Source organism: Athene cunicularia (genome assembly GCF_003259725.1).
Source record: "Athene cunicularia isolate RWA chromosome 18 unlocalized genomic scaffold, athCun1 chr18_part1, whole genome shotgun sequence".
Taxonomy (NCBI): Eukaryota; Metazoa; Chordata; class Aves; order Strigiformes; family Strigidae; genus Athene; species Athene cunicularia.
Genome location: NW_020799123.1, coordinates 728,095 through 872,273, shown reverse-complemented (window position 1 = coordinate 872,273; position 144,179 = coordinate 728,095). Strand labels below are relative to the sequence as shown.

Here is a 144,179-nt window from a genome sequence, read left to right as displayed (position 1 = left end):
CCTCATTCAGGATAAACAATTGACACACAATGTGAAGAATCCCAGGGACAGAGGAACAGCCATTGCAAGCACCAGCAGAAGAGCAAGAAGTGGAAAGGATGGTGACCAGGTAGTAACAACTCCAGAGCCATTAGTATTCTGGAGTCTGTCTTTTGTACAAATGTGATTAAGGAGCTGTTGAAGTAGCAACAGAAGTGATTTTAGAAGAAACTTCTCAAATGAGTAGTAACAAATCTCTGGGACACAGTAGTCCCAGAGGACTGCAGAACTCTGAAATAGTCAAAGGAACACGTCTCTGCTGCTAAGCACAGTGTGAGACCCAGCATCCTTCACTGCCTTGGCTGAAGGAGAATGGCAAATATGATGGTCGGTTTTACAGGAGATTCCAGTGAATACCCAAGGAGCTACAGGTGTTCATTCCACTTTGTGAATTTGTTGAATAGATTTAGCAGAAATATAGAGGAATTCTATGTATGAGGGTTATCATGCCCACCAATTGCTCAAAAGTCTTTGAAGTATTCACTGATAGTACAAATAAGAGTGGGCCAAAAAATACAGTGGCTGCGGGTTTCCACCAACCTTTCAGTGAGATTCTTCCTCAGACATCTCTAGTTACAAGCTTGTAGGTGGTAAGAGGAAGAGCCTTCCAGGGACTAATGACTTGTTAAAAATAGGAATAAATGGACATTTTTCACATCTGGGTGAGGCAGTTTGTGGAGTGCCAAAGGAGCATGTGCTGGGTGAGAAATCCTCAGCAGCAACGTTAGGGAAAAGGGCTGATGATTCCAAAAGGCTAAAGAAGTACTAGCTAGAAGTTAAAGTTTCTGCAAACAGTTGCTCTCTCCATGCTGAATGCCTGACAGATGAAACATCAGATGAGATTCAACATCAATAAATGTAAATGGCACACAGAGTGGGGAAGAGAAATGATCACTCTATGCACCTCCAGAGTCAAGAGCCCAGCATTAGCAATTATCACTCAAGGAGGAGAGACTGAGGTCACCTCAGACCTGAGGGGTGACAGCCCCGTGTCTAGGGGCTGCCAGAGTGGCCAGCAAAGTTTCTACAGCCTTCTCAGAAGAGCACCTCAGTGCTCTCAGAGCGGTAGCTCCAGTGCCGCCTGGACAGGGAGCTGCATGGAGAGAAGTTCCAAATACGCAAGATCATCTTGAGATGTTGTTTGTGCTGACACAGAGATTCTCCTCAGTCTCCCTAAAAAAAAAAAAAAAAAAAATACTGTATGCAGCAGTTTGAGCCCCTTTGTTGACACTTCAATCTTCCTGCTCTTCACTTTCATTTTTGGTGTCATTTAGCAGAGTACCAGTGCTGATTGTTGGGATCTGGGCATTCAGGGGAAGGACTATCAGTGGCCAACAGGCTGTAACTGAGAAGAAAAATGAATTAAAGAAAGCTGCAACAGTCTCATTCATTCTCTTATGGGCTTGTAATGCCAGGAAAGAGGGAGCAAAGCATACCATCAATAATCCTGCACGGGCACTGAGAAAATCCCACTGTGTGAGGGGATGCTTAGGTGCCTCACACAGCTGGTGGAAATGTGCTCGGATAGAAGCAGACTCACTCTTTCAGCTAGTGGAGAACTACCTACACGCCCTAGGATACATCCCCAGTACAATCTCCCATATGCAGTGCTGGTCTGACATGTGCCCTTCAGGGGAACTGCTCAGGAACTGTCTGCAGATTAATAAAATGTCCTGAGAAAAGAGTAGGGAGGAACAAAGGCATTCCATTAAAATAGAGGTCAGGTCAACCAGGTGGGACACCACATACCGCCCTAGAAAATTACCCACCAGAATGCACCTGCTAAATCACACCACACTGTATCAGAGTGAACAGTCCATAAAACAAGTAGGAAGATCTATTCTGAATCGTAGACACCATCTTGTCCACTTAGCCTCTGAACACACTCACAGTGGCTCAAGCTCAAAGAACCTGTGAACTTTATATGAGTCCATCTCCCAGGCCTCTGTGCTTGGGGAGTTTGCAGGGTTCATCCTCCAATCTGACATAAAAGTAGAGATTTTAACCGCATCAGATGGGCTCCATCTGCCACTGTCTGGCCACCCTCCCCAGCTGAGGCAGGCCACACACCAATTTCTCGATCCTTCTGGGATTTTACTAACCTGTTTACTTTTACATTTTGCAGCCCCTACCCCATCTAAAAAAAATAATAAATACAGTGCTTGTCCTTTTTCCCTGTTGATCATTGCCCAACCTTTCTGCATCCTTTTCTTGTGTATTCCTGATTTTAACTCATCACAATTCTTTGCTTCCTGCCTTGGAACAATTCTGATTTTTCACCACACTTGTGTGGGACCATGTGAAAAATTTTCTGAAAGTCAAAACCTGAATTTTTGAATTGGTCTGTTTTATTCACTGCTTTAGAGGCACCTCCAGACTGCTCTGAAAAATTAGGAGACCACATCCTGTATCCATCTCACCCACTAATCATCTTAGTAATCCACGTTAGAAAAAAAAGTCCTTTGTTTTCATTTATCATTTAGGTGGGTAATGCATCTTTGTGAAAGAGGGAAGACTATGATACTCAAGGGCTTTAGCAGCCCAGAAGTCTCCTGCATTGTCTACATCCTTGATGTGGGGTCTTTTGACAAGTCCTCTTCTGTGCACAAGTCTCAGCAGAGAAAAGGTGCTGGTGCTGGTGGTGATGGGAGAAGCCCCCCAACAGAGTGCACTGCATCACGGACCAGGCCTGTCCTGCCAGCCTCCTTCAAGTATTTGGCATCAGCCTGGATCTCATGTGCCCATCCATCACATCTGCAGATAGTTCTGAAGGGGCAGAGGGACAGATCCAGGGTGAGATCAGCACATGAAGCACTCTACAGCCAGAGCCTGCTCACGCAGGTCCAGCTAATGCATGGTGGAGAAGACATTAGGAACTGGCAAGCTCCAAAGGCAGCAGGGATACCTGAGCAGGGCTTTGGCCAGCAGGAGCAGTAAATCATACAGGCATTTGCAATGCAAGAAAGTACAAGAAACTGCAGTTTGAGACTGTGGCTGCCACTGAGTCCTGTCTTGTCCTTGAGCTACTCATGGTGTGGTTCTGCTAAATGGTGGCAATAGTTTCAGGACAGCACTACTTATGAGTAGAAGTCCATTAGATGAGACATTTCAAATATTGTGGACTAAACATTACAAAAAATTAGTAAGGAACAACATCTCCTAGCCACCTTACTGGATACTGCAGTAGGGCTCTGTTACCGACTCAGATCAATGCTTGGAGGTGAATTTATTTCAATAATCTTTACCCCCATCAGATGTTAAGGAATATCAGATGTAGTATGACCAGGAAATCACATGTTGAGCCCATGACAGGTAGAGGTCTCAGCTCGGGACAGCCTTATCACATGGACTACGTGAGGGTGAGGGACGCCAGCACTTCTCAGCTCTAAGTGGAGCACTGCTGGAATCAGAGCTTCCGGGGGTACTAGCTTTCTAAGGTCTCTGGTACCATGGGATTACAAGTCTGGAAGCCCTAAAATTCTTATCACCAAGCCAAAATGTTTAAGAGGACTTCCCAGAAACCAAAGGATTAATAAAAAAAAAAAAAAAAAAAAAAAAGGTTTTCAGGTGTGTGTTTATGATCTGTTGGGAATTTAGGAAGCTTCCCAGGTGAGACCCATATGTCAGGGAAGCTGAGACCTGTCCTTGACTTAGCTTGCCTTGTATCACTCATGTTACAGGGTAAAAGATGCCAGCACTTCATATCTTTCCACTTACCTCAAGTGAACCAGATGTGGGCTTGGGGAGGGAGAGCCTCAAAAGATCTGTATCTCTTTACTTTGTGTGTTTGCAAAAAAGTTTTTCTTCTCTAAGAGAAGTTTGGTAGGTGGAAAAGCATCCCCCGTTGTGGCTAAGTCCAGCACATGGCTGTGCCTAGCCTCCTTGGGATTCTTGTGCTCATTTTTAGCACAGGAAACTTTAAGTTACAATTTAGCCCTGTTTCATGTATTTGCCATTGTTCGGAGTGTCTGGGTGTAACAGAACAAGAGGACATGTTCTGAGTGCCTGCAGCACATGCTACCTGAGCCATGGTGTATGTGAGCATCTCCAGTGGATAACCCTATGTATGCAGTCACGTTCTGGTCATGGTGTGCCCCACGCAGCAGAGCTTTGGGCATGCCCACGCTGCGGGAGGGAAGTGCAGAGGAGGTACCTGAGCACCCCTGCGCTCACAGCCAGCTTCCTAGGGCGGCCCCAGGCTCTGTGCAGCCCAGGCACAGCCTGCTCTGTGCATCAGCACCCAAACAAGGCAGACGAGGGGCAGCAACTGTCGGAGTCACAGCTCCGTTTGCCCAGTAGCCACGTCCTTTGGCTCCCTAACGGGAAGGGCATCCAACACGGCACTCGCGCGGAAGGGCTGCGCCCAGCCGTCCCCTCACCGGGGACACTTGCCCCAACCTCAGCCCTTCCTTCCTCTTGGGAGCCCACAAACCCCAAAACTACCCTGGCTGCCCGGGGCCTACCTCGCACCACACTGCAAAGGGTTAAGCCTTCGCTCTGTTGATATTTCCGAGCGGCTCCCGAAGTCAGCCCAGATGGGGAGCGCCCTGATTGGCTGCGTACCGGCCGGTAGTAATTAGTATCAGATATCAAACTTCTGTCTTTGCTAAGACCCTTTCCGATAGTCTCTGCTCCCCGCTAGACGATGACATCAGCCAGGACACCCAGCTGCTGGTAGTAAACTCCGGGCGGGAGGAGGCTCCCGCCAGCTCCACGTTAATTAGTTCAACACAGCACAAGGGGAGCAGTTGGTGTCTGTGGAGGGTCAGTGCTGGATGGGACCAAATCTTTCAAAGCCACTTGCTGCTTCTTGCCAGCCAGCTGTAAAAGCACCCAGAGAGTCCAGGAGAGCTGGATGAATCCTGAGCACTAGCTGTGGTCTGGTCGGCTTTTCTCTGTGGAAGAAGTTAATGGTTTAATTGAGGGGCATCTGGATCTGGTCCCTGAGTCACCATGACGCTCCTGGGGTCTGAGCACTCCTTGCTGATTCGGAGCAAGTTCAGATCAGGTAGGGAAAACCTTGAGATTTCTTTTAAAACTTCTCTCTCCGGCAAGCCATAGCCACAGACTGTTTTGCATTAAATGTTTGGAAGCAGCATATGAACAAAAAATTCAAGGGGTTGTAGAGCTGTCATGGCTTTACTCTTACAGAGGCTATTCCGCAAGTGGAGAAACACATCTTCCTTCCTCTCTGTTGCTTTTCTTTCTTTTTTTTTTTTTTCTGTTTTTTCATTGTCTTCGATTTATGTCTGTGATTTATTTTTGGTAAAACTGCAGTTCCTCAGTCTCCTGCCCCGGCCCTGCTGCAAAGGATTTGGGCAGGAAGCCAAAAGGGCATCTGGGATAAACAAGGTGCCTAACATCATCCGTATATTCCAGGTGCTCTTGCGGGTCCGTCTGTGATAATCACAGTGAGGATGGGCCTGACACTCTCTCTGACATGCAGGCAGCTGACTTTGTTCCATTAAGTTATGACTAATTGGAAAAAAATGAATTTGAAGAAATGCGTCATTTTTAGAAGTAAAAATAACAAATGGAACATGAAAAGTATTTAAAGTGACATCATCAGAGAAATAAAACCAGAGCCACACGATTGCCACTCGCGGAGGGTTTTGCAAGTAAATCATGCCTCTGTCTCATAAGTTAGAGGAAGCACCCGTAAGGGGCTTCTCAGAGGACATTCAGCGTCAGTGAAGGTGAGTGAAGGTGAACTATGGGACAGTCACTTCTAAACCAGACCTTCTGCTGGATATTCATGCCTTTATTCACTGGCTTTATTTATTGTAAGTATGCCATGTTTGTGAGCGGGTATCTTTGCTTGTAATTTTTTTAATACTGCAATATTAATTGTAGCGTCAAAAAATGTTCACGGGGAGCTTTCTCTGACCTTCCCAGGGGTGAAGTTCTCCCTGGGAATATTGTCTGTGAGGATGTTCAGACAAACCAGCTGCGTGTGCCATATGGGTCTCTGTAAAACCGGACAGGGTAGTCACGTTGCAACATTCATCCAGTCTGGCATGTCACCCGCACCGTGTGTGTTTTTGCCTCCTTGTGCATTGTAGATAATGAAATTAGAGATTTATGATACTAATGGTAGACATGAGTGGTGTTATCAGGATCTCTTAGATAGCTGGGTGGTCAACTTAAACTTTGTTTTCTCAGCAAATACAAAGTTGGCAGATGGTTGAAAACCCAAGAGTGTGTGTGCAAGCACAAGTGTCCTAGTCTGGCTGAATTATACAAAACTTGGGTCCAGAGCTTTGGTGTGGTTTCTGTATCACTCTGATCTTACATTTCATTAGATTAAGTCATTCCTTAGATTTTGTTGGTATATTATGGTACATTGCTGTTCATTTGAGAAAAAAACTGTCTGTAACAATTCTTCCAGCAACTACAAAGCAACACTGCCACCTTTCTGACAAGAGGAGGATGGGCTGTGTTACATGTCCCTGCATTCTTTTCAAATGAACCAGTATTATTTTTAAGGCTCATTTCTGGTTTATTTGTAAGCTGGCTTTATTATGGAACCAACAGTAGGATCTCTAAACATATTTTTCAAATGATTCTCCAGTAAAAGTAAACTTTGTGGGTCTCTGTGTCCATAAATTCTTGTGCCTTTCAGCATTTCTAGGGCAGCCAATTTGTCGGGCATTCTTTGGTTCATGACTTATTCCCACAACTGCCATCCCTCACTATTGCCTGGTGAAAGCTAGATTTCCCATTTGACAAGATTTCTCTGCCTATTTATTCTGTTTGAGTTGGGCTTGTCAAAATCTCAAATGCATGTCTGTGCCTTGCTTTCCACACTGTTGGCACCGCCACAGGTAATGCAGGACACAGCCACAGCACAGCCCTGGTCGTGGCAGTCTGTGAGACAGGGGAGGAAAACAGGAATACAACTAATCAATAATGCTGCTTGCAGCCTGTGATAGATTTTTAGTAATATGGGCAACAGAGAAGAAAAGCTAACATTTAATGGTTGAAGTGGTCGAACCTCTTTTATGTACAAAGTCGCCATGGGACAGAGTTTCCTCTGGTGTCCCTGCTCTGTGCGCAGACTTTGGTAGCTGTAAAGCCCCACGAAGATGGCAGGAGGTGCAGTGCCCAGATTTACCGTCCTCCATTCACTTGGAGGAGGAATGAACATCTCAAACAACCCATCGCCCTGCACCACACCCCCCTGGCATGGCTCAGGGGCTATAACACACTGTGGGAGAACAGCAGTTTACACAGAGAGCTGTGTAGCTTGCACAGAGCATGCGAAGGACAAGCCAGGAAGGATCAGACCCTGACATGAGAAGCCACAATAAGCCACACTTCATGATGCACCATTGCTTTGGAAATGGTCTTGGGCAGGCAGGTGTAAGGCTTTGCTTACTCCCCAGGTTTGGGAAGGATTAGCTGTGCTCAGTGACTCATGACGAGTCTGAATCCCTTTTGAAGGATTCCAGGCCAATGTTAATGAGAGCTGAAGTAAATCTTAATAACATATCTTTTGCTGTGTCTCCATGGCCTGCACACACTGAGCAGCTGAAAGAGCTATGTCTGTGTTAAAGGGTGCTAGAGATATATTACTGGCTTGTTGTTTCCTCATTCCAGAATCCCTTTAATCTCTGTGGCACACAGCAGGCAGAAAGTGGAGCAAGGAAGTGGCAACTAGAAGATGGTGGCACATAGGTGTCCCTCCTGGAGTGGCTCAAGGGTCAGCTTTCCAGTGTCTTGTTTCTATCCAGTAGCAGCAGTAGCAAGAAAAAGAAAGCATTTGTCCAGAAAAGGCTGATCTGATGGAGTCATTGGCTTTTTCACACAATCCTTCCTCGAGTTCCATAGTGTTTTCTCTTCCTCTTCTCTCTCCAGTGGTCCGCAGTGAAGGACCAGCATAGCCATGCATTGTGGAAAGTCGGTAGCTACTCCATGCAGGGCACCAGGAACTGCTCCAGAGGGGATAGATCAAATCACCAACATGCTGTAGGCCTTCAGGTTCCCCCTCCCCTTCCTCATGGATTTGTGTGTGTGTTTATTTTGTCTATTTTGCCAAAGATAAATATACTGATCTGAGGTCATCCTGACAAATTTTGCAGGAATGATGATTCTTCAAGCCTGCCATGCTATTCCATGTGCTCCTATTATCAATGGGATTGCACTAAATCAACTAGGACGTCTAAGGGCTGTTCCATAAACATATTTAACTCTTCCCAGAGACAATCATTTATGTGAAGTGATCTTCTGCTTTGAATACAAACAAAGTGTACTCCAGCAGTGGAGAAGTGTTGTCATCGGACAGAGCAAACCAAGCTGGCAAGCGCAGACCTAACCTTAGCTGGCAAACGCAGACTTAACCTTAACTCCGACCTTTTCTATCCAGTGATATGGAAAGAAAGTTTACAAGGCCAACATCTGCATAACATCAGTGGTAGTTCAGATAATTGGTGAGAAATGAAAGTTTAGCACTCTAAATATGGCTCTTCATGGCTTGGCATGGGGTAATATCCAGGCCTAATTGTGGACACATGGGTGTGAATTTGAAAAGGAGACTTGCCTGGCTCTATGGAGGAAAGGATTCATGCTTACACATAAGGCTTGAATGGAGCTGGTTGAGATGAGAATGGAATTTATTCTGCTGCCTCTGATGGAGAGAATGATTTGGACCAGAATCAGCAGGTTAATAAAGGAGAAGAGAGCAGGTCTTGGTAGAGTGTTGGGCCAGGCATTCTGGCAGATCCTTTATTTTCATTTTCCCAGTGTCTAAAGATAAAGCATGTACATGTGTTTCCTCTCAGATGATGAACTCATACAATTCACAATCAGCATGTGTGTTCAAATTACGGCCTCTCTGTAATTGATGATACTGTTTTGTAATTTCATGAAGTTTTTATAAAACACTGACTTCATGTACATCAGTTTCTGCTTGGTTTTGTTTTTCTAGCACCTTATACCTTGGTGTTTTACCTGACAGACATACGTCTGTCAGTCAGGCATGTGTTATAGCACGGCTTGAAACATGCCTCACTGCTTGAGGAAAAGGACGTAAGGGCTGCTCACAAGGACGCTGAAGGGATGACTCCATGGAGGACTGGTGACAGCCTTTCTCAGGACCATGGCGAGGTTGAGGTTGCATGTTATGATGGACACAGACTTCAGAGGGATTTCACAGCTGGTTGTTCTTCAGTGCTCACCTGTGACCATTTGGTGGTCTGGGCTCCTTGCTAGCCAGGTGTGGGTTGGTCTCTTCCAAGGTATCTGCAGGCCCAAACATGGGTTTAGAGATGTTTCACCAATGTAGATAAGATTTTCAGTGTGTTGAAGCCTCCTGGGTAACAAACAAAATTGTAGCACATCTGCCTGGGAGGAGGTAAAATGCTCTCACCTCAGAAGTGCTGAGCGTCACAGACAGAGGTAAAGCTGGGCCCCACTCCAAGACAGCACCTGACCAGGAGAGGACTGACCAGGGCTTCCCATGGCTGTCCAGGCCGAGCGGTGTCATTTTCAGCTGGGCTGTGACTGGCTGAGCTTCATCTCTGCTCACCCTGGTCCTACACAGGTGGAGAATAACACAGGCTTGGAATCACAACACTACAGGGAAATCACTTTGTGGCACCTGGCTGTCAGCTGAGAGCCATGGAGGGGCTCAGGACAGAGCCCAGCCAAGGTGTTTTTGCAAAACAACAGCTTCAGAAATGCAGGCCCTGTGATGCTCTGCTGGGCCAGTGTTTCACCCTGCCGGTGGTGGCACCAGGATACTGACTGCCTTGCCACACATCTCGGGGTGACTCTATGTTCACCTAAGTACAGTCCCCACGTCAGGAGCTTGATGTCAACCTGTTGCTCAGCCAGGACAGAGCACCACTGCTCCCAGATGCTCTGCCCATTTGGACATCCTGCTTTGAATACAGGTTTCTGCTCCTGCGTCAGCTGTGAGAAACAGCCACAGCCCCAAGAAGGCCACATGACGGCACTCTGCCACCAAGCCAGCCCTGTTCCTGCCCTGCTGGGACCTTGGGACAGCCAAAGGATCCCGCATGCATCTCCCTCTGGGCAGCTTCTCTGCCCCTTGCAAGTTCATGTGAAAAAACCCCATACAGCATCTGTAAAGACAGTCTCAAAGCCAGCAGAAATCCTGCCTTTCAAGGGAAGCTGGGTCCAGCCAGCATGTGAGCAGGGGAAAGTCACCAGGTTCCTCTTGATACAAACCATGACTATAGACAAACACATTTCACATTCACTCAGCTACTGTTTGACATGCAAAAAAGCTGCTGGTGTTGAAAACAGCAGTCCCTCCTCCCCATCACCCCATTCACAATTTGCTGTCAATCCCCCCTGGCCCCAGCAGAACAGTCCTGTGCACCGCTGAGCTGCACTCATGCTCTCAAACCCCAGCTCTGGGCCACAAAGGTTGGCCGACAGAGGGGACAGTCACTTGCAGCTGCTTTTTTCAGTAGCAATGCCAGCTCCAGTTGTTTATCAAACTGTTGACTCCCATCATGGTCACCCACTTGGGTCAAACTGGCATAAGGTGGTGCTTCTGATGGTCCCTTTTACTGCAAAACCCAGAAGCATCAGCTGGTGCAGGGATCAGCAGGCAACTTCCCGACCATCAGTTCTGGTCGCAGCAGTGACTTATTTCAGAGGGAAATGAGAGTACAGCAATTGTACTGGTTGTGAATGTGATTACAAATCAGAGAGAAGTTTCCCAGTCAGAGCATAGCTCAGGCAGGGAGGAAACCACCAATTATTTCGATTTCACCTGAAACCACATAAGAGAGGCGGGAAGAGGTGAAGCAGTAGTGACTCTGCCTCAGCCACTCCCATTCCCAGAGGGTCTGCCAGTGATAGGGACAGATGCTGGGTCAGAAGTCAAGAAGCAGCAACAGACCTGCAGCTCCCCCTGGGCAGCTCATGTCAGCTGCAAGGTTGAGCTGAATACTGAGAAAGCCTCGTGAAGTCTCAGAGTTCCCAAGGAACCTGCTCTGGCCAGGACAGTCTCTGATCCAGCCTCCTCCTAGGAGACAGACCATCATCAACATTAGGTCATTTCAGCCATGGCTTTGCCTGCCCATTCTAGTCCTGAACCCTGTGAGAGGAGCAGTTTCCCCACCTCCCTGTTTGCCTCAGTGCTTGCCCTGTGCTGTTAAATCTAATCCCCCAAAGAGAGGATGGCACTATGAGTACTTTGTCAATGCCGAATGCATGGGGGATGCTCTGCTGCAAGTGACAAAAGTCTCACCCTGATGATCTGCTGAGCACTGGACTCAAAGTGTTCCCACAGACTGAAGCAGAAGGCCTTCTGAGATGGAGGGAGGAATTGAACACATCTTTTCCAGTGCATCACCAGGCCAAGCAAGGCCCAAGCTGTCCTCTAAGCTTCCTCAAGCTCCGAGGTCAACTCCTAGGGAGGAGGATGACTCATGACTGTGAGTCATGGGCAGTGGTCAGAGTTTGGGCCACCAGAGCCAGCTTTAACTGATGCCGGGAGGTCTTCTCTGCACAGATGACACAGCCCCACTGCAGAGGATGTTTCTGGAATCTGTATCACTAAATAGGACTTGGTTCTAGCATAGAAGAGAGGAGTATTTCTAACAGTTCACAAGCAAAGTCACTGGAACAGCTCTGACATGCCTCACATCATCTAGGGAAGGATTTCTCATCATGGGCTACCACAGGAGAGCAGGGTTGCTGAAAAAAGATTGTCTCTCAGCTGATGATAGCTGATGGTGCCAGCACAGCTTTGTACCCCAGGGTGACCAGCGTGCATGACTGCTCCCTTATGTGTACTTCTTACTGCCCAAGCTGGTGCAGGCAGGCAACAAGGATGCTGGAGGTATGGGACAAAGACTGGCTCATCAGTACTCCAGCCGTCACTCCCCGTAACATAAAAGTTCCTCTGAAGTGTTAGCAAAGCATTTTCCTTGAAAATTAAGAATATTCAGGAAAAAAATAATTCCCAAAAGTGAAGGGTGACAGCATCCTCAAAGTGAGTCACAGGCAGCACTCAGAGCTCAGGCATCCAGACACGTAGAAAAGGAAGAGGACAGGAATGTAGCTTGGGTCAGACACAGTTTCAACAGATTTCAAGCCCCTTCAAGAAGCAGCCAAGTGGTGGTTGTTTAGATGGTGCCAGGGGTTAGTCCAGCCCTGTTTTTAAGCATCATTGGTTGTAAGGGAAAGGTGCAAGCCTTTGACAAGATGCAAGCTGCAGCACTGACTCTTAGGCTGCTGAAATGATGACACCAAGCTGTGTGGTGTGGTTGATATGCTGGAGGGAAGAGTTGCCATTGAGAGGAACGTGGACAAGCTTGAGAGATGGGCCTGTGCAAACCTCATGAAATTCAGCAAGGCTAAGTGCATCTGCACGTGGGTTGAGGCAATCCCAAGAACAAATACAGGGGGACAATGAGTGGATTGAGAGCAGCCCTGTGGAGAGGGACTTGGGAGTAGTAATAGATGGAAAACTGACTATGAGCCAGCAATGTGCACTCACAGTTCAGAAAGCCAACTGTGTCCTGGGATGCACCAAGAGAAGTGTGGGCAGCAGGGCAAGCGAGGGGTCTCTCCCCCTCTACTCCACTCTTGTGAGACACCACCCCCACCCCACACACACACAGTGCTGGGTCCAGCTCTGGGGCCCCCAATATAAGAAAACATCAACCTGCTTGAGCGGGTCCAGAGGAGGCCATGAAGATGATTAGGGGCTGGAGCACCTCCCTGTGAGAACAGTCTGAGAGAGTTGGGGGTGTTCAGCTGGAGAAGAGAAGGCTAGAAGGCTCCAGGGAGACCTTGGAGCGGCCTCCCAGGACTTAAAGAGGGTACAGGAAAGGGGGGAGGGACTCTTGATCGGGGGGGTAGGGATAGGAGAAGGGGTAATGGTTTTAAACTGAAAGAATGTAGATTTAAATTAGATGTAAGGAACAAATTATTTATTGGGAGGATGGTGAGGCACTGGAACAGATTGTCCAGAGCAGTTGTGGATGGCCCCTCCATGAAAGTGTTCAAAGCCAGGTTGGATGAGGCTCTGAGCAACCTGATCTAGTGGAAGGTGTCCCTGCCCATGCAGGGGGACTGGAACTAGATGACCTTTAAGGTGCTTTCCAACCCAAACCTTTCTATGATTCTATGAAAGTAGTGGCTGCTTTACCTCTTCCTGCAGAGAAGTGTCCTTTTCTGACACTGTCCACAGCTACGTTCCTTCAGATGGTTTGCAACAGGCTTTGGAATTTCATAGAGATGATATCTGGGAGTCAAGGCGTGCATTCTACTGTCTGAGAAGGTACAGATCTGTATGAATATTCAGTGGCTGGAATAACTGTTTCAGCTGTCAAGCTTGGGCTGCTCCTGGAAATAGCCAGCATTTGCACATGGCTGTCCTCAGATTTTCTGTCAGCATTCCCTGAGCGGACAAGACTGGATAAACTTTTTCCTCCTTTCCCTCTGACTTAATAATGGGCGAGAAGCTTTGTAAGCTCAGCATGACCCAAGGTGAACCATGTGTCTGGGGGAGGTTGCATGGCCTGTCCATAGCCACTCATCCATGAAAGATCAGCTCTCGTGCTCAGCTTGTGTCATTGCTAGGTCACAGCCTTTATGCCTGTCAGCATGAAACACAATTTGAGACCTTTTCTCCCTGTGCAAAATTATCATTAAGTAATATCAGGTCCCCTCTGTGATGGTCCATCTGCAGTGCTTAGCACAGGAGACAAAGGAGAGGCCGTTAGCTGGAGCATGGACCAGCTGCAGTAGGGTAGGCTCCCCTGGATTGTGCAGTGATTGCTGGAAGACAGTAGGATCTGGGAAATCTGGATTCCTGAGTGCTGCTCCTACATCCAAGAAAAGCAGGAGCTATGACAGTGAAGCCAACACATTCCTTGCATCAAGGCAGATGTTGAAACTTATAGCCACCACACTGGAAATCATCATGACTTTCGAAGCTATGGTTCAAGGGAATTTGTAACATCCTCTTTTTCTCTAAACAGGCCTGTCTGACTGAACCCCAAGGTTGTTAAATTATTTGTCTTCTAGGAAGGGCTTTGAAATAAGCAGAAGCAACAGAAAATGTAGGCTCTGAGTGCATGGTCATCTGATTGATAGTAACCCCCTTGCTCATGTGGATGTGATATATCACCTGGTCTGGCTGTGTCAGAAGTCAGAGGGAAACGGTACAAATGATTTGACACCTGGGAGCTGTGAAGGAAGGTGATGGAACATCCTCACTTAGGGTATTTTATAGCTAGATGGGGCAGTCTTTGCTATCTCTGAATCCTGTTTGATGATGGGATGATGATGTGCAAATTGCCTCAGTTTAAGGCAAGATGCTCTAATGCCAGAACCTAGTAGAGCAGAGGAATATTCTTGGGTGAGCAACAAATCTTTGTTATTCTTGGACAGTGTCCAACCTTTCTTAGCTCACCTGTTCTATAAAGATACATCTCTTCCTTGGGGCAGTACAAAGCTCTGCATGATTTTTCAGTATTGTGGCCAGACACAGAGAAGGTTCTACACAGAGAAACTGGGGTCCACCTCACCCTGTGTAAGATACCTACCATGAGTTAGTTACCATTAAACTGCCTCTATATTCAGGGAAGAAAGACAGGCATTCCTAAAGCATGAACTATCTAATTTGGTTTTGATGTCCCCTGAGCAGGGCGCCTCCTTCAAAGGGGATGCAGATATCTGGGTCCAATGTAGATACCTAGAGTGCAAGGCTCTCAATCCATGTCCATGGGCAGAACCAGCACCAACTGGGGGTGGTGCGTGGGGCAGTGGAGGGCTACACACTTCCCTGGCAGCAAGGTTTGCCAGTGACTTCTAGCTTCTCACTGTAGCATAAAGGGAACAGCATGCATGTAGACTTTACCAGGTACTGAAGACTGCCTTTTTCTCTCGCAGCAAGGTGATGATCCTAAGAAGTGCTGGAATTTGGCAGATCATTGTCCTATGTGAGGTCTTCACTAAACATTTGCTCTGAATGTAAGACATGGTTCGTACAGAGGACATGGAAAAGTCACAAGGAAGGAATAGCATCTCAAGGAACCTTGTGCTTTGGGACTCCTGTGAAAGGGATTATTCAGCTTCATCCCACATCCCAGGGAAGCCACATTGCAGACATGTTGGCAGAGCTCTGCAGGTTTCTCCAGAGAACAAAAAAGCTGATCTTCCCCTTCCCTCCTCTCTTCCCCTTCCAATACCAGCTCTTTCCAGACATCTAAAGGGATGTGGTCTGGGGCTGTGCTGGTAGGCAGAGGGTATGCATACACTTATATTGTGACTGCTGAAAGATATATGTTCTTGTGGCAAGCTTTATTGAGTTTCCAGTAGGAAAATATGGAAGTGAGTTTTATGTTTTGCCTTTTGATACAAGTGTCTATCTTCTTGAAGACAAATTTGCAAAAACAAAGGTGTAGAATATGCTACTAACTCAAAAGTACAGTCAGGGTTACCTGAGTGATGTGATGAACCAACTTTTGCAATTCTGGGCGACACAGAGGTCTGTAGCCTTGCACAAGGCAGCCTGCAGGTGCATGGTGGGCTGTAGTTACATGCTGTAAATATTGAGAGGTCCTTCTTTGTTAGATGCCTAATCAATACTCTGTAGCTGAGGCCATGTCACTAAATCAGTTAGTGACCCTGATCAGGGGTTCAATCCCATCTGTCAGTGCATTGTTTCCAAAAAGATGTTATAGTGGAGATTGCAAGTCCTTGGAACAATGGGTTTGTACAGCGATGACACTGATTTGTCCTCACCACATTATCTACATCTCCCTCAGTGCAGTAAGCATAACTGCATCCAGTGCCAAGGCTTGAGAGCTGGAAAGGTGCTACCAGGCCCTCAGGAGAGTGATGGAATTGGAAAGCTCTACTCAACCCACAGTGCTGGGGTGAGGGAGAACCTCCCAGCTTCAGAGTTCAGAGCTAAGCATCTATCTGAGCTGAAGCCATGGTCACCTGAGGCTGCTGTTATAGGTGCCAGGCAGGGATCAGTCTGTCCAAGGCACCAGGGTACTGCCTGCCCCAGAAGCAGCCCTACCCTGCTCATCTCTCTGAAAAAGTGTGTGAGGACTGGGTAAGTGCAGGCTAGGCAGCTCCTCCCTGGCAGTCCTCCTTGGCCTGGAGCTTTCTGCTGCACCAAGGGTGGTCCAGCAGCAGCAGGGATCAGTGCCAGACCTCTGTGCCACACACAGACCCCCTGACACCCTGTAGTCAGATGTATTACTGCCCCAGTAGAAACCTGCATCTTTTCCTCATACTCTCTCTCTCACAGTTTTACAGCTACGCCTTCAGCAGAGAAGGACCCGTGAGCAGCTGGCAGACCAAGGCATCATGCCACGTGAGTATCTTTTTCTTCCTTTTTCACCCACCCCTGGCTCAGAGGGGCTGTGTTTATTTTGGGCACTGCTGGGGCACTGTGTGGCATCAGCTGCCTGCTCAGACCCACGCAGCTCTGAACAGATTGCTCAGGGAGGACTTGGTTTCCTGTCCTGTAGAAATATTATGGTCCCTGGTGCTGTACAACAGTGTCCAGCATTTGCCACACAGATTATAATGCCGCCGCTCAAACTGAAATCAAGAGAGATGCCTAGCTTACACCATCCAAAAATTCAACTGCACAGCTCCCTGTCCCAGATGTCACTGTAGCAGGGCAAGCATATCCCACTCCAAGCAGAAAACTCACAAAACTCTTAATGTAGACAAGGGCAGAGAATCTCATGTCCTCCTGTAAAAGCCAGGAACCTCAGACCCTCAGAATGAGAAAGAGTGAGAGAGGGCCCATTCCAGGAGGCTGTGGAAGGAGGAAGCAGTGCGTGACTGCCTTGGCCTCAGTGCAGAGAGGCAGCCCCTGGATGTGTGAGACATACCCAGATCTGTGCCTGTGCCCAGCCAGGATCCCACAGGGCAGAGCTGTCAGTGTACACCTGAGGCCAGTGAAACCCCACCTGGGCCTGCTTGTGGCAGAGTAACGAATGATGTCCATGCTTACCCCTCTCTGACCACATTCACCCTTCTAACCTGGCTTTCAAGCCTGGAAGACAAGCTCCAGGCCAGTGTTATCATGTAATCATTCAGCATTAGAAAGCCAATTGCTTAGAGCCCAAAAAGTAAGTGAATGAAATGATCCCCTTCTGCACCTGCAGGTGCATCATGAAGCATTGCTGGAGAAATGATGTTGGGAGCTCAGCCCTGCTCGATGGATAACTCCATCCTGATCTAGCTCAGGCTCCATGTGCGTGAATCTGTGATTATCTGGGACCCAGGTAGAGGATTATCCTTTCTGTCTCATCAAGAGCCCCTTGGGTTCACTGCTAAGATTACAGCTTTCCAAAGGCTGTGTCACTTTTGTCTCTCCTGGCTAACCTTGAAGACTGTGATGCAGTTCTTGTCTAAACATCAGAACAACAACTCACAAAGAGCATGGCTCTAGCACTGCTTGCTTCCCCCTGCCCATCCTGCTGCCCTTCTCATGCAGCTGCCTTCCCAAAGGATCATGTCAAGGTAGCCAGCAACAGATACCTTCTCAGTACAATATTGCCAGCATTAAGAATTAAGAAAACTTGAGTAGGATGATAACAACCATGACTGTCAAAACAGTCACACTGTTTTAAGACTGATAAACGTTCTTTCCATTTTTCTTCTGTTTATTTCTTTAAGCATTCAAATTTTATGCTGTCTGTCACCAAAGGGCAAGCATTTTAATCACAGGAGTCCAGGAGCTGGAGCTTTAAGCAAAATACTGTGATATTTATTATAGTATTGTAAGCAATGGCAATACAGTCAGTGGACAGAAATATGTCTTAACATCCCCTGAGCCGCTAAATCCACTCTGGGGCACGCTCAGATAAGGTGCAGGACACCCCATTGCACACGTATGGAGCAGTAGTGCCAAGTGAGAGGCTTGTGTACCTGATGCTGCTCTGCAAGGCTGAGTGCATGGGACTGCACTTTACAAACAGCACATAACATTTAAAACCTTACACATTACAAACCACATACTAAGCCAAATTCATTCGATGACAACTGAAGGGTATTTTCCTGTTACTTATCGTTTCTTTGCTCTTCCAACTTCTAGGCCGACATTCTGCAGTCTAGTTTCTGTCCACGAAGGCCATTTTGGAAAGCTTTAGTTCACTCAGTGAAAGTAATAGAAGAAAAGGCACTTTTGCCATTACAAAAACAAATGTGCAGAATTTAACTGCTGCATTTGACCTCAGGGGGAGATGTTTACCAGTATCTTCCTATGCCCTGTTGGCTCTCAGGTCCAGCAGGTGAGGTGGGCTCTGGGAGGTGCACCAGGAGAGGATCTCAGTTAACACGCATTGCAGGAGGGCAAGAAACGAACCCATATGGCTGTGACGCACAGTGGTTGAGAACAGCCCTTCTGGAAAGAGAAAAGATGGGCATTGCTGCTCTCCATGTGATAGTCAGGCTTGGAGCATGCACTTGATCCCACATTGCACATTAGATTTTGCACAAGGATTGCTTCCAATCCATTGCACACGTTTTCTGCTGACACAGTCTCAGGGCAGAGAAACTTTGTTTTTCTAATTGACCCATTTCAGAGACCAGAAAGAGAAGGAAGGTCAGAGTAACAAAATAGCATTGGATAAAAGATTTGAGGGCTTGTAGAAACCCTTGGAGGAAGCAGAGTTGATGACTGTACAGAGAGCCTGCTGAGTTGTTCAGCAGTGCAACTATAGCACAGTAAGCATGAAACATCGGAGTAAGTCCTAGGAAGCTGGTTGGCTTCTGATATCCAAAAGAACAGTGCAGGGAAAAGTATCAGTGTCACCTGAGCATAGCACAGTGAGATGAATATCTTTACCAAAGCCCAATCTGTGTTTGGTCTGACTGGAAAAGATTAATACCATTGCATACCTCTGTTCATATTCTCTTGGATGTTCTAAGAAATGCGAAACCTTCAGGTGGCCCCATCACTAGAGAAGGCAGGGAACTGCCTAAAGGAGGGTGCTCAGGAGCAGTAGCATTGCACAAGACTTCAGGTTCAAAGCTGGACTCTGATTGTGAGATGTTTTCAGGTTGTAAATTGAACAGCTGGCTGGCAAAACAATCAACACTACTGAAAAAGGCTTTACAAATAAAGACAGATGCAGACTAGTAGGCAAGAGCAGCCTCTGAGTTCCTTCAGCCCTGTCACTCTGAGAGCAAGGGGAGATCCAGGTTCATTAGGACAGAGCCACATTCCTGATCCGTAGGAGTGCAGATGAGAGCAGAACCTGCCCCATCCTTCAGGCTCCCTAAGTAGGAAGTTTCCAGTTCATGCAGCTACACAAGCAGTTTTATTGTCCTAGTGAAACTGGTACAGACCCAGCAAAAGCATTTTAAATGAGGAGTGTGTGGGGTCACTTGCAGAAAGGCAGGCTGTAGGGCTGAGCATGGATGAACTCTCTCTCTAGACCTGCACATACAGACGCCTGCCCTGGACCCCAGCCAGATCCTGCTCACCTACCCAAAAGGAAGGGGAGGCAGCTTGCAGAATCAAGGATTCCTCAAGGCAAGGTCCCCCCTAATGTGATGGGCTGCAGAAATAGCTGTGCTTGAAGTAAAGCTGTATGCAACCACCACCTCATCCTCTAACTGAACCCTGAGAGGCAGTAGTCCCAAGATTATCAACCCCAAGCACAGCCGCTCTGCCTTGCTGCCTCCAGACCCTCAGCCATTTCAAGCTGACGTGTCGTCCCCTGACAAGTCTGAAAAACCAGTGCTAGCAATCTCTTTATTTGTTTTGCAGACTAATACAAGCTGCAGCATCCACATAATTCCTCAAAAAATCTTGGTAAATGACTAAATTCTGCAACACTTTCCTCTTGAACAGCACAGTGTGTGGTCAATGCCCATAGCACACTTCCAATGTCAGTACTTCACGTGAGCAGGGCTGCAAAATCATCTCTCTTGCTAACTTTGTTTTCTCATGTGCACCATTTTATTTTGCTTCTGATTAAACCAGCTGTTACAAGTTCTCACGGCTGCTCACTGGAGCATGGCATAGTCCTGCTAGCTTGTCTGTATGTCCGCTTTCCAAACGTTAGGAGCAGGGATGTGCCTTTGCGTTTCACCATGGTTCACTGGAGGTTACAGGGGTTGTTCTGGGTGTTGCCTCCCAAAAGCCAATTCAGAGGGCCGCCAAACATTTCTTGGCTGCCCTCAGTCTTGTCTTCATCCTCCTCTAGGCTGATGGAGGATAACATGTCCTCTGTGAAAATAATTTCTGTCCTTACTGGATCCTCACTGGATGGAAAGGGAATTCAAACAGAGTTGTAGCAGACTGGTTTTGTGGATCAGGACACCTTCCCCTTCCCTGCTGCAATGGGAACAGTTGATTTTGCCTGCTTATACAGACAGAGAAGAATTTTTTCAGGATCTGAGAAATATTAACCCCTTCACCATGCAAATTCTGCTCCTGTTCCTAGTGAACCAGAGTAAACAAAGAAATGTGCAAGGTTCTCCATGACTCCAGTACAGACTGCTCCATGGGACTGGTGTTCACTGGTCCAAGAGCCAGGGATCATTGGCCTTTTTCCAGAAGCCCCTCAGGGTTAATCCCCCTTAGTGTCAGGAGATGCTGAGGGCATGTGTGCTGCCTGGTACCTGGCCAGGCCACTGCCTGACCAGGGAGGCCCCATGTCACACACATGCTTCTGGGCTGGGGACAGGACAAATGTCCAGTGAGAGATGGAGGGGTAGTCAGTGATGGAAGAGGGACAAAGGACCACAGTTCTGGGCCTTGCCTTGAAATACCCTGGCTGGAGGCTGTGGAGAGGAAGGTATTTTAAGTTTTTCTGCTGGCCTCCAGCCTCAGTCACCTGCAGGTTTTACTTGCAGGTGAGGTCCTCACTCAGGTTGCTGCTCTTCCCAGATCTGTCGGCTGGGACTGTGGTGCCTTCCATGACCCACAGGAAACAGTCCAGGGAAAAACTGCTTCTGCTCTCTGACGTGTCCCACAGAGCACTACGTTTCAAAAGCCTGCACCCCCCCCTGCCCATGTGCCTCCTGCGTTCTCCATGCTCTCCGTCCCCCCTGCTCTCTTGCCATGGCCTGGCTGAGAGCATGGGATTTCCCAGAGCTTTCCTGAGTTATTTTTAGTCAGTGCAATAAAGAGAACAGCTAGTTTGTGTTGCTATTTTTATAGCACTTATTAAAATGCTGTTGCTGAATATCCTGGTAGCTGCTTGCTTCCGCTCCTGTGCTGATTGCTCCTATTTCTTTCCTGTTGCAGCACTGAAAAGCCCATCCGCATTCCATGAACAGCGAAAAAGTCTGGAGCGAGCCAAGGTAACTCCTGCAGCCATCACAGTGAGGGAACACGTGGGCTCGCTTTGCATGAATTGAGGGGTTTGAAAGCACCTTCCACGCTGTCCCCTCCTCTGGCATCCTCCCCTCAGGCCCCGTGGCCAAGGATGAGGGTCAGGGTGTCTCCCCTGCTTCCAGACATGGTGGGGCCAAGCCAGGGTTCACAAATGCTCTGGAGCACCCTTGTCCAAGCAGGGAAAGTTTAAAAGGGCAGAGGGGCCGTATGTGCCCGGAGCTATGGGGTTTTACAAGAGGCTGTGGGCAAGGCGTGTTCAGCAGGGCATTGGCAGTTCTTCCAGCAAATGTTCAACCAGCTGAAGCACTGTTTTCCCCCCAGGCCAGGCTCACAGCCTGCTCCTCAGTGTGCTAGCTGCTCTCCACTGCTGCTCAAGTCAGCCAGGTTAGAGTAGGGCCAGCAGCAAGGAGGACTGGGGAAGCTCTGACTATTTAGCAAGTGTGCAGGAGGAATGCAGATGCCCTTTGTCACCTGAAGCAAGTCCCCAGGGACCTTACACTTGTCATCAGACAGGAGCCTGGCTTTTTAGCAGTGCAGTTTGGCCATTACTATGCACAACATCCAAGGGGCTAAGTGGGCTAGGCTCCCACCGTCACCATTATCTGACTGCACTCAGGCTTCCCTAAATATTGCTGAAGGCAGAGATTAGATAAGCAGCCATTTTCAGAACACATTGCAACTCTGTGATGCAATCACTTTTTGGGAAATCACCCTGATTTTCCAAGCACCCACCATCCAGCCTTGACCAAGCTGGAGGGATGTCCACAGAAAAGAGGAAAATCAGTCATGAAGGTTTTGCCTGAACACAAGAGTTTGTCCCATTAATCTGCAAAACATGCTTGCAGTCACATGGAAAAGGACCTTTGCAAGGAAAAACGATTGTGAAATATGGAGAAATGCTCTTCTGAACTTAAACACACTCCAAATCACTTGCCCCAAGTCTCCAGCAGTAATAAACGGCTAACATAAGAAACACAATATGACTCTGAAAAATTAGTATGCTTACAAAACTTCAAGCAATCCAAAGTATCCTTGAAGTGTCATATATTTTACAATTTAAATATACATTTGTGTCTTTTTGTCTTTCTCTTCAAAAATTTTCACTGGGTAGTTGCCTGGGGTAAAAGGAAGGCTGGTCTAGTCTATCCCAAATTACATCCATTTTTAGAGCATGCTAACCAATGAGCTCAGCCCATAACAAACATATATTCCTTTGCAGGGAAGCCCCGCTTAGAGCTGTAACAAGGAAGGAGCAGTGGCTGTTTCCAGATAATTACTCAGTGGCAGTTGTTGTTTAGCTGATATTCCTCCAAAGTGATGATCTGCAAACAGAAAGCAGATAACAATAACTGCTTTCATGTGTTTTGAAAGCTCTTCTGCTTCAGCTGATGTTAAAAGAAAAAACACATCTGAAGTTTTTCTCCACCATTTGCACTCCAGTGACAAATGCAGCTTATAAACAGCAAAGGTCAAAAGGAACTGAAGTCATGGCAGAAAGTCAAGCTAATGCAGTGTGAATGCTAAGTTCAACACGAACAGTATCACATCTGTAGGACAGCAATTCAAGTTTAGCCCAAGTCAGGACCTGACCTAAGGATTAACTGGAAATGCATTAGGTGAATTTAATTGCACTCAGGTGTAAATACCAGCTTGCTCTGACCTGACACAGGAACCAGACAAACCTACACAGTCCAAGCAAGGGATTGTATTAGCTGGGGAGAAAAATATGGGTGGAGGGTAAGGAATTGTAAAGACTTCAGTAAATAAAATGTCTATTATTTGTTTAAACATATCACTGGCTATGTTAAAGGCTGGCACTGGGCCAGTGTAGCAGACTTTGAAGTCAGCGTCCTATAACAGATTGCTGTATTGGAGGACAGAGAACAGGCTGACTTTCCTTAGACAGTCTGGCTCAGCAGGGCTTTAGCACTTATTCCCAGCACCCCAGCCAGCATGACAAGGAGGGACTGCAGGGGGGTTGTCATGCCTCCGCCCCAGAGCAGAACGGCCCCATCTGGATCATTCCTGACAGATGTGTCACCACTGACAGACATCCCACCCCCAGCAACCTGCTCCAGTGCTCTCTAACCTGTGCTGTTTGCACAAGTCACGATTCCCAGCCTGAGCTGTTCTGTTGAAGTTTAAGCCCATTACTTTTCACCTATAGGCATGTACATGCAGAACTGTTTATATTTTTTCTAATAACACTTTTAATTTTGCATCACGTTTCCCTATAGCCACCTCACCTCTGGCCTGACCAACCTCCCCTCTCAGCCCCTCATCACTGGTCCCTTCTCTGGCTCAATAATGATTTCCGTAGCTGGTGTCCAGACCCTTCCCACAGGCACACTCAGGTGCAGGGCACAGAACAGGGTCTTGCTATTCCTGGGACCCATCTGACATCCTTTGTTGTGTCTCCTAGGAAGTTGCCTGCTTGTCCAGAGATGTAGTTCAGCTGCTGATTTCTACATTCTCCAGAATCTTTCATATTTTTTTCTCTATGAAGTAACTAATTTCTGCCTAAGGCCACTGTCCAATGACCACTACAGAAGCATCTGTGGTGGATTAAGTCTTCATCCACCCCAGTGCTTTATCAGCTGACTTAGCTGTGGCTGTGACCTGAATGCAGTCCTTTCCAAATGTACTTCTTGAAATTGTATCAAATGTGTTCCAGATAATTTCTTCAGTTACTCCAAATCATGTTTCATTTTAATCCATTGCCTTGAATGATTCAGAGTTAAGGAGTATGTCTACTATCATCCAAGACCTTAATGAATATATTGACTAGTAGGAAAAATTGCTGTGTAACATGGTTTGATATATTCTTCTGTTTAGACTGTAAGCCATTCCTAATTCCTCTGGTGACCCACAGCTATGCTCCTTTTTTATGTTAGTCTTATCCTGACCAAATTTCTCTGGCTTGCATATGAGAAAGCCATGTGAGATAATGACAAAACATGCATAAAGTCAAGCTACATGACATCCATTGTTTATTCCTGTAACAGAAATCTATCATCTCCCTATAGAAGGAAATTAGGTTGGTGTGATGTGGCTTGTTCTTGATGAATCCATCCTGGCTGTTACTCATCTCCTTGCTATCTTCAAAATCCCTGTATACAGACTGTTTGATTACTTGGTCCAATATCTTGCTGACTGGTTTATAATTTCCTAGTTTCTTCTCTCCATCTCTTTTAAAGCTCTCCCTTGCCCAGTTTCCTGGAGACCCACAGATAGATGTTATTACTCTAGCCTTGTGTATCTCAAACTGAGCACATTTAAATCATCTGAGTATGGTCCAACCTGTTCTTCAACCTGGTAACTGGAGATTCTTCCATTTTGTTGCTGAAGGTTCTTGGCTTAGTCATCTGATTGATAAATAGCCATTTATCTTTTTAGTGAGGATGGTTTTAAAAGTCATTAAATCTTGTAGCCATCTCAGCAGCATGCACAATTATTTCCCCTGATTATGGAACACAGGCAGCACTTTCCATTGCCTTGTCCTGGCTACAAAAGCCATTATAAAATCTTTTTCTTATGATCCTGTACATTTTGTACTGTGGGCTTTCCTCTAGTTTTGCTCTAGCTACTTGTACTGTTCTTTAATATTTATTCTTAAGATTTTAACCTCTTTGAACTATGTACATTTTTTGTGCCATTTTTTCATGCATCTCAACAAGCAGCTAATAATTTGTCCAAGTTGTGCTCTAGCTTTTCTTCACAAGGGGATGTTTATATTTGTATTCTTGATGTCAGCTGCCCTCAAAACTGACTTCCTAATGGACAGCATTACTGTACCTCTGTGTGCCTTTCTGTTCCTAAATCCATGAAGAAGTTGACATAAGGGTCCAGGACCATGTTCACCATAAGCTCGGCTGCAGTGATCTGCAGAGTGGATTTTCCTAACCCCTCATCATAGCTGGGGTGAGGAACCACAGAGCACAGGAGCTGCAGGACTGCAGAAAGGCTAAGCCTCGTGGCTGACCTGGGTAGAGAGGCTGGGTATCTATGACTTGCTCAACCTTATATCTCACCCCAGAGTGCCAGGCTTCCCACAGGAGCCATTGCGAACAATACGCTCTGGAGCTGCCTTGGTGTAGCTCTTAAAGGTGATATGGTATGCTGAGCTAGGAGCAGATCCGTCACTCCCAGTGAATAGGTCTCATCCTTCCCATGAGCTCTTGTAATACTTCAGGCATCAGCAGGCTAAGGGAAACTGGAAAGGACACAGCTTAGGAGTGGGTACAGTGAACAGTCAGCAGCTCCATGTACATCGTTCCCTCTCTGAAGAACTTCTGCCCAAGAACAAGACAGTGTTTGAGTGAAAAAAGTGACATTTAGGAGGTCACTCAACCCAGCTTGTAAGAAATCTAAAAGAACCATGGGATGGCACAGGAGCAAATGTTCTCTGTACCTTACTGCTGCTCTAGCAAGGTAACTCTCTGCATTTGTGTCCTGCAGACTGAAGATTATCTCAAGCACAAGATCAGAAGCAGGCCTGAGCGATCAGACCTGGTCAATATGCACATTTTACAAGGTAAGACTGCCTGATCTTCTCCCACATACTCCTTGTGTCTCCTGCCTTGTGACTCTTATCTCTCCTGTCCCACTTGGGTTCCCTTCAAGACTCTCATCACAATTATCTTTGTCCCAGCTGCTCATGAGAGGCAGATTCAAATGGGACACTATGTTGTATGGAGTTCAGTCCAGACCTGGTCTTCAGGAGGCAGGTCACACATCTGTTCCCTGACAGAAGCAAATCCAGTGCTGTCTAATCTTTCTCATCTCTGGCAGGGACCAGTAAAAGATGCTCTAGAGGACAGTGGAGTTGAGAACAGCTGTGAGGGAGGACTCGGTTAGACAGAGGTGCTGATGTCTGATCCTCATGAAAAGCATACCCTGGGCATTTGTTGTGTAGGGCACTGAAATCCCTGTAGCAAGTGGTTGCAATACCCTCCCAAAGCTGGGCATCTTTTGTTCTGCCATAACTCTCGATATTCTATGTGCCAATTCATGGCAATGCAGTCAGTGACCCAAGCACAGCCATATGACAAGGGTGAGCCCTGCTATCAGTCTGTGAGCCACAGCAGCTCTCCGCTCTCCCATTCTGGTGTCTGCTCCCTGCCAGAGAGCTGGCACAGCTCTGCTGCACCCCGTAACAGACAGCAGAACACTGCAGTGTCCTTTGTTATCTCCAGAGATAATGAGCTCCTTAGAGGCAGGGAGGATGTGCAGCCTCTCTCCTCGAGTCCTGTCAGTCGCCTGGAAGAAGCAGCTCACTCTCTGGCAACTGTAAATGCTAGGGATGAAGTCCATATTTCTTTTTCCTCTGGAATGCAGGAGGTCTGAGCCAGGGGCCCATACCAGATCAGTGCCACTGCTTTGATTTTCCTTTGGGTCTTCATCCCTAGAAGGAGCTAGCACCATTGCTTGCTTAGCAGGTGGGGAGTTTCTTTCCCTTAGGTTAGATAGTAGAAGTGATACAGGCTGGAGTTGGGGCCTGGGGGCTGTAAATCAGATGTGGAGGCAGCTGCAGTCACTGGACATGGACAGGGCCAGCAGAGACTGCCTGGCTGTGTATTGAGCAAGCTGGTTGTGCTGCCCCACACACACCTCTTTGGCTGCAGCCTCTGCTCACACTTCTGTCTGTCGTTGCACCTCTGTATTTCATGGAGGTATGCCCTGAGGTGTCATGGACTTAGGTGTCCATTTGGGTCATAACAGGACCTAGAGGTGATTAAAATTAGCCAGCTGAGACACTCTGAATCATCTAAATGCCTCACAGGCATACCTTCTGCTACTGTTCACCTCAGGGAGCTCATGTGTGTTCACTGCCCTACATATCTGGGGCCAGAAGTGTCCCTCAGTCAGCTCTCCTGATCCCCTGCAGATAAATTTTCCCTGGTGTCAAGCCCTGTAGCTTGTGCTGCCTACAGTATTTCTTCTAGAGGAGTGTCCAGTCTCTGAAGGTAGCACAATCTAGATGCAGCTCTTCTTATTTTAGATCCCTGGGGGTATAGACATGATCTCATTTAGAATCCCACTCCCTCACTACTCAAGCCTGTGCCACCAGAAAAGCCAGATCACCTTTGTCCAGGAAATCTTCCTGTTTAATTGGCTACTCTTCTGTCACCACTCAATAATTGGAGACTTCTCAGAGGGCTGTAGCTTCCAGATCTAGCTGCCTTTGTTATGCTCCTCTCTGGCTCCTTTCTCCCCTGAAGGCCTGGAGCACTGTAGTTATGCTGCCTCCAAATGTCCACTCCCAGAGACTCACCTTTTGATCTTCCAGTGCTCCAGTTGTCAAACCCTGTTAATGGTTCTTTTCTCCAGCTGTTGCCTAGAAGTATGTTACCCATCTGTATTAGCCCACAGGGGTCAATGGGTTCCTGGCAGGCAGGAGCTGGAGCCCACTTTGGCCCTCATGTTAGTCACAGCTTGTTAATAAATTTTCCATTACAGATTATTCCTGGGCCTGGGGAGGATGCTCCAGCTGCAGGCTGAGTTTGAAAGCCTGGGCTAGTAAGAGAGGCTTTTGCTTGGGAATGGAGAAGCTGGACCTAAGGCTCAGAGTAGGACCCATGTCCCAAACCCCACCAGCCCAATCCAGTCCAGCATCCTGCCCTCCAACCTCAGAGCAGCTCCTGCTGTGCACTGAGCCATGCTTAGGTCTGACCACAGCCCAGAAGGGTTGTGCTGAAGGGGAAGAGCATTCTTGCTTAGCACGGTGCTTACAGATGCCCCAGGTCCTGAACTGATGCCTTCCGTTTGGCCTTTTAGACTCAGCTGCAGAGGGGTCCATTCAGTCTACTCAAATGAAGCTGAAAAGAGCCCGACTGGCAGATGATCTCAATGAAAAGATTGCTCTCAGGCCTGGTCCTTTGGAGCTGGTGGAGAAGAATATTATTCCTGTCGACTCAGCTGTGAAAGAGGCCATAAAAGGTAGTGGAAGTGAACATGTGTGTTGTGTTGTGTGCATGGCACAGGGCAGGGGCTGGCAAGGTTACGAGGATGTACCACAGTGACTGCAGGAAGTGACTGCAGATGTAAGAGCTGAATTTATTGCTTAAGTTTTATTATTTTCACAATAAGCAGCCCAGTGCAGCACAGCCTGTGCTACCTTGTTCAGACCTATGAAAGAGACCTCTCATCTTCTTAGAGCAATGACCACTGGAACATGCACAATTGCTCAGCCATGTCTCTCAGAAACAGCCTTCCTCTTAAACTCCTTCCCTCCCCAAGGCTTTGGGCATGTAAATGATACTGCTGGAAACAGGACATTCCTCTCCCTCGTGTGGGAGAGGACCTGGGTGCACACATCTGGTTGTGAGACCAACCTGGATTCTCCCACTTGTGCCCTGCCAAGATTTTACAACCCAGAAGTGTCCCCAGTTCAGTGAGGCTGTGGTTATTTTTTTTCCACTGGTGCTAGTGTACGCAAGGCCCAACAGAGGTTGCATCACTGGGGTGGGAAAACATCCCTGGGGTGCTAGAGAGCTGGGGAATATAAGAAGCAGCCTGCACCCCAAAGCAAGGTACACTCCTACCCACCTGTACCCAGCACTTGACTTATGCCTAAACTTAGTTTTCCTCCATCACTTACCCCCCAGTCAGAGGAGGGAGGCAGAATCCTCCACAATTATTTTCCCCATGCTGCTGCATGGAGGCTGGTGTGGGAGCCGACACAAAGCAAAAAGGTAACTCAAATTTCACCAGGGCCCAGTGCCAGGACAGAGAGGTCCAAAAGCAAAGAAAGGAGTGGGAAAGCCAGCAGGGCCCTGCAGTGCCAAGACAGCAGCCCATATTTTTGAAGCCTGGGGCTATCTCCATATGTCCAAATTGGCCCTTGGGTCTCTATTGAGGCACTGATAGATGCCCTCATCCCTGGAAACTGTTTGTTCTGTTGCTCCTGATTCTGCAATTTCTGGGATTATGTCCATTGGCCTAATCCCATGTTAAGTGCCTGTTTTGGGGCTCAGAGAAAGATTGGGACAGTGGCAGGGCTCTGGGACAAGAGGGGTCTTTGAACAACAGGAGCAATGTCGAAAATGGCAATTGAAATAGGAATTACTTTGATTTTAATTTCATCTCAGAAACCAGCATAAATGACATGAAACATTCCAGGCTCAGACACCTCTGTCCTGCCCTGCAGTTGTTCCTGCTCTTCATTTTCCCTCTGTGAAGTGCACACAGTGTACATACGGCAGCTTCTCCAGTCCAGCCCTTGAGCTGCTCCATTTCCAGTGTCTCACAGCTCTCGTCTGAAGGTGAAATATTCCAGGACTCTGCCTGAAGAGGAATTTTTAAGGAGAGTTCAAGTGAAATCTCCCCAGCCACTTATCAAAGGAGAGAACAGTAGAGAAAAAAAAAAAAAAAGTTAAAAAAATCTCCACTTTATAAACATTTGAGCCTGTTTGAGCATGACTTTATGCACTGGAGCTGAGGCTTGGAGGCAAAGCAAATGTGCTTGAAGCTTGAACAGAGTTTCTCTCCAGCTGCCTTGTCAGGAGCTTGTGGTAAACAGAGATTTACAGGACAAAATTGTTAAAAACAAAAAGTCTGTCTTAAAACAATTTGCTCAGTTTTAAATTGCTCCCTTTTGCAATGCCCTTCTACCACATTGCTGGGGAAAAATTGTGTCCTATATGCCAATTTTATCCCTAGGGCCAAACATGAAGTTTCTTGGTACTGTTAGGTGCCATGAGAAGGAAGTAGTTCAACTGCACCAGGATCACAATCCCAGCCCTCAGGTTTCTGCAGAAGAAAGCCCTGGGCAGAAGCATCCTCAAGCTGATTTTTGGAGTTAGAGGTGCCTTGTGGTGCTCACAGTTTGGGGCAAAGAGCACAACACAGAGCAGAGATGACCACTGGCACTTCTGAACGTTAAGCCTTTTGTTTTTGCAATACCAAAAAGATGACAGGGTTTGAAATCATTTTACTTTAACCTTGGAATCTCAGCTGTTTATACAGTGGAAAGTTCAGCTGACGTGTTCCTCTAATCACCTCTGTCAGGGTGAGCAGAAAGTGCCAGACCCCAATGAAAGCCCTAATGTCCCAGTGACAGGAGGCTGCCAGTGCCCTACATAGCCGAGCAGTGATATAAGAATCCTTTTTTTACCAGGTCCCTGTCATCACTTTGTCCAATACGCTTGAGAGGACAATACCCAGTGCATTAGAAACAGCCCCGAGCAAACACCATTCTGCCTGAGATTACAGCAGAGACATGGGATCATGAAACAATACGGTCAGCCCGGAGCTGGGTGAGAGCAGGACAGATAAGGGCAGCACTCCCCACCCGGCACAGGCCTGTGGTATCAAGCAGCAGGATGCAGCACATTCCTGTCATGCTCCTGTGTCCTGACAAGCTGCTGCTGTGGCCTGAAGGTCCCTCGGGCTCCAGGCTTTGGCACCACTTCTCATCGCATGCTTATTAAGAGCCAGCCCAGGGGGTCCTTCAGACCCACAAGTCCCCCTCGCTTGGTGTCATTTTTCCCAAGAGAGGACGTCCATGCAGGTGTGGGGAGCGGCTCCCACCCGGCCCAGGTGGTGAACCATCCAGAGTTGCAGTTCCTCAGGGAAGATCCTGTTTGGGTGATGCCTCTGATGGATCAGGGATAGACCCTATTTCCAGGGACATATGAGGAGCCCCGTGCCCTGGAGAGCAGGGGGGAGAGGCTCGACACAGGACACCGTTGATCTCATATCCCCACCCCATATGGTGACTGGGCAGCAGCTCAGGGCAGGGAGCCAGGACTCCCAGCTTCCTCACCCACCCTGGCACCATGAGCTGGGGCAAGCAGAGATAACCCTTATCTCTCAGATAGGGGCAGGGGTCAGAGCAGGAGGGTGCGTGTCAGTGAGAAGGCACACATTGCTAGACCAGAAGCAGGGACAGGTGGAAGCTTGTCCCTGGGCCCTTCTTATTTCCCCATTTGTCACCTCACTATCAATGTGCCAAGCTGCCTGACAAATGCCAGACATGAGCACGAGGAGATTAGGAGCGTGGCCATGCTGCTCCTTCCTCTGCCCCCACCTGCAGCTCTCCCGAGGCTCACATGAGACCTTTTTTTTCAGCACTTTATTTATCAGCAAAAGCCAGGGGTCAAGAGCTCTTGTCCATCTGACTAGGAGATAGTGTGCTGGGAGCTTTGCAGAGGGGGAGCAGTGTCTGGGGCTTTCAGGGAGGCAATGGTAGTGGTTTGAAGAATGTCATGGTGGTGAAGCCTGTGACAGAGACAGAATCGGGAAGCCTCTGTTCAGCTGCAGCCAGGGCCACCTGTGTTGGCTCTTGTGCATGAATGGATGGGTCACCCCTCAGGTGGATTTCAACCACAGTTTTGCTGAAGTCAGGTTCCCACGCATGGTGTGGGCTTGCAGTCAGGGTGCTCAGCTGATAGAAAGCGACTCTAATGCCCCTCTCCCCATCTCAGCCCAATGGGGCAGGACAGCAGAGCCACTCCTGTGCCAGCCCCACCTGCAAAAAGCCTCCTGCCCCTGGCAGGCCAGGCTCCTCGGACACCCCCTCTCTCCCTCTCCAGAGTAACATGGTCTCTGGCATGAACCAGGAGCTGGTGCCACCACCTCTCCCTCCAGCCTCAGCCATGGGCGCACACTCGGGTGCTGCCCCTGTGCATGGCTGGGGACAGGAGGAGGTGTCCGAGCTCTCTGGGCCACACCTGCCACCCGCAGCCAGGTCTGGAGGAGGTGGGAGCAGGCACAGAGCATCCCACAAGGCTCACCCTGTACCTCCTGCCAACACGCTTGTCCCCCTTGGCCATTGCCCCTTCTCCCCTGGCAGGCACCCAGGTCAGCTTCCCCAAGCCGGCTGACGCCTTCGCCTTCGAGGAGGACAGCAGCAACGACGGGCTGTCCCCGGAGCAGGCCAGGAGCGAGGACTCCCCGGGCTCCACCGAGTTGGCAGCGGGCACCAAGGCGCCGGAGCCAGCTCTCACCGCCCCCACCAGCACACCCCAGGTAGGGCCCACGGCACCCGCCTCCCTGGGGACCCCGGCCAGGGAACTTGCCTCGTGGGCGCGGGGGCCCCACGGCCCCAAGTGGCCAGAGCCGGGGGGGCTGCATGGGGTGGCCGCGTCCCCTGCTGACCCGAGCGGGAGCTGCATCCCCGAGGCGGGGGGCCGGGGTGGGCTGAGGGACTGGGGGAGAGTGGTGGGACTGGGATGGACTGGAATGGACTGGGAGGAATTGAAGTAGACTGGGGTGGAGAGGGGAGCCGGGGGACTGGGGCCAACCAAAGATGGACTGGGGGGACTGGGCTAGTCTGGGGGACACCAAGGGGGCAGTGGTGTACTGGGGGGAACAAGAATAGAGGGCTGAGGTGGAATGGGGAGGGCTTGGAGACTAGGGCTAACTGGGATGGACTGGGGAGACAGAGGACTGGCATAGCCTGGGGGAGCTGGGATAGTGGGCTGGGACAGACATGGGGGGGCTCGGATGCACTGAGGCATCTGGGATGGACTGGGGCCAGGGGGAATGGTTGTACCAGGTGCCCCTTGCAGGCGGAGGCTGTGCAGGCACCAGCCCCACAGCCCTGTCACACGACCCGGCTCGCGTCTCCCTTGCAGGATCACCCCCAGAATGCCGACGGCCGTGCGCCGGAGCCAGCCTCGGGGCAGGGCAGCCAGTGTGACAGCCCCAAGCAGGCAGCAGGCCAGGAGAGCCCAACCCTCCCCGTGCCCTCCACCGTGAAGGTAATGCCTGTGCCTCCAGGCTCCCCAAGGAGAGTCAACAAGCCCAGGGCGCTTGGCTGCATCAAGCCTGAAATGCCTGCGTGCTGCACGCCAGCAGGGTGGGAGGTCTGGGGAGGGGGGTGGCCTTAAAGCCTGACAATAATGGAGGGAGACAAACCTCGTTGTCAGAAACTGCAGTGTGATACAGGTTCTGGAAGCATCCCTTGAAGCCAGGAGCAGAAGATACAAGGCGGCACTGCAATACCTTCCAGAAAAGGAGGGGCATTCTCCATCTCATGTGCTCTTCAGCACAACTGAGATGGGACATGGCCCTGAGGGATTCCCCCAGATATAGGCTCAGCAGCTCTTGGAGCTGGAGGGTCAAGGTTCCAGCAGGACCTGCCCTTGCTCTGTCCCAAGCTTCTGAGTTCCCACAAGGGTGGCAGGATCTTGAGTTCCCACAGGGGTGGCAGGAGCTCTTCTCCCAGCTAAAATTCCTTTCCTTCTGGACCAACAGTCCAAATCATCCAGTGATATCAAGAACCGTCACAAAAAGCCCAAGGACACCAAGCCCAAGGTGAAGAAGCTGAAATATCACCAGTACATCCCTCCAGACCAGAAGGCGGAGAAGTCCCCTCCACCCATGGACTCTGCGTATGCCAGACTCCTCCAGCAGCAGCAGCTCTTTCTGCAGCTCCAGATTCTCAGCCAGCAGCAGCAGCAGCAGCAGCAACAGCAGCAGCACTTCAGCTACCCAGGGATGCACCAAGGCCAGCTAAAGTGAGTGGCAATGTGCCAACAGCAGGGATTAGTCCTGTCTCTCTCCAAACTTTCCACGGCTGTACCCATTTGTGCCAGTGCAAGGGGGGTTGATAGATGCAAGTGCAACATAAAAGCTTGGGAACATCAGTCTCCTGCAAAGCCGTTCTGGTTTTATGCACTGATTGGGGCACCTGTGACCTGCTGATGGGTCATGAGCAATCTTCTTACAGCCCAACCTGGTTTTCTTTGGGGTTGGCAATCCTTCAGGTCTCACACAGGAGACAGCAGTCCCAAGTGGGCACAGAGATGCCAGGGAGGCAGACAAGTTACCTCAAATCTCCTTTGTTATTTCAGGCAATCAAATGAGCAAATGGTCAAAAGTTCGAATTCTCCATCAACTTCTGTCAACAACAACCCGCTTTCTCCTGTGAAAACCACCTTTTCAGGCCAGACTTGTGTCTCATCTATCAAGCCAGGCCCTCTGCCATCTAACCTGGATGATCTGAAAGTGAGTGCAAATTTTGTCACTGCAGGAGGAGAATTTTATAGCCTGAATTTGCTTTGCTACCCCTGAAGCATGCAGCATACTGCCACAGCCTGAGCTGGCGCTACAGAACCACCGCGCTGTGAGCAAACCCAGGAGTACATCAGGCTGGGTCAGGAACTGGTCACTGCAACCGTAACTGAAAACATGGGTTTGCTGCTCTGCAGGTGGTGTGTGGGTACATTGCTCCGGAGCATGTATCAGCAGACCTTAGGTAGAACATGAGATGGCTGCAGGTCAGGCCGTCAGGTCAAGGACTAAAGGACAATCTGTGCTGCTGCTCCGGCAGCCCATAGCTCTATAGCTTCTGTGGTTTTATGGTGGACACCATGGATGCTGCTAGCACACCAGCCAGAGCTAGGAGGTCAGCATGGCCATTGCAGCCAGGCCAGCCCAGCTCTGCACAAGCAGGTATCTCCTGGAGTCTGCAGCTACGAGCACTGCTTTGAACAGTGCCTAAATCTCTCATGTAGCAAGACAAGCAGGGCATAAGGAAGAATCACTCATGTCAACAGTTGTTTTACACTTTGCTAATGGAGCCTCTGGCATGGGAAAGGCTTCTTTTAGGAGCAGAGGGCTGGGGCAATACTTATTATTAGAGAAAGAAATAAGGTGAGGTAGAAATAACATGAGTTTGGCCATGGTAATGCCCCTGCTCAGATGCCTGAAACATGTACTGGTGCCTGAACATGGAGTATCTGGCTCCAAGGTAAGTGGTCACATTCTCTGAGCTAAAGGATGCCATCAGCTAGTTGCTGGTCTGTGTGTAAGTCCTCTGCTCATGTAGAAACCTACTGCTGGGAAGGGAATCTTGGGTTATCTCCATGATTCATGGAGAGCAGTCACAGTTCCTGCAGGAAGAGGGAAGATTTTCCTGTTAGGAAAGGTTGAGATCCTGCAGGACACGCAGTGGTCAGGGCTGTGCATAGTGACTCTGGTGACTGCAGGTGAGACAGTGAGCACCTGGGGGGTCAGAGCTCTAAAGCAGAAAGCCTTGATCTGAGACTCTTTGTTAGAAATGTTGCATTCCTAAAGGGCCCATCTGGCGTTGGGACTGATCACTGGTGACTTTCTTTCCAGGTATCAGAACTGAGACAGCAGCTCCGAATACGAGGCTTGCCTGTGTCAGGAACCAAAACAGCACTGATGGAACGGCTGCGGCCCTTCCAGGAGTGTGGCAGCAATGCAGTGCCAAACTTCAGTGAGATCACCACCGTCACCTTCCCAGTCACTCCAACAAGCACCCTGTCGAGTTACCAGTCACAGTCCTCCACCAGCATGTTATCGAATGGCTTCTACCATTTTGGCAGCACCAGCTCCACACCACCCATCTCTCCAGCCTCCTCCGACCTCTCTGTGAGTGGCTCTTTGCCAGACACATTCAACGATGGGCCCATGTCTTCTCCACAGTTTGGTCTCCAGCCATCTCCAGTTCATGGCAGTGCTGAAGAAAGCCTCATGAGTAGCATGAATGGAGGGAGCATCCAGCTGGAGCTGGAAGGGATTGACACAGAGAAAGACAAGATGCTGGTGGAGAAGCAGAAGGTCATCAATGAGCTCACGTGGAAGCTGCAGCAAGAGCAGAGGCAGGTGGAAGAGCTACGGATGCAGCTCCAGAAGCGAAAAAGAAGCAATGGCCTTGAGGAGAAGCAGCAGCCTGCTCAGCATTTCTTTGGTGTCCCCATCAAGCAAGAAAATGCAGTGTCCAGCTGTCCATTTGCATCCAAACAAACTGCCTTGAAAGGCCAAGCCAGCAGCTCAGATAAGTTGAGTAACTGTGGGGTGCCGCAGCTGCCTCACATTGTAAATAGCCACTGCTTGGAGCCTGCAGGGCAAAGCACCATCACCTCCTCGACATTCCTGAGCCCTCAGTGTTCCCCCCAGCACTCTCCACTCGGGGCTGCCAAGAGCCCACAGCACATCAGCCTGCCACCGTCCCCCAACAGCCACTATCTCCTCTCGGTGTCCCCTGGCTCACAGGCAGAGGGGCGCAGCGGGTCCCCGCAGACGAACAGTTGTCTTCGTACTGCGTCGGTAAGTGCAGAGTACCCCGGATGGCATTGTGGTGGTGAAGGCGCTGGTGTCTGTGGGCAGTCAGTCCAACCCCCCGGTTTGAGTCCTTTCCTGTCAGATCGGGACTGCTGGCACCCAGGATAAGTACCTCAGGGGCTGTGGCAGTATGTGGGGCTCCTGGAGAGGCAGAGAGTGTCCCAGAGGGTTGGAAGCTGATTGCACTGCAGGGTCCGTTGCAGGGCATCTCCTGGGGACCCCTGCTACCACCGGACCCAGTTGCCCAGGGAGGGGGGGTACAGCACAGCTGCCCTGCCCCATGGAGCCTTAACACAGCTCCTTCGGCCTTGGGGGAAGCCCTGGCACAGCTTCCATCTTCCCCAGGAGACCCCAACACAGCTCTCTGTGCCCCTGTGTGAGCATTGGCAAAGCTCCCTGTGTCCTGGGAGAGTCCTGGCAGAGCATCCTCTGCCCCATGGAGCCCTGGCACAGCTCCCTCTACCCTGGGGAGACCTGGCACATCTCCCTCTGCTCCTGGTTAAGCACTGGCACATCTCTCTCTGCAGCTGGAGGAGTCCTGGCATGGGTTCCTCTGCCTTGGGGGAGCATTGGCACAGCTGCTTCTGCCCTAAAAGAGCCCTCAGCTGCCTCTCCCCTCAGGGGGAGGCCTGGAACAGCTTGCTGTGCCCCTGGAGGAGTCCTGGCACAGCCTCCCCTGCCCCATGGAGCACTGGCATGGCGCTCTCCACCCTGGGGAAGCCCTGGCACACTTCCCCCTGCCCCATGGAGCCCTGGCACAGCTCTATCCACAGTGGGGAAGCACCGGCACAGATCCCTCAGCCCCTGGGATAGTGTTGGCACAGTTCCTACACCCCTAGGACAGCCCCACTGCAGTGTTGCAGGGCTTTTCAGCATCTTGCTGAGCCATTGTGGCTCCTAGCAGTGTGTGAGGGATTTTGACCACTGGGTTGAAAGAGGGCAGTTACCCTGGTCATACAGGAAGCTTTTTCTTGGGAAGATAGAGCAGTTCTTGCAGTCAGGGTCTGCAGTCAGATAGAGCTTGTTCTTCCCCGCCAGAAAGTTGTCACTCCAGCATCCACCACTCCTCACCCAGTCCTCTGGCCAGGTACAAAAGCTTGGAGAGGGGCACACATTGCCAACTCAACTCACAAAAGCAGCACAAGGTGCTGATGATCACAGCCCCAGTTCATCTCAACAACCTACCAGGGTTTCCCAGGCAGCAGCAGCACCTGTAACCACACACAGTGGCGCAAGGCATGCACACTGCCTTCGGGGAAGATGTACAGCCAGTGCACACTGAGTGCACGACAGCCACACAGCAGAGCAACAGCCACTGTGAACGACCCAGGGCAGGGGCAGGACAGCTAACGGCCCGCAGTGGGCACACAGGAGCGTGCAGCAGGAGCTGGGCAGTGGGCTGCAGTGCTGCGAGGTGGCAGTGTGGTCTCTAAGCCATTCAGAGAAGGGTCAGATAGGTGACAGGGGCAGTCGGCACACAGCACTGCCACCGAGGTGAGCACTAAAGAGCAATCTAGGGTGAGAGGGGCAGAGAGACAAAGTGCTGCCAGTGGCATGGAGTTCAGTGCTGTCAGAGTGAGGTAAGCAGTGGGGCTTGCTGCTGGAGTGAAATGGGCAATGGGGAGCATTGCTTTGGGTGAGCTGTGCAATGAGACCAGTGCTGAGATTAAGCTGGGCAGCGGGGCAGAGAGCAGGGGATGCAGTGGGCAGTAGGATGCAGTGGTTGACCTCAGCAAGGGGACACAGAGCTGTAGAGGTGAGCTGAGCAGTGGGGCAGAACTGCAGGTGCAGTAGGCAGTGGGACGGAATGCTGCGAGGTGATACCCTAAGGGGGGCAGTCGAGATACTCTGGGTGAGCAGGCAGCGGGCAGCGAGCATCAGCAGGGAGTAGCAACACCTCTGGGGCATCTCCAGCTCCTTTTTCACTGTCCGAGTGCAAGGGGCATACGGAGGGTCTGGTCCATGGTGTCCTGCAGTTCATCCTGGCTGTGACACCACCCACCCTGGGCATTTCTATGCTGCCTACAAGGGGCCCCCAGAGGTGAGGGTACCCCTTCAGCAACAGCTCCCTCTGTGCCTAGCACTGGAGTACTGTCCGCCACAAGCCAGGGGTACTGCACAGCACTTTCAAATTAGGTCCCTCCTGAAAGGGGGGGCGGGGCTGGCAAAAAGCTGGCCCTGATATGCAGATGTTTGGCACAGGCCCAGGGAAAGGCTGGGTTCGGGCCTGCCGATGACTCTTTTGAGTGGCCTTCCCTGGCCTGGGCTCTGTGAGATGCCCCTGAGCAGGCGCTGATGGAGAGGGTCCCTTGCAGAGGGGCTGGAAGGCAGCTGGCAGCAGGGAAGCACCACATCACTGGCTGGGTGAAGCCCAGCGCCAGCAGCCCATTGCTCTCCTCCTTGCTCTGCACATTCCCAGCTGCACTGAGCACCAGGATGCTCTGTGGCACCATGTCCGTGCTCCGGCAGCGATCGAAGGTCAGCCTGGCCCTGGATCTCAGAGCTAGCCTGACAGAGCTAGTTTATCTCCCTCTCTCCTGCCTAAAGGCCAGTCCCTTTGAGCTGATGTGAGCCATAAAATTGTGAGTTACCCTGGCACCACTCTGGCTTCAACAGAGGTGAAAGAGAGCTGGGCCTCCCTCCGTGCTTCCCTGTGCATTGACTCCATTTCCCTGTATTTCCCCCACGCAGATGGCTACGCAGGCAGGTCAAAAGTTTTCTATTCCATCCCCAAGTTTTTGTAAGTCAAGCCCAGCCCTCTCAGAGGTAAAGCAGCCTCCACCCTATGAGGATGCAGTAAAGCAGGTAACTGCATGATTTTTATTTTCTATAGGGCTAGGACTGCACAGGGTTTTCTTTTGCAGTTAATATAATTCATTTGCAGGAGTTACAACCCATTATGGGGTCTCTGGGTACGACAAGCCTGTTTCCATAAGGACGGGCTTTTCTTGAGTTAGTTGCTGAACGGCTGCCACAAAGCAGTCAGAAACCACGCCGGATGGGAGAGCACCTTCTGTGCTGGTAAAGGGCACCAGTCCACGCTGGGGTCCTGGCATCCCACACAAATATCTCAGGACTTTGGTGTACTCTTCTTTGGAGTGTTCAGTGCTATGTGAGAAACAGAATTTTGAGCATGCCCAAGTCACCAGGAACCTCACCTTCCCTCTTTAGCCCATTAGCAAAGTGCCCACTCCATGCCGTCTGCCTCCCTGGAGCTCCATTCCTATGGGGAGGACTGTCTCCATTGCCCATGAACCCCTTGTGACAGTCTGTCAGTGGCCTCAGTGCTAGACATGATGGTGCCTTGAGGAAAACAGAGGGATGCTGCTGGCAATGATAAAAATGGGTTTACGCTGGCTGGCAGAAAGTCCTACCAGTCTCTGGTCCGGGAGAGGAGGAGGATGATGCGTTGCCCCCAGGGACCTACAGGGACAGTAAGGAGGCATATGCCAGTGCGAGGTCCAAAAAGTTGGTGTGTCCTGATGGCCCTGGGAAGAGGTAGTCTGTGACGGCCACTGGTCAGCGGCAGGGCAGGGGGGAACCTGGCACCATGCTCCCCAGATCCTCTGTGCTTGTCCCAGGTCCCTGCAGCGCTCACCTGATCGCTGCTGCCAGCCCTGTGTTGGAGTGGCATCTCTCCTGCATGGGAGAAAGCCGTTTGTGGGGTCTAGAGCCACCTACCCAGTTGTGGCCAGAGAGAGTCTCCTCCTAACGTCCTCTACTCTCTTTGTCGTTTGCTGCAGCAGATGACACGAAGTCAGCAGATGGACGAGCTTCTGGACGTGCTGATTGAGAGCGGAGGTACGCACTGCTCCCCTGTTCCCTCCAGGGCTTTCCCTCCAAGCCAGTGTTGGTCATGGGGCTCAGTGCACTCTGTGCACCCCAGCAGAGCTGCCTGAGTGAAGTAAAACTTTGATTTGCCCTCCCTGTGCCAGTGGCCACTGAGATTGAATCCAAAAGCATATTGGTTCTCACAGAGCCTGCTCCTGCTCATGCAGACCTGGTGGAGTGGTCTGAGCTTGGTCATCACCTCTGCAGACTATGCAGAGAGAAGGGATGGCAGGGAGGCAGCCCTATGCACAGCACTGCCAGCACCCTTCCCACACAGAGCCCCCAGTGTCTCCCACCATTCCCAGTGCTGCCAGTGCCATCTCCCACGCAGAGTAATGCCAATGCCCTCCCCTGTGCAAAGTGCTGCCTGTGCCCAACCCATGCCCAGCCCCATGGGGACAGATGCCAGTGCTCATGCCCCAGGGACTGCGTCCAAAACCAGGGGAGTCGTGGTCAGAAAGCAGGAATGTGAGAAGCTTCCCACGGGGAGGGTGGGCGAGAAATGTCAAGGGGCTGAGGGGGGAACGGGTCTCTGTGGTCATGCCCCTGTGCTCAGCAGTGGTGGAGACTGCCAGAGCATCTCAAACCCCTCTCGTGTGTTGACAGAAATGCCAGCCAATGCCAAAGAAGATCGGTCCTGTCTCCAGAAAGTACCTCAGATAACTGTGTCTACAGGGAACTCCAATGCGTCACTCCCGAAGTCGTCTGCCCCGTTCGAGCAGGTGCCCTCAGCCCAGCTCTCCTTTGATCACTGTCCCAGCAGCAGTGATACTCACCTCGAGGTCCTGCTGAATACCCACAGTCCCCTGGGGAGGGTCAGTGAAATTGCCCTGCTGAAGATGGGGGGAGAAGAGTCCCACTTCGAAGGGATGATGGAGGGGTTCTCTGGAAAAGCCACAGATGAACTGCTCACCTCCCAGGAAATTTTACAGACTCCCCTCTCCCCTATGGAAACCCAGCTCTCCCCTTCCCCTGCCGACAGCTCTGGTTTACAAATGAGTTTCACTGAGTCTCCGTGGGAAACAATGGAGTGGCTGGACCTCACGCCCCCCAGCTCCGCCACTGGCTTTGGCTCGCTCACCCCCGCAGGTCCCAGCATCTTCAACATTGATTTCTTAGATGTTACTGATCTCAGTCTAAACACCAGCATGGACCTGCACCTGCAGCAGTGGTGAAAGGGAGAACGGTGGAGGCAGGATACTGTAAACCTGCAACAACCAGCACAGTGTTTCTGTCACGCCAGAGAACACACAGGGCTAACATGCCACATCCAGGGGAAACTGGAGTCATTTTCCCAGCATATAAACTTGTTTGAATTTCCAGTTACTGCAAATTGACAGCACAACAGCTCTGGTACTTCAGTTTTCTTCCATTGACGTGTCCCTGCAGAGGACACCAGTGCCTTTAACAACACTTCTTTAGATTGACAAGAACTTCAGTTTTGTTTCTTTTATCTTTTTTCTCCCCAGTTTTAGCAGTCATTCTCGTGAGAACTGGAGCAGCTCATGACAAAACTGTGGTGAGGAGACCTCACCTGGGCAGCAATGGGGAATCATGGAGAGGCAAGTCCGTTGCTGCCCTCTTCTCTTCTACTGCCCGCCCAGCCCTCTAAGCAATCCTGCTGGGCTCGTCTTGGCCATGCCCAGGCCAGGGGGTGTGGGAGCAGGGAGGCTCTGCCCAACCAGAGCATCAAACATACTTCTCCGCACTGCCAGGCTCACCTTGCTTCCTTCCTCCTGCCCCCAAAGCTGCATCACCCGGTCCCCTGCACAGCTCTGCTCCAGCTGGAGGAGAGATGGAGACCATTGTTTTCGTGGTGACACCTTGGTGTGTCCCTGTGATGCCTGACGGGGTTGAAAGCCCAGGAGCTGTCCCAGCTGCAGTCTGAGCTGAATCAGGCTGAAGCCTGTGACCTTGGAGTGGCGAGCTCTGGATGCTGGAGGCAGCTGCTCAGGCTGCAGGTGCAGGTATCGAAGGGACATGGCAGCCCAGTGGACCTGCTGCGTCCCAGCGAGTGTGGTACAGACAGAGATGTGTGATGTGTTTTGGTCCAAGGTAGGAGCAAGTTGTATGGAGAATACAGCCAGGCTTTGGAGGGGCTGACCTCTGCACAGGCAGAAGTCAGGATAGATCCCCACCACCTTGCATGCCCCAGGAGCAGGGGGAGCCAGAAATGGACACTTGGCAATTGGCACGTGGGGCAGAGCTGAGTGGGCCCCTGCGCGTGCGCAGTTTTGTGTGAGCATCTGCTTTTGTTGCCTTCACTCCTCTGCCATCCATCCCTCCACCCTCTTCCCATCCCTCCCTGACCCCCAGCAGTCCCCTCCTTCCTCCCAAGTTTACTCCAGCATCACTGCTCCCTCAGCCCAGAGCGGGGCCATCCGGAGAACAGCTGTGAATCACTGAGCCTAGAGGAGCTAGTTCTCCCGAAGCCAGCAGAGATGGATGCTCTCCTGCAGTGATGCCTCCTGTTTGAAGACACCAGCATTTCTCCTATGAGTCTCTGTGCAATATACTTCCTCAGGCTCTAGCGAGAAGGAGCCTTTGCTTTACTTCTTGGCTTCCACCAAAGAACTTGCTGCAGACTGTTTGACGGACACGTCTACTTCTTTGCAATTCTGGTTTTGCCAAAGTAAATATTGTTGCTGACAAAGATTGTTAAACTATTTACAGACTGAGTGTATTTAATATTTGTGTTACTGGAAGGACAGCACATTGGAGGTGCAGCAGAAGGGGAGGAGGTCTGGCATGAGAGGCCCACGGGCAGTCTGGCCGTGGCCCGTGGGTCACTCCCCCCGGGGTGCTGGAGCTGGCGGAGGAGGCTCTGCAGCCCGTGCTGTGTCTCCAGCTCGTGGCGTTGTTGCATGCTGTATAAAGCACGTGGCAGTAGCTTTCAAGTCACTATTTAAAGCACCACTTTTCTATTGTACAACTGGTCACAGTGCACTGCTAGGATAGACAACCACAGGTTGCATTTTTAAAAAATATTTTCTTTTTCTAAGTGAGAGATTTTTTTCAAAGCCGATCCATGGAGAATATTAATAGCACTTGAAACAGCGTAGCGTTGGCTGCTACATTGCATCATTGTACAGGGCTTTCCAGATAACTTTCTCTTCTCAGCAAATGTATTTCCTTATTTAAAGGGATGCTGTCAGCTTCAAACTTGTAAGCAAGCACATTTCCTTACCTATGTTACCAGCAACACCTTCATTATTAAAAACCCCTTTGTCTTGCCACTCCGTCTCCTTGCAGTTTGCTGTTTGATTTTGCCGTCTGGCACAGCCACATCAGCTCTGTGCCCCCCAACTATAGTCCTTGCAAGAACAGAAGTATTTCTTTCACAGCAGCAGTTTTTCCTGGAAGATTTCCAAGCAAACCAGCCAGAGTTTGCTGTTTCTGAAGGCTTTTTCTTTTGTTGGCTTTGGTTTCGCCTTGTTCTCGTGTAAACCCCACTCCTCGGCTCCGTGTCCCCTTCTAAGGCAGTGGCCAGCACCTGCCCCAGCCCCTTTGCATTTTACAGCAGCTGAGCAGCCAGTGGCAGTGGGCTGCTGGCCACAGGGCATGCCAGGGCCACCGTCAGAGCCCTCCCCAGAGCTGAGCATCCCACAGCCCACCAGTGAGCGCAGAGAGGGCTGGAGACCCCTCCCCGGGGACACCGTGGCTCCTTCTACCCAGTACCCATTAGTGACGGTTTCTAGATCCTTTACATCTTTCCTTTGATTAAAAAAGTGTTCCCAGGTCATTTGTCCACCTGTTAGCATGGAGGCACTGCCTCTGTGTGTCCACATATCAGCTTAAAAGGTGAAATGATCCTGAGACACTGCAGAAGGGAATCTGAAAAGGTGTAGATGAGAAAAATTACTAGTTCCTATGAACATCTTTTAATCTCTAAACCACACCCTGCAACCAGGTGTGCTGTGATAAACTGCCTGGACTGGGCCAAATTATGGTTATTTAGAGAATGAGAAGACAAGCCTCAGTCTAGGATTGTTTTGGTATTACTGATGGACCGAAGCACTCACCTGTCCCACCTCCCCTTTGAGGAAATCCTGCCTGTGTTGTTCAACCTGCAGAAGAGCAGCTGGAAGGGTGCTGCCAGTCTCTCATTGTAAAAGGCAAAGAGCCGGGTACAGGCAGTCACAGCTTTAAAATGCAGTAAAGATGCTTGTCAGGTGCCAAACTTTGGAGCAGAGCATCTGGGGAGGCTGAGTGCCAACCAAGGTCCTGCTGTGGGGCAGAGGGAGGCATCAGAGAGTCCCTGAGGTCTCCTTCCAGGCACCCAGGGATACCTGCAGCAGAGATCCTCCACTGCCTGGAGAAGAGCTCAGTTCAGCTCTGCCCCAGCCATGGGTTGTCCAGTCTCACCAGAGCAGCCTCCTGGGAAAGCATGGGACATGCTGTCAGGACAGGACACGCTCTCACCTCCCATGGCCTTGGGGCAGTCCACACTCAGCCATCAACATGTGGGTGATTGTCCCACACAGGCTGTCCCAAGGGTTTTTAGGGTCCTGGGGTTTTCCTTCCTGTTGACACCAAGCTGGAGGATCCCAATGATGCACACTCTCTCTGGGTCTTCCTGCCTAAAAAACACAGGAAATATAAAGCCAAAAAATATTCCAAGAGTCAAACTTTGTCTTTGACAAGTTTTTAAAATGAGATGTCTAGCTCAGTGCACATCCAGTGTTTCCTTGATGAGAGGCACTGAGATGTCAACAGCATCTTTCCACCAGCTCCCAGGTCAAGACAGACCGTGTTTTAGGCAGTTTTTCTCCCCAGTGACATGGGGAAACATCTGTTTCTCAGATCTTTTGGGCTCAGTGGGGTTACCCTCTGCCCTAGGGAGTGTGGGATGAGGAGGTGGCAGAGGTAGGAACTTGCATGTGCCCGTCACAGACCCTTGAAACATGGAGGGGACCAAAAGACCCAGAACCCAGCACCACAGCTGCCAGTGCCTTCCCTGTCACTGACATCCCATCACCCTGTGACACACCCCCATCACCCCTTACTGCACCCCAGTGCCCCCCCTGTACCCTCTGCAGCCGCTCTCTGACCAAGGGCCCCTCCTGTGCACAGGCAGCTCTGGCTCCTCCTCACCCACGCAGAGCCTCCACACCATCACATACAGCCCCCTTGTACCTGCTCACCAGCACAGGACCCCCTCTCACCCCACTCCGAGCACACTGCCACCCGCCAAACATCCAGATCACTCTGCTCATCCCTGACCAGTTCCCTCAAAGCCTCTGCCTGCTTCTCAACCCAAGTCAGTCAGGGCAGGGACCCGGGCCACTCCTGACACATGCACGGACCCTCTGCACCCCCCGATCTACTGTGATCCCCATAGCTGCCACACCAAAAAGGAGGCCACCAAGGATGAAGGATTTCTGGCTGTGCAGGATGCACTGAGGTTCTCAAAGGGCTTCAGCACAGTTGACATCTGGTTTTAAAGCCCAGACTCTTGTTCACTCTGGAGCATTGATAGTGATGCAGCTGTACGGCCGGGCTGTTCTGAGAGCACCAACGCGACCTGCACTCCTTGGCTTACCCACAGGACGAGATGACCTTCACAGATGACAGCACTCCCACCCTCAAATTTCTACCAACTCGTTGTATGCAAGTTAGGTACTAAGATCCTTGCATTCCTACAAATTTCTTATACTCTAAAGTTTGTTGCATGCAAAAGGAAACAAACTTTTATGCAAAGTCATTAGTTTATTGTTAGTTTCATTAACATCTTAAAAGTTGAATCAAAATAATAGTTTTAGTCCAGTTACAATGACACTACTAGTTTGTGTTACATAGAATTAAACTCAATGCTGACAGACCTCCTTGTACCTACTCACCTCTCCTGGGGGCTCTGCTCAACCTCTTGCTACCTCTCCAGGGCTTTCAGCCTGGAGGAGAAGGGTGCCGGGTGCCATGGCATACGTCAGCATCCTCCATCTTTGCCAGGAGAAGCAAAGATATTGATGATGGTTTTATCCTCCTTAACCTACAATCGGCTGTAGGAAACCAGGGTAATTTTTACCCCTTTGCTAACATGCTCATTCTTCCTTGGTATATAACTCCACATTACCTCTGAATTCCCTGTACTCTGTGAGATTTATGTATGTCAGAGGCTTGTTCTTTGTTCAAGACTGGTTTTATCCAACCCCCCCCAAATTACATTCCTTTGATGACCACTGACCACTGATGAAGTGCTTATAGCCCTGGGGTCTCTGGCATCATCCTGTGCCTGTTCCTTCAGGCCCCTGGTGTCATCCAGTACCTGTAGTCCTCTGCAGAGCATTTTACTGTAAAGCCATAGGTAGTTATTTACACACAGAACTACTTCCTATTACCAGCTATTAGCTACAAAATACATAGAAAACAATGTGCTACATCACACAATTGTAGGAAAGCTAAAGCGAAACAAGTAATGATCATCTTGTCATTAAATAATTGCTGTTACAGCTAAACCTCAGGCAAGCTAAGACTAGTTCAGACAAGGTCTGACAAGTCCTGAGACCCCTTTTGCTAGTTTTAACAGAAGGCCGTGGCCTCATACAAGCAGCAGCACCGCATTTAGTGGGCTTCAAAGCTACAAAAGCATGAGACCTCAGGAGAGGCCACGGAGCATCTCCTGCATTGCTCGTCTGGTAAGAAAACATGTTATCCAGGGACACTCTGAAGCTCTCCCATCCGAGTAGGCCCCCCCTTCCCGGTGCCAACCTCAGTCAGCACCACGCAAAGAAGCAGCTCTGGTCCCCTTGCTGGAAATGCCCCTACATTCAGACCACACATTGGTGGCAGTGATCCCATCTAAAAGGTGGCTTCAGCTGCACTGACTTTTCTGCAGGAAGCAGGAGCTGACTGGGTTTCAAGGTGTTTGCTCCCAGCCTCTTGAAATTAGGGTCAGATTCAAATGTCTTCAAGAAATCACTGTGATGTGGAACCCCAGGATCTGAATCTTTCTTTCCTCCTTCCTTGCTTGCTTCCCTTGTGCCTTTCCAGCTCAAATAAGAGAGTGAAAGAGAAAGAAACGCAGGATTTTGGTGCAGGGAACCAGAGGAATGGGGTGGTCTGCATTATGGAGAAGGCTGAGCTACAACTTCCCATCATGCACCCATCACTGTTTTCTCCAAGTTTTGGTATTTTTTCTCTTAAAGCATCTTCCGATGGAAGGGTGTGCTTGATCGCATGGAGCAGCCCTCCCAGGTCATGTTTCCGTGAGCACTGAGGTTTCAGTGTGTCCCCTGTGTCAGTGGTTGTGAGGTGGTCACAAACTGAATGGCTCATGAGCCAGTTCTGCAAAGCCTGGTGGGCCTCGTAATGGAGCTCACTCTTCTCATCTTCTCAGAAACCTGCAACAGGCTTTCAGGACAAATCACTTGTAATCAGTCCATCACAAAGCTGTCAGTGTGCTGCAGCAGATGCATCCTCAGTCTGTTCTGAATCTGGGTGAGAAACCTGCTTTCTTTGGAAGGTCAGGCAGGATTTCCCCCTCTTCTCAAAATAATCTGACTGAATATAATCTGGATTGCTGCAGCATTGGCTGGCTCCTTCTCTATCCAATAAGGTGCACTCCTGTCTGGCCAAGGGAGAGAGCTGCCTCTATGGTCAGCCACTGAAGGAAACTTTCTTCCCAGAGGCACAGACAGAATTGAAGCATCTGATTTTTTGCTGCCCCTCATTGTCTTCTTGTCTTTCTATCTGAGATGGCTGATTTATGTCAAGCATGGACCAAATTTGGGAAAAGAAGGGACAGAGCAGAAATGGTCTAGGCAGGACAACGGGACATGACTGCCAATGAGCCGGAGCAGGTGTCTGGTGTCTAACGAGACATTAGGGTCACACAAAGTACCTTCTCTGATGGTTTTGGTGTAGCTCTGAGGTCTGCATCCACACAAGCCCAAGCATGGACACCCACACGGATACCACAGGTTTTACGTACAACCTTGCAGGCAAGCACATGTTCTCCAGTGTGAGTAGATGGCCTTTCTGCACACACCAAACCCTTTCAGCCTTCCCACTTTCTGAGCCTGCATGTGCTTTTGCGACTGTTCCACAGCTACACCTGCAGAGCAACATCTCTGCACCCAGCTCTTCTGATGCAGCTGAACAGAGATCTGTTGTTTGGAGATGCTGTTTTCTTCTGACAGGAGGGCCTGCCCAGCCCTTCCGTCTGGGATTCATGCAAAGATAATGGCTTCTAGTCACAAACTGTCTGGCAGACACCCCACAGTCCAGCCAGGCAGCCTGCTCTGCTATTTTATTCCCAATAAAACAATGGCACTGTGTATCTCCAGAAGAGGGAGTTTGTGCTTCATCCTGTTCTCCAAGTGTTTGCACAGCTTTAAACATAATGGAAATATTCAAGAGATGCTTTATTTTCTTACTCATCAGAGCAGCCACCCCTTCTTTCCCTGGACCCTTAACATGTCCAAAGCAGTGACCATGCTTGTGGTTTGTATCAGAGTCAAAGTGAAAATGGAGCTTTTTTTTCTAAGCAGCACCTATGGCATTAGCCCAGGCCTGAACACATTTATACTTACCTGGCCACCCCACATCCCAAGAGGCTGGGATGAAGGCTAGGGGAAGGAAGCCAAGCAGAAGATTAGTGGAAATACAGACCACACAACTCAAAGTGTTCCTGACTGGAATAGGTGGTGGTGCATATCTGCATTCATACGGCTTGGCTACAGGCAGGGACATGTTTGAACTCATCCAAATCTCAAAGCTGGTCTTGGAGTTCCACAGGCACATAATAATCGTAACAGAGCACAGTATGCTTTTTTGGGTGCTATATAATACTTGGTGAAGATCTGAGAAGCATCTCAGCAATGCAAGTGGACATAAAGGTGTGAGGAATTAGTGTGAGGTGCCAGCCTGGCCCACCAGGCACAAAGAGAGCTGTCAACGGCTCAAAGTGCACCTGGAGCCTGGCTCAAACATCTGCTCCTCGGCCTTGGCACCAAGTACAGAAACCAGGGCAGCCTCAGAGCCCATGTGGTGGCACAAAGGGAAAAGCCAGATTTGACCATATGGACCTGGTCATGAAGCCGATAGGACTTCCAGCCCCAGGGCTGGAGAAAGCCATCATATGTCACTCAAGCAAGGAATGCTGGAATCATCCAAGGGCTCAAAGGAGGAGTAACAGTGGCACTGCACAGGCATGGCTCCTGTCTGAGACACCAGCAGCATCTGTACTGCCTTCAGCAGTGACACAATGACAACGGGGTCCTCAACAAAGGCAGGGAAGTCCAAATGGGCAAGGAAGAGTCCACAGGAGGAAAAACTGAGCCTGAGTTCAACAAGACGCAACTGAAAGGAACTGCAAATACAGTCCCTTCTGCATGCCACAGCCACAGGGGAAGAGACAAGAAGTATCCTTCCCCTCCTGTGGAACATGGGAACACCCAGTGCAGGGATGTGCAGGTGGACTTGCATCCAGCTCCCAGCTTCTTTCACCAACTTGAGCTTCCTGAAGATAAAATCTCAGGAAGCAAAGGTAGGTTGTGGTGCAAAAGGAACAGAATCCCAGACAGCTCCAATTCATGGAAAAAGGAGCTGTAAGGTGAGGAGCCGGGTCCTCCAGCAGCTGCCCAGCTGGTGTGTGGTCAGATTTTGTCTTCTGCTGGGAGACCACTAAAGCAGGGATCTTGGACGCTGGCTGAAGTGGACAGCAGGTGGTCCAAAAATGTCCAAAGCATTGTGCTGGCAACAAGAACCTTCCAGAAAAAGGCTTGTTGTGGTGAAAACACTGAATTATGTGCAAACGGACAGACTTCAATTACCGTGAACCTTTCACACTGTGTATCAGGATGCAGCAATTTTCTTCAGCTCCGTTACCTGCTTTCCCTTCTCTGACAAAACTGTCACACTCCAAGTGAAGAGATACCGCAAGAGCCAATGCCAGGTTACTCCACTGGTTTGTACGTACCTCTGGTTGTGAGCTGTGCTATGAGCAGTGATCCCTGCCAGTATGCCTTGGCTCTCCCCTCACAGAGCTGGCACGCCTGGGGCAGGCCCATCAAACCAGTCTGAGTGCTACAGGTGTCCATGGCCGGTCCCTCTCCCCCAACACCGTCTCCTTTCCCAGTGCTGCTGCTGGGGTCCAGTTCTGCCCACTTGCCTGGACAGCCTCCAAGCCCTCTGTGGCTTCCAGGCAGGACAGACACTTACCCCAGCACCAGGAGGTTTGGCAGGAGGGAACTACCCAGGACTTGGTACTCTCAGATCATCTGGACTTTGCAAAAAGAAAGGAAGTCTGTAAGGCTGTGAGCACCAGCTGCCCTTTCCCCAGACTGTGGGCACAGCCATCTGCCCTCCCTGCAGGGACAAGGCATCCCAAGCCAGCAGAACACCCCTGTGCAGCAAACCGGGCTCACCTGAGAGACACCCCCACAGCACCAAGAGCTTAGAGGTCTTCCAGAGAAAGAAAATACACACAGGTCTCCCTACACTTTTTTTTTTTCCTTCCATCTGGAGGAAAGGCCTGGAAGCCAGGTATTTCAACAGCTTTTAATGAATCTTGCCATTCACGTCAGACCTTACAAAATGAAAATAACAAGGTCACAGTCGCATCCTAGTTTTATTACAACTGACCTGCAGGCAAAAGGATAGAACTATTACATAAACACTCTGATCCATGTATAATATCTTAAATAGAAGAGGAAGTCAAACCAGGATACCGGATAAAATATTCTGAAGCTCTTTGAAGCAGTTATGTTCCTGAGCTCCATTTTACAGACAATAAGGCAACATCCCTGCACATCAGCTTTTTGATAATTTTTATACATTTTTCTATGGTACAAGAGAAAAAAAACAGAGTTCACAATGTACAGTTCTTACACTATTTTCACAGCTTCTGAACACTATACACCTTTTTTTTTTCTTTTTTAATAAAGATACATTGTAATAAATGGTGCACCCTTAAGTTTATAATAATCTATGCTTAATACACTAAACCTGTCCTTCTGTACAGCCACCCATGGCACAGCACCTCAACCCTGACTGTCACCGGCAGCTCAAAGCTTCACATTTCCATTTCCTATCCGTCAAAAGCAAACTGGTCGTGCTGCCAGAGGTGAGCCCCAGACGGGGTGGGCACCCGAGAGCGGTGCCCGGCCATTGTGGAAGAGCAGCACAAGGCAGTCGTTCGTGTTAAACTGATTTTGGGGAGGCTCCATCTCAGTGTTACCTCCCTGAGAAGTTTTTTGGGCTCCCTGTCAGTGGGGAGATGTCAATCTGACTTTAAGGTCTGAAAGGTGGGGGCAGAAGCAGAGCACTTCTGCATGCACCCATCGTCACTGGGTCTGTGTCTCTCCAGCGCCCCACAACCAACATGACGCGAGACCCAGCATGCCTGAGGTCCCGTTACGGGTGGCTGAAGGCTGGTGAGATGAATCACAGCTGTGAGGGCTTGCCAAGCCTGAAGAAAGCGGAGTTTTCTGAAGCTACAGGGCTGGGGGGAGAATTACCAGTTTAGATCTGCTACATATCCTGTTCGACATCCTTCCACATGACTAATCAGAACTGTTGGGAATGACTAGTTACTTCAGACACCTCTGCTTTGTCCACTTGGGGAAGACTTTAGAGACTGCCTCACCTGATGAGCAGCCCTGGAAGAACACACTGCAGGCAGAGCAGGAGCACAGCACCTCCCGGCCTGGCCGGGCACACTGTGCCCCAAGGGATGGCATCGGTGTCAGTCTCGGCGGGACCAGTCCCGAGGGCCAACGGGAGATGCTGCTGCCAGCCTGCCGCAAGGGTGTCACCTCTGCACCTGCAGAAAGCGTTGCCAGGCGCTCACAGAGCACGGCCTCAGCTCTCCTTCCCCAACTGAGCAGCTGGGGCAGGGATGTGCTGGTGTCCAGTGCTCCCACATCAGCCCAGTTGCATTTGCTAGCGTTGGTTTGACACGGGAAGCCCTTCCTTGAGAATCCTGCCAGTACCGCTGCCTTTTCACTCCCATCATGGCTCTGGCCCTCTGCATCTTGTTTTCAGTTTTGTCACAGAGCTTTGACAGTAGGTTGCTCTAACACTGATGAAGTTCTACCAAGTGCCTAAACTAGACAACTCAAAATGGAAGTCGGAGACCCTGCAGTCTCCATTTCATCCCTGATACGCTACTAAATGCCTGAAAACTGCAATGTTTTGAACAAAAATGTTTCCAGGAAAAATTAATCTTCGAAAAATACGCCAATTTTAAAAAAAATTATTAACGTCCTCTTTTCCTCAGCAACGTGCCAGACAATGACAGCTTGCCTGGCCTTGCTGGGTCAGCTAAAAGCCCGCAAGGCGTTAGACGCTTCCTCATCTCCACCTCATCTCTACCTGCACCACACAGTCAGTGAGGTTCGCTCTAAGGTGCAGGAACAGGAGCTACAGAGGGTCACATAAGAGGTTAAATACACCCAGAAGGTGGTGAACAAAGTCTCCAGCAAGCTAAGCAGAGCAACACTGGCAGCGGTGGGGCAGAGGGAACAGCCCCAGCATCCTGCTCACAGCGCTGAGGTTTGGTCTTGTGAGGGGCACAGGGCTGTGAGGTGGCAGCGCTGCTGGGCTGGTCTCAGGGTCAGCGAAAGGCACTAGCATCAGGGCTGGGGACAGTGAAGAACATGAGAAATATTGGCTAGAAATCACAGACATTCGTTTGTGGCTCATTAAAACAGCTGTAGACTTTGTGAGTGGCACTTGTCAAAGTCAAAGCAAAGCCAGCTGGTGGTGAGCACTGTGCAGCTATAAATCAGGTCACAAGCAAGTTAAATTCAATTGAGTAGTTTAATAATTCTTCAGGTCAAAGGTCTTATCTTACCAGGAAACAATTTACAGGACACCTAGTTAAGAGTGGCTGGCTTGGTAAAAGGAGAAAGAATACATTATCTCCCATCTCTGAATAGTTTAATGTTAGCCTCTTTCAACGCAACATATTTTTGGTAAAGACATATTCACTATATTTAACACAATCTCTCTTTAACAGGAAGTTCAGCTGAGCACGCTGTCCCCAGAAAGTACACTGCGACTGTAAAGCAACAGAATTTCATAGCAGTAATCTATTGCACTTTGTGAAGAATAAAATTCTCCTTTGCCTTTCTAGCTCCAGAAGGCAAAGCATCTTGTTGGTTAAGCAAGTTCTTCTCCCTCCAGGCAAAGTCTCTTTAATGTTCAGACAGACAACGCCTAACTTTTGTTTGTTTGCTTTTTATTATTACTTGAAACAACAATTGGAAGAGTTTGAGAGAAAAATCTTTCCAGTAGCTGCTGAGAAGTCTCCAAGTTTTGAGTCTAGAAATGAATTTTAGGTGCTATCCAATCACGGTCAACAAATAAATGTACTTATTTCCACATTTCATGAATATGTCCACAAAAGAGCAAGATGAGGTCTCTCTTTGACCAACACTAACACTGTGTGATCAGGTATTACAGGGATGCACTTTATATGTGACAACAGTATACAGACAGGATGGAAATAACACCAATATTATTGCACATGGTGTCTGGGCGAGCATTAAAAACACTGCAATATGTGATGAAAATTCTTTACAGCTTGTTTTCTCTCAGCCCTTTTTCTAGAGTTTGATGTAGCAGCAATATCAATCGACGTACATTGGAGAGCTGGGAGTTGCTGGCATTTGATCCAGGATTTTACAAACATAGCATGCAACATCCACTGTGCGTTCCTCATACATCAGGATGAAAGGATGTTTCTGGAATCAGATAAAAAAAAACAACAGTTACATTTGCTCTTCTGACACATGCTGGCTACCCCAGAAAAAAGCTCAGTGTATGGATTTGCCTGACGCAGGAACACAGGGCTTGGTGGTGGCTGTAGGACAGCAGGATACACAGCCTGGTCCGTGGTTGTTATACAGGGAATCAGTATCTTAAACACACAGTACAGAGGTGGGGCAGGACTCCAGGATGTCAGGAACTGCTGGGCAGGAGGCAGGGAGGACACAGTATTAGCAGTACCTGGCTCCTTTGTGAATGGACCTGTACTGAAATACTTTGAAGAGAGGTTCTATCATCAGCCATCTCAGCAGTGGGGATGCAGGAGTAACAGGGAGACATGGCTTCTGGAGGTCAAACACGAGATCAGGACCCAAACCCAGTTCTGAACCCTGTCACTCTGCTCTGCCCAGGAAGCCGTACTGGCCAGACCCACCTCAAAGCAACTGGAAAGTAACACCACAGCGACCCTCTTGGCCAGGACACCAGATAAACTCTTTTGTATCACACCACCACCATCAGGGACCCAGGGCATGGTTTCACACATCCCCTGAAGAGGTGGCTTCCAGATGCCCAGAGCTCCTTGAAGGTGCATGGGTGCTAAGTGTGACTTATCCAACCATCTCATCCTTTTGGGCCCCCCAGCACAGAGAGACTCTGCCAGTGTCTTACTCCAGAGTGCTCTTTTAGGTCTCACTTTTGACTGAGCACTCCCAACCTCGTTGTGTGACCTGTGCGTTGGAGCAGTAACACGTGACAGTGCTGGCCAGCAACCCCACAGGGCCCCTGCACGGAACCAGCACCTCAAGCAAAGGCTTCATTCACGGGACACACCCAGCACGCTCCTGCCCAAGCCTGCCCGCTTCAGGGACTGCTGATCCACTGCAGCTGGGCATCTCCCCCACACTGGGCTTGTGCACAGACACTAACTATCTCAGCCATGGCCATGACCACAGGCCAGGAGCAGCGGCGTGGAGGTCGTGCTCCTTCTCAGGCTCTGGAGCTGAACACCCTGCCTCGATGGCCTGAAAAGAGAAGAGGGGACCTTGGACTTGTGGCCCAGCCCTGCTGTGTGACCGGTGGAGCTATGAGGCCAGCGCAGGCAGCCACGCTTTGCACTCACCAGAAGCTCTTTATACTTTGGCCTTTTGGACTCGTCCTTTGTAAGGCTAAAGAAAGCAAAAAGAGAATTAGGAGGTGAGACTGGGGAAATTGTCACAGACATCAAATGCAAATTTTTTCCACACACAGTGTTTAATCCACTGCTGTCACAGTGGGACTCACAAGCTTTTCTCTTCTGGAAAAAACATCCTTGTGCTGTGAGTGACCACAGAGACTCTCCCTCCCTCCCCACACGGGTGAACAGCAAGTGTGGCCACCAACAAACCTGCTGGGGATGGAGCCCAAGGGAGATCCTGGCAGAATGCCATCCCCACTGCTGCCCCCACCGTACAGAAATGGCTTGAATGGCAGCACCAGCTTCGGGCAGCAGCACCAGTCTGGGGCACAGAGGCAGAGAGGAGCCAGCGCCACCTGCCAGGGCACCACCCACCCCCTCCGCATGCATGGGCAGGGGCCGGGCTGCAGCAGATGGACAAACCACCCTGTGGGGCCCAGTCTGGGCTCCCAGGCCCTTCTGGCTCATCCCCAGCACTGGTGGCACATCTGACGCTGAGCAGGCCACCAGTGCTGGGGAGGAACAGGAAAGGTGACGTGGCTGCCCAGGGGCAGCTGGGGGACAGCGGGGCCGGCTGGAAAGCGTTGCGTCCCGTCTGTCCCCCGTGGGCTCCACTGGCCCCAGGATCACCCGCTGGCCGCCCAGCTCCAGTGCTGTGCAGGGGGACCGCAAGTGACAGCAAAGGCCATCAAAATCCCCCCTGCAGCAGGGGGACATGGCAGTGGGGTGCAGGAGAGGGGCTGGGGACCAGAGGCAGAAGGGCACCAGCAGCCCCTGCCCTGAGAGCCAGAGCTGCACCACTGGGAAGACAAAGAGCAGGTGCAGTGTCTTAGACAAACCAGGGGAGTTGTCTAATTCCCAGCAGCTGCATTTCCATCACCATGGGCTCCGGCTGGACCTTTCTTGAGCTCCAGCACTACTACAGTGTGGCCTGAAATTACTGAGAGCAGCAGAGGGTAATTAATGCTGCAGGCCCGGTGCTGCTCTGTCCTGTGACCTGCCTGCAGAGCTGCGCAGAGGCAGAGAGGGCAGGAAATCCTGGGCTGCTGCACAAACATCCTCGCTTCAGGCTTTTGCTACCCAACAACAATTCATTTCCTGATCTCAGCGAGTCCGGGAGCTGGAAAATGCTCCTCGCAACAGCTTTAAGGCAACTAGTTAGAACTTCAGCTTGCTGACCAAGTTTTGCTTTGAAATTTCCAGGCATGCTTTCATAAAGCAGTCCTAGAAATCTTTCATTTCTTTTCCAGCTTGACACAAAGCTGCATGTCTGGAGTGGGGGTTTACAGCTTCTTCGCAGGAAGGTCTGATCTCCTCAGTCCAGAGCTCAGGAGCTCAGGGCTGCCTCTGCCAGCACCAGGCCCCGAGAAAGCCAGACACAGAGGTTGAATACTCAGAGTTCTGGAGCAGAAAGCTGAATTGCTGTAAGCAGTTACAAGAGGAATGTGATTTCAGATAAGCATCTAACACGGGGAGGTAGACTGAAGGGGAAAATGTTCCCCAGGCATTCATAGCACTGTCGGAATCCAAGGGACATTGAAAAAGAAAAAAATCCCAGAAAGTTTTTAACATTATTGAAAGTATCCTTTCCTCACTGATCTATCATAGCAAGCAGGGAACAACACTGCAGGACTCAAACATTTTTCCTAAGCCTTGAATGCACAAAAATAGAAGATTCACATCTGTGGGGTTATAAAACCCAGGAGATTTATGCCATCACTTAAAAGAACAGCCCTTTGGAGACTCACCTGCCTGCTTAGTAACACCATTACTGTTTACACTTAACTAAAGGTTATTAAGAGAAATATTTATTACAGTGTTGCTATGAAGACATCATAAATATTCCAGGCAGAATTCAGATTATTTACAAAATGAGATTAAACAAAAAACAGAATTAGACTGAAAACTGTCCTGTGTACTGTGCATTGGGCTGTTCCAGAGCAGCAGGCCCTGGATGGGGTGAATGGGCTGGAAATATGAACTGACCCAGTCTTACCCATGGGCCAAAGATCCTGCTGTTCAGCAGAGGTGCCACACAGACTCTTTGTTGGGTGATCTGGAGCCAAGCTCACAACTGCTTAGAAGGCAGGAGAGCATGCTCCTAGATTTGCAAACTCTGTAATGATATGGCATCTCTACAGAGAACTGTGTGGGAAATAAACTGTACATGTACTGCTCATACTGTACATGGGGAAAGCAACTCTGACTTTCTAACCAAATACTACGCTGTTTCTGACTGAAAAATGGAAACTTCCTTTGAGCAGCAAACTGTTCCAATGTTCTATTTCCTGCAGTCCAAAGACAATAACCAGGCTCTCCTTACAGCCAGCTGGAAAGTGGAACCTGGCCTCCATAAAAATTCTAGTTCCAAAAGAAAGTAAAATCCAAATGCAAAAAACATCTTCAGCAGATGGAAAAACCCTGAAACAGAACCTCTTGAAAGTTAAAATTGTCTAGAGTTGAGTCCTACTGTACGGCAGAGCTCTGAGACTGTCACCCCTGTGCTGGGGATGTCCATCACCAGGGCAGAAGGTCCCAGAAGACAAACACAGGTCACACCGATGGATCTCCTGTGTACTTCAGTATTAGGTTAACAAACTTATGTTGACCACCTTTGACATTTTGATAGAAAAATGCTTCATCAGAAAATTTGTAATCTGCCCTTGACCTAAGCAGGACCACACACACGTGGCAGGCAGAGTGACTGCCCCAAGCCTCTCCTGCGCCAACACTGCACACTCCATCCAAGGCTGAGTGCACTGAAGAGGCCTTGCCCTACAGAAAACCATCTCTAGCCTTGATCTTGACATGTGATTGACACGAGACATGAAGCCAACAACCAAGTCAGCCACCTGCCACAGTCCTGAGAGTCACTGCGCTGAGCAGAGCTGGGCCACTAGGCTCCTGGACTTGCCAGACAAAAAGCAGGGCCAGTACAGATCCTCTGCCCAACCACAAGACCATACTGCCAGGTGTCTTGGGCTTCTGCCTGCAGAAGGGAAAGAAGAGGTTTGCCCCAAGGTTGTGTCACACCAAGGAACAGGATCAACAGGTCAGGCCCTTACCTGGTCATGCAAACCTCCTGCCACGGATGTTATCCTGCCTCCCCTGAACAGACTCCCAGAGGTTTTCTCCTCATCCCTTCCCTGACGAGCAGTTTCCAAAGGTGAGCCTTTCAGCCCCCACCCAGACAAGTCTTCCATTCCCTCCAAACCAGGGTCCTCACTCTCCCATTGGTGCAGGAAGGGAAACTAAGCTAGCAAGTGCTTGGCACGTGACCATTGCCAAGTATGTAGCAATGACAAAACAAGTCAACTTCAGGTGCTTTCAGCAGGAAACACTTACCACAAGTTAACGAAGTTGATGAAACTTGGGGAGAACTCCCTTTCCTCTGAGTTACTCAGCTGCGGTGGGTCTCCTTTTACTACTTGTGTCAACTGGTCAAACACACTGTTCCATTTGGGGTAGGGGAATCGCCCTGTGGCCAGCTCATACTGCAGAGAGACAGCAGCAGCACCAGGCAGGTTACAAAGGTAAGTTCAATCATGGTAAGAAAATGTCTGCAAGGACCCTGAACCCCCTAAAAGGAAGACTAAGATGAGATTCTTCATCCCACTCCCTACATGAAGCTCAGCTGAGAAAAGAGGAGGGAAAGTTTTACTCAGTATTAAGTTCTGCTGCCTACATTAGAAGCACCTCCAGATTTAACCTGGCTATGCCATGCTTTCCTGTTGACAACATCCTCTTCTCCACTGACTATAAAATGAACCAATGCTCTTACTAAGGTGTTCAAAAGTAGGAGAGTAAAATCCTCCATTCCCTTTCCAAGCATCCTAACAGCCATAAGAGAAAATGGATAATGAAAATCACACAATCATAGGATATGTCATGTTGTAAGGATCATTGAGTCCAGTGCCCTGCTCCTCGCAGGACACTGAAAATGAGCATTTTAGAACCCCAGTGGAGAAGACAGAAGCTACTGGCTCATACTTATTGCTTCTGCTTCCTCTTCTACTTAACCTCCTTGAGAAGTGAAGATGTTTTCAATTTATCAGTGTGTGCACCCAGCAGTGCTGTGGTTAAGCCAGAGAGGAATCAGCAACCAGGACCCAGGATTAACTGAAGTCTTCTACACAGCCCAAGTACACTGGATGCCAGGGCTGCGAGAGGCTTATTTACACAGGTTGGATGCTGTGTGGTGCACCATCACACTCACCATCCCTTCTCATCTGAGATTTTGAAGACAAAATTCATTTATGATCCAACACCTCTTCCCTGTTCACACGTTCTTCTCTGCATAACACAGTGGCAGCTAAATGTATGCTCAGGGGTTCAGGAGAGCCATCTACCTCGAAGGGATTTCTATTGTTTCTCAGCCAGGAGGTTCACACTGCAATCACAACACGCAGCAGAGCTGGACTTTGCTTCAAGCATGTGTGTGACACCAACCATCGCACTGCAAAGCCACCAAGGCTACCCACCAGGGAAGTGCCACGCAGCAGAGGGTTTAAACCCCACTCACTCACCAATGTAATCCCCAAGCTCCAGACATCTGAGCGGACGTCATAGCCTTGCCTGGATGCACTGGGATCTATCCTTTCAGGCTGAAACAGAGAGAAGGACCAGTCAAACACTGTGCGGGAAGGTATGAGAGCATCTGCAAACTTAGAAAAAAACTCTAAGCTCGTCCCACCAGGCCAAGCTTGGTGCAGCTCTTGAGGCAAACTCGTTGCTAGGGCAGACACCCAACCCCAGCAGAAAAACATCTTAAGGAATCAAACACCGATTTTGTGGAGGTATAGCGTAAAAGGCAATCTGTAATGGCAATTCAGCACAGCCCAATTCTTTTTTTATTTTTTCCTTCTGTACAAGCCGCTTGAATAATTGTTACTGTCTATTTAGTTTTGTTTAACTTTGGGAAGTCTTTAACACGAAGTCTTCCTTTCTCTGTTTTTACAGCAAAGTTTTCCCTAGGGTATCATAAGAACTAGAATAAACATCTTCTTATCCACCAGCCTGGGAAACTGATGTTTAGCAGCGTCTATCTGAACTTTTATTCCCAACTGTCGGCTGGTTGCTAAACCTCAGGAGGCATTAAAAACAATGCCTTTTAAGAACAGCTCTTCTCTACGAGGTTTTGGGCATACCTTGAAGGCAACTATGATGTTACAAAATCTTCAGACATCCAAAAAGTTTTCCACAGAGAACAGTATCAAGCCAGACATAGGTGATTTGCACCTAAGAGCGAGTTATACAGAGAGGTGAGCCAGCACTAAACATCTTTATGCTCTGTATTCATCTTTATGAGAAACTTCAATTCTGTCTTCTTTTGTTAAAAATGCAATCATTAAAATGTCAAAAGAAACAGGGTCTCATGCAGTTTTGACTACAACAATAATAGAGACATGAACAGCAATAAAATACTAAATTATCAGGTACAGGAAATACTGTGAAAGCCCTGGATGCTTTGTGAGCTACATTTTAATACAGTTTCATGGCAAATGCTAGCTGGAGAGTGACACACAATGAACAAAGTCCCTTAGTGCAACCTCAACCCTCAAGTGGACCACACATGAGAAGACTACCATGCTCCTACAATCCCTCCCAGCCCCTCATGGCACTGCTGGTTGCTCTGCCATGCTGCTGGCTCTCCTCTTTGCAGGCCACCACTTACAGGCAGCTGCCCCAGCTGTGACTGCTTCCAAACCTATCCCATTCCTTGTTGGAGAAGATCTTGGTGACTGAGGGAAACTTGTCCAGGCCACACCCACACACAGCCACATAGAGAAGGTAAAAGTTTCCATCAAGCTTCACTGGTTCTACATGGGGCTTTTCCTACAACAGTCACGTGTCCACTGCTCCTCAGTACATAGCATATTGCTTTCCCAGAGCCACTGATGTGTTTTATCACCCTTACTTGTAGTTACAGTATCTGCTTTGAAACAGGCTGGCTTCAAAGGCCAGACCCTGAACACGCTGCCTTTTCCACCCTCCTAGGTCTGTCATTTGCTTCCTTATCCTTCAGTTATGGCTTCCATTAATCTTAAACTCAGATATTAGTTATTCCTCTCATGACTTAGATAGACTTTTCACTAATTCTGGTGGAAGAACATGCAAAATAATAAAATTACTAAAATTCAACTCTCTTAAACCTACCATGCTCATCTTGTATCACATTTATATTGCAGGTAAACCTGTGCTTCTAACTGCTCATAGCTCAGCATCTTGCCTTTGCATGGATGAGTTCAGTCTTTCATCACTGAGTATACCATATCAACTGACTACCAATTAGCTGATAAGGAATTAGTAGCAAATATAAGCATCTATTTCTTTAAATGTGGAGAACAAAAACGTGACAATTTATCCACGATTTTGTAGCTAAGACAGTGGGATAAGTATGTGAAAACAGCAAGAGGGATGAAGATCTGAATGGAAAATGTGTATTCCCAGTCCCTTCTACTTGCTTATTTGAGGGGAGGTTTGATAAGCATTGACCATCCAGGATGTGGATGCTCTTAGATGTTTCCAGGAGATTACTGGACATTTCAGTAAGAAGCAAAATGTCTCAAGAAGCAGCTTGTGGGTGAGCACTGGCTCACACTCAGGCTCAGAAAGGACAAGAGGAGCTCAGACTTACAAATCGAAGCTGTTCTCTGCTTAGAAGTAATACATGGAATAACATCACCTAATGAATACAAAAGAAGTCAAAATGCTCTCAGTGATACATTTCTGTGGACAGTCCAAATATAAATGAGACAGCAAACAGAAAATACCAGCAGCAGGAAAGTGGACAAAAGAATATAGCATCAACAATGGACCAGACGGCAGGCACCTCCTCTGTGCCCTCGTACAAAAGGTTACAGGCTGAAAAGAAGTTTCCAGGGACTTTCATCAGTCACGCTCATGAGTGATGCTGTGCGTACCCTGCCCTGTCTCCGTGCCATGGGCAGTGTGATGGACCTGCCCCTCTCCAAAAGCCTTGTCTGCCTACAAGCCCCACACAGCCCCTCCAGCACTCCCAGGTCTTGGGCCCCAGAAGAGCCAGACTTGATCAGCCCAGCAGCACACCCAGTACCACGCTACTGTGACTGCAGCCTTGCCTCCAGTCCTGCCTCCCCTCTGAGCATCCTCTTGCCTCCAGCCCTTCCTGCCAGTCACTGGTGGCTGCTCCTGCCTGCTTGGTTCCAGCAGGCAGAGAAGGTGTGAAGCACATCAAGCTATTATCCCTTCCCTGTCCCCCAGGCACAACAGCACTGTGGCCAGCAGGTCAAGGGAGGTAAATCTCCCGCTCAGCTCTGCTCTGGTCAGACCCCACCTGCAGCACTGCATCCAGCTCTCGGGTCCCCAGCACAACACAGACATGGACCTGTTAGAGTGGGTCCAGAAGAGAGACACCAAAACGATCTGTGGGCTGGAACATCTCTTCTGTGAGGACAGGGTGAGAGAGTTGGGGTTCTTCAGCCTGGAGAAGATGGCAAGACCTTGTTGCAGCCTTTCAGTATTTAAAGGGGGCTTATAAGAAAGATAAAGACTTTTTATCGGGGCCTGTAGTGACAGGACAAGGGGCAATAGTTTTAAACTGAAAGAGAGTAGATCTAGATTGAACATAAGACTGATACTGATTACAGTGAGGGTGGTAAGACATTGGAACAGGTTGCCCAGAGAAGTTGTGGATGCCCAACCACTGGAATTGATTAAAGTCATGTTGGATGGCACTTTGAACGACCTGATCTAGTGAGTAGCAGCAGGGGCTGGACTAGATGATCTTTGAAGGTCCCTTCCAACCCAAACCATTCTGAGGTTCTACAGTTCTACAATTCTATCTGTGCTGCAGGCTGCTATGGCCCCTGCCTCACAGCAAGGCAGATCTCCAGGGGCATGGCTGCTATCCAGGCCAGACCACAGGTATTTTGGCAGTAGAAGATGGATTCCACAGGTGGCACATACCTTCCCACCATGAGTATCAGTCGTCACTTCACAGGAACAAAGACCACCCTTTGACAAGAGCCTGTCTCTTTAGACCCCCACACACCACCGTGGGACATGGTGCCCATGTGACAGATGCTGGTGTGCAGCAACAGTGGCAACAGCCCAGCCCTGTACACTGCTGGGGACACATCAGGACATCTGGAGGCTGCCACCAGGCACCAGCCAGCACAGGGCCACACGAAATTATGGAGATGGTGGCCTTGCCAGAGCTGGGACTCCCATAGTGCAGATCCAGAGGAATGTGGCGCAGCAGAGTGAAGCAGTTCAGAGATTGCAGGAGGAGGACTCACTTTCCATGCAGTGAATTACAGGACAGCATGGAGAGTAGGTATTTTGGGCAGGGCATGAAATAGTAGCAGGCTGTGTGTTACAGGGACTGGTGAGGTAGGTGGCACTGGTGAGACAGAGCTCCTCATTCAAATCACCCACACAGAGGCAGCCTGCAACCACAACTGAGCAGAGCACAGACAGAGCCTTGGCCCCAGACCATGGTGGCACAGTTAAAGGGAAAGCAGGATGGACCAAAATAAATCCCGTCTAAATACAGAGCAGAAAGAATCCTGGGAATTTTCCACATAGATGACATGGGAGCAATTATGACCAATGAAGGAAGAGTCAGTGTGTCACACCCTGGGGACTCAGAACAAGGGCTGCAGACAAAGCCTGGCTCATACCAGGTATCCTTGTAACGCCAAGCACAAGCGAGTAAAAGAAATGGCCAAGATGGAGACCCACCACTGGATGTGCTGACAGTGTGAAGAGGCAGGGTGTGAACACATAAAAAGGAGGGTGCAGGCTGCCATGGGGCTTCTCCTATTTCGTTGTCCAGCTAAGCACCAGCATCTTGACTGAAAAATGAACAGGAGTGGGCAGCACTGATCCTCCCTCTCCTCCAAACCCCTGGCTAAGCAAACACGCACAGTTTGGGGTATGACACAAGGACAGATGCACATATGAGTCCCAGTAGTTTTCAGCTGTTTCATGTTGCTAAAGAGCAAAGTAGCATTTCTGGAAAAAAACAATTCTTGAAACTGAGATCTGGGTTTTCACTGGTTATATAATCAGGGAATTTTATCCCACATGTATTGCTAATTCAAAATTGCCTATATGGCATTAAAATGTACATAACAAACTCATTATTTGCTACTTAGGCCAATGCATCCCTGAACTAAAAGAAAAGAAAAGGTTACCAGGAGCAAAGAATGACCACAAAGAGCTAAACTTTTCCAAAACAAAAAGCAGAACAAAATCTAAACGATACAAACTCTCCCTCTGCTCCAAGCACAGGAACAGACAGACGCAAGGTAGAAGCTGCCAGCCTCTGTTGGAGACTATCTTCTCACACTAAAAAAACATGTGAAATGAAGTCCGGGGACCTCCCTGTCTTTGGCTGGTGGTAGGAGCAAGGTAACACACTACACATCTGGAAGCAAGGCTCTGTGGGCTGGAGCTGCAGCATCATCTGCAGCAAATCCAGCTGCAAACCACCTGGTGATCTACAAACTGGGACAGCCAGAGTTAACAGACCTTCACTGCTGGGACATGAACTGGGTATGAGTCTTGCACACAAGAGCCACAGCTCCCTAGCAGGCTGTTCTGCTGCTGTGTTCACCAAAATACGAGGTGTGTTTGTGCAGGGACGCTCAAGATGAAAAGTTGCCTCCTCCGCAATGGTGCCCTGTAACCACAACCCTCTTGTTGGGATGGCAGTGCCCTGTGAGGGGCTCAGCAAGTGTTCACAGAGAGAAGCGACTCATCTCTCAGGACCAGCTCCAAACTGGAGGCAAAGCAAGGAGGGAAAACATGTCTCTGAACAGCTGCCTGCAGGGTTGAGCAACAGCAATAGAAACCATCTTTAGGACCATAAATAACTAGTTTGGGAAATTCTGCTGCTGCTGAGTAAAGGAAAATGTTGTCACTCACTTTTTGTACTCCTGTATTGCTATGGTGAAAAGCAAGTTGTCTTTCAGGGCTTTCCCCTGCACAGGCCTCTCCCACACCCAACCAGAGTGTGGAGTGATGGCCAGTGTTAGAGCCACAGCATGGCCCCGGCCAGGATCTAAGTGACAGGCACAAAGCAGGGCAGGTGAGGAGGCACTAACTCCCTAGGCTCTTGGACCCGCTCCTCCTGTCTCCTCCAGCAGAGCGCCAGGATGCTGCGTGCAGCTCCCTTTCACCTGTTCACTGAGATCTCCAAACGTTTTATTCCTGTGAATCCCTTCCCTGACTTCTCTACAGGGCTGGGCTGGCAGCTCAATACCTGTAAGGCTGCGGAAGAGCCTGACCACTCACATCCCTGGGAGGTGCTCAGCACCAGCCCTGTGGACATGACTAACATCTCCCAGAAAAGGGAGTCCTGCTCTGTGAAGTGACTGTCCTCAGGAGGACCTGCTCTGCTGTAAACTTTGGTGCCCAAGATGCAGCACTACAGAAGGTGCTGGAGCTTCAAACAGATGTGAACATCCACCCCCTCCTCTTGGCCAGTGTTACTGCTCTGCTCTATGGGAAGTTTGGAACGGTCTCCCTTAGGTAACACCAGTCTCCCTCTAGTTAGACACCAAATTCTTCTACTGGCTGCTAAAGAGGTGACGTGTCTAATTTCATGTGGATCTTGATTTTTATGTGCAGTGAAGCCTAATAATCTTTCTGGATCCCCTCCTGGGCACGTAGGAGCTTATAGAAAGTGACCTCAGTGCTGCAAAAGCCTCGCTCTAAGAGCACCGATGTGAGTCATTCACATAAGGCATCACAGTCACACTGTGGTGGGTAAAGTCTTTTCTAAGGTTATACCCCTCCTCTTGAGTGGTAGGTGACTGATGAAAAACCTATTAACCCTTTGTTTTCTCCAGGCCTTTATCTCAACACCCATTGCTACGGGAGTCGTGCAGCATCCCATGCAGCAGCCTACCCTAGCTGCAGGAGGAGACACAGCTCCTCAGCCAGATGTTACATGGCAGAGCAAGGGCCACTCTGCATGATGGGTGGAAGAGCAGAAGGGAAGTGGAAAACATGAGTTGGTCTGTCTTTGCTGGCTAGGTGGACCTGCTGCTTCCCCCTGCTCCCCAGTCTACTACCTCTAGGACAGCAGCAATAACACTGCCTCTGTGTGCATCATTACTACACCTACATAGGTGATAAGTAGTATTATTAAGAAATACTTCAGCCAGAATATTCATCTCTGCTTGGACTTTTGGGTTCAGACATTCACAAAATCACAGAATCATCTAGGTTGGAAAGGACCCTGGAGATCATCTAGTCCAACTGTTCTCCTAGCACAGTTCCCACCTACAGCATATCCTTAAGCTCCAAATCGACCTGACTCTTGAACACCCCCAGGGATGGGGACTCCACCACCTCCCTGGGCAGCCCATTTCAACGCCCAACAACCCCTTCTGCAAAGAAATGCTTCCTAATATCTAGTCTGAACTTTCCCTGGCACAACTTGAGGCCATTCCCTCTTGTCCTGTCACTTTCTACTAGGCTGAAGAGGCTCAAACCCAGCTCTCTGCAGCTTCCTTTCAGGGAGTTGTAGAGGGTGATGAGGTCTCCCCTCTGCCTCCTCTTCTCCAGACTCAACAACCCCAGTTCCCTCAGCTGCTCCTCACAGGACATGTGTTCCAGACCCTTGACCAGCTTTGTAGCCCTTCTCTGGACACGTTCGAGTAACTCTATGTCCTTTCTGTAGTGAGGGGCCCAAAACTGAACACAGTAATCGAGGTGCAGCCTCACCAGTGCCAAGTACAGGGGCAAGATCCCTTCCCTGTCCCTGCTGACCACACTAATCCTGATACAAGCCATGATGCCACTGGCCTTCTTGGCCACCTGGGCACACTGCTGGCTCCTGTTCAGCCGCCTGTCAATCACCCCCCCCAGGTCCCTCTCTGACTGGCAGCTCTCCAGCCACTCCTCCCCAAGCCTGTAGCTCTGCTGGGGGTTGTTGTGGCCCAAGGGCAGCCCCCGGCATTTGGCCTTATTGAAGCTCATGCAGTTGGGCTCAGCCCATGGCTCCAGCCTGTCCAGGTCTCTCTGCAGAGCCTCCCTACCCTCGAGCAGATCAACGCTCCCACCCAACTGGGTGTTGTCTGCAAACTGACTGAGGGTGCACTCGATCCCCTCATCTAGATCATCAATAAAGATGTTAAACAGGAGTGGCCCCAAAACTGAGCCCTGGGGGACACCACTCGTATCCGGCCGCCAGCTGGATTTAACTCCATTTACCGCAACTCTCTGGCCCCGGTCAGCCAACCAGTTTTTAACCCAGCAAAGTGTGCGATTGTCCAAACCTTGAGCAGTCATTTTTTGCCAGGAGAATGCTGTGGGAAATGGTGTCAAAAGCCTTGCTAAAGTCAAGGTAAATTACATCCACGGCCTTTCCCTCCATCCAGTAAGCAGGTCTCTCTGTCATAGAAAGAGATCAGGTTTGTCAAGCAGAATCTGCCTTTCATAAACCCACTGACTGGGCCTGAGCATCTGGTTGTTCCTCATGTGTTGCATGATGATGTTTAGGATGAGCTGCTCCATCAGCTTCCCAGGCACTGAAATCAAGCTGACAGGCCTGTAATTTCCCAGATCAGCCTTCCAACCCTTCTTATATATGGGCCTCACACTGGCCAATTTCCAAACAGTCAGGACCTCTCTGGTCAGCCAGGACTGCTGGGAAATGATAGAAACTGGCCTGGCGAGCACCCAGCCAGCTCCTTCAGCACCCTCAGGTGTATCCCATCGGGTCCCATAGACTTGTGTATGTCTATGTGATGCAGCAGGTCACTGACTGTCTCCTGGATTGCAGGGGTGTCGTTCCCCCAGTCCCTGTATTCTGGCTGTGGAGGCTGGATTTCATCAATACAACTAACCTTGCTATTAAAGACTGAGGCAAAGAAGTCATTAAGCACCTCAGCCTTCTCCTCATCACTTGTTACCATATTTCCTCCTGCATCTGACAGGGGATGGAGACTCTCCCTGGACTTTCTTTTGCTACTGACATACTTATAGAAACTTTTCTTGTTATCCTTGATTGCAGAGGCCAAATTAATTTCCAGCTGGTCTTCAGCCCTTCTGATTTCCACCGTGCATAGCCTCACAGCCTCTCTGTAATCACTGTGAGTCACTAGCCCCTTCCTCCAAAGGCTGTAAACTCTCCTTTTCTCCCCGAGTTGCAGCCAAAGGTCCCTGTTCAGCCAGGGTGGTCTTCTCTGGCGTCGGCTTCTCTTAGAGCACCTGGGGACCGCCTGCTCCTGAGCCATTAACACTTCCTTCTTAAAGAGTGCCCAGCCTTCCTGGGCCCCTATACCCTTCAGGACAGTCTCCCAAGGGATCCTTTCAAGCAGGTGCCTAAACAAGACAAAGTCAGCCTTTCTGAAGTCCAGGATGTCAGTCCCGCTTAGCTCTCTCCTGACCTCTCGAAGAATAGAGAACTCTATTATTTCATAATTGCTGTGCCCTAGTCAGCCTCCAACATCTACGTCGTCCACCAGCCCTTCTCTGTTCACAAAGAGGAGATCCGCAAGGCACCTTCTCTGGTTGGTTTACTCACCAGTTGCATTAGGAAGTTGTCTCCCACACATTCTAGGAATCTCTGGGACTGGTCTTGTTCTGCCATGTTGTATTTCCAGCAGATGTCTGGGAAGTTAAAGTCACCCGCAAGAACAAGGGCAAGCGATTGTGAGATTTCACCTAAGTGCCTATAAAATATCTTGTCCATCTCTCTGACCTGGTTGGGTGGCCTGTAGTAGACTCCTACTACAACATCTGCCCTGTTGGCCTTCCCCCTGATTCTAATGCAAAGACACTCAACCCTGTCTTCACTACACCTGTGCTCGAAGCAATCATAACAGTCCTTTACAGAGCCACCCCACCACCTCTCCTGCCCTGTCTGTCCCTCCTAAAGAGCTTGTACCCATCAATTGGCACACTCCAGTCATGGGAGACATCCCACCATGTTTCTGTAATAGCAACAACATCATAATTTTCCAGTTTCATCACGGCTACAAGCTCTTCCTGTTTGTTACCCATGCTGTGTGCATTGGTATACATGTACTTCAGATGGGCCAATGTTTTGCCCCCTCACCCCTTCAAATCTAGTTTAAAGCTCTGTCCATGAGCCCAGTTAATTCCTGCCCCAAAATCCCCTTCCCTCTCTGGGACAGGTGCATCCCGTCTAATGTCAAAAGATCAAGTGCCCTGTATACTAACCCATGATTGAAGAATCCAAAGCCCTGATGGTAACACCAGTCTTGGAGCCACCCATTCATCTGCTGAATTCTCCTGTGATCTTCCTCATCCATCCCCCCAACCAAAGGAATGGAGGAGAACACAATTTGTGCCCCTAACCCCTTAAGCAGTTTTCCCAAGGACCAGAAGTCTCTCTTCATTGCTTCAGGCCTTCTCCTGGTGATGTCATCACTACCTATCTGAAAAACCAGGAGAGGGTAGTAATCCTTTGGTCTCACTAGGGTAGGGAGTGTTGCTGTGAGGTCCTTGATGCAGGCCCCAGGGAGGCAGCAGACTTCCCTATGAAGTGGGTCTGGTCTGCATATGGGGCCTTTGACACCCCTTAGAGTGGAGTCACCCACTACAAGGACTCTTCTAGGGTTCATTTCAGAGCTGGTTTTAATACCTGGTCTGAAGTGACCTGGCCTTGGTGAACCTTGGTCTTCTTCGTTTGTCTAATTTTCTTCTCCTTCTCTTCTTTGTTCAAAAGTTCCAGAGCCCCGAATCTATTGTGAAGGGGCACCATGGAAGGTGACAGAGGTGGGGAGATGATTTTCCTGCCTCCCTGAGCAGGGACCTGTTTCCAGCCTTCCTCATCTCTTAGGGTCCCTCCTTCTGCCTGATAGCAAGAGAATGAGGGATTACCTGCCTCGTTTGGAGCTTCCATTATCTCCTGTTGCTTCAAGGGTTCAAGGGTGTTACTCCACCAGTCAATTTCCCGTTCACACTCCCTAATACTTCTTAATCTCTGAATCTCTTCTTTGAGTTCTGCCACCAGGCTGAGCAGGTCATCCAGCTGATGGCAGCGCACACAGGTGCTGTCCCTGCTGCCCTCTGGCAGGACTGACAGGCTCAGGCACTCCCTGCAGCCGGAGACCTGAACGTCTGCATGTTTGTGTGGCATCTGTCTGGGTCACCACGTTCTTTCTGCCAAAATCCCCTCTGTTCTTTGCTTTCCTGTCCCTCCCCCTTGCCCAGCCACAAAGCCCATGGCTGCACACAGACTACCAGCAGAGATTATGTTTCTAGAGAATGGCCTTTCCTCCCCTTCTATTTCCTTTACATATTTACTCTGAGAGAATGTTTCATTTAAAAACTTCAACAGCATTTTCCAGGTGGAGATGCTGGTTTCCGTTTGCATGGGATTATCATCACTGCCCCACTGGCTTTCCCAACAGTGTTTGAATTCCTCGATCCCAACAGCAGGAAGATGGCAGGAAAGCCATGTACTGGTGGACAGGGGACACTTGCTAGGCACAGAAAGACTGGCAGAAACATTAATGAAGGCAGCAAGGTCCCATTAGGCTTGGCACAGCATATTCTCAATGACCTTATTCATCTTGTTAAAAAAGGTAAATGTGTGCCTGTAATAAACTTGGACTAGTGCAGTGCATTGTCTGGACTGCAACCAAACAAAGCATCAATAATCTGCATTAGTAAATGGCTTCACTGGTAGAGTCCATAGTGTAACTGTTGTTAAAAGGACTCTTGTACTGGGTCTGGATGAACTGGAATTGGTTTTCCCCTACAGCAGCCCTCACGGTGCTGTGTTTTATGTCGGGAGCTGGCAGGGTGTTGATAGCACCCTGGTGTTGTGGCTACTGCTGAGCAGGGCTTACACAGCACCAAGGCTCTTTCTGATATTTCCCCCAGTGGGACGGGGTGGGCAAGATCTTGGGAGGGGACACAGCCAGGACAGCTGACCCAAACCGACCAAAGGGATATTCCATACCATATGACGTTTGCTCAGTATAAAGCTGGGAGGAAGGAGGAAGAGGGTGGGGTCACCCTTGGTCCTCCGAAGCAACCACTACGCGTATTGGAGCCCTGCTTCCTGAGAAGGCCCGACATCGCCTGTCCATGGGAAGTAGAGACTAAATCTGTTTGCTTTTGCTTCCGCGCGCGGACTTTTGCTTTACCTTGCTTATATTAAAACTGCTTTTGTTTCACCCACAAGGGTTAGTTTATCTTCTTTCCCCTCTTTACCCTATTGAGAAAACAAGGGGAAAAGGGGGTGGGGGGGGAAGTGAAGAGCGACTTGGTGGATACCTGGCATTTAGCCAGAGTCAAACCATCACAACTCTATTGAGTGGGAAGGAGAATTTATAATGGGACATCAAAGGTGATCTTCCTTGGCATACCTCTAATAATATCCAAGAAAATATAAAATCAGTGTTGCTAAATTCTGCATATTATAAAAATATTGCTAGTGTGATAAATAAGGATTCCTGAAGAACTAGTGTGATTTGAATGTTTGGTAAGATGGGCTCTGGCTGGATGCTGACTCACTCAACCACAGAAAAAGCAGCACTCCAGGGTGACAGACAGGCTCCTAGAACAGTACAGGAGAGCATGAAGTCCCAGAGGAGCATCACAATTAAAGGCATGTAGCTGGGGCAACATGCTAGAAACTGCTACTTTTATACACTCCGCAAGCAAGACAAACTGGAAGTTTGTTCAATTTCAAGGTTTACGTTTGTAAAAGGATGCTAATAAAATGGAGCGTTTGTAGTGCAGCCATAAAATACAATCCAATCTGCTTTAAGGGCATAAATTGCTCAGTCTCTAATCTCCTTAAAGAAAAGCTTAAGAGGTGACTACGTCAGAGTCAGAAAGTACCTACTGAGGAAAGAGGCAGTGGCAAGTAAAGGAGTCCCTAATTCTGCAAACAAAGTAGAAACAAGAACCCACAGCCATCCACTGAAAGAAGACTTACTCATGTTAAACAGAAGGCATTAGGAGCATAATTAACGACCAGGACAACATGGGACTGTGGTAGATTCTCCAGCACCTGAAGAGGCTTATTGAATCCAAGACTGCAGAAGTCATCTTCTGGCACTGTTATGGGAGGCCACCTTCCAGTACCTCACAGCTCAATGCATCCCCACTGCTGCTTCCAAGAACTGTATTAGTTTAACAAGGCCAAGCTTTGGACAGGCAGCAGTTTTGGAGGGCTGCAAGATGTCATTTCAGACTCACTAAGAAACTTTGTCATGGAACCTCACTCGGCCTGCAATTTTGGTGAGGATGCTCTAGAAATCCTTGAAGTGGTTAGTTACAAAAGACTAAATTGCAGGGAGCCCTGTTATTTAATAATACTAGGCCTTAATGCCTAACCCAACAGGCAAGCTTTCAAATACATATTGGAGTATAGCAGGAAGCAAAGCAAGAGGACAAATTCTGGTCCCAAAGGACTTTATGATGCAGCAGAGAAGGGGAACCAAGAGCTGCAGATGAAGTTACACACATCCTAACCAGAAGTCAAGCATAACAAAATGCAGATGGTCATCAGCAAAGGTGAGTCAATTGTGTGGCAGCTCAGATAGTGTCAGGCTAGAGGCACTAGAGCTCAAGCCTTTAAATATGGTTCCTCTTTCTTCAAGAACTCTTCCATTCAACCGGAAGCTGTTGGTCTGAGCACAGGATCAGGAGGCTTCCCTGGCTGTGTTGGATCAGCTGGCTTGGCCTCATCACCCATGAAAGTTTGCACCTGTAAAGCACAGCCCTCACCCCCCAGGTTTAGTCTTGACCCCAATCTTTCCCATGTTATGTGAAATAGGAGCTTTTGCAGTCCACAAGCACTTGAAAACCTGGTCCTGAACAAGGTGGTGTGCCCTGCTCCTGCCTCGGCCCTTGTGCCTTGCCTGCTCCACCCTTCACAACCCATTTTCTCCTCTCCCTGCACATGACCCTGCCCTAAGGAACCCCGCCCGTCCCTCACTGCACCTTCACTGCCCTGATGATCACATTCTGCTACTTGTGGCTCCCAATTAGCCTTCCTGTAGCTAACCGTGGCAGAGGGGTCTATTCTGGGCTGCTCCGGCACAGACACATCATGCCCCACACAAAGCAAACCCATGGCAAGCAGGAGCTGCCTGCTGTTTCCACCTCCAATGCCTCCCAAGGGCAGCTATCTCCTACACCTGACTTTTTGGCACTTCTTATGTAAAGAAGGACCTAGGGGTGTTGATTGATGGCCAGCTGAACAGGAGCCAGCAGTGTGCCCAGGTGGCCAGGAAGGCCAGTGGCATCCTGGCTTGTATCAGGAGTAGTGTGGTCAGCAGGGAAAGGGAAGGGATCTGACCCCTGTACTCGGCACTGGTGAGGCCGCACCTTGATGAGTGGGTTCAGTTTTGGGCCCCTCACCCCAAAAAGGCCATTGAATGACTCGAGTGTGGCCAGAGAAGGGCAACGGAGCTGGGGCAGGGTCTGGAGCACAGGTCTGATGGGGAGCGGCTGAGGGAACTGGGGGGTTCAGTCTGGAGAAGAGGAGGCTGAGGGGAGACCTCCTGGCCCTCTGCAACTCCCTGACAGGAGGGTGCAGAGAGGGGGGGGATGAGTATCTTGAGCCAAAGAACCAGCGCCAGGCCCCGAGGGAATGGCCTCAAGCTGCCCAGGGCAGGGTCAGGCTGGCTCTGAGGAAGGATTTCTGTGCAGAAGGGGCTGTTGGGCGTTGGAATGGGCTGCCCAGGGCAGGGGGGGAGTCCCCATCCCTGGAGGGGTTGAAGAGTCGGGCTGAGCCAGCGCTGAGGGAACTGGTAGAGTTGGGAACAGTCAGGGTGAGGTTCATGGTTGGACTGGAGGAGCTTCAAGGGCTTTTCCAACGGAGATGATTCTGGGATTCTGTGAAATCCTAGTGGCCAAAATTACTTTCCCCGCCTTCTCCTCTACAAAACTCATGCCCTGCCCACAATACCTCTGGCCAAAGATGTCTGGTTACCCAGGCAGCCACTGACATATTTCCCCAGGTTTTATGAACTGCCTGTGCAGACGAGCATCTAAACGGGTGAGGAGGAAAATCCCATCCTGCCACGTCCCCAGCAGGACAGGGGTTGAAGCCCCGCCGCAGAGACACGAGCTCAGCGCTGCAGCAGAGCTGCTCAACACAGGCTCTGCGCTGTGGGACGTTAAGGACCCAAGCCTGGACGGAAGAAGTCCCACTCTGGGCAAGCCTCGCAGATGCTTTTAGCCACTGAGTAAGCAGAGGTTATATTTCTCAGCCGAAACCCCCGAAACACGTGGGTGACAGCGGCATCACGTGAGCAGGGAAGGTTGCACTCAGGGGTCAGCCATCTCCCCTGGCATCCGCTGCACTGCAGGCGGTGGAGCCTGGATCCAGTCCACACTGCTCGCAGAGGGACAGTGCCACATGTCTCCCAGTCTCCTCCCAAATTTGTTTTCCCACTCATAAAACTTATGGCTGGGTGCCAAGTTTCAGAGGGGAAAAAAAAAAAAAGTTCAACATATCAATATTCAGAAGCATCCAAGAGGATTTTAGCTGCATGAATTCAAATCAACAGCCTGCCTGTTCAGATAAATGAATGACTGAGCCCAGTGAAAACCCCAGCTATTGGGTCAGGAATGCAAAGCTGGAACAAGAGGCTCCTGCTGCACCTCTGCTTGGGTAAAGGATTCAGAGAGCTCCTGCATCCCTGCAGCACAGGTATGCCAGGAATACAAGGCTCAGAGTCGTCACTATCACCTGCCTCGAGAATTTTTCTGTTTCTGTGCATAGCCTGAATTCTGCATGAGCCACCCGAGTGCAGGGACACAGGCTCCACCTGGGCCCGGACTGCTTGCATTGTTTCCCTGCCAACTGCCCATCTTCATCAGGGGGAAATGAGGAGGAGGAAACACATCCTGAGCATCAGTCTGCAGCAGCACTATGGTGACAGGGCCTGAGCCGGCTCTCTGTGTGCACAGGCAGGGACGAGCAGAAGGGGGTTTGCTGGGACACGGGTCATGCACTCCACCAATGAAGGCTGCTCAGTACCTGGGCTGCTGCCTAGGGGAACCACAGCACTTGGTCTTTCCTTTCTTTTTTTTAGAGAACATGAGGCACCGACACGTACACCTTTACTTCAATATAATGATTGCAGGGGAATTAAAAGCCAAAAGCAAAACAACTTCTCAAGCACTGGCACCTCGAAGGCTGATATGCTGCTTTCTGTGACAGCTCTTAACAATTTTGGTTAAAGCACATAGCACTTGCTTAGATGGACATGGCTTCTGCTGCCTAATCAGACTTCTCACAGTCAAACTGGCCGACATCCAATGTTATTGTTATCAACAGCTATTTGGGGACCCATCCCCAGTGAACATGGTGTTATCAGGTTTCTCCAGTGGGCAAGTGCTCATGCTACAAGAATGACTGCAAGTGCCACGGGCCAAGTGGGCCTTGCAGAGCAATACAGCCTCGTTGTCAGAGAGCATCATCCAGCAGCCCTTACCAGCCCTCCCTAGCCAAACACAGTTAAACGCCCTTTGCCTGTTTTACACTAACAAAAAAATTACTATTTTCCTTTTGAAAGGAGCATGACTGGCCTGACTCCTTCCCAGGTATATTCAGGTTTGATTACAGCATCACTGCAGACACCAGTCTCTGCTGGCTTGGACAAAGAGCTGGCAGATGTGCCTGCATGCTGGGCACATCTCCCCATTTCCCAGGCTTCCCAGTACGTGGAAATGCTCGTGTACTTGGAGAGAAGTCACCGGGTCCGGAGAGCAGAAGGGAAGAGGCCATTCATCTCCCACACTGCTTGCCAGCTGCTGGCTCGTCCCACAAACTGTGTACCACGCCAAGGCTCTTAAAAACACAAAATTAACTGAAACACTTCTGCTCACTTAAATATCCAGCAGTCTGGATGATGGAGATGCACAAAGAGAAGAGTGCATATGCACAGACAGGGAAGAAAACCAAGGGGCTATTGGAAGCTCTCACCCACCCAAGTCTCAGGGGAAGTGAAGCAGCACAGCTATTTACAGACATGCCAGTAACTGTCACGCCGTAACTAAACCAACAGCCTGAGCAAAGCTAACCATCTACCCACGGTTCTAAGAAAAACTGGGAACATCAATTCCTGTAATTATAGCCCCCTGAACTTGGAAAGGGGAAAGGAGAGAGCAATTTTTCAAGAGCCATATTTACAGACCCAATACACACCTCAGGGAATAGGGAAAAGTCAACAACAGTCATAACTCCATGGAGCAATACTATCAGAAGTGCCTGTAGTCCAAGACACAAACCCCCAGCCCTGGCTCAGACTGCGTTGGCTCCCATCCCCTGCTGGGCACTTCTTTCTGCTGCTGCCCTTGGCACCCTGCACCTCACCAACACAACAAAGCTCTGACCGATCCTCTTCCCCGAGGAGAGCTCCATGTGCTTGCCAGAAGTGCTCAGAGCAGAGACAGGCCTCTGCCCTCTCTTCAGCCTCACAAGGTCTTTATTTAAACAAACTGCCCCATGGCACCACATTACATAGTGGAGCTTGTGCAGACTTTGCTGTACCACAACAGTGGTCTCCAATAACAGATTTCATTCATACTATTCAGTCCAGATCACTGAGTAACTAGCTCTGCTATGAGGGCAGTGAAAAGAAAAGGTCAAATGCTCCAAAATTCAGACTCTGTGCTTGCAGAGGTCAGAATTGGGGCAGATTTTTGCCTTGGACACCACAGTCAGATAAAAGCCATATAAGACTTGGTACCTAGACCAGATGGGCACTGTATCTTAAAAGAGAGAGATTTTCTTTTTTGTTTCCTTGGTGGTAGATAAAAGAGTTCAGAAGACGGTATTTTTTCAGCATATAGAGCCATAAAGTAAGTAATGACAGTTAAATACAGCCACTGAAATTAAAGTTACATTGACAGCAGCAGACACACAGCTCCCCACACAGGGTACCCTCAGCTCACGTGAAACCAAGAGATGCATTTTCAAAGCAGCACGATGCACAGAAGTGTTTAAAAACCGTTAGACAGCTTCAAAAATCACCACCACAGCTTTTATCCTTGGGAGGGGGGAGGGAAGCAAACGAGCAGGACAGACTCCCAGGAGCCACAGTTAGCCCAAGCGATTTCCACGCAGCTGCTCTGCTACCATCGCTCTCCAAAATCACATTCTCCTGGAATTAAGTTATGGCATACTTTAGAATTAAAGTGGTTTGCAGAAATCACTGTAATTCTGCTCTGTAATAGCTCCTGTAACATAATCTTACCGTAGCAAATGGATTTCTTGCAGACCAAGAAAACCCTGCACCCTGAAGGCACCGCCTCCCCCACACGCTGTTTGTTTTGGAGCGGAGCGGGTGCTGCTGGAAGGCACAGAGCTCTCCCCTCCAGCGCCACAGCACTGCCAGCAGCAGAGGAACTCAGCTACAAAAAAGAAATTTGGTCACTTTGCCACAACCTAGATGCCTCTGCTGACACTGCCAGCAGCAGTGCTCCATCCAGAGCTCAGTTTCATCTGAGAAGAGGGTGCTCATCCCACGGGAAACTGGCTGGCACCTCAGTCAGACAACAGGCATGGCCACACGGAGCCAGGCCAGCAGGAGCAGGGCGAGACCCTGCAGAGCCTGCAGGCACAGCAGGTCCCCGGCTCCCCCCACTCACCGCCATGTACGGCCGGCACCCCGCATCCCGCGTTTTGGCAATGGAGTCCACAAGCTGCCCGCTAATGCCGAAGTCACAGAGTTTAATATTTCCGTTTCTGTCCAGAAGAATATTGGAAGGTTTGATGTCTGCAAGGAAAAGAAATTTAAACCAGTAAGTCATGCCTGGAGGCTTCAATTTCAAGAAGAGCAGCTGCAGAGAATCGACACCAGCAGCGCCGCGCCATGGCCATCGCCCCTTGGCATGGGGCAGGCAGGCAACGGCTGGATGCACTCGCTGCCTCTGAGGATCCTGACCTGGAGCAAGAGGCGATGGAGCAAGGCCCAAAAATGCCACACGCCTGGAGGCAGAGGCTGACACACAACCACACTGATATCATGCTTTTATGGAAAAGCACCAACTGAAGGGGCTACTGAGGACACACTTGTGCAAAACCTGTACTCACACTCCCGATAGCAGAAATGCTAATTACACTTTGACTTGAAGCAGAGGTTGCTTAAAGTTCTTGCAATTATTTTTGTAGGCAAGAAGAAAAGACACAAACTCACCTCTGTGAATGATTTTCAAGTTTTCTTTTAAGTGGTTTAGTGCTTTCACAGTCTAGGAAAGAAAAACAGATGAAAAATAAGCAAATACCGTAAGAATCCTGGGATTAAACTTTTGGAGCCCCAAGAACAGAGGGGGAAAAAAATCTTTTAATATGTTGAGATATCAATTCTGTAATACACCATGTAATAAAAGCACTTTTCTCCTGGCAAACAGAAGGTGACATAAGAGAGGCTGTGTGCTTAAGTAAACACATACAACTTGTAACCTGGAAAGATCACACTCTAGCCACCAACCTTGCTCCTCATGGGCAAGTTTCTCTGAATAACATCAACTGATTTTTAGGCAGGCCCATGGTGGAACAAGACTGGAGGGCTTCCTTGGACTTGAGCTTCAGCAGCAGCAGAAAGACTGCCGGAATTACTGACTAAATGTCTGACCCTGCCAGAAGCTTCTGCTCAGAAGCTCACAACTCTTCAGTCTGGGGTAAAAGAGCTCTAGCATGAAATGAAGGGTGGTTGGTAGAGCACACCAAGCTGTGAGCTGCAGCAATACCCACCTGCACATGATGGTGGTAGCAGGGCGGTACACACATAGACCTTTTGGACCTGGATGCCTTCAAGGTCTAAGGTACTCAGGGCCAGTACTGTCATATTACAGTTATGAGATGATGTTCCTCATTTTCTTTCTAGAAAAAGGTGGAGAAAAACTAACCCCAGACCTAGTCAGAACCTCCCTCAGCTCCTAAAGCCAGTCTGTGCAGAGGACCTCCCTCAGGAGCTGCTGGAGCTGCGCTGACTTCAGGTGCAGCATGAAGGAAGGAGAGCAGTGCTCAGTGAGCACCCCACGACTTCCCATGCAGCACAGCTGGGCTTCACATCCTCAGATCTGTTGTGAGTACCAGGTATGGAAAATCTTAAAGTCCATCCATCACTTTCGCCCAGGTCAAAACCAACCAAGGTGGCCATTTCTCCAGTTAGAGCTTTGGTGCACTTCCACAGCATGCCGCCTGTACAGGGTAAGTTGAGAAACTCCATCTGAGAGCTTCAAAACTCATCTCAACTCTCTGTCCAAGCTGCCTTCACTGAGCTAACACCTTGCAAGGTCTGTCTAAGCCAAAACATGGGCCAGCATGTCTCTAATACCCTGCAGACCCTAAAAGGATCTCCTCCTCTTTCTACCACAGAATTACATACAACTCCAAGCAGACTACTCTGTAAGGACAGATCTTATCCAGCCATCTCTTGTCTATGCTTCAAGCCTTGCTTAGGGCAGTAATACATTTAGTTGGTTGGTAGTAAGACAATGTGTCCCATGGGTGTGGAACAGCCATCGGCTGCCTTTGATAGCATTTTTAGTCTTGGCTATAAACATCTAAACACATGACAGTGAATGAGCCATCAAGGCAATCTGTTAGCTGTATGAAGTGGCAGCAGGTCCAGGTAGGCTCAACTTTTTATAAAGATGCCCTGAGAAGAGTGAAGATGGCTTTCTCCAAAGATGTGTCTCTGAGCAGAATTTGCCTATATACCTTAAAGAGGTCACAGTTTGTGACTTGCTGAGCACCTTCACATCACTCTAACAGCTCAGGACACCAGCATACTGTGGCATTCATGTGCTTGAACTGATACAGAAGCAGTTTGTCTATCTGTCACAAACACAGCATGGCTCCAGCATTCGCTCACATTTTCCCCCATTACTCCTGAACAGTGTTCCATTTCTGCAGTCCTTCATCTTCCAAGCAGGCTTGCACTAATTTGTTTGGCTTGGCCTTGACTTTTTATTCAGCCAGGACTTACAGGTTAAGCAAAGAAAACTTCAGCCAGGATCTCCACCTGCTGAAGACTCACTCGCACTTTTGGGAGCCTTTGCACAAGGCTACTAGAGGATTCTCTGGACTGGAGTGGCCCAGGATCCCCTGAGGAAATTCAATGGACCTGACAGGTTTTTACAGGCAGCAGCAGGACAGAGGTTTCAGGATACATTTCCACTTCTCATCCTCCACAGTCCAAAACCAAGTTTGTTTTGCAGGGCCAGACGTTGCCTTTGTGTTTAGACAACTAAGGGTTCATTTTGGCACAGCCAAGGATAATTTTACAGGGCTCCTAAAGAGAGACAGTGGGCTCTGTGTAGCAGGGCTGCACTCAGATACCCTGGGTGGGATTCAACTCGCTTCACTTCACTTAAAGCTTCCACCCAGAGGCACCAACCTCTCCCCACTGACGAGAGAGAGAGAGAGAGAGAGGGTAGGCAATTCACTAAGACCAGACCCTTACTCTTAAAAGAGTTTGGTGGGGTTCACATGTCCTGGCTATAAGTGCGCAATCCCCTCTTCCCTTTACAAACAAGGGAAGGTGTGGCAACTTGTCCATATTGGGCACCTTTCTTGGATGAGATAACCTGTGCCCAGCTCCCACTGATGCCACCCCCAGCACGCATAAAGCGATCCCCAAGGCAGCAGCTGGTGCCTATGCTATTGGTGCTGATGTTCAAGCAGACAGAGCAGGAAGCTGGTCCTGGGATCTCTTTATGAATTGACTACAGACCCCAGAACCTGCTTCTCTGCCATGCAATATGCTGTGGAAAAGTCAAGAGTATACTCAAAGATCATTAGAAGTGTGGTGAAATACAACAGCAGCAGTTCTGCTGCATGCAGATCAACCAGCTTTCTCCCATGTGAGCAAGAGACCTGAATTTTTCACATTACCTTCAAAAACATACACAAAAAGGTTTAACAAAATACTCACAGCTAAAGTGATTTTGCCTAGGATTTCTTCTGGAATAACATCATCTAATACACTATATACATATTTGTAAAACTTATCAAACGAGGTAGACATGAGCTCCATACAGATCCAACAGTCACCCTGGAAAGATAAAAGAATCTGTGTTACTTTCAAGATAAAAACAAGAAACAAAAATCCAGAGAGCATAAAGAGATCCCTTGAATCCAGTAAAATACATTAACAGCAACATGCATTTGACAGGGAGGACAGAACTCATCTTGATTAATTTTAGCAACGGAAGACTCGCCCCTGTATGCACCTCCACCCCCACTCCATTCAGCAGCAGAGGATCTAGCTAACCAGCTCAGACCTGATAGTACATTTTAGATGCCTCAACCTAGATGAATCCAAGTCTCAAAAACCATTTGGCTCTCCAGAAGGCTGCAGGCACAGTGAAACACCAGCATGCACAGTAAGACTAAAAAAATCCCTTCAGTTTATGACTACCCTGCAGAGAACAGAAGACATTTCACACAATGTTCAGAGATATCATCTAAGCAAGAGAAATGAAAATAAACTCAAGTATGGGGGGAGGATTTTGTTGATTGGCGTTTTACAGTTAAACAATTTAAATGCAGAAAATTGTAAAACATACTAGTATCTGTGTTAAACCAAGCTGAACTTAACTACCATAGGAGAATAACATGTCTTTTTATCAAACTCTCTCCTGAGATCTGTAAATCAACCCGTTCACAATGGACTCACTGGGGATGAGAAATGGATCCCCACAACACAGAAGGACTTTTGTTTTAGTATCTATATACCATATGGTGATGGACAGCTTAGCCATGGATTGATCTTGGTTATGGCAATTTTTTTGAACATTTTAGCTCCAGTTGAGGATGACAGAAGGCTTTGTATGAGCTATTTCTGTAGACTGTCATGCACTTCAAGCAACTCTTAATCGCTAGAAATACTAAAACACTAGACCTAGACCTGTCCTCACCAGAAGTGACATACTTATCTTCTACAGGCTGTATCACAATGACTGTTAAAACTGCATTAGCTGTCACAAGCTGAACAGTTGATTAGTTTGGTTGTTTCATCCTGACTAAATGCCACCTAAAACACCTGTGTAAGGAGCAGCAGCTTGTGCAGATAGCAGTGCCCTCGGCTCCCGGTCTGCTTATGACTAAGCTGCACACTCCTGGGATATAAGGAGTTACAAATAGAGGAGAAACTTACCCAAGTAATTACCCTACAGAAGGCAGATTTCTCCCAACCAGACAAAACACAAACCATCCAAACTATCTTAACACATGGAAATTAAAGTAGGAAAAAACCCTGTGGCATGGACATTGCTGGAGGTGTGGCAAAGCCCCCTACCCCCCACCCTGCACAGCCAAGTCACTTCTGTTTGAAGCAATCTCCAGGTGCTCATGACAGAAGCAATTCTCAAATTGTATTTAGCTGATGGCTTGTAGAGCCACAGGTTTTGAGGCCAAAAAGGGCTTTTCTGGCACTCTGAATGGACTCCTGTGAAACACAAGCCAAGGAACTGCATCCACCAAGATACCTCCTGTCCAAACGCCTGGCTTAGTGGGAACAGTGCCCAGCAAAGGTGGTGTCAAACCCTGCACGCTGGTGTCAGCAGAGGCAGCAGTGCCACCCAGCTCGCTCTTGGGCTGCTCACACATACACAAGGCTGTTTTCAGCAATACAGACAAAAAACTGCCAGGAAGCATCCCACGTGCCACCAGCATTATGGATGATGCTGCTTCAGTGACAGCAAATCCACCACCACCTCCTGCCAAGAGGGATGTTGCCTCCAAGAGAAGAGCCTCTCCCTTCTGAGAAGAGGGGATCTGCTTTCCTAGGAAGGGCTGAGCTGCTGGTGGGCTGGATGGGGAAGACGACTGAGTTCAGAGCGATGGGCAGCCCCATTTTACAGTGCTCATTTAGCACCAGGCTTTTTACACCAGCACAGCATAGAGCAGGAGCTAATGTCATACACCCAAGGGAACTGGCTACTACAAGCCTGAGCCCAGAAAACATGCATTTCACCAAAAACAAATTAGAAGAGACTGATCGAAAAGGTACCATGCTGGACGCAGAAGCAGAGACATCACGGTGAACGAGGCAAGAGCAGCGCAGAGGGAAGAGGGCACGACCAGTGTTTCCGAAAACATAGGAAAAAGGTGAACTCAGGCTGCTAGAGAACAAAAGATTAGCTGTGGATGAATTTGGCTGAGGACCTATTCAGATTTTAACTACAGAAATGAAATGAGGCAAGTCATGCAGAAAATTTCCCTTTTCAGCAGTAGCAACAAATGCAAAGTTGATGCACTTCCCTATTATTGAGAGTGGCTCAGAGAAAGCAGCGTGGACCCAGTGATAGTGACGTGCGTAAGTAAAGTGAAACTGGAACCACACAAGACAGTTACAAGCTGTCTGTAGTGAAAGCAAACATGGACTTGTTCTACTGGCTGCAGGATCATTCAAAATACTGCTTCTGTTTTGACCAGCTTTATGTAAGGAATTGGTACTGTGCTATATTCCCGCACTATTGTACTTAGACTGCAAGGGACTGCGTTTCTTCAAGAATGTCAGATTAAAAATGACCACCTGCAGCCCTGTATTTATGTTCAACTGCACTAATACTGTGAGTGTCTTCAGTCACCCAGGTTACAATGGCTGGTATTTGTACAGCAAAAGTAAACTGAAGCAAAACAACAGGCAACCTTATTAGAGACATTATCCTAACAAAAGCTTCACAATATACTTCCTGCACCTGCGGAGCTGGGGGGTGTGTGTTACCAAAAACTCAAACGAGTACAATAAATTGTTATCCAATGTTAATTTAAGCATAAAAAACCCTGTACATGATCAAAAGCACCAAAGGGAAGACCTGGTTTACTTGGTCTCCTCAAGTCTATGCCATAGAGAAATCCTGGATGTAGGCATTTATATAATATAAAAATCTACCTGACCAACATGAATTCACATCAGCAAGATCAAAGAAAAAAGATGACAGGCAGATTCAATTATGCAGCTTAAGGCTGGTAGCAAGATTCAAAACTCTTAACCCTTCCTGGGCTTTGAAAGGACTTACCTATTGGCAAAGCTGATGAATTTTACTGAGAACAAAAAAGGAAGACTGTCAGGGATGACTGGTCACTCAGTCCCCTTCTGATCGAAAACAAAAAAGTGCTAATGTGCATGGTAAAGTTCCACTTCATTGGGAACTGTGAGGTGAAAACCACCTTAATGAAAGTTTCTCTTTACTTTATGCTCTTAAGTTGATTTCCAATTATAAAATTACAAAAGCATTTTAGTTTTCTCTTCCCATTATTCTTCCAAATAATATATTTTAGTCCCTACTGGGTACTGAATGACCAGATGCTAATGCACATCTTGTAGGCATTCCAAAAAATGTCCAGGAACACCCCATACATTTAATTCAAAATACTGCTGCCCATCTTCAGGACATAGAGAAAAATTGCTTAACCAGCAACTGGGATGTTTCAGCTTCCTAATGCAGAGTCCCGAGTTCCCAGTCGACATCTGAGCATGTCACAACCACGCCATCCAGCTAGAACAGAGCTTGGCAGAACAGGAGTCCTGGTGGACAAGTTGAACATTGAGTCAAAATGTGCCCTTGCTGCGAGGAAGGGTAACGAGGGAGGCTAACCGTGTCCTGGGCTGCGTTAGGCAAAGCACTGCCAGAAGACAGGGAGGTTCACCCTCCCCCTGACTCAGCACTGGTGAGGCCACACCTGGAGTGCTGTGGCCAGTGCTGGGTTCCCCAGTACAAGAGAGACATGGCCATACTGGAGAGACTCCAGTAAGGGTCACTAAGATGACTGAGGCACTGGAGCATCTCTGCTATGAGAAAAGGCTGAGAAAGCTGGAACTGAGAGAGCCTGGAGGAGAGTGGGCTCAGGGGGACCTTGCCAATGTACATAAATACCTGAAGGGAGAGTGCACAGAGGACAAAGACAGGCTCTTTCCAGTGGTGCCCAGTGACAGGACCAGAGGCAACAGGCAGAAACTGACACACAGAAGGTTCCCTCTGAACAGGAGGAAACACTTTTTCACTGTGAGGGTGACTGAGAACTGGCACAGGTTGCCCTGGGAGGCTGTGTAATCTCCATCCCTAGAGATATTCAAAAGCTGTTTGGACATGATCCTGGGCAAGCAGCCCTGGGTGGCCCTGTCTGAGCGCTGGAGTTGGACAAGGTCCCTTCCAACATCCACTGTTCTGTGATACCAATACTGAAGGCATTAGTGCACTGAAGGGAGTGGCCAACTTCTTATGCAAGTTGCATCTACACTGGTGAGAGAGAACGGAGAACGTCATTGCCCTCACATGCCCTTATGTGACACAGAAGACACTTCTCCTACGGACCAGGAACTGATTGCAGGGACAGATGCCTTCAGTAATGCCAAAACAACCGAAGACCTCCATAGAAATAGACTGCTGTGCATCAGTAACAAAGAGAACAAGCACCTTGTACCAACTGGCCAAGCATACGTCCACAACTCACACCACCATCAGTAGCAGATGCTACTGACATCCACATGAGCTCTTCTCTTCTGCCTGATTCTCTCCTGGGCTGATGTACCTGGCTTCCTGGGCACATTTTGCAATTTGCAATAAATTTTTCATTGAATAATTTTATCAGTTATTAAGCTTGTTGGTTTAAACTTGGCTCAGCTACACTCACACTATGTAGCAGCCACTGCTGAGACCCGAAGTCAGACAAGGCTTTTGTCCTCTTCCCTTCTTGAGAAGTAACAAGAACAGTTATTTTGAAAGAGCAGTTAGTGTAGTTATGATTATCAACCAAACATTACCAGTCTTACAGGTACTATCTCAAACTAGATTAGTTGTAAAGCTTCCAGTAGACATGCAAGAAAAAATACTCGGGTTTTTTTCAGACCTCAAAACCCTCTAAACAGCAACACTAAGGGCAAAAGTCTCAGGATTGCCCAGTGCAGTCCTACAGCTCAGCCCAACACTCCTCTCTTCTCACTAGAAGAAAGCAACTTAACTGAAATCTTTGCAGAAACCCTAGCAATCATCTTTTTTTCCTTCCCCCACCTAGCAAGTACTGCTTTGAGAGGTACCAAATGGACACGAGTAACCAGATCCTCTTCAGTGCAGCATCCCTGATGACTGACGTGGAAAGCTCTGTGTGCATGTGCAGAAGTCGGGGCTCTCACTGGTGCAGTGTGGAGAAACCAACTGGATTCATGGGGCCAGTGTGAACCTCACAAAGTTAATAATAAGATCCTGCACCTGGACTGGGGTACTCACCAGTATAAGGACTGGGGGATGAAAGGACTGAGAGCAGTCCTGTAGAAGATGACTTGGGGATAATGGTGGAGGAAAAACTGGGTATGATCCAGCAATGTATGCTTGCAGCCCAGAAACCCAATCGTATCCTGGGCTGCATAAAAAGAACTGTGGCCAGCAGGTCAAGAGAGGTAAATCTCCCGCTCAGCTCTGCTCTGGTCAGACCCTACCTGCAGCACCACACCCAGCTCTCGGGTCCCCAGCACAACACAGACATGGACCTGTTAGAGTGGGTCCAGAAGAGGGACACCAAAATTATCTGCGGGCTGGAACATCTCTTCTGTGAGGACAGGGTGAGAGAGTTGGGGTTCTTCAGCCTGGAGAAGGCTCCAGAGAGACCTTACTGTGACCTTTCAACACTTAAAGGGAACTTGTAAGAAAGATGGGGACAGACTTTTTACCAGAACCTGTAGTGACAGGAAAAAGTGCAATAGCTTTAAACTGAAAGAGGGTAGATTTATCTTGGACACAAATATAGCCATCTTTTACACTGAGGGTGGTGGGACACTGGAACAAGTTGCCCAGAGAAGTTGTGGATGATGCCCCCCCTGCCCTGGCTGGAAGGGTTCAAGGCCAGGTTGGATGGGGCTTTGGGCAACCTCATCTAGCAAAAGCTGTCCCTGCCCATGGCAGGGGGGTTGGACTCTATGATCTTCAAAGGTCCCTTCCAACCCAAACCATTCTACAGTTCAATGACTTTATAATTCATCAGTTAACAAATCCCTTCTGTAGTTGGTGTAACCAAGAATATAGCCAGTGGTGTAACTACCCCTTCTGCACTTTTCCTCCAGGCTTTTCTTTTTCTGACTCTCTTCACTCTCCAGCCTTTACTAGATGCAACTTCTCTCTTCTGTTAAAAATCAGGCTGTGGACATAAAAAACATTGCAACTGCCACACATTACAATATCAGTGCTCAGGGATTCTTTCTGCTATTGAAAAAAAGGTTTGATTTTTTTTCTACCTAGGATTGTTAGAAAACCAAGTAATAGAGCAGACCCCTCAACAGCTGCACTAGAAGAATGAAGAATGCTGTAACATCACGGTGATGTACAACACGGTGATGTTTAGGTCACGGCATTGTCACAAGAGCAGGAGCAAGCAGAGTGCCATCCCATGGAGGTCCTGGGTGGCACATGCACTGTCTGGCATCAGTGCAGTGAAGCCTGTGACTCCATGCAAAGGCAGAAATGCTGTCTTTACTTTTTCAGCTTTGTTCCTGTTTCATTAAACAGGCAATTTAACCTCACCTAATGGATGCCTATAAACTCAAGCAAAGTCCCATACCCAGCAATCGACTTGTAGTTTTTGTGTTTTTACACATGACGTTATACACAGACATACATAATAGCAGGAGGACATCCCGTATGATTGAAGAATAAGAAGAAAACACTATGTGTTAAAATGCTGCCTGCTGAGGGACAAGCAAGCCCAGATCCCAAAGACTTTCCCTATCAGAAAATGTTACCAAACAAGTGAAACAGAATACAAACAGGGAGAAATATTTATGTAGTATTTTTTGCCTTTCCAAATCAAACTTTTCATACTCACAGAGGCTGCCACAGGAACTTGCCTGTTTAGTTGTCGTCCTGACTGCAAGCTGGGACTCATCTGTCTTCAAAATAAGACCTTGAACTGTTTTGTCCGATTTGGTTTAGTAATCCTACTCCCCAAACGGTCAGGATTCAATAGTTTAGCTCTGCTTCTCTGCATCAACAGCTCACTGTTCTGGAAAGGCTACCTACCTTTCAAATGAGCCCAGCTGCCCTGCTGCTGTTGCTGAAGCTGCTATAATCTTCTCAGCAATCATTTGATTGTGAGAGCCACCTACTCAACATTTAAGCTCCTCTAAAGGGGCTGAAATTGAAGTCTTCCACCTTTTAGGAGCAGGCAGAGGAAGACTTCCCATCTGTAGCTCCATCCATCCCTGGAGGATCTGAATCCTGCCTCAGAGCAGGCGGTCCCAAGAGGATTTGCCTTTTAGAACTTATTTCCTTTTCACCTTGAAATGCTGGAAGAAAGAGCTTTGTTTATACATGCTTTCCCACAGGACTTCTTGATAGAGGTTCAGTCTTTAGCAATGTCCCAGGAGCTCTTATACTCCAGGGGACAGTACAGCAAGACGGGTTCAAACATACTGGTGAAATTCTTTTTCTCCCTTTCTGTGTTCCTCTGCTGTCATAGTTTCCTAGCTTTAAAAGATGTAATTAGTATTAGAACACATAATTAATATGACAAGACAGAAAACCTTATACAAGCATACCAGCTCACCCTGTGTACCTCTGGGGTATGTGACTTGGAACATCACCTTGGCAGTAGGGGACTGAGGAGAGGAGAAGGCTGTTTTCATCTCAGAAGCCAATACCACTGGCGTTGAGGGTAGGGGGAAAAGAGGATTCCAGGGACGAACATGATATAAGCCAGAGTGACCTTACTGAAAAAAACATTTCCCAGACAGAGCACACAAGGAGCCCTACCTGGCTGCAGAAGGACAGGATTTTTGGACAAGATTTTTGGGTGCAGTAGAAGCCAGGCTGGCATTTGAGTGCTGATCAAGGTAGGGTTTTATACTATTTATGTATTTATACTTGCATCCTGGGATATGCCTAGAGCTGCAGAGAGGTGACAGGCTTGCATAGCTCTGAACATGTTGCTCATCAGCATCTGGCAAGATACTGTCTTGCCCAGAGACTTTTCTTTACACCAGCTGACAGCCTTTTCATTTGTATTTCAGCAAAGCTGAAAATTTTCAGCCAAGACTGAGGCTCCACACTTGGTAGGAACTTGTACTGTGTGAACATGGACAATGACTCATGGCCCAAAATGGCTTCATATTTAAACAGGTAAGAAAAAGCAGAGCATGGGAAAAGGATTATTATCCTTATTTTAGAGACTGAGATTTAAAGCCAGAGGAGTGACCTGGTAAAATCAGAGGGAGACTCACCAGAAGCAGGAATTGAATACTGAGTCCCAGCTCTGGGCTTTAACTACAACAATGACCTTCTTTCTCTAACAGTTCCCCAGTAAAGCCCCACAAGACTCTGCACAGGCTGCTATGCTAATAGGATGCTAAGATGACTAGCAGCCAGTAGGTCCCTATTTTCCTTCTTCCCTTGAGTAGATGTACTGGATTTGTGCTGAAGTAGGAGAAGACAGGCAAGACTACATGTCTAGCCCCCTATACTGTGCCAGTTACAACACCAGAGCAATTACAGGAGTAGGAATAACCCACACCTGCAGGAGAGCTGCAGGAGCTGTTGCTCTCTGGAGGAAGGGGATGCAGTAGTCAGGTTCTGACATTCATCTTCTCCAAAACATTCTTGCAAATGGACCAAATGTTTGAAATCCACTGCTGCTCATCAGTGCTGTATTCCTCTTTTTGTGCCTGTACTGAACAGACTCAGCTCAGTCTGATGACTGGCCTCCAACCATGGCATAAGACTGTCTGGGCTGCATGTAGAAGGTCAGCTTCCCGACTGGTTTTATTTGTCATTTGAAACTAGATAGCAATGGAAGTGACTGGGCAGAACACAAGGATACCTTCTGTGGCCCTGCAGCATAATATCTACCTTTAAATTACAATAAGTAGATATTAAAACAGTCAAAACTATGCAGTTATTAACACCATATTCGTGGCCCTGAACAGCTGAAGTACATCAGGATTAACAGTGGTCAGCTGACACAGCTTTCGATGCTCTAATTCTGTTCTTCAATTGGAAGCACTTGTGGAAGCATCACATTGAATAACCACAGCACACGTTACCTATGTGCATAAAAGGGCCAAGCAAAACTACAGCCCCTACACCAGCTATTGCAGATATTCCCCCTTTCAAGAACAGTCATACAATTTTGGTCTCTATCCCAAAAGGACAGGGCAGAACTGGAAAAGATGCAGAGAACAGCAAGAAAGATGATCAAAGGTCTGGAAGGTGTTCTGTGTATGACACAGGTTGGCACTTACCAGGCTGGGTAAGACATGACAGAGGGGGAATATGGCAACTGTCCATAAAATCCTCAGTGGCCTGGAGAGGATGGATAAAGATCAACTGTTTACTGCCTCTTCAAATACAAAAACTAGGGAAAGCACTATAGGCACCACTCAAAACAGCAGGATGAAAATTCAAAACGAATCAAGGTGATGGGCCCTCAAACCAAGGACAAGGTGGACAACCAAGGGAAGTACCTCTCAGAAAGCACCGTGGATGCAAAAAATGTACATGTTCAAGGGGAAACTGAACACTTCCATGGAAAAGAAATCCAGTGAGAGTCACTGAGCACAAAGACTGAACACCTAGCTCAGACACTCAGCTGAGTACGACTGAAGGCAAAGTATCACACATGCTTCTACAAGCAGATGCTGTGGGCCATTGCCAGAGACAGGAACACCCCACTAGGAGTTCTGGTCTGACCCAGCACGGTTGCCCTTGTTTTTTACGTATCTGCAGGTACAAACCACTTCAAGGCAAATGCATGTTGATGAGAAGTCTGACACAGTCTGGCGACGTACATACACACATCAGATAACCTTACAGGCAGCTGTGACTGCTATCACAGCAGGGATACAGGTTCTCTACACGGTCGCATCTCACAGCCACTGATATAAACCACATTTTGTCCAAGCACTGCGCTGCAGCGCTGCACCCAGCTGGCAGCACACACTCTGCCTGGGGGAGCCACAGGCCCAGAGCTCAGCAAGGGAGAAGCAGGAAAGAAGGAGAGACCAAAATATGCAGAGACACACAACAATGAACGGGAATAGCATGTATGTGCTCAGCAGCACCCAGATGTCTGGGTCTCCTAACTAAATACACTTGATTAAAAGTGGAGAGCTAAGAAACCTAACATAAATTTTCTCCTCCTTATTGCACGTTGGAAACTGAAAAAAAAAAAGAGAAGATAAAACCCAAACTCTGCCATGAATGAAGCAAGTTTGGAGTGCCCACCTCTCTGAAGAGCGCGCCATAAAACTGAACAATATACGGGCAGTCACTGCTTCGCATTACTACATCAAGGTCCATCAGAAGCTGCTTCTGTTCTTTTTCATCCACTGTCGACCGAATTCTCTGAAAGAGGAAGAGTGGCAGAGACTTTATCACTTACATGCCATTACTGTATCCTCAGACCCGCTTCTGGAGAAACATGCCAGGAACCCCAATCCCCAGGCTGAGCAGGCAATCCCCAAGGCATGCTCAAACACAGTCTAGATAGAGAATTAAGCTGTGTTCTCAAATAAGAAATATAACTGAAAACCCCTAAAGACATTTGATTCAGACTATAAAATCCCCAGTCCTCATGAGTGTCAACATTTTCAGAAGAAATATCAGAATAAAATTAATGACCAGAGACTTCATCGAAAACTACAGTAAAACAACAGTTTCAGACTTTCATTTCAAAACAAATTCTCACACAGTTCTTAGCCATGTTAGATGGGATTTGAAGGCTGTTTTGAAATTTAACCAAGGAACACTGTATTTAAAATTTCTAGGACAAGCACAGAAGACAAAAAGGGCCCTTCCACCATGCCTTCACCGTGGCTGGCATGGTGCAAAGGGGCTATCACATAACCGAGGGAACACATTGCTCTGGTAACGCTAATGGTAGGCAACAGTCCTGTGAGCTGTTCTCATAAAACTAACAGTTCTTTACATAGAACTGGCCTAGTGAACATTTACACTATATAAAAGATACTTCATATATATATATAAAAAACATATACATGTGTATATATAGATATATATGTGTGTATATATATATTTATATACATACGTGTATATAAAGATATATATATGTATACACACACTATACTATATATATATATACACACTATATATAAAGTCTTATTTGGCCTTAAATGAACAATGCAAGTTTGAAAATAGAAAACTGTACATGTTCAAACATGAAACTAGTTAAATGAAGGATGGAGACGACCATCCACAGTTTTTCATGTCATTTTATAGACATATGCAACATCTTACACTAATTAACATGTTCTTTGAATCACAGGTAAGGAAACTGTGATTCTAAAGGTGTGACTCATGTTGAAAAATCATTTAAAAAAAAAAAAAAAAGAAAAAATATTTGGCAAGAAGTCCAAAGCCACAGATGTAGCCTGGACCCTCCTTGAGGAGAAAAACTTCTTGGATACCCAAGAAAGTAAGATTATTCAGGGTTGTGGGAAAAATCTGCAAAATACCAGCACCCACTCCCACTGACACTGCTGCCCTGTGAGCAGCTGCTGGTGGCATCAAGACCACACACATTAGCAAGCACAAGGCTAAGGAGGTGAAGGTACTTTCAAGGTTGGCCATTTGTATAGCACCATTTGAGAAACAGTGCAGGATTACGTACCCTGTTCTGTAAGGACCCCCACAAAATGAGGATAGTATCGACACTATAGTTTTCCTTACCTTTGATGTATCCTGATATTTTGGTATTTCACCACTCGTTCTTAATGTTCTAGTAGCTCTGGTTTGGCATAGACCAGCAATTGTCATGTTCATATTACCCTTTTCCCTCCCAGTGAATTCTAGAGTACTTGGAAAATCTGGCAAGAAGCTTGCCCAGCACACCCACAGTCTGTACCATCCACACCCTGCGAAGCCACTGAGCAGGTGGGATTTTGTAGTCACAAACAAAGCAAGAAGATGGCTCAACAGACTAGTAATGCTTCACCTCTAGGTCACTGGTTCAAGTCTGTTTCACAGAAATTCACACATGTCACTGAAAAAAGCCTGATGAGGATTATTTGTCTTGTGTCTACACCAAAAAATGCTCTACAACCCCCTACTGAGGTATCAAGGGCTGAGTAGACTGAATGTCTCTTTCTAGGTGACACACCATCAGCACTGTGTGAAACGATAATACCATTGCTCTGACCTCAACAGAAGACAATGGATGCCAAAACCATCATGGTGGGACCTATAAGGAATAATTTAGTCTCTCACTGAGATGCTACCCACTTCTCTAAATAGTTCACCTCTTTGGTGTAGAGGAAAAAGCAAAACCAAAAGCAGCTTTTCTCTTTATCGTAACCTGAATCTCCTTTCTGTGCCAACTCTGTATCTGTCTCCAAAAGGCCTCTTTCCTGGTCATCCAAGAATCTCCCCAGCCCACCTCTACATTCCCCTTGCACCTATACAATCCTGTCCCAGCCATTCCCACGGCATGCTCCTCTAACTCCACAACTTTCCCTGAACATAACCCCTCCCATCTCTGACATGTCCTTTTGTGCTGTTATTTCTCCATCTCTGGAAAGCATGTGAAATATATTTTGTACAGAGATGGCAATTTTAATGGCACCCCAGAACACCACCAAACTTAAAGATTCCTCTTTTTCCCAAATGCTATCTCCGCAGGGAGAAAAAGAAAGGGCGGACAGAAAACCCAGGGGATGGACACTGGGTCAGCTATAGGACAGAGCATCCAGAGAGACATGGAGCCAAAGGACCCCTTGAGAAGCCAGCAGAAACTCCCTAAGAAACACTGCTTCAGGGAGTGAAGTAATGACATGACGCAAGAGTGGGAAATCTCATACACAAGAGTGCTGGAGACTGGCAAATTGAAGAGATTATCAGGAGATAACCAGGAGCAGTTTGCAGCACAGCACTGAGCTGGGGTCAGTCCAGGATGGAAAAGATGGGTTTTTTTAGCTGGAGTACACCAGGGAGTCTGCTGCAGGCCAGCGGTCCCAATTCACCAGCTAAGGAATGAGTGTTCACCAGCAAAACATGGAAGAAACAGCAAAAGGTGACTGAAGTCAACAGCAGCCACTACATGAATAGCCCACGAGTCATACTGATGATCTGCTCCCTAACTTCAAGGCAGAGTGCAAGACCCACAGACACACTCACCCAAGAACATAGGAGATCGCAAGGAAGGAAGAGACAAGGTGAGGCAACAGCCTGAAGACACCATTTAAGACAGGGGTGGACAGACCTGATTTAGTTTCAGGCCTTACACCTCTCAGCCTGGTTACTCTACTGCATATAGTCACCAACGTGGCCAAACAAGCCACATACGGAAAAAGTGGGTTTTGGAGTAGAGGCTTGTGGAGAGTCTCTTTTTAATGGTTCCTTATTGGCCTCAAAACTGCATCAAATTCTCCAGCCCTTTTAATACAAACACAGGTTAGGACAAAGCCTTCTGGCATCAGCTCTGAAAGCTATACCCTGGGCAGCATCAGCAGCATCAACAGCAAAAGGATAAGCTATGCTGTGGATTGGACCACTCTCAAACCAAACCAGACAGATCCCAGAAACTGGACCCAAAACAGAAGAGACATCACCCAGCCCCAATATGCACATAGAAAGATTCAGGTGAAGTGGGTAGCAACCAGTTTAAAAAAAAAGGAAAATGAAAGAAAAGAAAAAAGCCATAAACACCAAACTGAAAACCAGCTCCTTGAGTTGTGAGACAGCACAGTGTCATCCGGGAACAGGGCTCATGCGTGTCTTCAGCAGAAAGCACAGCACAGCAGTGCTTGGCAGTGCCACCAGGGCACTGGTGCTCCCAGGAGACACCAAACCAGCAGCAAAAAGTCTCATCCTCATTGCCAAGGATGAGAATATTTGTCTACCCACCTGAAACACATTTACTGCTGACAGAAGTATGTCATCGTCTTCCACTGATCACTAGTTTCCCACCTCCTCTAACAAGGTTCTCGCTCCCTCACCATTTCCATTTAGCCCTCACCCATTTGCTCCTTTCGCAGTGCACTACCAGCAGGGCTGGAGCACTGGTTTCCCCAGCTCTCAGCCAGCTACCCAAACAGATGAGTGAAACAGAAAGTTCTCTTCAATAAACTCTAAGGAGTCACCTTGGGAGAGGGTATCTAATTGTGCAAAGAACGGAAATGATGATTTGCAATAAAGCCAGCTTGCAAAAAGCCCCAAGACCTCTCTTCAGAAGTCATATGGGAAATCAGAAGGACGGAGAAATTTGCTCCTTGACTGAACTTAATACACTCATGTCATTTTGGTGGGCTTGTATGGGCTATCAGGCATCCAGGTAAGGATGGAGAGATTATGGAGGTATAAAGAAATGTTAAATTTCTCCTCTCAGGGATACCTGATACTTAGCAACATATTTCAGCTGTGAAAGTGCCATCAGTGAAAACCTGCGAAAGGCAAAGACATGAACATCTTTTTTAAAGCTACTGACTACAACAAAAAATGATGTAAAAAAGGCACTGTGGTCTGAACAAGAAACAGCTCCACAGCTTGTTGGCTTCTCCAGGAAGAACAGGGATCTTTTATGGACACCTCACAGGCTTGACATCCTGCTGAATTTTATGTATCTCTAAACAGTGCCTTGGCCAGCTTCTCTAGTTACTCAACTGATCTTGAAACTGCTTCTGATTTTCTTAGAAGTTTAGAGCAGAAGTGGAAGACCGCCTGTAGTCTGATCAAAAATACTTCTAGACTAAAGAAAAAAAAAAAAGAAACCAGCAATATCTGAGGACATTGTCTGGAACTGGAGACTAGACTAGGCAATATTGCAGAGCAGGACCAGATCAGCTAGGCTGGCTTATACAATAGATACTGGAAAATTATGGCACTTCAGCTGAAAATCACTATGCCTTTTGGGGTAGGGGAAAACTGAACACAAGGATTGTGGACAAAAATGCCCTCTCCCCAGCTGACTTACTCTCCCAGCTGTAACTATTTCTGACAGAAACAGAATTCAACTAAAAGGAGGTGTGAGATGTTTCTTTATTGTGGCCCCATGAAGTCTGAAGGTCAATCGAAGCACAAACCACTGTAGTCATCTCTTGATGGTGTATTTTTCAGCCAGGTGAACTGGCTGAAAAGAAATTGTCAGAAGCTAATAATACTGAACCCCAAATATCAGAGGCACTGCCTGCTGCCCAGCAGAAAGGGTCTGCCTGGCCCCCAGGGCGAGGGGGGCCCAAGGGGAGAGCGTGGGAGGTGGGGGTCTCCTGCCAGCAGGCTCAGGACACCGCTGTCACGCTCAGGCTCCTGGCCCACAGAGGTGCCACCGAACAGATTAAAGGTTGGCCATTTTAAATATGCACTTAATCTTGTGAACTCTTCACACAAGAAACTCTCCCAGCCTCCAAGAGGCCTGGCTAACACAACACACACCACTACAGTATTTAAGTAAAATGCAAAGCATCCTGCTCCAACATGGAAAACACTCCCCAGCTTTCATTCCAGTTTGGGCTTTTTTTCCTTTTATTTATTTTTTATACCAGTCTGGAAAAAACAAGTATGCCAAAGATCTTTTAAAGCACTTTTTATTTTTTTGTGTTTGAACTATCATCAGTGCTAGAGACAGGACAGAAAGAAAACACTCAGGTGCTGGGTGAGCTTCCCAAGAAAACAATTCCACCCAAATAAACTGGGGCTTTTCCTCTGATGTGCCCAAGACAGTCCTGTTCCTCGAATTTGTGGTACTCTCATGAAACAATATGCAAAACCTCCTGGAGCAGCTGGGACAACACCACATGGTGACACTGGAGAGGAAATACACATGGGGCTGTAGAATTGCACATATTGTGAAGTCCCTGGGATAAAACCAGGAGTGATGGCATTGGAGCAGATCCCAAGAACGGACCAGTGCTCTCCACAGAGCAAAGAAGCCTAGGAGATTATTCACAAGTCACATATGAACTGCCACAGACTGGGCAAAGCAAGACTAAGTAGAAAACAAGAAACCAGAAGCAAAGTCAGAGGACACGGGGTAGAATTGGAAGCTGGACCAGGTAACATCACAGAGGGCTTGTGATGGTGTTGCAGGCAAATGCCAGCCAGGGCAAGGATTTCTTCAAGGAAAACGAGGAGTCCAGACGAGAAACCTGCAAGGAAGTGAGGAGTCTACAAACTGACCTTGCAACTGTGAATTTGCAGAGAGAGCTGGCACTGGACAAAATTGTGCTGCGCTCTCTTACCTGTAAGAGTCTTGACCTAATATGTCAATAAATCCTCAAGAAAATTAAGAGGAGTTTTTGTTTCAGTGAGAGGAAGACCAGAATGCCAGCTGAGCCAGAGCAAACAGGGACTCTTCATCTCCAGGAGGCTCTCAGAGAGGAAGAGACCTAATGAATAAAAGTACTGTCTTTTATTAAGATTTGGAAAATATAATACAACATTTTCCATGGACAAAAAATGAGAAAGATGTGAATATAAAACCTGAGTTGGATTCTTCTTTCCTTTACCCTCTCCCGCTCTTCCTGATGGCTCTAGGAAGAGGCTCTCTATGGTAGAAAGGGTAAGGGATGCAAAAGCATCTTGCCAAAGACTGCAATGTCCGCCTCTGAAACCAACCTGCAGCCACCAGCCTCACAAGCATCCCTCTAGAGACAAGAGGTCCCGGCTCCTGCAGTCTACTCCAGCCTGCTCCTGAAGAGGCACAACAGTATCTTTTTGTTATTTAAATAGATATTCATAGAGGTACAGATCGCCAAAGGCTGAAGGAGAGGGAGGAGCAGAACTGCACACAAGAGCTCATCATCCCAGCCTCTCCCCAGCATTGCTCTGCCAGCTGAAGCTCTGCTGCAGCGGTTTCACACCAGTGACACAAGGAGGCTGATTTTCCTCCTTTGCTGCTGAGGCTGGAATGCAAATGAAAGCTTCTGACTCATCCAGAGGCCTGGCAGCCCTGCCCTGGACCAGCCAGGATCCCTACACGGGCTCAGGAGGCCGAAACACATAAAAGGGAAAAATGAAAGAAAATGGTGCCTCCACCTGCAGATCTCAAGTTATTTTTGGTGATATTTCAGCACTCAGGAATTTTTTTTCCTGCAGTGGTAAGAAAAACAGACAAAAAAGCGTAGCGAAAAGGCTGTGCTGGATGAGGCAGCAGGAGCCAGTGTGCTCTGCAGTGCTGGTGCCACCAGCACCGAGCAGAGAGAAAGAGGAAAGCCAGAAATCAAAGACTGTTCCTCGTGCAAAGGCATGGCAGGCTAGAAAAAGCCAGAGGAAGGAGCTGGAGACAGGATTTGAGGGTATGCTCCAGCAGCTGCATCTGCATAGACAGAGATGAGCAGGATGGGTGCCCAAGGCACCAGGCTGCCTGAGCAAAGCAGAAGCTGCCATCGGACCCACAAAGACAGGGGAAGGAGCAACGTCTCCCCTTGCACGCTTGTAGAACATGGAGGGTTTGAATGTGTCTGTGGCAGAAGGGGCTGACAAGCCACAAGGGATGCAGCCTGATCACAGTAGCTGTGAACAGGACTTGGCCCTTCTGGAAGTGGGGCAGCAAGATGCCTGACTGGGCTGGAAATTTTGCAGCAGTTGCAGTGGAAATTTGGGTAGTGGTGCAGAGGACAGGAGAACAGGTGGGGGAGGCCCCCATACCAATTTTCTCTGCATCTAATTAGCAGCTTCTGCAGCCTTCTCTGCATTTCACTCATTAGTACTGAACAGCCAACAACTCTTGGCTTGCAGCATCCATAAAACTATTTCCTACTGCTGAATGTCCTTCCAAGGATGATTTGCCTGCGGCACTGATGCTGCCCTTGGGAAAGCAGCACCACTAAATAACCACAGACACCAGCTTCACACCCAGGTAGTTGCAGAGCAATGTTCCTATGCCCTGCACACAGCATGGTGCCACACCAGAGTTGCAAGCAGGTATCACTGAGATTGTAGCCAAGACCTCAAATAACTACACTGACATGTTTTCTCATCAAACCACCATGCCCCTTCTTAAACTTCTCAACCTTCTCTTACAGAAGGACATTATGGTGAAGGGGAAGAAAACAAGTTCCTGCCTGTAGAGCAAGGAGAGACTGTGGAGAGCAGCTGGTTTCCCTGAACGCAGGTGGGGAGCTGAGCCTTCAGACAGCAACAGCTCTGCAAGCTGTCAGGACACCACTGGCTTGAGGGAGACAGAGAGAGGAGGTGGACAGCCCCAAGTATGGATGGCCCACAGGGCAGACTGACATAGAGCTGAGTAGCTTGGGATGAACTACTCACTAATTCTAGCTTAGCCCTGTCCTGAAAACTCATCTCAAATAACTGCACTGTCCAAGCTGTGGAACAGACGTTGCTGCCTTGGAGACTTTGCTTACCGTTCCACCCACAGGTCTTCCTTTTCTCAGTTTCGTGTTTTATTCTCTCTGGGACAAACAGAACAGTTCCTTGTGACTAATATTTTAGAAATTATGCAGTTGCCCAGACCTTCCAACCTTCCTTCTCCTACAGGTCTAGCAATGCCCAACCAAGGGGAATGGGTTCAGAGAAAAGAAAGTGGCACCATCCCAGCCCACAACTTTGACATTTTGAACTTTAGACACTGTAAACCTATCAGATCTTTCTTTGTTGAAAAGTGAGTCCCCAAGCCCAGCACTCCCGAGGCTCAGACCACCTCCCTTCCTTTGGGAAAACCAGCCTGTCCAACATGCTGTGCAATATCAACTCCAACTGTGTGCTTCAAGAACATGACACTGGTGCCTCCTGCCTCTGAGATGGAAGCTGCATCCTCATTACAGACCCCTGATGCTGACAAGATTATCTTACGATGCTGAACATCCCTTGTGCACACAAAGTCTGGGACAACAGAATTTCTGTGCCAGCAGACACGTCTCCTTCTCAATGACTCTAGTTAATCCAACAAAGTGCTCTTCTCAGCACAGCTATACCCACTGCAGAGCTTCAGATAACAAAGCCACTCAGCTATAGGTATGCCTTGTTCTCACCCATGGCTGTCATTATTATAGTAGCAAAACTACAGTTACCCAGGTCACGTGCTCTGGGTTTGAGAACCTGGAGATGTCCAGGCATCATTTCACTACATCAGTTTTTAACCCATCATCTACAAACTCCACCTACAAGTTCCACTAAAGGCAATTAAGAGAAATAAGCCTTTAGCTACAGGCAGCCTCTAGCTCCACTGGAGACTTTTAGGGATTCAAAACCAGGTTGAAACACCACTGCATGGTGATCCAAAACACTTACGAGACCTGGCCAGTGGTCCCAATGCTGTGAGGAGAAAAATCAAAAGACGGTGGTTACTCCAGTAACCTGACACACTAGAGACAAGTATGAATTCTATTCACAGCTGCTAGAGCTGGGGCTGAGACATGTCTGCCTGGCACATGAGACCAGCAGGAGTGAATGTTTCCAGATCAGACCAGGGAGTATTCCAAAGAAGACAGAGACAGTTGAATAAGAGAGCAACACACACTTCTACATAGCTCACTTCTACTCTTTCATGGGAGTCATGGGAGCACTTACATCAACAGAGTTAAAAGCCTGATGTCATTAGCTACCAGCCAGCAGCAAGCAAGGAAGACGAGAGAGAGACAGAGAAAGAATTGCTGCTGCCCACCTCACCCAGCTTAATGGACAAGCAGCTCCTCAAAGATGCCCAGTGAGCAGCACTGCTGCGACAAGACAAAGATTATTCCATATTGCCCAGCTGGGAAATGAGACTGGATATTGTTTCTGGTTTTAAGGTGAGATTTTGGGTAGCATAAGGTAGAAAATGGACAGTGCACAAAACTGCTACCCCTTCCACTTCCAGAGCAGGTCTGCATGCCAGAAAGCAAAGACTCCATCATACATCACCAAGAACAAAGCACTCCCTGGAGGATGTCCACTCCATTCCAGCTCCTCCTGGTGAAGCTACACCATGGCACATGCTTACAGAAAAAGTAATTTTTAACTCACTACCTTATTTCACAAAAGACACCGAGAAGCTGTTAGATGTCAACTTGTGCCTACCATCAAGCTAGGCTGTATCTGAACCAGTGACCCAGAGGTGAAAGGCTCATGCCCCATTATCAGTCTCCAGAGACATGTGATCCCCTCAAAACATAGGTTCCTGACAGGCATTTTCAAAAGGGCACAAGCAATTAGAAGAGCTTCACAAATCACTTAACAATATGCCCATTATACAACATATTTTCAGCAATAGCAGCCTTTACACTGGAAATAAATAGGAAAGAGCAGTAGATGGGTGGTAGATGGAAGAACATTAATTCTCCATCACATTTCATCCCTAATGGACTGAAGTACAAATGTAAGTATGGGCATCACCTACTTTAACTGCCATAATTTGCCCACTGGGTTTGTGGACCATTTTGTTGACAGAACCATAAGCGCCTCGTCCAATTTCTCCAAGGTCTTTCAAGTCCTCTGCTGTAAAATCCCAATGTTGTTCAGGGGAAATCTTCAATTTTCCTGATGATTCAATGCTGTGTGTTCTCAGTCTCTCTCTGTCAAAAATATTGGGAAGCAATTTTTCCACATTTTAAATAGTCTGTAAATTTCTCTTTTCAGCACTTGATTAAACATTAGAAGAGAGGGGTTCACAAAGGCTACAGCAACAATCTGATTCCACAGAGGATTTTGGTGGGGGTAGGGGGTGGCAGGGGTGAGGGAAAATGTTAAATCAAAAATGACATACACTTGCCCACAGCTTCAATTAAGGATAAGTTTCTCCAGCTGTGGTGTAAATTTCAATGTGTCTCATATAGTAGAGTCATTCTAATCACTCATTTAGACAGTTCTTTCTACTTTGCACAAAATACACCAGGCTTTGAGCAGGATCTGGTAACATGCAGAACCAAGAGCCTGAAGAGCACTCCCAGCCCCATCTCCCCAAAGCTTCCGCTGCTCTACACCACCACACTCCCAGCAACTGTTTCCCTTCTATTTGGGTTTCCGTGCAACACAGGCAAGCTCTTCTATGTGAATCAAGGGGATTTTAGAAACAGTTTGCTCTTAATGGAAAACTGCAATTAATTAGGGAAAAAAAAAAAACCAAAACACACATTTTAGATAATAATTTAATTTCTTCAAAAACAAATAAAGAGCCAATAATTTATATATAAAAAACAAGTTGTTTGTGACATATGACAATAAAAACTGTTTGCTCAAGTGTGTCTTTACCAAACCCCTAAATTAACGTTCTTGGGCAAACATTGGTACTGCAGCCACCAGGGTTTGTCCAGGTAAGTAGACGACCAATACCCAAAATTTGTAGGACAGAAGAGCTCAACAGTTGTTTTAATGTGCCCCCAATTACTCCTTCAAACGTAGCAATACTATCACTGAATTAGTAGGAAATGCATGTTATTTTCAACACTTTTAATCTTAAAATGCCATGTAAATTTTCAGTTTTTCATTAATTAAATTAGCCAATTCACACTTCCTGGGTCATAAAGTAAGCCAAAAGCTTGAGTTTCCCACTTTCAAGTAGCAATAGTTCCCTCTACAGGGCACACCGATCTCACACAGATATTAAAGCACACAGGTACTTCTGACAACCTTGTGTACAAGGGACACTGTCAAACTCATCCCTCAGACTCTGATCACTTCTCTTGGTCATCTGATCAAGCCACCACTCACTCATCCAGGGTCCAGACCAACAAGCAGAACATACATACAAGAATTTGAACAAACACATAAAGCTCATCAAGTTTATCAGCCAGAGGAATAAACACATCATGGCCAATTCCACGCTGATAAATGTAATCGTTTATCAACCAGCAGTTGCAAACTGCTGGTAGGACCCAACCATGACCTCCACTGGGTTTTATTTGGAACATAGGTTTTGCAAGGGCAGTGAGGTCAGGTCCAAAGGTCAGTTGACTGGAGCAGCTATGGTTCAAACGGCTTCATCTGCTGCACTTCAGCTTTCCTGTGACACTTTGGTTTAGCACTTCCTGGGTTCTGAGCAGCTGCACGTCCTGAACCTTTGACCCGTTCCAATCCTTGCTGAACAGCTCTTCTCACCACTTCAGTGCTGTGCCTGCCCTGATCCTTCCTGGTCTCTAACCTGCCTATCTTGAGATTTTTCAATCTGCCTCTCCCTACAGCATCCCTCCACTACCTTTAGGAATAATCTGGGAAACCTGATAGTGCTACAATACAGCACAGATGTGATGGACGCAGCAGCCATGGAGAAGTGGCACCCCTTCATTAGCACTATTTACATATCCTGGAGTTTCTATGCATAATAAAATACTACATTATTGAGTGGAGTTCTCATAGAATTTGCTTACTAAAAAGCAAGGAATGAAAATAAGGCAGCAAAATGACCAAAAAAAAAGAACAGAGAAAAAAAGAAAAGAAAAAATGAAAAGAAAAGAAACATGACCTCCAGACTTGCCAGCTGTCTTGCAGGCAGCTTATGTTACAAGCTGCATGAATCAGTTACTATCTAACTACTGTTCGAACAGCTTATTTTGTCAGTACCATAAAAATAGTTCTTTTCTGATGGAAGAAGGTAGGGGAAGAAGCATCATGCTGAGGAGGCACCAGCAAATAGGCATTTCCTGCCTACCTCTTGCCAGCTGGTGGGCAGGAAGAAGCACAACCATTAAGAGCTAAATCTTGTTCAAAAAAAGCAGGGGAAAAAAAGGCAGAGAGGTGTTACCAGGAGGCTGAAATGTGAGATTTGATTTTCTGAGCAAACTCTTTCCACCTCTTGTTTCAAAACAACATTTCATATTGAAGTTGTCATAGAGTTAAAAAATCTGAATGTTGACATGGTTTATTCAAACAAAGCAATTAAACGCATCTACACTCTTCCCTCTGTCTTTCTGCCCAGGAAACTTTGCTCTTCTTACCCTAGATCAGAAGAGAAAGCAAATTTGAATTCATTATTTCCTTGGTACACAAGAAGCCTGTTTCCCCCCCAGCTGTAGCGTGAAAGCAGATCTGTGCCATTGTTCCCACAGCTGCAGGATGGGTGGTTCGAGCAGCCACAAAGATGTGAGCTAGGAAACACCCCTCCAAGGGTCTGCACCAAGTGCCCTCTGCAGCTGTATTCTGGTGCAGAGCACTGGAGCTCCATGGGTTTGGATCAAGATGTACCATCACCATCCACCCACAAAACCTCACATGTTGGAGCCTGGCTTCATTGCCATTATGTATTTATGATGTCATCTGCCTTGCATCGCAATCACAGCTCCTACTTATCTTTTTTCAAATACCCAGGGAAACGGTCAAATAACCAAATGACAAGTTTGACAGACAGACACTTTAATATAGATTTTCTTCATTTAGCTGATTTGTCACATGTAAACAATGCAGTTTTCCTTTAAGCAGCATGGCGTATCTTAAGAATCAGTAACTAGAATTCAATTATTACTTTTAGCATTAAAAACTGTGCTTTATATCAAGAATTTTTCAGTGCAAATCAAAATCCCAAGGGATTCCCATGCCAAGTAAGCAGTTAAAAAATGCAAATCTAGAACACAGACTCTCTTCATTAATATGAGATTTTTCTGATGTAAAACTGAGGCAATATGAACAAATAAATCATCAATGCACTACACCTATTACTAGATTTACACTGCTGCAGATACACGAGGACATAAATCCACAGGCTAGACATGCCCCCAAAATACAAAAAAGCCTGCCTAAACACTGCACTACATCCTAGTGCACTGGCTACTAAAACAGCTTACTTCAGAAAATAGAAGCGTAACCACACAGAACAGTGCCTAGTGGAGGTGAAAAGTAACTAATGTCCAGTCCCTGCTTCTACAGCTGATCCGATTTCAGTAATGAGCACTAAACGCAGGGAGAGTTTGCACTGATGTGATCAGACATATGCCTCCTCTTATCATTTTTTTTTTAAACTGTGCAATCCAAATCTCTCTAAGGCTGGGAATGTTGGGCAATATTGGGCATATATATGCTCAAAACAATCAGGGGGCTTAACATACAACTTAAAAAATAAAATTAAAAAAGCTAAAGGGGGCTAGGTACTCCTCGAATAGTTAGAAGTAGTATTTTCAAATGCACCTTCGGAACCATAAGTCCTGACAAGTTGTCCAGGACTTGAGCTTCCAAACCCCCACCTTGCTTTTGAAAAGTTGTAAAAGAAAAAATAAAAATATACAGGCTTAGGAGGTCATTGCAATTACTGCACTTGAAAGGCACCAATATATTGGTCATACTGCAGATGGTTACTATGCTTGTCACAGCAGTTATTCCAGGGATTAGGAACACCAAGCAAGACAACAACTCCTCCAAACAGTTGCCCTTTGTCAGGAATGAAAACGTTTGTGGGTCCAGCTTGGCAGGAGGCAGGCAGATGGCTGGCGCCAGGCACTGCAGCCGGGCCAAGGGCAGGGTCACACGCATTTGGGACAGGAGGTGGCTCACTGCAAGCTTGCGAGCTAGACCTGTGCGAGGAGGTCCACCACAGCAAGAGGCCCACAAAACCTCCCGGGGAGAACCACAGAGACATCGGGAAGCTCTCAGACAGGCTGTGTTAGTTCCCCAAGCCCTGCTGTTAGCACCGAACTGCAGGGATGCCAAAGCTTTTTAAAACAAGCATTTCTTTGGCATGAAAAAGAAGGACCATGGGGAGAAGCAGAGAAAAGTTGGTGGATTTTTTTAAGCAAAATTGAAAGTTATCAGACATGAAGCAAGGCCAGAAAGATGCTGTAGGTAGCTTTGTTTTACTTCATTAAGAGTTCTGCAGGACTCACAGAAGTGCAAAAGTTGAGGTATTCAACATTACAGTTGACGTGAATAAAACAAGTCTGCAGAGTCAAAAAGATCCAAGCTGTGCTTCATAAGCCTGCCTAGTGCTGTGGATTCTTTCAGGAAGTCTCTCATTAAAGTTCCTATTTACATCACAGTTAATGAGAATATATTCTATATTTGTTCAGTAAAAAAGCTGCTTAACGCAACGGGATTTTAGAAACGGATTTGTGGTCAATCTGCCAAAGGAATGCTAAAACATAAATCCTAACAAACTGCAGAGTTTTAATAATGCCGTGCAGTGCTGTAAACTTCGGAGTAAAAACACTGCTTATGACTCTGGCTAACACATTCCTACCAAGTCTTCCAAAAAGCCTAGAGAGGTTGTAATGCTTCTATCTCAATGTCTGTGTTACCTAGAAAACAGTTTTCAGACCCTGCAGGCTAAGACTAATAAAATAGTAATCCTAGCTTAAATTTCACCGGAGAAAGCCTCCAAAAGAAAAGTCCCATTTTTTTCCTAGAGGGTTGAAAACTTCGGCGCTTTCACAAATCTTTCAGATTTTCGCAAGAAGAAATTTCTGCTTCCAATAAGCTGATGAGCAATGGTGTCCTTGCAAGACAGGCAGAACTTAATTAGTTTTGCTCTGACCCATGTAAGCTATCTTAAGGCTTAGTTATATTTAATAACAGATTCCTATACGTGAAGAAGAGATACAGGAAATGTGTCAAAGGAAGGAAATTATTTAGTTTTGCATCTCGTACCTACTCAGACTAAAAGCAAAAAGCACACTTTTTCCCTTTCATCATGACCAAGTGGGAGAAATTCTCCCTAGCACTGCTCTGGCTGTCTATGCTCCTCCAAAACTGTAAAAAAGACATTAACAAACTGTGGATGATTGCAGAGCCACTTCCACAGCCCTCAAGATTCAGTCCAGCACACTGGGCTGCAAAAAGTCTTCCTGACTTCAGTGGGGTTTGGCTGAGGCTTTTATAACGTCAATATTTTTTATTAAGCTCCCCTGGTAAACTACTAATTGATTAACCATGCCCTTGACACTGAGGAAACCTCTCAATTCATCATGGTGCAGCCTGTACAGAATTTAACTGAGCACATTAATCTCAAACTCATTTTGATTTGGACATGAGCCAGACTGCAGTGCACTCACTGAACCCACTACAGCTGGGTATTCAGAACTCACACTGGATTCAAGCATTTCAGTGTAATAGCAGAAAAAAAACCTGAGTTAATTAAATAATCCCTCTAAGAACACTGACTTTTTTTCCTGAAACATTATGTCACCTGAGCCATGGTCAGCTACCCAAGAACAGGAAACAGAGACATGAGCACATCCATAAGAATCAACAAAAGAACCCGAATACGTATTTTAAATAGTTTGCAAAATGATACTGAGATGCAACATAATTACCGTTACACAAAAATTGCTCAATGGAATGACACTATTTCTGAGACAAATTTCATTACTTTAATAGATGCCATTTTTGCAGGTATGGAAAATATTTGACAATGGCTAACAGACAGTTAAGCTTACTGTAGCCTGCTGGAAAGTTTCTGGATGAGGTCCGCTTCTCTCCTTTTGAAACTGAACAGGACAATGTGATTACTACCAAGGGTTGCTTGTGTATCACTTCAGCCAGTAAAAGTTGTGAAAATGACAGAAAAACATGGTGCTGTTACCACATGACAGAATAATGTACAACAATACTCAGCTAGTCACACTACCCATGGAGTGCTTAGTATAAGAAATTAGTGAGCTATGTATTTTTCTTCCAAATTTCACCTAAGCAACCTCCCCTGATTAGGAGCAATGCAGCACCTGATAATTTGAACTGTATTTTAACATATTAAAATGTAAGTAATTTGTTTTCTTACAGCAATGGCAATTATTATTTCTAACTGTATTATGATGATTAGAAACATGAATAATTACTAACCAAATACCTATACATTAGTGCCATGCTGTTTCCTCAAGGCACACTGACCATCATTGCTCTGTTTTTCTTGTTGTTTATGAGGCAGAACTTACTAAAAAATAAAAATTAAAAAAAAAAATCTGGCTTCCATCCTGAATCCACCAATCTAGTACTGGTGGTCTCTCCCAGATAAGCTTGTCATTCACCTCATCCCCTCTCTTAATGAATAAATTCGCATTATTTTAACAACCATGTCCTTTCTTATTACCTCCAGAGCCACACAACTGACAGATAAACAAAGGTGAATACCACTCTGTATCACAAGACTTCTCTAAGAACAAAAATCAGGTTCTGGATACCTGAGCCCCTCAAGCTGTCCAGTTCTGGAAATCTTCTTTCCCAATATGAGGACTCGTTATCTCAGATCGATTTCAGTAGCTCAGGCAAGATGGGCTCCTGCTAAGCACTTTGTGGCGGGCACATGGAAAACCAGCACTCAAATACTTGTACAAATGACCAAAGGAGCTACCTACAAACAGTCAGCAATGAAAACAGGACTTTGCTTAGCTTCTTGATGGGAATGCTTTGGAGAGGTTATTTCAACTACATGAATCATTTTTGTTTCAATAGCTCTAACAAGCGATTTTTCCAATTTAAGCTTCTGTATGTCATAAAATTCCAAACCTAGTCCAGGAAAGCTAAAAGCTCTCCAACTTCTCCTTTGGGATTTATTATCTATTTGGGATTAACAAAAAAAACCTTTTTGGTTGCATCACAGACTGAAATAACCTGCAATTCAGTGCCAAGAATGTACCTGGCAGTATTTTTCTTTCTGTGGCAGTCAAGGACAGATGGAAGACAAAGAAATCACTTAACTGCAAGAGAGAGATTGCTTTTTCAGAGAGATGAAGCTATCATAAATGTGGTGACCGAAAGAGAGCTCATAACAAGACTAATAAGACCAAATGTAACTTGTCTTTTTAAGTGCCCCTTCTCTAAGACGTTTTGCAGGACAGTGCAAGCGATTGCCTGTTGAAGGTCCCCATGCTTCACAGTCCAGTAGTATGGTGAAATTTTAAATGCTGGTCTCCTCTGAGATAGCTGCATGGAGCATAGTTCTCTCCATAGTAAAGATGCTTATAGAAAATTAAGGATGCTGTAAGGAGCTAGGTTAACAGTGCCAGAAGTCACCTTTTCCCATCTTTCACTGGTATGAAGTACCCACCTAGAACATCAGAAAGACAAAACAAACCCATGTGAATTACAGAGAAGACCCCACACTCCTCAAAGAGGACAACTGCCTTCACACTGCTGCAGCAAGAGCTATTTGAAACAATCACTTTCAACTGACCCACACTTATCTCCGTAAAGGCATCAGTTACGTTGGACATGAAAGACAAATTGCTCATCCAGATTTACTCCCAAGCATATTTTACAAAGGAGGGAATTAAAACAGGCTCAAAGAGAAATCATTTAGAGTCGCCATAAGACTGGCTTGGCCATTTGCTATCTTTTTTCTGACGTTTTGTAAAATGGAGGGACCTCCACAATGGGAGGCAAGAACATCCACCTGAATCTCAAACATGATGTCTGTAGTTTTCACTGATATGATGTACCACAAATCCAGTCCTTTTCAGAAGTCAGTTTCTCAAACAAGCAGAATGGCAAAATCAACTCAGCTCTGCAGGCCAACCCCCACCTCCATCATGTCCATCCAATTCACCACAATGTCCTTTTCCATAAGCTCTTTGTATAGCAGCTGTTTTTCCTGGGTGCATCCTGCTCATTCAGTCCAGCTGTCCTCCATGGTACATGCTGAAAGACACTTATTTATGCAAAGCATGAAAACAGAAATTGATGATGATCTCTGGGGTCAGAAAAGTCTGAATCTGCAGATTCTCCTCTTTATTCTCCATTTCTTGACATGTACAGAAGACAAAACAGACAATTGATTCCTTCAGTTTGAACCCACAAAGCAGAACAGTTGGCTCACTTGTCCATAGTCAGGGTAAAATGCAAGGTATTTTACTACGAGGTGGTAATTTATGTCTGAAGAGATAAAGGAAGATAACTCATGCTTTGATGAAACACTGTGTGATTCAGAGAATAACAGTGAGCAAAGTTTATTCCTACAGCTAGCAATGGCAGTTGTTTATTCGTGTTTCCTGCAGGAATGTGGTTTGCAAGGTTCACATCTGGAAACGTGGGGTACAAGTCCAACTTAAGTCACAGATATGAACAGCGGCAGTCCATATATAAAATCCTATCTGACATTTCTGTATGTCACACAACCAGAAAAAAAAAAAAAAGTCTGTGCCTGACCAGCTCAGATTAATTGGAGTCCAACAGACCAACAGTCATTTAGGGTCAGAAACCAGATACACCAACTGACAATACGGTAGAGACCACTCATATACCGGCATCGAGCTCAGACCAATGTGTAAGCAGTGCCCTACTTTGTTACTTGTAAAAAAACTACTGAACAATATATTTATCCAACAAATAGGTAAAGACCAAACGTGTGTGTGTGCACACATATATATATATATATATATATATATATATATATACACATTCAGAGACATTACATAGAATAATCTGCTTCATCCCATTTTCCTCTCCAGGCACCAGCAGGTTTTGCATATTAAGCTAAAAGATACTGTATTTGCCCAGGAAGGAATGAACATGGTGATACAAGCTCTCTTCAGCCTCAGGACTTCATGCATGTTCCAGGACACCAGTCCCTAAGACATACAGGATGGGACAGCTATTTTCCCTGTTCACCTTGGATCGGTCTCCAGCTCAGAAAGCCAGATTCATGGGTCTAGAAGAAAAGAAGCTAAAGGAGGAAGGCCAAGAAGGCACTTCATGCTCTCAGATATTACATAAAGATGAGCAACAGCATCTCCTGCTCCCTGAATAATTTTTAACTGAAATCAGTACCATCTCACGTTTTCGAGTATGCCTTACCAACTGCTGAGTTAAGATATGGGGATGCTCAATCTCCCCTCTTTGGCAGGCCAGCAGCCACGTGCACAGCTCAACAGATCCCTGGGGCACCTTGGGACACAGATAACACACAGGTGCCACGCGATATTTTTGATCAAAAGCCTCAGGTCCCAAAGACTGCTCACTGCTGGAGGGAGGAAGTGAGAAATTTTGGCAACTCCCTGTTCCCAAATGGAATTCCGGATCTCACCTGTACTACTTAATCATAAAAAGTTACTGCTGAATGTAGACAGACTGTTTTTGAAGGCTCAGATGGCATCGCATCACACCTTCTCTACAAAGTATGAAATACTTGTTTTAGGACAGCTCACAGAATTTACTAGACAAAATGGTAAAACACAGGTACATAGGTCTTAAAATACTCTGAAAAATACACTGACAGATTCAAATGTTACTGAAAAGTTCAACACTAATGGAGCTGTGGTCTCCCACTTTCTCTCTAACCCTCCAGAGAAGCTTAGGGTACTTTGGTGTCCCGAATCCTTTTAAAATACACAAACATTAAGATTTACAGCCAGCTTGCACATAAGCACATACACTGCTGTCCTTGCTAGGGGATGCAACACCTAGAAATAAAGGAAAAAAAGGAGAGAAAATCGTACTTTTGTTATCACAATGGTATGAAGGGAACAGAAGAGCCAATATCAACTCTGAATCTACTTGACCTACTTTCACTTCTCTTAAATAAGCACTGCAGTAGTTACATCTTCATGTGAATTATGCAGCTACACCAGGACCAGATGTGTCCTTCCTGATGTGTCAAAAGGGCTGCAACTCAGGAATCCCTGGGGTCTACTGAACACTAATGTGACAGCTCTGCTCCTGACATACCCAGCGCTGACAAAGCATCGGTACATAAGTAACAGAAGTAAATAAATTCTTCAACCACACTGAAACCTCCATAGCCTGAAGCCCTGAACTGCTTTCAACAAAAGCAGTGCCATCCCCCATCTCAAAGACAGCCAGGAGACTGGTGAAAATTTTCAACTCTCCAGTGGTCAGGATTACAGGCGTTTCTCAAACTGCCTTCCTCATTAGGCCATGCAAATTATTACTGAAGTGTTGACCTCATACTCAGGTTTATAAAACTGGGCTTTTTAAGCCAAGCTGCCTACACAAGGAACACAGTCACCTCCTGACTCTTCTCCAGGCTCTGGAGTGTGACAGGTACCTCCAAAGCAGGAGCTTGGTCCTGAGCAGGCTGCAGGCACCTGGCTTCTACCATGAGCACGGATGGAGTCAAAGATGATGCCTCTGCACTTACGGGTCTCAGGGAAGGATCTGGCCAGCCACAGGTGACCCACGGAGTCACGTTACTAGGTAAAGGTTAGGCAGCACATGTCACTAAAAGCCAGGCACTAGGAAGGAAGTCTATAGGATGCTCCTATCCAAGGAAGACACTGCCAAGCTCTGCTCTTCTGTATAGACTCTCTGTGTTCCAACACACAGCCATGCTGATGCAGACTTGACAGCAAATGAAGTTGGGTTCAGTTTGAAAATTAGTATTTCCACCCCACTGCTCTACCTGATAATCTTCCAGTTTCCACTGAACCAGAATGCTTGACCTCTCTCCACACACCATTCAACTCAGCAGAATAAATATGGTAGTCGACTCAAAACTGCTGCTCTTCAAAGACTCTCCTCAGACACCATCTCAGTGCCCCTGGAGGAGGAAGACTGCAGACAATACAACTGAAAACACCTTCACAGGCAACACAGGATGGCAGCTCTGCCTCTACCCATTCCACCTTCCTTCACCCAGCATGTCAGTGAAAACAGGCCCGAGGAGGCAGCATGAGCATCATGCCTTGGATTAGGACATGTTGCACATTCATGCTTCAGTGTGTCTCAGACATCAGTGTGCCAACTGCCAGTTCCTGCAAGTGACCAAGGATGGCCACATCCCCCCAGAGGCTTGCAGAGGCAGTGGGGGTGCCCCAGGCAGTGTTGGGCAGGTGCAGAACCCTCTGGATAATCACAGGCTCCTCCTCAGCTCCCACAACCCCCATTGCTGTCCCTGTCTGGGCAGGGTGGGCCAGATCTTGGTGCTTTGAGAGGTAACTGCCACTACCACCATCTTCGTACAGCCTCTTACCCTTGGTCACTCCTCCCCACCACAGAAGGGACGAGCCTCCCTCAGGCACCAGGAAGGGGACCCATTATACACCGCACAGCACACCAAGAGGGTCATAGCTACAAGGTCAAAACGTTGCTCCCAAATGAGCAGCTCTGACCACGGCTGTATGCACAAAAGAGCCAGGACAACAGCTCCTAACTGTGCCGGCGATGGGATGGCTAACAGAGCTCGCTTGAGAACCACATATTATCAGGAGATCCCCGTTGAACACTCTACCCCACCCACAAGCCTCTGGCCTAATCCCTGCCTCTTCCAAATTACAGCATGTCCCTGTTTCCCATCTGTAAAATGTGGAACACAGAGTTCTGTGCAACCACTTAGGTTTGCAAAGCTAAATTACTCAGCACGTGTGAAGCACTCAGAACCCATGAGAGCCAGATTAGTATATAACGTCAGGTTGTATTTGATTTACACACCCAGAGCACTAAATGGTCATTAGGTCTAAATGGTCAAATGCCGATTATGTTCACAGAAGTTCTGAGAAGCCCAGGTCCAAACAGTGTGGCCATGAGCTAGGTGCTCAGCACCTTTGAAAAATCACTATGCATTAGATTAATGGATTTTGGTTCCAGACATGGAAGGTCTAAATTCAGAAGGAGAGCGCTGAGATATCAACACCCTTGCAGAAAGAACAGCCCTACTAGGGCACTGATGCTCCAAGGGACATGGAAGTTGCTAGAGAAATTTCTTTTGGAAGCAGTAGATACCAAAAAGCTCCTCTGCAGAGCAGGGGTAGCACCTTAGAAAAATACCAAAACTTAGAAGAAAAAGAAAAAAGAAAAAAAAAAAAAAAAAAAAGGACACTCTCACTAACGTTGGTAGCACCTTTCTCTGAAGAGATGGTCTACTTGAAGTCCAAGAAACTGAGCATGGTGTTTTACAAACCATATCACCTCTATTGACACCTGGGCCACAGAGATCACTGCCCAAACTAACTTCTAAACTTCTGGAAGAAACAGGAAGGTTAAATACAAGGCAAAACTCATCAATTTGTCAAGAAAGCTCCTAAAAAAATGCATCAGAAACATCAATCTAGCACTTAAACAACAGCGATGTTTGTATTAAAAGTGAAAGCCTGCTTTCCATCCATTTAAATGCATTTGCTGAATCCTTAGAGATATACATTTCACTTGTGCTTACTTGAAAATACAAGCAAGTTTTCCAATTATTACATTCAGGAACTGCAACTTCTAGGAAATGTTGCAGAACAGTCACAGAAAAAAATTCAAATTCTTAACTGGTACCTTTCATACTGAAATCTATTTCTAAGGCTTCCAGGCATCCCATCCTGCAATGGGAAAGTATCATGAGGCAGAAAGGTATCAGAAATCAGTAACAATAAAGATGTGAAATGACTGTGATAGAAATAGGGAACAGACAGAGAAATATTTACAGGAAAATTCACACAAGTAATTGTGAACATGCCAATTTGGGATATTTCACTTTGTGTTTTTAATTTTTTTTAGACAAATGGTAGTAACTCTCACAGGTTGTTTCCTGATGAACTCAGCCAGCTGTAGGCTACGCAGCTAGAGAGACTGAAACCACACGCCAGAAAGGTTTGGAAAAGCGTAAGAGGAGATTAAAAGAGAAGTAAACACTTCAGAGAGACTTTAGAACAGCCAAAAGAATCCTTTCCAGGAATAATGACAGTCCCTGATCTACAGAGGAAAAAGGAAGCAGCAGAGCCTGACATGCAACTGGGTCTCCCTTTGCTTTTGGGGAATCCAACCCCAGAGGTCTGTTAAACACCTGCCAACACACTCTTGGGGTGTCTACATGGAAAGTGTGTGACTCTGCCAGGTGTCACAAGAAGAAGGGCATCTCTAGAAACTTAAGTCACAATGAATCCATGAAGACACCCACTTGCTACAGGGAGGCTACAGAGTCCAACAGGCCACCAGTCCATTCAGAAGCTGGGTTTGTGAGCATTAAAAGAGGTCATTTCACTCTGTCACCTTTCCATGAGACCGCAATGCTCTGGTGTTCATGTTCTAGACTAACAGTCAAGAGACTTCCCAGGCAGCAGACAGGATTCCTGAGCACCAACATACTGTGAATCAGATGCCAAACAAAATTCTTTGTATGTGCTCATTTAGCAGGTAAATCTAAGTTCTGTAGGTCTGAAGTCAAGATCAAGGCACTGTCGCACCAGAAGAGTTTAATACTTTCCAGAAAACCAAAACCACTCACCTACAGCCAACCAAACGACTTGGTTTAACAGATGCTAGCGAAGGCCAGCACAACACAGAGCTGCCAGACAAACCTGCCATGCACAGTTATACAGTCACATCTCACCACATCATTCCCATGTTAGTGTTATTTCAACCTTCTTCAGCAAATGCCACCAGCTGCAAGTAGCTCTGTAGAGCTTACACATATATAATTGAGTAATCTAATTTTCTTTGTGACCTAAATCCCACTCAGACACAGAATAGATGAGGTAAAAGGTAGGATGTTTTTCAGTCGGTTGGAAACAGCAATTGAAAAACAATGGATCAGAAGTTTAAGAGCTCACCCTAATCATGGATTGTGTCCTCCAGCCTCTGCAATGTCTGCTGCAGGGAAACAAAGTTAGCATTGGTTAATCTGTTCTAAATCAGAAGTACACATCTGCACTGAAGAGAACCATGGTCTCAACAGACAGTTCTCCACAGCCTCCACTGTTGCCCAGCCTGCAGAGAACAGCAATCACACACAGCCTTGCTGACTGACCAGGCGCAAGCAGGAGCACACACTGCCCTGGACTGGGGCAGCAGCTGCTAGTAAAACACTAAAAGATTCTCTAAACTGCATCTTTTCACATAAGAATTCTACTCCCCAACTACTCTCTGTAATTCAGGCTCTATTCTGCCTTTACCCTGCATAGGGCACATGTAAAATTATGTATATCACTGTGCTAGATATCCTACAAACAGGCCAGGTAGCATACCATACCTAGACAAAACCTCTCTTTGCACTTACAAAGTAGATTTGTTGGTAACAGTCATGGCTGAACCGAACGAGATGCAAATCCTCTGTAGCTACATCGGTCACAGAACCGGAACAGACCTTTCTTCCAACCCCCTGCCTTCCTCCCTGCTGCTCAACACGTGATCACAGGGCTCTGCCCACCTGTCCCAAAGGATCTGTACAAGAAAGCAATTCACAGTTCCTTTTAGCTGCAAAAATGGATGTGTGAGCCCTCAGCATCACCAAGAGGGGATATTTCAGGGAGCCACTGCACCAGTTCTAGCAACTAGGAAAGTACCTCCAGTTTCTGATCTCATTCAAAGCCACCCTGAGTCTGTCTCCTATTTAAACGTCACCTAAAAGCCTGCTGATTTTAACACATGTTCTAATTCAGAAAATATTTAGGGCAAAACCCTAGCAGCACTGAAGATGCAAGGGGTTTTGCTGTTGACTCCAGCCTGAGCAGTTGCAGCCTCTGCTCCTTGCTGGGTTTCCTGGTCATCTGTTGCAAAGGTGACCTTCAAAACTCTGCTGGTAGCAGCTCTACTGGGAAAGGTGAAGAAGAGAGGTGTCCTGGGCAGGGACTTGGGGTGCCATGGGCTGGGCAGGGACGGTACAGGAGCAGCAGAACCATGCCACCCTCTGCCACTGCAGTCCTCACCAGCTCTCAGCTTCAACACCATCACGGAGATGGCACAGCAAAGCTCAGAGGTCCCCACCACTCACCATCTCCTCCTGCTCCTGCATGTGGTCTCACGTTCCTACACCTTGCTCTGTATCCTGCCCCTGGCACCCACCTCGTGCACTCCCCACACACCCATGGCAGTACACTCAGACACCCTGGAGTGATGCAGCCCCATCCTGAGACACAAACCATAAGACATGGCTGAAAACCACCTCAGATGGGAAAGAAAAGACAAGGAGGAGCAGGAACAAGATTTGGGAACCCATGTCCCAACTTTCTATATTCTATATAGTGTTTAATCTATGCTCTCTGCCCCTGAAAACAGTATTCCAAGGTATAGACTATATATTAACAAAAAACTTCTACCCAAGCTCTGGGAACAGCCTCCAGGCAGGAGCACAGCAGGTGTGATGCTCACCAGGCTACTCGGGGTACTCTGTGCCACAGCACATAAAGCAACTGGGAAGCACTGGTCAGAGTCTTAATAACATCACATCTTGCAGTTGAGATTCCTCCACATAACATGCTATTAAAACCAAGGAACTAGCATGAATTAATGGAGTCAGAAACACCCATATGTACATCACCCCTGCTCACTAGAGCTAAACACCCCTGGCTTACAGCAATTCCCAAAATTGTTTCCTCTACACTCCCCAACTTATTTTATAACACTTCTGAGATCTCTCAGACAGAAAAACAAACCCTAAAAAGAAAGCTGAACTCACACCTTGATGGTGTACATGGGGTCTGTACCCATTTTACCAGGGTACTGAGCGTCAGAACTGAGGAGGAACATGGCTACACCCAATATCCTGACACTTCCACGGCCACCTCTGGCACGATGTGCCTTCCCTCCTCAGCAGCATTCTCTTTGCTCCAGTGATGCAGTTTATGGAGAGGTTTCCTCCCTCCTAACACACATACGGGCACAGGTAGCCCCATTTGCTCCTTTGCTTTCTGTCTACATAGTAAGAAACCACACTCTTACCTGAACATCTACCAATCCAGCCTGATCAGTTCCTCAACCAAACCTGTTAATCAAGCAAAATACAGCTAATAGGCAATTTATATCTCATGGCAGCTGCAGGTCACTGTCCCAGTCAGAGTTCAGCACAGGTAACATGCATTTGACAACAGGACCCACTGCCCTCCTGCAGGCAGGAGCAATGGGACACCTCCAGATCGGTGGATCCAAGTCACAGAAACCCAAATTTCATGTGAGAAATTGACCTCTCTGTATCTTCAGATCCACCCATCTGGACCAACAGGGCATGCACAGGGAAATCCCCAGCAGGGTCGAGCCAGCACTGACCTTGGGAGGGCACCAAGGCCACTCTGTTCCATCAGGCTGGGGAAGAGAAGCGACTCAGTGAACAGAAACACACCTTGCATCAGGGATGCATCTGGCCCAGGAGGTCTGAAATATCCAATTCAAATCTGAAGTCTAGAAAAGTTTCTAGACAACAGAGGAAAAAACATTCCAGCCTATCTGGAAAGCAGGCAGGAGATGCAGATACACCACCATGATGCATCAGCTGCGAGACAAACACTTGAGAGAAGCGTGTGACCAGGAGATGTGAACATTGATTCTGTGGAACAGCACCCACTACAGACAACAAAGGACATGAGGATGAATTAGCTGTATCCAGGCTTAGTCAGCCTCAACACAGAGAAAGCAATCCAACCAACAGCATCCACTTCTTTCAAACAAAAACGGCTATTACAGCTTACAGCCTCCCAAGAAAGCTTTAGGACATCACCATCGGTTTTGACCCTTGAACGGCTATTATATCCGACCCATAACACTTCCAAGCCCTCAGAACCAGTTACAACATTTATACCAGCCCAAGGTCTAACACCTGCCAACAACTGCAGCTCCTAGAGAGACAGAGCAGCACCTTCTTAAGTCACTTGAACAAACATGAAACTTAAGATGTCACTAACAATGAAAACTCTTCTGTGCTGAACAGGAGCCACTGCAAATTCCAGTGAATCTGAGACAAACCCCTATAAAGGGCTGATGGTGGGAACCCACTAGCTGAGACTAAGTCCTTTATTTAATAGGAGAGGTTTGAGAGACAAAAGAGCCCCAGATGGGGTTCTACAGAAAATTGATACAAGGGTTTGATGATGTGACGAGACACAGAAAGTGAATATATAAATGCTAGCTCTACCACTAGTAAGAATATTTTGGAGAGGAAAAGAGAGAGAAAGGAGAGAGGATAACTTGCTGGAAAGGTCACTTGGGACTGTAAGAAGAATGATCTTAAGTACTCTAAAATTTCTAGATGATGCAATTACCATTGATAACTCATCAGAAAGATGTTTCTAACTCAGTAAAGGCTTGCTTGAAAATCCCCAGCATAAAGAAGCTACCAGAAATAGGAACAGACCCCAGAGGGTATATCCTGGGCAAGCAGAAGGCACTGAGCTCAAGGAGAGAGGCAGCAACATGCAGAGCCAAGCAGAAGCAACCTATAACCAGGGACACCCTGGAGAGCCCGGGCAGCAAGGGAAGCTGCAGGTGCAGTTTCTGAGACTTGCCACTGACAAAACTCTTGAGATCTGCTGGGGAACTCAGAGGGGAAAAATTTGAGACATCTTTGCGTGCTAGCTGCATTCTGCCACACGTATAGGCTGTAGGTGCATCACCCATCCATCTAGACTGGTGGATCTGAGGATACAAAGCTAGCATTTGCTGTGATGATGTACTATTGTTATTTACTAGCATCAGGAACAGCTCTGTGCCACACTTGCATTCAACTTTGGATAGGGATGTCCTGTAGCTAGCTGTCTAGGAAACTCAAGTGAGAGCTAATCACTGCATAACTCCCTCACATATCCATGTTGACAGAATGATAATCCTCAAACCTTTGTTTACTTTAGTGCTGGGAAAAAAAAATAATTTATCACAGTTATGTCTTTCACAAGTAACACAGAAACAAGAACTTCTCTCTAACAAAAAGTAAAAAGTATTGAATAAAGAGACAGGAAAATGACAGTGAATAGATCTGAAAATTAATTATAGGTATATCTTGCATTATCAGCTACAATTTATCTCAATTTAATCAATTCTGGAAGGCAGTAGCTCCAGCATAAAACAGGAAGATCCCAAATTTAACCTTTTTTTAATTCAGGGGGAAGGGGGAAAATATCTTCTACAGTGACTCAAACTGACAGATCTGAACAACCTACAAACAGCTGAAGTAATCAAACTGCATTTAACATAACACTGCTTGTTGGCTAAATAATTTCAAAGTAGTTCCACTAGTTGTGCCTTTGGCTTTATACTCACATGTGTGGATTTTGGAAAGGAACTCCAGAAGTGTTTAGAGTAAATCTTGCTGTGGACTTGAAGGGTGGATTTGCAAAATTTAACTTCAGCGCTTTGCGTTTACCTGGGAGACAATGAACATAAACTTTTTGTCAGCAACAAAATATTAAGAGCATCTGGAAATAAGCATAAAAACCCAACATATTGTAAGAAAAGGAAAACACATTTCACAACAACATCAGCAAATCATAGCTTGTGTTAGGGACACAGGGATGGAGAAATGGAGTCAGCTCTCACCCCGAGTTCTTCACCCATCTTGTACCAAGTCGGTTGCCACCTCCTGTGACAGATGGAGTACCAGCACTGGCTGCCAGGGCTACCAGCAGCCACTGGGCACCCTCGCATCAGGGCCCTGAGCACCCTCCGTGCATAACCACTCCTTTAAATGGATCCATGCTGGCAGGCTCAATTTCAGCCACAGGGGCAAAGGGCTCAACCTGTCAGCACAGCCTGGGGATGCCATCAGACCCAGGGTAGGCAGTGCTGAGGAGGGGAAAAGGCACCTTGGGATGTTGTTTATGTACGACCCCAACTGCAGGAGGGCTGACAAGGTTCCTGACCCTCCTCAGCCTAATAGAAAAAGGAGATAACCAGGACTGAGCGAGGATGGAGATCTGCTGTGTCCTCCTTCTGCCAAGGGGGTTGCCAAGCAGAGAGCAAATTTCAGCCCATTAAGAGGGGTGACCAGGAAAGAGAAAGCTTTGCTCTGCAGCCAACTAAGAAAGCATAGGGAAAAAAGAAAATAAATAAATAGTAGGGTAGATAGGATCCTGGTCACCACTCCAGCCACTGGCTATGTATTTTTCATTGAAGTTGAGATGACCTGGCTCAAACAACAGGAGGATTAGGGACTACAAAGGGAGATATCCCTTCTCAGCCCTCCCACTGGGCTGCAGAAGACCCTGTCTTGTTCCCATTTGGACACAGGAAATCTGTGCTCCTCTCCACCAAAACACACCAAGACTAGAGCCTCTCTGAACCCACTTTCCCAGGAGCCTGCAACTGAACCCTCCCAGGCTTCTTGCTGCCTGGGCAATGTCTTCACGACTCACTGCTACTCATCCCAGGAGGCACCAGCCACACGCAGCTGGCATGATACCTGGATTCCTCCAACAACCCCCCTTTGCCTGCACCCTAGAATGGCTCATGTGTTCCCAACCACCTCACAGCCCTCCTGGGAAAAGCCAGGAGGCACCATCCTGCTCTGCAGCCTTTCTCTGCCTTCCACGAAGAGGTGTTTTGGGTAACGCCAAGACCAAAAGGAAAAAAAAATAAAGAGAGAGAAAAAACTAGTAACAGGTTAAAGCACTTTACAGTAATTTCAGGGCATGAAATATTACAAGGATCATAGAACTACAGAATCATTTAGGTTTGAAAGGACCTTTAAGACCACTGTGGCAACATATATCTAAAACCAATTTGAAAAATCCAACAAACCTCAGAATTAAGAATGCCCTCAAAAGAAATACATACACCTTGAAGCCTGGAAGGTACAGGAAAGCTTGTGACCAGCAAACACCCACCTGCACCAAGCTGAGGCTCCTCAACACCTGACATCCCAGACAAGCTCAGCTGGATGCCACATGACAAGTTCAGATATATGAGTGAAATTCTGCCTTGAGGACTCGCTGCAGGACATGGGTGCCGCTGCTGGCATTACCCAGCCTACAGCACATGGAGCTCTGCAGCACGACTCCAAATGATGCCTGTTTGAGATTTCCACATAGAGATGACCACCTATTGCCTCTATCATACCTTTAACTTTTAAATTACTGGTACATACTTTCAGTTTTGATTCCGCTGCAATGCAATAATCTGGAAATACCATTTTCTAAAACTCACCTGATTTCTTACACATAAACGCTACACGAGAAATTTGCACAAAATCCAACAATGTGAAACTACTTAGCCACAGTTTTGCATCAACCACCTAAAATAAACAACACACCACCACTTTTTTGACCAGCAGGTTTCCATAAGGTCCCGGTCAGTGATACTGGGCCTTTCATCACTAAAAATGGTGGAGAAGAGGGAAAGTGAGGATGCCCAGCCTGGATACAACTGACTGGGGCAAGGACTGCTGCAGCACAGAGCTCAACACTCCAAATGCATCTTTCTTGAGTATGTTACCCAAAAAGAGATGGCACAGTAGGGTCTAGGCTGCAGCACTGCAAGGAGATAAACAATAAAATACTTTTTTAAAAAAATGCTAAACACACTGCAACAAGGTAAGCAATGAATGGTTCGCTTTGTCAAGAGTAAAAGCATAGATCTGTTCATCGGAATACAGAGAAACACCACTGCTGGTGCTGAAAGCTGCTTTGGTGTACTTTCACTTCAGTATCATCCTCTTATTTGGTCTTGTGGAAAAAAAATTTAGTTTAACAAATGAAAGAATGCCAAAAATATGTTAACCATCTTTGTCTGACAAACTCAGTACGAGGTCCCACCTTTGAACAACGCTAGTATTTTCAAAACTTTAGTCCTTTTCCTATAAAGACCTTTTTTTCCACATGTTTATTACACATCATTTATTCTTCTGAAAAGCACCTAACTGGAGCCACAGTGTCCCTCCAGAGGCTCAGCAGAAGGGCCAGGTAACTCCAAGTTCTCACCAACCTCCATTCCTGCCCTTCACTGAGGCTCTCCAGTGCTCTGCAGCATGAGAAGTATCTTATTTATATTACTTAGATGTATGCAAACATTTACTCACCATGAGCAGGTCTGCCACCATGGAGGAACAGTACGTTTTCTGGCAGGACCCTCTGCGAAGGCACAACCCGTCAGATGGCCACGACACCACACCATCACCCGACCGACCCATGAGAAGTGTTCTGCCTGCACCCCGTATGGTACCTCCCTTCTCACGCTGAGCAAAACCAGACTGAGCTCACAACTGCCAAGGATCGGGGGGGGGGGGGGTGTGCCAACACTTATCAGCCACATGCCTATGCCTGAAGCTTCCCCCTGCCCATGCCTGAAGCCTCCCCCTGCCCACCCGTGCCCCCAGGCCTGGGCCGGCATGGTGGTGGTGCTGGGCAGGTACCGGCCACACAGCCCCTCACTCACCTGTCCTCTTAGAGCAGCATCAACTCCACCCTCTGACGGGGTCCAGGGAATGACAACAATCATCATTCTAGTTCTGTTTTACTCACATCCCTGAAACACTACCCCTCTTTCAAGGGCAGTAATACAGTGTCACAAGATTTTCCCTTTCTAACAGCAATGTTTATACAACTTAGAAGAGTGATTGTCTTTGAAGTGGCCCAACAGTGAAAACGAAACAATTAACTACAAACTCCTATCAGAAAATCTCTTCTCAAAGCCTGTTCCCTATTCTTACTACTTGCAAACGTTATACATCGTTTCCTCCTGTTTTCACACTGCGACAGAACATTTTCTATCACTGTTAAACAGCAGTCTACTGATTTCTATCTCAGTACATTTCTAAGAATAGTTTCAATGATATCAATCCATCACCTAGGGCTGGATTTTCTACAAATCCAACGAATACAGAAGCATAACCTGTCCCTGGGAAGCAAACAGGATGGTTTGCTTTTACTCAGACAATGAACAAGAAACATGACCAGGGAAAAATGGACATCCTGAGAATTGCCGGGAATTTCCATCCAGCACAAGTCACCTGGAAACACGTACTGTAAAGACAACACACTAAAATGAACTAAAAGTCTGATGAGAGTAAAAGCAAGCTGTTTTCTCCAGCAGCCTTTCAAAAATCAAGTACTTCAGCTATGTGCTCTACAGGTTTTGAACTTCATCCCAAACTTTTCACAGCTCCATACCCCTATTCCTTACACTCAGAACTAACCAGAGGCAACAGTGACTCCTTAGATTCTCAAGTTTTGCTGGTGATTCTCCTCTGCACATATTTAATTCAGACCACCCTGTTCCACTATAAAAGAGGTCTGGTGTTAACATTGCTTCTGAGATTCACTAATGTCCCTATCACCACCAAAGCTGTGTGTTCCAAATTGTCCTCAGATGTACTGCAGAAATAACTACCTTATAGAAATAAAATGTCCTTTAAGAGTTTTTATAACTTAATACACAATTCTAATCATCGACCACTGTATCATCTACTTCTGAGAACTGGAAAAGTAAAGATTACTGGAAAAGGAATCACTTAGAAGAAACAAAACTAACTTCAGAACATAGTGGTTTTTCATAAATTAGGTAATCCTCAAAACCCAGCCTGAAACTATAAGGTGTCTTGACTTAAGAGTCTTCCCAATTTTGACTAGTGGATTTGTTCAGCTGTATGTTAATGGTTACACTAAATCCAGACTATAATCTGAATGCAGAATGGCCTTGGCTTTGGCTGAGCCGAAGTGGTAAGGGAAGTATTTCCTTATGTTTTGAGGGAATCTAAGCAGGATTGTGTCCTAATTTATGCTTGCTCTCAAGAAGCAAGACAGCCAAAATAGCTTTTTCTGATTGCAAATAAATTAATCTTCTATCTACGAGGATAGCAATCCTTATTTCAAATCACTGTGGCCTTAAAATGATGGTATTCCCGTTCTCAAATCCATTTTTAAAAAGATGTTTTAGCAACAAATCACCGTGTGGAACTGAGGTAAGGGAGGACATGATGCCTTGTGTCCTGCCACCCCACCAATGCACATCTCTTGGCATTTCATAGGCAGTAGCCAAAACAGACACAGTGAAAAGCAGCTGGGAAGCTGTGCCAAGCCCGCCCTGGAGACACACCTACACAATGGCCAGGGAAGAAGAATTCAGGCTCACAGGACGTGTTTGTTTCTTGCTGCGCTGGTGAATGGATGCTAGGTTAAGTATATAATTATTTATGTGCAGCTATCCATCACAAGGATTAGGTTCTCGACACTCTTTTTGCAATTAGGTTCTCGACACTCTTTTTGAGGCCCCTTTACCACAACAACAGTCAACCAGTCTTCAAACAAGAAGAAATAGCTATCTAGCAGAAAACATGCAGTCCAAAAGTATTCCTCCGGAGTTATATTCTCTATTACTATTTTACTTCACCTAGGGCATCTACGATTTCTTCAAGCCTCTGAGTCACTTCCTACTGAAGAAAGCAGTCCTAATTTCTTCCTCACTCCCATCCCTGCATGCCACAGCTCAACACCACCACTAACGATGTTCAAGTTACATGTAAGAAAATGCTCATTTTCCAAGCAGTAAGATTTTTCAAAACAGGTAGCTTACTGGATTTTTTTCAAGGTTTCTGTCTTACAGGAACACAAACTGATCCCTGCCAAAATGCTTCCTCCCTTAGTTCAAACCTGCAGTATCAACCTCTTGCTGTCTCAGTGGGGGAGCGTGACTCTGTCATAGTGCAAAGGTGAATATTGTCTCTGGTGAGATGATGGTGTCTCTCTGCTGTTTGTGGAATACACCAGGAACCAAGTCTGCACTCTACAGCCCTACTGTGGCATAACCAGAAAAAAATAAATGTAACCACAGATGTTGTGGTAGCAAACAGCAGGAAGGATGACCAAAATATTTGCAATGAACTATGCAACCTTTTTACAGATCCTTTGTAAAATTAAAGCATGTCAACAAAACAATCGAAAAATGGGGAGGAAGGGATGTCAGGGGGCCTGATGGGTTGGGTGATTTGATTCTGTTTGGAAAGGGAGTTGAATGTTTGAGGTTATTTAAGAGAAAACTATCAAGTCTGATCTCTTCCAGGGCATCTCAAAACAAAGCTAGTGCCAACACTCACCCGAGATCAAAAAAAAAAAACCACCCAACAACACGGATATCTGCTCTTCCAACAGCTTTTACTATCCAAATTGTTAGATCTTGTCTGCTAACAAAATGCTTGCTTTGATGTAGACAGCAAAGGAACGTTTACCCGCATTCAGAGCTGCAACCCTGCAGCTGCTGACATCCTGAATGCACATTATCTCTGTTGCTACTAGCACAGCACTGCCTCCTCACAGACCCTTCCAACCTACAATCTTTCAGTTATATTTCCTTCCTTTCCAGTTGTGCTCATGGATGTACTCCAAGATCAGCATAACTAATTTGGAAGTAAAGTAGGCTTCCAGCCTTGCCCTCAAGACAAAACATTTTTCGAGAAAAAACTAGTCAAATTTTGAAACAAAACACGAAGAACTTCAGCACATAGTGCAGTTATATTCAGGGACTCTGAATGAAAGACAAGGCCTAAGGTTTGAGTTATTAGTTTTAAGAACCGTAACTACAGAAACTCACTTTCAAGGGTAGAATTCTTTTCAGTCTGTCTGTCACTTGTATTTACTGTCCTTCAGCAAAACCTTCAATTTAGTATAATCCAAGAGTGAGCATTCAGATCTGAGATGAAAATTTTGCACTGCAGGAAAGTGCTCAGTATGCTAATTTTTAGAATTTACCTCATTAGAAAGAGTATTTATCCATAATTCACCTAAAGCCAAGTGTGCTTCCACTTAAGAGTACAAAAATACAAAAGCCCAGATCAGCCAGGAGTCTGGAAGGGTTACTGGCCATCACCGTCATGAAAGCCCTACCCAGCAAAACATTTGCACTAAACAAAATGTTAGCAAGACATCTCAGTGATGGAAAACTGGGAGGTGGCTCACAGTTGCACAGATGCTCCCTGAACCAGCAGACACGCACCTCTGCAACTTGCAATACATGATTTATGCTACATCCAACAGCACTTGCAACAGCTTCTATAAATACCTCCATGATGAAGTCTGGCTAAAGTAGGTTAGGCTTCAAATGCAAGAAACTGCAATCAGATTAAGATTAGTTCCCTCGGACTGGAAGCTCCTAAGCAGTAAAGACCTGAGAATGAAGGCTCCGAAACCTCCAAAATCCACCATCCACCTTTAATATTTATTTATTATCCCTGATGCTACCCTACATGGAAATACCATTTTGATGAATAGCCATAAACAGAGGTCCCCAAGTCTTGGGACCAGATCAGCTGTAGTAAATGGGTTTAAATCTGTGCCTGGGCACGCGCTGCATGCTGAATATAACAGCACACGGCGGCACACGCGCAGCAAGGAGCTCACAGCGCTCGTGCCAGGCTGTGACAGGCAGCTCTGCCAAGAGAGGAGAACACAACACTAGTGTTAGACAGCAGCTTCCCTCCTAAACTGGGGTTCAGACAATTTCTCACTGGAGAGCATTATGTAACACATGGCTCAGTTGCAGTCAAACACCAAGCCTGGTGAAACTCCAGTGGAGAGAACCCGGAGGGTCCAGTTGCCCCAAGCACCTTCAGCTGGCTGGCACATGGGACGTGCCACCAGACCAGCTGTCTGGGGAAATGGGACTGCTCTCAAAGTAGCATGTAGTTTCAGTCAGAAATACCACAAAATGTTCATGCTACTTGTGTTTAAGGCAGCTGTGCTATAACCCTATGGAGACGGGACTGGAGCAGTTGTCAGAAGGAAATGGTGACACTGCCCTGGGAAATTTATTGTGAGACATCTGGAGCTCTTCCTGATGTAAAACAATAATAAATTATGCAAAGGGCCATGCCAGGTACTTTTTCATTATGAAACAGTACAGCAAGAATTATAAAATATATTGTGGGGAGGAGGACTGGGAAAGATTTGGTTAATTTTTTTCTTCTTTTTGATTTTAGGAGCCTGTACTTAGACTAAAAGCAAGGAAAAAAATTTGCCATTGAGGCCTTTGCTTAAGGTCAGTGGAAAGGATTTAGTTTCTTTGGATAAAGCAACAAGTATGTTTCCATCATCCCTCTAGCTACCTTATGCCAGAAAAGTGGCAATGTCAATCACAGCCTGCATCCCACCAGCTCTGGTAAACACCTTGGACGCAGCCACCAAGACCCCTACAGCCAAGGGCTGGGAAAAAAGCAGGAACCAGAGGACATGGGGGGGCTTTTTCCATTTTAAGGCATAATTATTTGGGGGGGAGCAACAAATTCTGTCCACATTAGCATTAGTAGATCAGGTTTTTTTAATTCTGAAGACAAAAGAGAGCACAAGTGCATCCTGCTAAAAGCAAGAAACAGCACTGGGAGTTCAGAATCGCTGTCCTGACGTCTGTAGGGAAGAATGAGGAAAGCCCTCAGCCACAAAGCCAGGAGGCATCTCCTAACACAGCAGTTCTGGACTTCCTAAGTGTAACTGCTGAGAACTCCGTAATAGAAAAGAGGTCCGCAGGGTAGTGACTCACTGATGTCTCACGTGAGATCAGCGGAGAAAATCTGGACTCATCTAAGCAAAATGTTCCCCAAGATGACAACAGAAACAGGGGAGGTGTCTGACTCGTCCTCCTGCACATGTTCCCCTCTCTTGGCTCTTGCTTTTCTCCCAAGGACTGTTGCACAGGAGGTTTCCAGCCCTTTGCTCATCAGATTGTCATTTGCTACCTCTCAGAAAGCAGCGAGCTGTGAAAGGGACTTCAGCATCCCTGTCCCTGCCTTCCCCAGCTCCCTCCCTGCCCCAGTGCTGCTCTCCCCCATCACAGAACATTTTGCTCCACATTCCCGTGAGGATGAAGCACAAGAGGCTTGATTTTTGTCTCTCTCCATCAAGTCTGTTAAATTAAATGGGTATTTTTTGAGCCTCGTATCATCTATGTGGAGGATGCAGCCTGACAAAGCACTGCTTTTCTGTGAGTGGTTTTGGCACAGGGTCAGTGAGGCAACACTGACCCAGAAAGATATTACTCCCAGTGCAACTCACACATACACATCTCCCCTTAAAACAAGCCCTTGGCAGCCTCTGTGAGACACATGTAGGTACCAAAGTGCTACTGGAGGAGGCAAAGACAGTCCGTGAGGTCGGACAGGAGCTGGGGCAGCAATGCAGGCAACCAGGCAGGACAGGACACAACCCTCCCCCTGAGCAGAGGTACAGGGAAACCGAAATGCAACTCAGCAGCACCAGACAAGCCAACAAGGCAGGTAGCGAAGAAGCTGGCAACACCAGCACTGCATGCCCAGCCAGACCTCAGCCTAAGGACCACCTAAGGATGCCACCCCTGCAACGCTATCTCCTTGCTTCACACTTAAGCCATGAGAGCGGTGCCTGGTGCACACACACACACCCCTGACACCACTGCAACGCTGTCACCCTGTTTTACCATTAAGCCACATGCAGCATAGACACAGAGAGCATATTTAAGAAAATGGATGAAGTTGTTCTGAAGCTACAACCAGTCAGACTGGGCAGGGAAGGAACATCTGAGGAACCCTTTGGAATCAGGGGAAAAATAACAGTTACCAGCACGTGCCACCTGTCATCAACTGGTTGAATAACTAAAAAGGTAAAGCAGAAAGTGTATGTGCATGAAAATGTTCAAGCTGCACTAACACGCACAAATAAAACACTGGAAACAATTTGTGCTATGGTGAAGAGACTCGTACTGGAGTAAGCTTTTAACTCACTCCAGACCCCACTGGGCAGGGGTAACACTTTGATCCCAGCACCAGACTGCTTCTCCACTTGACCACTTTTTCCACAAGAAATAATCTTTTGCAATGCAAGGGCAGCAGGTTTCCATTCCAAAACTTGGCAATATATGCTTATTTTTCCAAATACTATCACCTGATATCTATGCATAGCTAAAAATACAGCAAGCCAAATTTTCAAGTTAGGATCTGCTTCACGTAAGCTGGTTTCCTTGTTTGTGAGCTTCTGGGTATCCTGTTCTTTCAAACCATCTAATCATTGTGTTTACAGACTTAAAGAGGAGCTGAGCCTTCCTGAAAGTCTGGCCTCAGATGCAAGGTTCTTTAAATATATTTATCTATCTGCACTGTTACATTATGAAAGATTTTTGTCTTAAAAAAGGAACCTAGGAACACGTGGTCCCAAAAACCATTTTTGCTTAGTTCTGTTGAATTATAATGGAGGTACATACAACTGTTAAGCAAGAAATCAAAACACAAGTCTACAGAACATATAAAGCTTTTAGTTGTCTTAGAAAGTACTTTTATTAAATTATTTGAAACTCCTCCTTCAAAGAGCTTTTAGACACTTAATCCAAGGCAATCTTATGCTAAGCCTCAAAAGCAGTGTCTGTAGATAGTCAATGATCTGGTTTTGTACTTCGTTCATTTGGAAGTTCACAAAAAGATGTTCTAACTCAATAGGTAAGGGCTAGACCCAAAGACACAGAGCATAAGGGTCATCTAGCACCACATCCTGCACTCAGCCATGCCTCTGAGAGGATGCCAGTGAAGAGAGCAATAGCCAACCCCATGACATCCATCCTTCAGATACTCTCTCAGCCTCTACCCACTTTCAGCTCAGGGACCTCCTTAGCCAACCATTGCATCTCTGTATGTAATAATCATCACTGGGGTTCACTTCCCTGATCGTATCCCATCCTCTTGTCTCCTTGTGAGTTGTCAGACTCTGCCATGCCAGGCTGGCAGGAGTTCACACCACTTGGCTCTCCAGCCCTCAGACACGAAGGCAGTTTGTGCAACGATAAACCTAACCCAGCAGCTCAGCTCAGTGGAGGCTGTCAGAAGAGACAGGAGCTGCCACCCATGTCCAACACCTGTCACCATCCACCCTCTCTCCTTGTCACACAGGTCCTTCCCTGGCATTTACATTTGAGAGACAACCCAAGCTTGTCTCCACCCAGCGCAGCAGCAGCCCGGACCTCACTGTGGCCAAGCCAATGGGTCTGGTTGCCCCCACCCTGTCCACACACGCCCCGGCCCTGTCTTGCAGGACAGCAGATCCTTGATGCTGCCACAGACAGACACAAGCCAGCACATCTTCACCACGGCCATGAGTCCCCTGCTATCACACCATAGCTCATCTCTGAACACTGTAATTACTCTGCTTTTCAAGAAACTGGAGAGGGAAAAGTGAAAGAAAATTCACACCACCCGGAATTAAAAAAAAAGGCAAAACCCCTGAAAAAATCCTAAACTTCAGTTTACTTTACATTACTTGGTTCAAACTCTTCTTCATACTGAAATCCAGAAACAACAAAACGCACCTGTAAATCCAGTTAATTTCTCAGCACCCAAGTAACACACTTTTAACCAGCGGAGCCCTTACTAAACACAACATCACTGTGCTGCGAACACCGATTTTTGAGTTCATTTTTCTTACAAAAAAAATTTAACATCCCGTGTGCTCATAAAAATTCAAGCTTTATGCGGATTCTGAATCCTTCAATATTAATTAGTAATATGCTGTAGCACAAAGAGGAGCTTAGGAAGAACCCCCATTTCACACTGCTGAGACATGCCAGGAAATGCCCAACAGTTGGTGTTTCCTACAGAATTTGCAGCTTTAATTTGCAGTTTGGCAGAATCAAAACCTCTGTGGAAAGACACACGGTGATGACACTTGCCCAACTTTCTAATTCAACTGCCAAACCACTGAAATGCCAGGAGTGAACCTTGCTGCTTTGCTGGGAAGACAGAAGGCAGCTGGTACCAAACCTCTCCCAAACCTCAACTGATGGCTGGATGCCACAAACGGCTTAGGCACAGTGCTGCTGCCTTCAAGAGCTTGGCAGATTACTGAAACTAACTCTGACAGGCCAACAGCTGGCTGCTTTACCTACATAGCAGAAATCTTCATTTTTGTTAGCAAAGATAATACAGATAGAAGCGTTACAACATTTGAATTTCTTCCAAAAGAACTGGATAACTACAAACAACCAACTCCAACTCTGAACCAACAACCAAAGTATCTGCAGCAACAAACTACAAAGCCTATGGCTTTGGTGTATCAGTTGATGCAACTCTAAACAAAGAACTCATGTCTGGTTAGTGTAGAAAGGATGCATCTAAGAGGATTAAAAAAAAATGCAACTACTGATCTTAATATAGACATTCCTAATGAAAGCAAACACTGTGCAGAAAGTAAGAATATAAAGAAATGAAGAGCTGCATCACATTAACCCGCAAATCAGGAAGCTGATGGTTTTGTGGTTTTCCTTTTCTCTGGGGTTCCAGATGAGTAGAACTCCAGTGTTTCCAGCTAGGACAAAACTGAGCCTCTGAAGAGCTCTGCCTCCAGCGTATGAACCACAGTCAGGAGGTGTAACTTCCATCAAGAGCTCTGGTCATCTCCTACCACCCAGTTCAAAGCCGCCCGCTCCTTGACACACACTCACACACAAATCCCCTCCCTCCCCAGTGCATGAACTCTAATGACAAGAAGTTGCCTTTTTATTATTACAAAAAGTGCTGTTTAATACTATGCATTTATTCTGCAGCATTAGTAACGGGCCCTGACCCTAGGACTTGGGTCTCACTGTGCTCAGCACTTCAATGTCACACCAAAGGAAGACCTGCCACTGCAAAGAACCAGCATAGCAGGATCTCCAGTTGCTTCACACCTGCATTACCCCCAGAAGCAGGACCCCTGCCTTTTCCCACAGGTGGTCAACCCTGACTCTTTTTCCCCCCAGGTTAGTTTTAACCCTGACTGCTACCCCAAGCACCCCCACTGCCAGCTGCCCACACTACGGGCTAGCACAGGAAAGGGCGAGGAACAGCGACACTGCCTCCTTCAACAACATCACTATTTTTCAGTTACCCTAGAACCAGAGCATTAAACCAGACACACAAAATAGATGGCTGTAACCCACCAAACCAGCAACCTGCCAGAAATTTCACTTGCTGACATAGCCACCATTTCCTGGACTGTCCTGAAATGCGCAGTACATCACTTTGACCCTTAAGACCCCCGACAGACGTAGGGCAGCAGGTACTGCAAGGGGCACACTAATACTGCTGCTCGACACCCCTAACTCCCAGCTGCTTAGGAGATCTGAGGGTTCAGCATCCCTGGAGGAACAAAATGGTTCTGAATCACTTGGCCCATGACTTACAGCTCTCTCTGGCTGGTAATTTCTGAATACTCCCCGTGGTTTCCCTCTCCCATACAGAGACACTTTCCAGGCATGTTATAAATCCAGCCCAGAGGGCACAAACCATAGCCACACACAATTTTGAATTTGTATTTACCCAAAAGTCCTATGTCTGTGAACAATGCTGGGCAGGATTAAACTGCCATTCTTCTCTTCCTAGTATAATTAGGTTTTTGTATTCTGGGGAGTGGCAAGGGGCTGTCTGGAGATGCAGATCCACTCTGATTCTCATTACCTTCTTTTAAACGCTCGAGTGAAGCAGCCAATGCCTAAGAGAAATAACACTAATTTGTGCAAGTTACAGACACTTCTGGCCATCCTTTTCACTACGGAAACTTTCTTCTTCCAAGGCTCAAGGCCAAGGAAGCACAGTCTGAACAAGCAGGGCTATAAATTATTACAGCAAATAACTCAAAATCATAACTTATGATCAAAAGCTAGTAAGAATCACATCAACTTTATTCTGCTGCTGCTTGAGAAACCCCAGGACACTTCTACAATGAACTATTTCTAACTTTCAAGTGGTCCTCTTGCCATAAGACATCCAGCAGATATTTTTCATGCTTCACCTCTAGCCGTCAGCTTCAGTTCCTGTTATGTCTATAAACGAACCATGTTATATTGCAAAATACTGTTTTCCCTCCAAAATATATATTCCTCTTTACTGTTGACACTTTTGAACATTAAGTGAAAGAAGCTATTTAATCAGAAGAACCCAACAGAGCTGCATATACGAACTACAATAAGTAATAAATTTAACCTCACCGAGGAATACAATTGAACCAGAGTTCCTATCAAACTAAAGTCACAGACTCTATCATTTTGTGTTTAGGTTAAAAATACTAAAATCAATTAAGAGCTGAAATGAAAGTGTATATTCACTAATGGAAAGCAGAATTTAGTATGTCATCCAGCACTCCATCTTTTCAGCATCATCCTTTTACTAATACAACCATTAGGAACTGCCTTAAGGAAAAAAAAAAATAAAAAAATCTTGTAATCATTGAAGGACTTGCTTCCATCCATCAACAGCATCCCAGGTAGCAGCCTTCAAGACAGGCACACCCTAATCAACATCAGGATTTCATCCCATCCCACCCCATCAGAAGGTGGTACCTCACTCTTACTTGGCTTGACACCAAGGGGCAGGTGGCTCACACCCCATTTTGCAGGTATGTCTATGCCCTCCTTTCCTGAAATGATGTGGGGTGGGGAGTGCCTTCTCCACTCAACACAGGACCAGCTGTACTTGCCAGAGCAAATGTCCCACCTCACTACTAAGTCTCCCCATGGCCTGTGTGAGGGTTTAGGGCACTGCACATGATCAGGCAAAGCATACACCCCACTTCTCAGTACCCTCCCAGCCATGCACCCACTAACCTCCTCGCCTAGAGGTGCTCCCCATATACAGCAGGCTGGACCATTCCCTGAAGAACTTGTCCATGCTCCTCCTCTTCACCTCTACATTCTTATCACCCACAACACTGTGTACCACAGTTGTCACAGCTCAACTACCCAGCTGGGTTTTTCTTTTAACCCACCCCCTTGCTAGTTTAACCTAATGAGTATCAAATCTTGCATCAGGAGATGCAATGAACAATACCACTGAACTGCTCCCCACATTCCAATGTTCACATATTCTTATATTCAAATATTCCACATATTCTCCTATTCAAATATCAAAAGCATTCTGAAACTTCACTGAGTCTCAATTTATCTGCTTTGTCCTTTTTTTCTGGACTATAGCAGACAGCACTGTAATCCAAATTGCTTACTTTGAAAGACGAAGAAAAATACTGCTTTTTTAAAAATATATATTAAGATTAAAAAAATATTGCAAAACCAGTCTTGTTGGAGCAGGCAACTTTCCCCTAAATATAAAATACATGTTGAGAAGGATATTAGATTCAAATAAACCAGTTTTAACACTGTTTATGAAGCTTATTACATAAGATTGTCCTTTCAGTTGTTCTCAGTTTAGGGAATTTTGGGTTTTGGGTTTTTTTTTTTTACTTCCTCATACCTTATAGTTGGACTGCTTCCATTTCTTATTTTGCCCAACTTATTCAATCAGAAAGATATAATCATTTCCCCAGCAATTAAAAACATAATGCAGACTTTTTTTGAACACCACAGCTTTAGCTTTACATATTGGTTATAAAAGAAGAAAAATCATATGCACAATAATTTCTGGTTCTATGTTAAGAAACATGGTATAAGAGGGAATTATTGATATAAAAAACCCAAGGTCAGTATCCTGAAAAGTCTGTTCTGATATACACTAGTGAAGAAAATATGTGTGAGGAGTATATTCTGACAAAACTCTCTGTTAAAGCTATAACTCCTCATTTATAAGGCATTCAAAAATTGCTACTGAGATGATTTAATTCGAGTTCTGGTTGCAGTGAAGGGGCCAGCGATGCACACCTAACCCTGCTCCAGACTAGGGTTCATCTGGGAGCTCAGCATCCAGCCCCCTGCCTGTGGTCCCAGTGCCAGAGCACGTCTCACCCACAAAAGGAATAACTGGCCCCTTCGAAAATGCCCCCTTACTGACCTGTTCACCTGGCCTGCACCAGGGTCCTCTCCTCTACCCTTCTCCATTTCTAGGCAGCACAGTACCTTCCTCTTTTATTCAGAAGACTATTGAATATCACACAGTACCCATTAAACCCCCTAAATATGATCTGTCAAGTACAGGACAGGCAGTAAACTGTATAATGTGCATGGTTTTGTTGCTTCTACATAATATGACATCTTGTTCCACATTTAAGTCTCATGTGTCCCTTGAAGGTCACTTTGCACCCAACACGTGATTTGCTAAATCCCAGTTCAGAAAGATTAGCAAACTGATGCTCTTGAGCACGAGAAGTTATACAAAGTTGATTAGTTATCAAAGCAAAACCAGAGAAAGTAGCTGAAGTGAAGCCTAATAAAAGCACAACTCTTGCTGCCACGGAAATACAACAGTTGTCACTCCGAAAAGTGTCATTGCACACAGTCACAGTATTTTTTTAAAAAAGCAGCCAAAGCACCGAAACAGTCACCTATGAGAACGTACTTGTTCATGGCATCCCCTTAGTGCTACACAGCTGCTTAGGAACAGAAATAAAATTACACTGGGAAGCAATCTTAATATCTAACCCTGGGAAACGCACTTCAAATAGTTTTAAGGTTTGCAACCCTGAAACAGAGAAAAAATACAAAAGAACGAAGAGGCCCCGACCCTTTCCTTTTCTGCCATATGGACTCATCAGCAAAAAAATAAATGGGAAAGAAGTATTTCGGGACCAGCACTCTCCCAGAAGAGGGCAGATGCAAGACACAGGCAGGAGCCCAGCTACGCTGAAACAGAGAATCGCTTGGGCTGTCACCTGAGCATGAGATGCCATGGGAAAGGAATGGGGACTTAAGCCCTGGGCAAGGGCCGGGGATTTAAGCTTTGGGAGGTTCAGCACAGCGCTCAGCTGCCTCGCAGAGCTGCACCCCAGCACGCAGAGCAGAAGCTACTCAGCAAAAAGCTGCTCTTCTTAGGATAGTGGGAAGTCAGTCACATTGCAACCTTTCCCCCTCATTTCATAGTTTATTAATAATCTGCTTACTGACATGGTCTCACAAACACAGCTGAACAGAAAGATCAACAAACCTCAGGCCTCACCTGACAGCACACAGCTTTGTCCAATTCTTCAATAAGGCAAAGCAGCCACCCTGAACTATGATACTTGTTGCTGTTTGTCCATGAAAGAGCTGGAGAGAGTTGGGGATCAAATCCTGCCACTTGTCAAGGGCTTACAAGAGAAATTCAGACATCTGTGTTACATTCCTTTTATTTACAACAAATGGGACCTGCAAAGCATCCCCCTCCACCGCAGAGCTTTCATCTTCCTGCATGGAGAACAGCAACAGACTCCACCCTTCTCAGAACAAAACCACCACCTTCAGATTAAAGGCTAGATGGTGTTTTGACAAAAAAGTGGATCCACAGAAGAAACCATCACTTACCAGGAGAGGGCAACAGGTACTTGCCATCCAGTGCCAGATCCAGCGACACCCCTTCCTGCCCACTGCAAGATCACCAGTTTTACTACCAACAGTTACCAAGCACTGACTATGGACCTGCAAAACTAAATTAAATAAAAAGCAATGGCTCCTGTCATTCTCATTAATAGCTGGTAAACACAACCTACAAAATTTGCCTGTGAAACAGAAAGGCTTTAAGTGGATAAGAGTTCACAAATTAATTAATGCTTCCACCATCCTTTCCTTCAAAATAAATGTGATATTTGCACATAACATGCACAGTCAGCTAATATACTCCTAACACTAAAATGTGCTTTAAGAGAAAACTACAATTAAAATAATAATCTAGGGGGTAATTCAAACAAACACACCGTCACTGTATAAATCAACAATATTTTTAAATGGAAAATACTCAAAATCTCAAAATCAAAATCTTCGCTGTAAACTATTTTTGAGAAGAAAAAATGGGGTATTTCCTCTGTCAAAAGAATCTTGGATACTTTCCTAACAGTTCACTTCTTAACTCAGGCAGTTAAAAATCTATAGGGAAAAAAGCCACCATCACCCCTCAGCAGCTCTCAGGGCTGAGACACACCGCTGGCTCTGCAGCAGCTCTGCCAGTCGAGGGTCCCTGGATCCAGCTGCCCGCCACGCTGCTCAGCCCAAGCTCCCCCCAGTCCTGCCCAGGTGGGCTGGACCAAGCCCCCTCCCAGAACCATGCTTGCTCTCCCAGGACCCTTCCACACTGGGTTAAACTCCCAGTTGACAAAATGTAGATCTTTCATCTATACCTTAAATAGTTTTAAACTGAAAGAAGGCAGGTTTAGATTGAGTAAAAAAAAAAACAAAAAACAAAAAACAAAAAACAATCTAAAGTTTAGGTTAAGGTTTTAGGTTGTTAGAAATGTTTTTCCATGAGGGCGGTGTGGCCCTGGCACAGGCTGCCCAGAGAAGCTGTGGCTGCCCCCTCCCTGGAAGGGTTCAAGGCCAGGTTGGACAGGGCTGTGGGCAACCTGGGGGAGTGGAAGGTGTCCCAGTCCCTGGTATGGTGGTTGAAACAGTCTTTGAAGGTCCCTTCCACCCTAAACCACACTGTGATTCAATGACTAACTGGGGAACAACTGATTGACCATGTTTTACGCAGATTTCCAAAGCAGCAAGGAAACCAGGCCAACAACCCTGCAGCGTGCAAGGAGACACTTGCTCTTCTCTCTCAGCAGAACACAAACCCCTCCCTGGAATAAAACTCGAGCCACGAACAACTTTGGGTGTTCAAACCAAAATGACCTACCCTCAGATACACAACAGCTTCTGCTCCTATAGAAACACATGTCATTTCCATCACAACACCTCTTGAGGATAAAGATTTCCACTACACAATACTTCATGAGCTCCCCAGCAGCAAAAGCACCCTGTGCATTATCCCATTTTTTTCAACCACTCTTAGATATCTTCCCCATTTTTAAGGCAAACTGCAGTGCTCTGGCAGGCAGGTGCTAAAGTATTGGTTTAGATGCTTTTTCAATGCTTTTCAGCCCCTTGTGTCTGACCTGATGCATTCCTACCTCCAGGCACAGGAGTCAGGTAAGTGATTTTAATGGAAGTATTTTATAGCCTTACCCACTGTGAGCACCCGTGCAGGGTCCATGACCGAGCACACATCCACGGGAGCCTCCAGCACGAACCTCCCTGCTCCCACTGCAGAACCTCCACTGGGAAACCACCACTCCATCTCCTCGGGCTGCAGCACGCTGTTGCCCACAGGATAAACTGCCCTACAGATTCAGAAGCTGGAAACACTAACAAATTTTCACTTCAAAATTACCAACGTCAGAAATCCATGGTGATGCCGGACGTTTTTTTGTCACCTGCTCTCTTGAAGCCCTTACAGCAGCAGCCCAGGTGCTGTGCTGCTAGCAGGTGTGCTGTGCAGTCTTCTGACATCAGCAAAGAGGTTCACATGTTTTTCCTGTGCTTTTAGATAACCACAGGCAGTCGAGCTGTTCAGAAAGGTTATTTGGTGCTCAGCTTATGGTGGTCCCAGAGCCCATCTACTCCTGCAACAGGAAAACTGCAAATTCTCTTTCCTAAGACCCCATAAATCACCAGTTTGCTCCAAGAGCTACCTACCATCATACCCAGTTGCTGAGCTCCAGAAAACCTCATTAATTTGCAAAACCCTCTGATGACAAAACCTTAGCCTTTTTTTTTCCTGAAATACCATTTATTGAGGATTTTTTGGTTTGTAGCAAATTCCAGCGCCTCCAACACACAGACAGTCTATGCCTGACAGAAAGATCCCAGCTTCAAATGAAAAGCACTGCTGGGGAAGTAACTAAAACCCTGCAGAAGCACGCACAGCCCTCAATGTGCCAGACAACTGGGCACTGGCAAAAAGACTGACACATAAGCAAGCCATTGTCCTCAATAAGTATCAATCAACCTTCTTAAGCTGCCATGGTTCATGTAAAACATAGCATGCCAGCTGTTCCCAGCAGCAAGTTCCATCTCTAGCTCAGTCCCACCTGCAGAGCCCTTAACACTGCTCCACCATCCATCAGACCACCACTTCATCCTGGCAGATGCTTTTCTTGCACCTCTTTTCACATTTCAGACGCCGTAGTCTCAGGGATTTTCCAGAAGGGTCTACAAGTTTCACTCCAATCCTGCCACACAATTCTAGCTTGCAAAAGAGATTTGAAATTCCTGCTTCAAACATCAAGTTTCCTAAAGATCTGTATACCTGTGCTAGAAAATTATTAAAGAACAAATACACATTTTCCAACCCTGTCCTAAGGGGGCAATTCTGACATGCAGGCTTGCTCTGTGCTGTAACTAACACTGGAGCATACGTCCTTCTCAGCTCTTCCAAGACAGGAAAGCATCAGTCTGAAAACCCACGGCCAACAAAGGATTTTATTATATATAATATCTCAGAAGAAATATGTCTGAACAGTGGTCTCAAAATATACTGAGATAAAACCCAAAGACACCAACTGTTTAAAAAACATTAGCAATTATGTCTAGATATTAGAATAGTTGTAACAAATATTGAGTTCAAAAAAACCCAACCCTAAATGTAAATTAAGAGAAATACACAGTCACAAGATTTCTACAATTCAGATTTAAAAAAAAAAAACAACCAACACACACAAAAAAGCAGCAAAAACCAACCATGCAGAGACTTGGTTTCTAATAAAGCTCCCATCTTACTGCAAAAGGTACTTTGACTGGATGTCTGAGCAATGTACAGCCTAAGCCAATGGCAGAAAACAAAAAGATGAAATACTACAGAACCCCGAGTCCCAAGGGCTGCTTGGCAGCATTGGGCACGCTTAGCGCTGCCCGTGGGAATGACATCCTGGACCTCTCTGCCCGTTCTTGCCTTTCACAAAGAAGCCTGACTAGAAGCGACCCCCAAGAGCATCTGGTGCTCAGGCAGCCCACGCTCAGATAGAAATTTGAGGTATTCACCTGTAAGTGGATGATATCTACCCTGCACCTTCACATAAAAGAACCTAAGAAGTCAGGCCTTTGTTCAGCAGAAATTTTAACAAGCACAAATCAAACTGCTGAATCCCACCCAGCTGGTATTTCGTAGCAATTTCGCAGGCAGCAAGTCCCCAGTGCTCCATACACTCATTCTATCTACAATTAGCATATGTTGTTAGAGTGCTGCTCTTCTGTTACAAGAAAAGCAGAAGGCATAAAGCCTTCAACAGTTAGTGACCTTTTCAAAAGTCTTAACTGAGTTCTTACTTCACTAGCACTGTGAAGCATGGAGGTTCTCTTAGGGAGAGGAATGCTACAGCTAGTTGGTTAGTTGAAAGAAAACACAAATTTCCAGTACCAAGACTGATAAAAGCAAGCAGGATAACACTAAAAATGTGTAGCTTAGTTTGTGCCCTTTCACAATAGTTTATCTGAAAGCCTAGAGCAACAGACCAGTTCTCATTCATTAGCTGAAAGTCAAAGCAGTGCATCACTCAATCATCTTTTACATTTCAGTATGGACTCTATAATAATAAACAAACCTAATTTTTTAGATTAAACTTCAGACTGCATTGCTTTGCATATAGAACAATCCCATCATGTCAAGATCCATCATTTTATAAATCAATCTCAAGAGATGGCACAGCTCAACTGACCAGCAAGGGAAACAGCACTGATACTTGGCAGTCAAAGAGGAGATCAGGGTACCATAAGCAGTATTAGCTTCCTGCAGCTGTTAATAAAACTACAAATATCTGGGTATTTCTTGCCAACTGTTATTAAAGGCTACTTGAACAGAACAGCTCTGTCATGAGAGTTTGGTGGTAACAAGTAACACTCTAAGACTGAAGATGCTGTTTTGTCCCCAGCAAGTTGAAGGTTTGCATTAAATCTGCTCATATTAAGTAGTATTTTAAAATACACAGTCTCAGGCAACTTCTCACAAGGGACCAGCTCTCTGGCACTGCCACCACAGCAAAAGACCAGAGCTGGTAAAGCAAGCAGCATTACCCACGGACAGCAAACAAGCCTGCCTGGAGCTGGGGAGGACAAATACAATGACTTATTGCAATATCCCAACACGGGCACTGCTAACGCCAGCTCACGCTGAGCAACAGCAACCTGAGCAAGCAGCAGTGCCCGCAGCCCCTTGTCTTCTGTGCAGAACTGCTGCCCCTCCTCACCCCCGGGAGTACCTACACTTCAGATCTGGGTACAGATCCACTGTTTGATATAAGAGGCAGATGATGGCAAAGCTCCAACTCCTTAAGCAGTGAAGATGACCCACCACTACTCCTAAGAGGCACGTGCAGTCTAGCAGGCTATGGTGAGGCAGGCACTAAAGCAACATGCACAAGGAATTTGGGAAGCTGCAGGCTTGCTGCTTCTGACCATTTTACCTTCAAAGTTGACAACTGAAGGGGAGGGAAAACCAAGCATTACTCAAGAAGGATTTGACACCACACCAGCCACGGGTAGAACCCGGGGCTCCCTGCCAAGGGTGGACTTAGCACCTGGAGCAGAGCCTGCAAACAGCATCTCCCTCCGGCACAGTGGCCACCAGGGATGGGCAGCAGGTGCCTGGCCAGCAGCAGGGCCAAGACCAGTACTGTCCCCTTCCACCACTGTGACTGAGCCAATGCACGCAGGTATTGCTGCCTCTGATGATTTCTAGGACATTTACATCTGAACCAGTACTGTCACCCCAGAACCAGTATGACCCATATTAAGTCCACACAACACATTATGGCCATATGGGAGGTGTCTGTATTTCATACCAGAGCTGTCTCCAGAGCCTCACGTTACCTATGGCGAGGAAAGCTTTAAAGGCACCCAGAGAGAGGGGACCTGCCTGGAGCTAACTTGCTTCCCCACAGCCACTCAGAAATGCAAAGACAAATTTCTGGGAGGCATCTGGCACACTGAAGGTGAGCACACTAATGGCACAGCACATGCATATGTGTCAGGCATGCAGCAAAAAAGCCATGAGCACACCACAACACCCCAGTCACCAGAATAAGAAACCCTAGGCGTTCACTGTCCAGCCTAAGGGCTTGGACCAGGGGACTATTTAGTTCTCAAAAACCACATCATGTGCTACAGGCACATTTCAATTTAAGGTAGTTTCAGATAAAAACATATGGGACCTTTTAGAATTTTAGTAAGGAGTGCACAAAAACCACATAAATCAACACCGTGGAGACAAAAGAGAAACAAAAAATCCAGCCTTGCTCTCTCCCTCCGGAGGTCCCACTCAGCAGCACTGTGTGTTTCCCATGGACACTCTGCTGCCAGTTCTGGACTTCACCATGAGTCTCACCCGACCTGGTGTCCCCTCACACCAGTAGCGACAACTTACACAATCTCCTGAATAAGACTTTTCTTTTAATTGGTTTTCTCTCTACAGTAGCATATAAAAACCTGAAAAATAACTAAAAAGCCATGCACAGCAGGCTTGCAATATGTTCAGAGGACAAGAATAAAGCAAGTGAAGTTATCGACAGAAGTCTAGTCAATTTTAAGGCTCTGAAATCTTATTAATAATACTGATTAGTGAAAATAAGAAATGCATCAGGTACCCCCTGACTGGTAGGAAAACATGAAAATTTAAAAGAAAGGGAAAAAATCCTTGTGTCATTCTGCAAAGAAAGGTCCTTTTACCCCTAATAAAACCAACTCAGCTTTCTTAATGAGCTTGCAAGTTCACTATCTTGTGTTAAAACTTCTTGCTATTCCTTTGGCCCAGCTCTGCATCTGTCACCTCTGCTCTCCCACTGAAGTATTTCTTTCTCAGCTCCAGGTTGAGGGACACGCGTGCACGCTGCCATGCTGTTCAGCTTCACTGTAGTTCTTAAAACAGGTTTTGAGGTCCAAACAGATACTTTGAATACATTTACATTTTCAAACATGGTGAATGCCATTTTTATCTACTCTTAGTTTGCTTTCTGATCGTCTCCTTACTTTCCATTTTAGTCATGTTATTATAAGCTATATGGTGTACCAGACATGATTCTTTCTGGGGTTACACAAATTTTTTCAAAGTCCCAGAACTAGGGGCAAACACAAAGTTTCTCTGCAAGAAATAAGCACCACCGAGTCTGACAACAAAAATTCCCCCAAACCGCTGGATTTTGAATAGTCCGTGGAAATAAGCTCTACTGCTGTGCAGAGGGCAGGCAGGTCTTCACTACAGAAGGAGCCTCAGAGTCTGCCTGGCTAATCCCCACGGTCTCACGCTGGGTAACAGAAGACTGTTGCAAAAATATCAGCCAGTAGCCCCAACCCAGATCCAGCTATCCTCTTCCCTTGCCCTCATCCCCATTAACTCCTTCTCTCTTGGAGCTCCCAGAAAAAGGAACTCATGCACCAGTTCTGCACACAAAAACCTGACTGTCCCACACAAAAACACCAAAGGGTCCTCCTGGCTCTTTCAAGGTGTCAGAGTACCACAAATAAGTTTTCTACCCTCACAGCCATCTATGCATAGACTATGGCCAGAGTCAATGCTGCTCGCTGTCTGCCTTAAGTCTCACCCCAGAGAAAACTGACCTGCAATGCCTTGGTTTAAGATGCCACAATTTCCCCACTACAGCAAGACTCACAACTTTTGCTGAGAAGGTGGGAGCCGTTTAATGCCGCCGCCCTTGTACCAGTGGTGCAAAGTTCATCTCTGTTCGAGGCTGATGGAAGGCTGCACCAGCACAGCTTGGGTCTGCACCCCAGGGCAAGGGGGAAGCTGGAGGCACCAGCCCGAGCTTGCTGCTCCCATGCAGGGCTGTCAGCAAACTCAAGAGACAAAGTGAGCTCCAAAACCACCACAAAGAGCTTCCCATCAGCAGGACTAGAGCATCCATTTCCTCAAAAGGCTAACAGAGACTGGTTCCTGGCCTAGCCTGCGGCGAGCTGGGGCAGGAATACCATTACCAAGAAACACCACCAAGAAACACACGTTACAAGGGAGTAGCAGCACATATGTTGAAGATGGCAGATCAACAGCTACACACAGTTGTCATGAAACCACTGCTGTCTGGCAACTGAAAGAACATC

The 144,179-nt window shown here is 47.2% G+C and overlaps 2 protein-coding genes across 2 annotated transcripts; one reads left to right on the top strand and one right to left on the bottom strand.

The window, feature by feature from the left end:
* Positions 1 to 21,287: 21,287 nt before the first annotated feature.
* MYOCD (myocardin) lies at positions 21,288 to 43,441 on the top strand (the record flags this gene model as incomplete). Its single annotated transcript, XM_026861252.1, has 9 exons — positions 21,288 to 21,315; positions 28,127 to 28,288; positions 32,145 to 32,320; positions 32,929 to 33,054; positions 33,551 to 33,813; positions 34,150 to 34,303; positions 35,420 to 36,373; positions 40,132 to 40,189; positions 40,826 to 43,441. Coding segments are annotated over 9 exons (2,490 nt in total), but the record flags the coding sequence as incomplete, so codon positions are not given.
* A 7,664-nt stretch (positions 43,442 to 51,105) lies between these two features.
* On the bottom strand, positions 51,106 to 126,284 carry MAP2K4 (mitogen-activated protein kinase kinase 4). The gene is made up of 13 exons (XM_026861251.1): positions 126,269 to 126,284; positions 125,660 to 125,677; positions 119,745 to 119,847; positions 107,285 to 107,380; positions 101,329 to 101,503; positions 91,266 to 91,385; positions 80,987 to 81,106; positions 78,242 to 78,293; positions 77,694 to 77,821; positions 59,633 to 59,710; positions 58,452 to 58,600; positions 55,053 to 55,098; positions 51,106 to 53,907 (listed from the first exon to the last, which is right to left on the bottom strand). Exons 1-13 carry the CDS (start codon positions 126,282 to 126,284, stop codon positions 53,794 to 53,796), a joined length of 1,215 nt encoding a protein of 404 aa, XP_026717052.1. The 3' UTR covers positions 51,106 to 53,793.
* Positions 126,285 to 144,179: the final 17,895 nt, after the last annotated feature.

What these genes read in the sequence shown, in the direction of transcription:
- MAP2K4 (XM_026861251.1), bottom strand. An exon ending in AAACTTTCCAGCAGGCTACA is followed by an intron (nt 101,504 to 107,284) that starts GTAAGCTTAACT and finishes TATTTTTGACAG; the next exon opens with AGAGAGACTGAGAACACACA. An exon ending in GGTGCCGGCCGTACATGGCG is followed by an intron (nt 59,711 to 77,693) that starts GTGAGTGGGGGG and finishes TCTCTGTTTCAG; the next exon opens with CCTGAAAGGATAGATCCCAG.